Here is a 144179-nt window from a genome sequence, read left to right on the forward strand (position 1 = left end):
TCCTAGAGAACTGTGTTCGACTCCAAGTGACACATGGAGAGGATTTTCTGGGTCATTACTGCTCATCCTGCGGCAAGTGTTCTCCCCACTTCCAGCCCTGCCTCCTGCATTCCCAGACATGAGAAAGTAGAATGTGCGAAGTCATATAATTTAATAGGTAGCCAAGAATCCATTTTCAAAATTGCCATTCTCTCTCCCAACTCTTAAAACATTGTTTTCCAACCAAATTTACATTAGAGCAATTCTTTCTTTGGAGAATTCCGGAACCTTCATGTCCTGCCCATACATTTCAGCCTCAAGCCTGGGGCATCTAGAGCAACTACATGGTACATGGAACAGATCAGATTATAGTTATGAAATATTTTCTATCAGAATATAAATGAGATCGTTTCCTGTAAGTCTAGTGTTAACTATACAGTGAAATTCAGGTCGAGGTCACATTGTATCACGGTATTCATCCTGTAAGTGGTTTTGTGTAATTTAATGCAGAGCTTTGGCTTTACTGAGGGGCAACCAGGACTCAGAGAGGCTGTGATGGAGACTTATTGGTTCTTACTCTTTCTCAGAGATTATTGTATCCACGATGTAAGAAAATGGGTCACACACTTCCAAGTCATTTTTCTGCTTTAAGAGAAACTGAAAAGATATGTATTTGACAATTTCACAAAGAGACTTAAAAAATAAAGGTTTTGCTACCTACTCATTGCAAAACTTCCTATGCAGACACTTTTATGTGCTAGAAATTGTCTGATATACTAAGCAGCAGACAGCAGAAAAATTGGCTTTCCATAGAGACCTTACCACCATCTAACATTTGTACTTGGGAGGGTCTCCTGGTGGATTAGAGAACCCTTGTCCTAATTGCCAGATAGCCAGCACCCAAGGTACCCTGGTGATTGCCTCTGGTGATCGATCGATCCCCTCTCGGCTTTGTGTCGGGTGAAAACTGCAGAATGACAGAGTTTGTCTCTGGGTTTGTCCTGAGAACTCTGCTCTTCCTTTGGGTCACTTTTGCAGGGGAAAGGGCTCTCGAAGCCCATGAACAGCCCAGCATGGGGATTAGCAGTGGCTTTTCCTTCATTATCAGCACTGAGTTTCAGCATGTGAGGCAGGGCGTGCTTGGGAACAGATCTTCCAGGTTCGGTCAAGCCTTCACATACCAAGTCCCTGGCATGATGACCACAGCTTGAGACAGACACTATGCTGAAACTGTCAGCTAATTCCAAATCCCTCATGCACAGAACCATGAGCAATAATAATGTCTGTTATTCTTGTACACCAGTAACTTTTGGGAGAATGCTATATACATTATCAAATGATTGATACCTCCCCCTCCCCCCCCACAGAAGCACTATAGAAAAGCAATCCACGTATTGAAAGTTGGGAAGGAGATGCTGGGAGTCGTGGTGCACACCTGTAATCCCAGCACTCAGGAGGCAGAGGCAGGAGGATCCCTGCAAGTCTGAGGCCAGCCTGGACTATATAATGAGTTCTAGGTTATCCAAAGTTAAATAAATGAAACAGAACAACAACACAAAACACTGGCCATTTCAAATGCAGTTTTTGTTTGTTTTGTTTTTTGAGATAGGGTATTATGTAGCCTACCAAGGTGACCTCCCCTAACCTCACTAAGTAGCCAAGGATGACTGAACTCCTGCTCCATACAGCCTCTCAAGTGCTGGGATTATAGCCTGTACCATCGTCTCCGGCTTCAGATCCATAGCTTCTGCTGCAGCCTTCCACACTGTGGGCCATATGTGAGTGGGAAAAGACAAAATGAAGCAGGACTTTCTAATACAGGAGAGAGCCCAGACCAAGAAAAGGTAATCCTCACAATAACGAAGGCTTGGCAGTGGGCACAGTGACAGAAAACACTGTAGAAAGTGCAGCGACTCAGCAAGATTATTTGCTAATAATGTATTTTTATTAAGAAAAGAAAAACATATCCTTGGTAACGTGCCAGTTCTCAACAAGCTGGTTCATAACAAGTCTTTCTCTGGGAAAAGAGATAATTAAATTGTTCTGAAGTCTTTGCTACCTAACTACAGCAGTCATTATAGTTCTCCACAAATATTCTGGCTCTTTCTGACTGATGGTGGACCTTTTTTTTTTGGGGGGGGAATCCAAATTGGCTTTGAATCAGAGGATAAACTCATGCCTGCCTCTACCTCCCATCTAGAATGCTGTAATTAGAGGTGTGTACCACCAAACCCAGTTTATGCAACACTGGGGCTGGAACACCAGATCTTATGAATGCTAGCCATACACTCTACAAAATGAGCTACTGCCTAGCCTGTGGTCATCATAGTTTCCCACCTACTTGGAGTTGGGACCACATCGCTTGCTCTGACCAATAAACTATGAGAAGAAACACTGAAGGAACTCTCCCAACACCTGTCTCTTCCCAGGCTGGTTAAGTGTGGCAGTGTGTGGGTGTGGTTAAAATCATATAGTTCTTACTTGATAACTGTTTTGTTATATATAAAGAAGGGGGAGTTGTTGGAACCCAGCCCCTTAGAGAACCCAGGTCTCTAAGAGTTGTTTTCCAGCATAACCACAGGTACCTCCTGTTTTCCTGACCTCACCCCACTGGGATCAATATCCTGTTGTGAACCCTTTGACCTGAGGTTTTTGTAAGTTTGTTTATAAGGCTGCTCCACAATAAAGGTGAGAGACATTCTCTCAGAAAAGGACCAGGAGTCTTGTGGTTCATCCAAATCTCCAGGCTTTCGCCCAATACTCAGACTTAGTGGCCAAGAGCAGCCACAAATGGAGGTTTCACCGAGATCGGGAAAGACCCTGAGAGATCACCCTCAGAAGGCTGGAAAACAACTCTTAGAGACCCCATGGGGGCTGGGTTCCAACAGAAGCCATCCATCACAGACTGTGAGCTAATTTTATCCTACGTAATAACTCCAGTGTCACCTCTTCCTGGATTAGTCACTTTGCGTCCTCCTGTCTCTCCTTTTCTATTCTCTCCAAGAAGTAGGCCGTGAAGAACTTTCCCATGTTCCTCTGCTTAGAGGTAATTGCTGCTCTCCCATGTGATGGTAGAGAAATAAATAGTTGACATGCAGTCTCTGCAAGGTATGTTCAGCCTCTTATACACACTGTAATGCCATGGATCTATTTTTAAAGTGGGACGCTGAAGCTCAAGGCATGTTCTTTAAACTGTCTAAAGACTTCGTTAACAAGCTTCGGTGGGTAGGATTTCAACTGCCGTTGACCTGACTTCCAAGTCCTTGTCCTGAAAAGGGATCTCCCCCTGTTCTTTCATCTTTTTTGGTACTCCTGGGTCCTTTCAGTCCCTTTATCCTCATGTTGAAAACTGTCTACAAATCATCTAGATCATGCATAAGTTCTGGTTTCACAGACTTTGATTTTGCTCTGGTCACATCTGTCTGAGCTTTCTACACTGTAAAGTATGAATAAGTAATGTGTCTGCCTCCCTGAGTTAATGTCAGAGTTAATGTCGAGAATATATAGAAGAAATGGACTATTGCCACCCATCTTCAGCATGATGCTTAGGATATGGCCAATGGATTTTATTTATCACTGACGCCGAGCCTATCCAGCTCTATGCTCAATTCTTCTGGGAGCAGTTTGTAAGTCAACAGCACTTATTTTGGATGTCTTGGCTTTCTCTTTGACTTGGACTACTGATTTCCCACGGTTTGCCAGAACTATGTGAAGAAGCATCACACAGCAAGCAGCAAGTGGCTACAAAACCAGCATTTTAGCAGCCTGTGTGCATTTCAAGTGTGTTAACCTCTGCCAGGAGATTACCCATGAGATGTTCTTTAACAGAAGGGAGAGTAGTGGGATATCATGAAGCATCAATTCCTAGTTCCTTAGGATGTATTTGAAGGTGGAAATTTTTAAATGACCATTAAAGGGGTTGGGATATATAGCTCAGTTGGGAGAGTGTCAAATAGCATACACCAAACCCTCAGGGTTCCATCCTCCGAACCACATAAAATATAGTGGGGTGATCACGCCTGAAATCCCGGGACTTGGAGGAAGAAACAGGAGCATCAGAGGCTCAGGGTTCTCCTTGCTCAAAGCTAAGTAAATCTAGTAACCTTTGTGCTGAGGTAATAGGATGGGTGTGGGTCTCATTGGTGTGCTCTGTTAGTGTCCGCATAAAACAAGGGGGTGGTGTGAATACACACAGAAGGAAGAACACGTGACGCTGTAGACAGAAGAAGCCCCGGCGCTGTTGACACCTGGCCTAGTAGATTCAGCATCATGGAGGCCGAGAAAAGCCCTCCGTTTAATCCACCCGGGTCTTGGCACTTCGTTGTGGCAGCCCTGGGAGTCTCATCACCTTACTCTTGTCATGGATTTTTTTTTTTTTAATTCAAGCCTCTGGGACTAAATCCCAGCTAAATTTCATTAATTCCCTGTTCTTTCTCAAATCCTTTTAGAAAACCCTCAAGCCTCAATCTACAGTATCACATCGAGGAGGGAAAGAATGAGCATCTATTGAGACACTGTAAACAAAGAGTGACTTTTGAGTAGCTATCATCACAGTGGTTTATTCCTGATTATCTTTACGGATTAGGAAACTACAGACCAGAGGTTACACATTAACTGAAGTAATCAGGCATTCAACAAGTGCTGATTAAGCATCTGTTGAGCTCACTGAACCTGGTGTAATTCTAATTCTTCGGAGGCAGAGAGCAAGAGTATCACAAGTTTGAGGCAGACCTGGTCTACACAGCAAGTTCTAGGCCAGCCAGTAGTGAGACCCTGTCTTAAAACAACAAAACAAATACACATCAAACAGGTCTACAGGTGAGAGAAGTTAGGGGTTTTGTGGGAGCTCTGAGTACAGGCTCAGGTGTCTCAAGTCAAAGGAGGGCATTGGAGGCTTGACCAAGTGTGAGCTAGGCCCCCAAGAATCAGTTAGCAGTGAGCCAGGCAGAGCTGTGCAGAGTCAGGGGTGGGGCTCCCTCCAGGCAGGAAGAGGATGCCAGACCCTCCTTTATTTTTCCTTAGGGAATTAACCTAGAAATCTCCCATATCAGTGGGAAACTTCAGTGTACTTTCCCCCTACTATTCATCTGTGGTACACATTAGGTTTAGCTTATCAAAGCCCCCTTTCCTTGTTTTTTTATGTATTTATTTTTACGTTTGCCTCAAGTTTTCATGCAAACATATACAGTACATCAAAGTCTTTATTCTTGTGGTCTTTCTTCTGCTGCAGAAGCCAGGATTTGAAAATAGCTATTCCCACTCAAATGTTGTGAGAGGGCACTGAGTCTCTCACCCGCAGGTCTGCCAGACCCTTGTCTATTTGTAGGTGAACACATTCCTCACAGGTTCCTTCATTGCCCTCCCTTCCTGGTGACAAATAGAATGGTTACACTGTAACTTTGGAGGATGGCTGCCTATATTGTATCCTCTTCTCTCTGTTTTGTCTCTGAGAGAGGGTCTTGCTCATGCAGGTCTAGAGCTCACTACAAAGCCCAGGTTGGACTGGAACCTGTGACCTTGTGCCCTAGTCTTGCCATTCTTGGACTGGCAGGTGTGCATTGCCATGTCGTTTTCATGCCAGGCTGGTTGGAAGCCTCCAGGCTGTACCACAAGATCAGGCTGAATCACATTTATAGACACTATATGTCTTAGATCACAGAGCCAGCGGCCTTTTGAAGAGCCTTCATTTAAACACTCGGGGCCGTCCCGTTGATGCTTCTTGTTAAAACAGGTTAAAGGTATTCAAGGTGGCTCTTCCCCACATCTGAGCACAATAAAAGTGACACATACAAACTTAAAACGTTATGACTGAAGGGGAGATGGAAAGAGAGGGAGCCAAGCCAGAGAGCTGAGAGTCTTTCTTTTTGTCAGGTCCAGGAGAGTGGAAGGAACAGCCTCCTGAAGATCCCTCCTTCCCAGAAAGCTTGAATCCCACAGAGGTGTTTATGAAACAGATTTGCCCACAGGATAATGTCTGTGTTCTCTTACCAAGAGAGTTGCCCTGTCATTTGTAGGAGGCTTTGCCCTTGGAGCATACTCTGGATCTTTGTAAACCAAAACTATACATTTGCCTGATTGTAGAAAATGTTCTTTGAATCACATGTTCTGATTTTCACAGGTGAGCCTCAAAGGGCCAGATATGCAGCCCCAGGGCTCAGTAGCCTGCCCTGTGTGTTACTTACCTGACCAGTGGGACTGCAAAGATCTCAGGAAGCTGTACTGGTTGGCTTGGGCCAGAGCTGCTCTGGCAAACTCACTCCTGGTGGAGCGTGGTGAGCCTGTTTGAACTTGGGAAGCGGAGGCTTTCTGGGTGAGAGAGTTTCACTTAGCTGTACAGTTGGGCTGGAACCCTTCAGGGGCTGAAGCAGCTGTAAGGAAGGCTTTGTCTCTCCCATGGTCAGCATTATTCCCCTTTGGCCATCTCTCTGTCCTTTTCCTATGCTGTGTCGGCTCTTTTATTGGCATACTAGTGAATTCCTTGGACTGAATCCAGAGTCAGCCAGTGTAAATGGCCTTGCCCTTTGAGTAGAACCCTCTGCATAAGGCATTTTTACGAGCCATCAACCAGCCTGCCTCTGACCAGGTGGCCACCTCTGGTCCAGTCCTTAGTCACTTGTACAGGCATCAGTCCATTGTGACTTGTCCAACCCTGGAGGCTATGGATTTGCCTCTCCCTATTAGAAGGAGCTGTCAACGACATCCTCCCTGGGACTTGTATTCAGGCTGCCCTGAGAGCCTGATTTGCTCAGATTTCCTTATCTGTAATAAAGCGCCACAGCATAATTCATTCCACAGGGCTGCAACAAGGCTTCTGTGGAGTGAAGCCACAGGCAAAGGTGCTTTGTAGCCTGTTAAATATTAGATTAATGGTTTGTTATCAAAAGGGGTAACCTCTGGAGTCATTTTCATCTATTTGGTTTTGTACAAAAGTTTTCTGGTCATCAAGGAAGGGAACAATGACAGGGAACAATGGTGAGGAGCTTGGGTGGGTGGGTGGGGACTCTCCTGGTTGCTAAGTAAGTGATATTCACAGTGACTTGTCAGGAGCCCTATCCTCAGGTTCTCACAATGTTCAGAGTACTTGGGGTAGAGTCTCTCTCTCTCTCTCTCTCTCTCTCTCTCTCTCTCTCTCTCTCTCTCTGTGTGTGTGTGTGTGTGTGTGTGTGTGTGTGTGTGTGTGCATGTGTGTGTGTGTGTGTGATATTAGTGACCCAGAATTGAAGAGCCTGTTTGTTTCCATGTAATCTCTCTCTTTGCTACTCATTCCCCCACTTCGCTAGTGACCACTCAGAAAGGTTTTTAAAGACAGAGAGAAGAGGCCACGTGGGAAGTAAAATGAGCTGAAAAGGAGAGGTGACCGTGAATGGAGCAGTAAAGGGATGCTAGGTGTGAGTTCCCAGAAGGGCTGGGCTGTTTGGCCCACACAAGTGAACTGCTCCAGAATTTTGGCTCAAAGCTGAACATTCTGTGGCTGCCAGGAGAGGTCAGACCCTTTGTGTGGAGTGTGGTTCTGAGCTTGGACCAAGCTGCACTTGGGAACCCCCAGGCCCCCAGACTGCTTGAGGGAGCCAATGAGGTCAGAATCTTGACCAAGTGCAGTGTCTTTGTTATTAATTTTAGCAGGTCCCGCCACACCAAGAAGGGAAGGTAATTCTGTGGGTGTTCTTTTAATGATCCCTTACCCCAAATACAGATCCTATCACTTGGGAAGCAGAAGCAGGAGGACTAAGCATTCAAGGCTAGCCTCTGCTTCACAGTTGAGCCTGGGTTCCATGGAAGCCTGTCTTTGAAAACCCAACAGACAAACAAAACAGCAAACCAGGGTCCTATTTGAATAGGCTCAAGGTGCTTATGTTCAGGTTGAATTGTGACCATTCTTAATTCATTCATAAAAACGAGTGTTCAGAAATGTACTGAAAGCTGTAAGTCTTGGTCCCACTCAAACTGCCTGCTCAATCCTGATGGCTGAGATGGGCCAGTGCAGTGCCATGTGGGATAGGAAGACTAAATAAGGGACAGGACAAGTGTAAGCCAACTTTTGACATCTTCCTTCAAGAAAGATACAGGAAGGCCAAGGGAGAGGAGATAGGGAAGGGAAGAAGGGGAGGAACCTCCCTCCCTGTACTAGGGTAATTTCCTCGTTGGCTTTGGCAGATATGATTGAAGGGGGTCCCAGCTTTCTTCCCCAAAGGTTTTTTAGTTCTCTGCTAATTAGGGCATTGGAGAAATTGCCATGGTAATTATAGTGTCTAGACTTGGGAGCTACAGAAGGCAGTAAGAGAATATTTAATTGCAGAGCTAAGAAGGCATGAGAAGATGACAAGATTTTGAGTCTTCCTCGAGAACAATGCTATGCTGAATTGTGCTTCTTTGAATTGTGCTGACCCTGTCTGTTATGTAAAGGGGGAGTCTGATGTGTTTTGTCTGAGCATTCAGGATTGTCAAAATTCTGATTTCTGCTGGAGTGTGACTCAGTGACGGAATGGGAGGTGAGTTGGTGACAGAATGTATGCAGAGGGCCCCAGATCCAAACTTCAGCAATAGAAAACAGAACAAGAGCTGGGAATGTAGCTCAGCTGCCAGAGCGCTTTCAAGTGTTCAGGAAGCTCTGGGTTGGATCCCAGCACTGTATAGAATGGCGATGTACACCTGTAGCCCAAGTACTGGGAAGGCAGGAGGATCAGAAACTCAAGTAATCCCCGGCTGCATAGCAAAATTCAAGGCCCAGGATACATAATCTTAAAAAACAAAGAAAAACAGACAAAAAACCAGCCTCATTTCTTCAGTGGGTTCCCAACGGTCTGCAGACTTCAGAGACAGCTGTGCTGTAATACTGTGGTCTTGATCAGTTCTCCTTTGAAGTTGTCATAAAGGCGGAAGGTGCAGATGCCCTGCATTTTTTTTTTTCTTTTTCTTTTGAGACAGGGTCTTATGTAGACCGGTGACATCAAACTGCCTGTGTAGGTGAGGATGGCCTTGAACTTCTGACATTCTGGCCTCCACCTCCCAGGTCCTGAAATTACAGGCTACCAATCCCAGCTAAAATGCTCTGTGACTTGTCCAGATTAAAAATATGCCAACTGGGTCTTTCGGGGAGAAAAGTGAATGGTCCAGGAAAGTCCCCATCTTGCCAAACTTGGTCACCATAGTTCCTCTTCCTCAGTTAAATCATGTCCTTTTTAAAAAGCTGGTTGGTGGGAGAACTAGACAGAGTGACTTCCCAACCAATATTCCATGCCTCCAGGCATCCAGTAGAGTAGGAATCCCTCCCTACCAGCCCTTCCTGCTTCAAGAGGACAAAATGACGGATGCTCTTGATGCTGACTGGTGTGTGTCAGGCCACACCCTTCCTGTTCCTTCTGCTTTTCCATATGTAAGTACCACGATGTTTCTGCTGCTTATGTGTGCACATCTGCTTGTGGTTAAGAGTGACAATGAAGAATGGGCGTGTGAAAAAAAATCCTTACCTTATAGTGAACCTCCCAACTAAGCACTCTACAGATGAGAATAGATGGATCCCTTGTGAAATTTAATGTATATAACATGTAAGTTTGTTACATATTTATATAAGATGCGGTCATGAAAATAGATGTTATACATACTGCTCAATGACTGCCTTGTTACTTAAAACGTAGTAAATATAGAACTACCTCAACCTCTTTGAATGTAATGTTTATATTTAAATATGTATTCAAATATAGTATGAATTCATAATTGATTTTGATAAACACTTGTTACTCCCCACTCTTTGTTATTATACTCATTTCTACAGTGACATCTTACCACTTCTATGATTTCACTTTTTAAATAATAAATTTTTTTTTAAATCAGCATTATTGAGAACATATTCTATATACAACAAGCTAAAACAATGAACTATAGGCAGCATGACTTTTGATAAATGCATCCATCCACATAAAACTCTACTTCAGTCCAGCTATAAGAAGTTTCTGTCACCTCAGCAAGTCTCCAAATGCTTGGAATGATGACACTGCTACCCTGGAACTCGAGAGGCAGAGGCAGGATCCAGAGTTTGAGGTTAGCCTGGGTCATCCTGTGAGTGAGCCCTGCTCCAGCCATGTTCCAGCCTCTTCCCCACCTGCAAGGCTGTCTTATGCTCTGTTTGCAGCTAATATCCGGCCCTATCCCTGCTCTGCATCTGGTGCTCTGCATCTGTTTCTATAGGCTGTTGTACACTTTCTAGAATTTCAGATATGAGGAATCATGTAATAGTATAGAATTTTCTGAGTCTGGCTGCTTTTACCAGATCTATTTTAAAAATACATCCATGCAGATACCTTTATTAGTAGTTAGTTTCTTTTTAGTGCTTATTGGCATTTTATTGTATAGATGTATCACAATTTATTCCTTTGATAAGAATATAGATTATTTCTAATTTGCTATTACAAATGTTAATATTATATTATTAAATTAGATTAATTATTATATTATTAAACTATATATTAAGTTATATTAAATGGTACAGATATTATTAGTACTAAATTAATATAAATATTAATATAACTAAGAATCTTTGGAGAGACAAGTTTTCATGTCCCTTGCATAAGAATTTCATAAATGTCTTGGGTTTCTAGTGCTGTAATAAGATACCATGATTAAAGATAACATGGGAAGGAAAGGGTTTATTTATTTAAACTTACAATGCTCAGGTCACAGTCATCACTGAGGGAAATCAGGGTAGGAACTCAAGGCAGGAACACTGGAGGTAGGAACTGAAGCAGAAGTCATGGAGGAACACTGACTTGTGTCTCCTTTCTTGCTCAGTTTGCTTTCTTTTCTTTTTTTTTTTGTTTTTTTTTTGTTTTTTGTTTTGTTTTGTTTTGTTTTGTTTTTCAAGACAGGGTTTCTCTGTGTAGCTTTGGAGCCTATCATGGCACTCTCTCTAGAGACCAGGCTGGCAGATCTGCCTGCCTCTGCCTCCTGAGTGCTGGGATTAAAGGCGTGTGCCACCAACGGCCGGCTCTCAGTTTGCTTTCTTATACACTGCTAGGACCAGCTGCTCAGGCATGGTGCCATCCACAGTGGGCCAGGGTCTTCTACATCAATCGTTAATCAAGAAAACACTCCACAGACTTGCTCATGGGCTGATCTAATGGACACATTTACCCAATTGATGTTCTCTCTTACCAGAGGACCCTGGCTTTTGTCAAGCTGTCAAAAACAAAACAAAACCAACCTAACCAGCATGATAAGCAAATACCAAATTGTTTTTCATAGTGGTTGTATGATTGTACATTCCCATCATCCACATGGAGAGTTCCACACAGAGTCTGTATCTATTTTCAGCCATCTGTTGGAGCCTAGTAATTTGTTAATATAGCTTTAATTTGTATCTCCATGACTGATGGTGGTACGCACCTTTCACAAGTGTTTTGTTGTTGTTGTTGTTTTTGTTGTTGTTGTTGTTGCTCTAGCTTATGTACCCGTCCAACTGTGTTGCTGTGATGGTTTGAATGAAAATGGCCCATATGAGCTCATGTTTGACTGTTTGGTTCCCAGCTGGTGAACCTTTTAGGAAGGATTAGTAAGTGTGACCTTGTTGTAGGAGGTGTGTCACTGGGGGTGGACTTTTAGGTTTCAATGTTTTACTCACCACTGGCCCAGAAACTGGTACAGAGCTTAATGATAATGGACCCAAAATCATGAGCCCAGTGCCCCAGGAAGCAGAGGAGAAGGAAGTGTGGGTACTGCTGTTTCCTTAAGCCCACCATGCCATGGGGCAGATGGAGGAGTTTGCTTATATCGGTCTGGGAGGGTCATCCTATATGTACACTTCCTGACTGGCTGAAAGACAATGCCTACCTGCTATACAGCAATGGACCACTTACGCTGTCCTTTCAAGCTTGCTTCAAGTGCATTGCCTGCATCCACATAGAAACTGGCAATGTCTAGACAGCAGCTCTCAACCTATAGGTTGAGACCCCTTTGGGGAGGGGCTCATATCGTATATCCTGAATACCAGATATTTATACTATGACCCTTAATAGTAGAAAAAGGACAGTTATGAAGTAGCAACAAAATAATTTTATGGTTGGGGGTCTCCAAAATGTGAGGAACTGTGTTAAAGGGTCATAGCATTAGGAAGGTTGAGAACCACTGCTCTAGAGCCTAGCTGCTTGGTTTCATGCAAGCAGCTTGGTTTCTCTTTTTGGGAGTCTTGATCATGTTCTGACCAAATGCATACTTCATGGCTCCCCTACGGGAGAAAATGGTTTGGGGATGTTCTTTTGGGGTATAGTGTTCTGTCTCGGCTTCTCTTGGCTTTTCCATACAGTCTCTTGTAACTTAGAGAAAGCCTCTGGGACTTTCTAAACTGGACTATTCCAGGATCTCTCACAGGTTATGGTGGGCTTTTGTCCCCTGGCTCTATTATTCCGTCTACTGCTCCCCATAGCCACATTCATCCACCTGCCCCTCATTTGTGTCCTGGGCATTTCTGCCATCAATTAGTTTGGCATTCTTAAGTACCTGCAGAAAAGAGTGGGAGTGTTCCTGGGACTGGCTTGAGTGGTGTTGTACCCACATGTATCTCCTATCACCAAGGCTTTGCTGTGGCCATCATAGTGGGCCAGATGGACCGGTTGTCCCTCCTCCAGCTGTGACATACATCACCAGGGCTGGAAAATGTGACATGTAGTTCCAGTCTCACTGGGTTTTCCACACCCTGGTGGCTTTCCTCTACCTCTCCAGCCTTCAGGGATGCCATTATGGCTTAGATGGTGGTTGTCTGACTCCCTTCTCTAAGCCCTCTCACTGGAGAGGTGGAGGAGGGCTTCCCACATGCTTTTAAAGAAGCAAGAGTCTGAGTTGTCTGTTTCTAGAAGAAACCCCTTACAGGCTTGAATACCTGTCAGCTTCCACTCACTGTTTCAACCGCCTGGCAGTAAATTTCCCATTTCCATTTTCTGGCTGGGGAGCCATCTTGCTGGACTTTGGAGCTCATGTTGTGACTTTCCCCATTCCTCTAGCCATTTGGGGGAAAATTATGAACTGTGATTCTTCTGAAATTATGTTTTGCTTTTTCTTAAAGAAAAGATGCCTTCATGCCTCCATCTCTACTTTGTAACCTGGCTGATAGATAACAGGCCACCCATTTTTATAGCACATATTTTATAAACAATTAAAACCTGGTCCCATCTTTCTGGGGCCTAGATCTGCTTTTATGACAGGACAAACAAAGATACTGCCTCACACAGCCCAACTAATCATGTCCTGGCTTCAAGTAACTTGAGTTTAACAGCTTTTTTGTCTTGACAGAGTAATGTAAAATTAAAATGTCTCAAAAACAAACAAAACAAAAATATGAGAGAGAGAGGGGAGAGAGAGAGAGAGAGAGAGAGAGAGAGAGAGAGAGAGAGAGAGAGAGAGAAACAAAAATTGGTGTATATTGGCACCAGGTTTTATCCTGGATCACCTAGTCTGACCCTCTTCTGGGCAGAACTTGCCTCTGAGCAAGCCAGCGAACTGCCCAGACTTCATCCAGACAACCCACATTAAAACCTGGTATTTTGTCGAAGCAGGAACTCCACTTCTGAAATCATGAAAAAGGTCGTCTTCTTAGGGCTTTGATTTGTAGGAGAGTCATTAAAAATAACTCCTTTTGTTTTTCTCAGATTAGAGGTTAGAGAGGTTTCAGTTGCAAAAGAGAAATTGGCTAAAGGATGCATCAGGTTGTCTTTGGTTGAGAAATATTCTCAAGAAATGCAAGTCCTTTGTGTGTTTCTGGGCCTTAGCATTTACACAACGTTTTCCAAGTTTAAAAGCCCTTTACTGTCATTACTAATTGTCTCCCAAGGGCTTCGGGGCAGCTGGAAGGAATCCTGGAAGGAAGCCAGTGTTCAGAGCTGTTAGAGGCACACACATCTGTGCCAGCCTTGACTTCCCAGGCTTCTTAGAGTTTCCCAACACTAGCCTGCTGGGTTTGGTCTTGAGTGCTTCGTCAATCTCTATAAGAGTTTCTTTTTCCAGGCTTGACATTTTCTCAAGTACAAGTTACCCAAACACAAAATAGCATTTCTGTCGACGGCCTTGCAAACAATTAAACACCGGTGACAGTTTTAGGTTTATCATCAAATCAGAATCTTTGGGGAGCCAATGAGTACTGTCAGGTCTGAAAATGCACCAGAGGATTCCAGAGTAGGACCCGTAGTCAGTAGAGCAGATTTAAATAGTTAAGAGGCCCCTTCCGTTGTATTCTCAGAGTCAGGGTATTTGATTGAATAAAACTTTCTAAATACAGCTATAAGCAAGCATCCAGTCTTCTGTCAAATACATGTATATTCTGTCTTACAGAATGTACGGTAAGGGTGCACATGTATATGAAAGTCAGTGCAAAAGTGACCATATCCCATGTCTTAGTCTATGTTTTAGGCTTTCAAGTATTTGTTAACAATGTAATTGTCAAATTCCACCTGCACTTTCAGATCTTGAACTTCAAATTTGTCTCTTTAATACAGTTTGCATCGTTGCATTTTTAAAAAAATAAGATCGAAAAATGAGGCAAATAGGAAACATTTATGTCTATGACTACACTCAAAGAGGAAGGCCTGTGGGTCGGGTTTACTTCTGATTTGGAGGTACTGGCCCTGGCCCTCCAAGCACGACTCATACCTTCAATACATTTGGTGTGTGGTGCCCTCTGCTGACTGTTCTGGGATGGTGCCCTTTTCTGTTCCTTGTAGGAAACATTTAGGTGTTGTGTCTGTTTTCCTTCCTTCCTTCCTTCCTTCCTTCCTTCCTTCCTTCCTTCCTTCCTTCCTTCCTTCCTTTCCTTCCTTCCTTCCTTCCTTCCTTCCTTCCTTCCTTCCTTCCTTTTTTTTTTTAGGTTATTTACTTATTATGTATACAACATTCTGTCTCCATGTGTTCCTGCATGCCAGAAAAGGGCACCAGATCTCATTATAGATGGCTGTGAGCCACCATGTGGTTGCTGGGAATTGAACTCAGGACCTCTGGAAGAGCAGTCAGTGCTCTTAACCTTTGAGCCACCTTTCTAGCCCATGTTTTTTTTTTAAAGGTTTATTTATTTGAGAAAATATTCCCAAGTGTGGCCTTAATGTATAATGAGGGATTTATGGATACAGAAACTGGTCCTGTGTCCTTTTTTATTTATCCAACAAACATACTAAACAATGTTTCAAGGTGCCAACTATGTTGCTGTGGAGCTGGTGACAGCAAGAAGCAATCTTCACTTTCAAGGGTCTCAATCGTAGAGCCACATCAAGGGGTAACCTCCTCAACAAGACTTATCTAATATCTAAATATTACAGCAAATAAAGCGACTTCCTGGAGAGCCTCATCTATTATTGTTTAAGGTTTGTTTGTGTGTCTAGTGTATGTGCCCTTGTGTGTACAGACATTTGTATGTGTAGACACCTGAAAAGGGCATTCTTATCCTTTAGAGATGGAGGTGCTGATATTTGGCTTCCTCTAGTTTTTATGTGGGTGCTGGGAGCTGAATTCTGCTCCTCACGATGTACGGCAAGTGCTGTCAAGAGTAGAACCGTATGTCCAGCCTTGTCTCTTCGTATAATCACTGGAGTTGACATCACAGCTCATTTGCTCCCAGTTTACCTGGTAAAAGCTATGACGTACTGTGACATATTAGGAAGACACAAGGTACCATGGGAACTTCTCCCCTGGTGGTGGTTTAGAAGAAAATGGCCACCGAAGAGAGTGCTACTATTAGGAGATATGGCCTTGCTGGAGTGGGTGGTGTCTTTTTGGAGAAAGTGTGTCGCTGTGGGGGCAGGCTTTGGGGGTCTCATACATGCTCAAGATTCTGCACAGTATCTTGGTTCACTTCCTGTTGCCTGCAAAATGTAGGACTCTCAGCTAATTCTCTAGCACCATGTCTGCCTGCACACTGTCATGGTCCACTTTGATGATATTGGACTGAACCTCTGAGCTGTAAGCTGCCACCCCAATTAAACATTTTTCTTTATTAGAGTTGCCAGGGTTAAGCCAGCCTGGTGACACATGCCTTTAATCCCAGCACTCAGAAGGCAGAAGCAGGAGGATCTCTGTGAGTTCGAGGCCAGCCTGGTCTACAACTAGGCCCAGGCTGACTGAGCTTGGTTCTTTATGTTTTGTTAGCTGGGTATCTTGTGCAAGGAAGGTTACCTTGTTGGTGAGTTGGGGATGAGAGGAGTACATACGTCATAGGTAGATAACACATGTAAAGTGCTTTGAATACTTATTAGTGTTTGGGGTATAACAAAGATGAATTATTTTGTTATTCCTTTTAGCTTTTGGAGACTCTGCATCCTTTTAAAGTCCTGTATTAAAATCAGGGAGAAACTTCAAGTGAGTCTTAGGTATAAAATACACTCCAGTAAAGCTGGAGAGATGGGTCAGCAGGTCAGAGGGCTGACTGCTCTCTCACAGGACTCAGGCTTCATTCCCAACACCAACATCAGGTGGCTCTCACAACCATCTTTAACTCTAGTTTTGGGGATCCATTGTCCTCTGGTCTTCATAGGCAGATTTGGTAAATGCTCCTTTCCCCTCAGCATTCATGGTGACAACTAGGCTATCCAAGGAAAAAAGTATGAACGCGGTGCCAGGCAAGGTTGTGACAAACTCCTAAGTGGTAACAAGAATCCTACTGTGAAATTGTGGATGTGTAACTCCATGTGTTACATAGACGGGGATTCTGATGGAGACCTTAGGGAGATGTTTGGAAAGAGGTGATCTTTACAGTGAACTGGAAGGACAGAGAAGGAAGAGAGGGTGCACAGATGAGCCAACCAAAATTGTGGCCATGTGAGAATGCTGCTTTGTTTACAGGAGTGGCAGCAGCAGTCCCGTAGTGTTGGGGTGGAGGCAGAGAGTCAGGAGCAGAACAAAAGTCTCTGGGTCATTAGGGAGTTCAGATACCCAGTTCTTCTTGGGTTCAAGGCTGTAACTTCTCTGATGTCATTCCCGGCAGAACATGTCCTAGGTGTAACCTCTCATTTCCTCCTTGCCCCTGTAGCCTCCACCTAATTTAGTCCTGTGTATCTCTGCATGTAAAAAGTCCTAGACCCATATCTTTCTAAACTTCTAATAGACTTGCTGGTCTGTAATTCATTAACCTGCTATCTGCTATAAAATACACAGAAGATGTGTACAAAAGGATTGGACCCGGTACAAAGCCGAGCCTAACAAAGAGGGAACCTAGCTGGACTCTGGGAGGCAAGTAATAACAATGACATAAGAAAATGATGCATGGGCATGTAGTTAGTGCTCAGAATTTGTTGAATAAATAATGATAAATAAATAATAATGTAGGAACAGCTGATGACTTGTTGAGTAGTGCAGAGTGTGGTGGATTGAATGAGAAGGGTCTCCACAGACTCACATGTTTGAATGTTTGGTCCCCAGTTGAACTGTTTAGGAAGGATGGGGGTGTGTGGTCTTGTTGGAGGTGTGACACTGGGGATGGGCTTTGAGGTTTCAAAAACTCAGGACAGGCCTAGTCTCTCTGTCTCCTGCTTGTGGATCAGATTTAAGTTTTCAGCTGCTGCTCCAGCAATATGTCTCCCTGTCATGCTCCCCACCGTGATGGCCATGGACCCACCTTCTGAAACTGTAAGTAAGCCTTCAATTAAATCATTTTAAAAATAAGTCGCCATGGTCATGCTGTCTCTTAACACCAATGGAAGTGTAACTAAGACACCAGGTGTAACTCTGAATGGCCAACTACCTAAGAAGACTTCCTAGTTAGGAAAGAGGAAGGGGGAGGGAGAACAGATATGTATATGCTGGCTCTCAGTACAAGTTTCAGACTGGATTTCTTCTTGAGTGAGTAGCTCCTTGCCTGGCAATTTCTCTTCCAGGGGAGGGAAGGGAAGGTGAGAAGGGGGTCACACACACACACACACACACACACACAGACACACACACACACACACACACACAGAGAGAGAGAGAGAGAGAGAGAGAGAGAGAGAGAGAGAGAGAGAGACATAGAAAATATAGTGACCTAATGTTTATTCCTTCCTAGCCATGCTAAGGTTAAGGTCTTAGGACCTCAGGTTACAAAATCATTCCTCCTGCAGAATAAGTTGGGAGGAAAATGATGACAAGAAAAGCATTAGAAACCCTGAGGGAAAGTTCAGTTTCACTTAGGAAACACATGTTCTTGACACCAAGGGTACAAAGAAGACCTTGTAATTGCAAAGAATGAAGAAGGCATGAAGCCAAAATCATCAAAGGGAGACAGTGCTGTAAGGCCTTGCTCCTTAGGTGTGGATTTCTAGCAACTGCTGTTTCTGTTAGAATGGACATTCCTGGTCTCCATCCATCAGGACTGACTGGCTGTGAATCTGTTTTAGTTTTGAACGGTGTTTAAAGGTATACTTGAGAAGTACAAGTCCAGCCCATGGGAATGAGATCTGGGGATGTATTCTATGGAATTCAGTTCTGAGTTGTGTTTTGAGGGATTAACACAAAGTCAGGAACTGTGAAAAAGCACAGGCATGTTTGGTGAGGTGGGGTCAGGAAATGAATAACCATGATGGGCAGGGTGGACTGGAGAGATGGCTCCATGATTAAGAGTGCTTGCTGCTCTTCCAGAGAACCTGAGTTCAGTTGCTAGCACACAGCCTGAAGCTCACAGCCACCTGTAATTGTGGTTGTAGGGGATCTGGTGCCCTCTTCTGGCTTCTAAGGGCACCTGCACTCGTGTGCACTTAACCCACATACAGACAATACTTATTCATAACTTAAAAAGAGTTTATAAAGGAGAGAGGGAGGACAGGGACATGGGGGGAGGGAGGAGGAAGGGAATTATAGGGAGAGGACAGCAGTATCCCCCATCTTCTGTTTGTGCTCCATGTTAGGCGGCTTTGACTAGATCTACTCCCTGCCTTCCTTGTGGGAAGGATACATTCATATTTGCATTTAGATCACTTCAGCTGGAGGAGGCTGAAACAGGTGAGGATGAAGGCAGAGAAATTAATTAGGAAGCAAATGCAAGATTTTTTGCAGAGAGGTATTGAGTGCCTTAACTCGGGCAGTGGCAGCACGAGTGAAAAGGATGGGACACACAAGACATTTTAGGTGGTGATACGCAGATGAAAGGGTTCAGTACGTGAACTGGAAGTGGGAGGCTGGAGGAGCAGAGAGAACCTTCTGGCTGGGATTAGTGTGTGGTGGCTTATGGTGCTGAGAACAGATGAAAGAATACAGGAGGATAAACAGGTTTGAGAAGGGAAACTGTGGGTTCAGTTTTCAACATGTTTAACCCAGGTGAACAGAAAACATGTGTAGGAGGAAAAAAGGGGGGATCAGGAAAAGGGTGGAGAACAAGATGAGTCAATGCGGGTGGAGAAGGAAAATGAGGAGGAGGAGGTAATGCCCTGCCCAGAGTTGGGGCTACTGTAATACACCTCATTGTTCTTCCAGCTTTATTTCCTGCTTCCTCAGAAATTGGTTGAGCAAGTGAATAGAACCCTGAAAAAGAGCAAATAATTTTCTTTCCTGCTTTCTATTTGGTAACCAATTTGTTGTTACTACCGTTTGCTCTGTGGAAAAAAAATGTGTGTGTGTGTGTGTGTGTGTGTGTGTGTGTGTGTGTGAGTGTGTGCTGTGTATGTATGTGGTATATGGGTGTGTATGGTGTGTGAGTGTGTCTATGTGTATGGTGTGTGTCTATGTGTGTGTGGTGTATGTGGTGTGTATGTGTGATGTGAGTGTGTGGTGTGTGTGTGTATGTGGTGTATGTGTGTGTGTGTGTGTGTCTATGTGTGTGTGGACTACTTTCTCCCTGCCTAATCTTTCCCATCTGTGAGTTTTCACAGTTGTTTTACTTACACCCTGAAACCCAGCAGTGGCTCACAGCCTGTCTGGGGACCGTCTTATGATTGTCTCCTATTTAGCAGCCTGTGCACCTCTGTTAGTGTCTCCCAGGAAGGAACTCCCCAGGTCCTTCCAACGTTTCCTCCAGGGCCTTCCGTCTGCAGTCGACAAGAAGCCAAAGGTCCCCGCGGGACCCCGTCGCTCTTGCCAGGCTCAAACATGGCCGGCTTTCCGGCTCCCTGAGCTCGCCCCACGATCGCCAGTCTTCCTTCCGTGGTCCCATCTCACCTTTCGTCCGCCCGGCTCACCAGGGGCAGGACCCGGGAGGCCCGGCAGCCAACTCCCATCCCGCCCCCGCCCGCGCGAGGGCCAGCTACCGCGCCGTGCCGGCCAATCGCAGGCCGGGCTGCCGCGCCTGGCAGCGCCCGCCAGCCCGCCCCCAGCCTCGCTGTGGCCTGCGGCTTCCCCGGCCGGTAGCGCCGCTCTCGGTCGCGCGGGCCGCTCGCCTGGAGTCGTCGGATCTGGTCGGGTCGCGGGCGCTTGCGGCGGGTCCACAGCTCAGCGCCGAGCCCAGCGGCACCGTCAGCCCGCGGCGGCGCAGCATGGACTTCGAAGACGGTGAGCGGCGCGTGGGCGGGCGGCGGCCGGGCGCGGGCGAGCGGGCGAGCGGGCGAGCGGGCGGCCTGCTTGCCGGGGGTCTGTTTACCGCCTCAAGATGGCCGTGTGGCTTTGTTCTGTGGGCCGCGCGGCGACGGCGAGCCGCACGCGGGTATCCGGCTGGCCGGCCGGAGTCCTCCCTGCTGCCCGCTGTCCCCGGGGTCGGCCTCGCGGCGAGCCCCGCGGCCTCCGGGATCCGTCCTCAGGCTCGCCCGGGGCCGCCGGCAACTTCCCGGCCTTGCATAGCGGGGCGGCCGGGCCCCACGGAGCAGCGAGCGAACGAGCGGGTGTCGGGTGGAGCCGCTCTTGACCGCTCGCCCTGGGCTCGACCAAACCCCGACACGGGCCGCCTCAGGCCGGTGCGATGCTTCTCGATGTGAGGCGAGCTTAAAGCGTTCCATCGGGTGGGCTTCGATCCTTCCCCTCTTGGAGCCGGAATCTGCAAGTTCTTTGAACGTAATAAGACGGGGCTGTTGAATAACTCACCCCAGTTTACCTGCTTGGAAACCCCTCGTCCGCATAGTTCTGTGGACCAGTGCACATTTTGGGGGGGGGGGTGCTGGTGGACGAAGGCTCCTGAAGTTAGAATTCTGACATAGCAAGTCCCGATGCCCTCCACGTTCAGGTAGACCGACCGGTGTTGTTCGTACTGAATAAATAAACCGGTTCCTAAGGGTGCTTTTCAGGCCTCCCCGAACTAGTTCTTTGGGCCATTCTGTCCTGGGCCACGAAGCGCAGTTAGTTAGGCATCGTCAAATCTTACTCAGTTTACACAGGGATTAGTGTCAAGATAAAGTGATACATTGTGGCAGTGTTAGGGAGACAGGGTGTCGTTTGTAGGATTAAACTGAGTGTAATCTGGAAACTAGGTATCTAGGAACTAAGTATCTCTAAATAAAACCGGTTGGTTTCTTGTAAGGAAGCCTCTGCCTCTGCAGGAAATGGTCTTTTAACATTGACTTAAGATGTGATCTTAGTTGGTGTTGTATTGAGTGAGCTTTTGATTTTTGATTTGCTACAAGAAGTTAAAGGCTGTCAAATATGTAAGTACAGGAAAGGAGACACAGTCACCCCCCCTCCCCTTTTGTTGTGCTTTTCGGTTGCATTGAAATAGTTCGTCTCTTCAGAATAGTGTACTGCCCTGCTGGTGTTTCAGTGTTGGGCTGGGACTCATTCTGATATGGCTGACTCTAAATGACAACTATTGTAGTAGCCAGAGTTGACATTGCAAAGAGAAAATACATTATGTTTTCACACCAAAGTTTGACGACACTGCCAGCATATGTGGTGTGCCAGAAGTTCACCTTGTGGTGAATGGGAGGACAATGGGAGCAGTGAGTCAGTAAGGAAATTAATTTTCAGTAGAGAATTGAAAAAGTAATGGTAAATTTGGTGTGTTTGCTTTTTATTATGATTATAATAAAATAATAAATAATGGCAGTCCTCAGCCACCCCTGCTGCAGTTGGGTCGTAGAACCCAATCCTGTGTCATATGCCAGGGCTCTGGTATATCCAGAAGCTCTGTATTAAATTCCGTTCTTCTAGTCTTTATTTGTGGAGTTAAATAAAGGCTTTAACATTATGCCTGGGTGGATACAACCCACACACTCATACATATATGCATGTATGTTTTTCAGACAAGCTCCTGAAGTATTTAGAGAATAGGTTAAGTGGTGAAACAAACATTGACCTTGAAACATTTACATTCCATATGATCAGTTCTCAAATGTATCCCTGTTTTGTATCACTTGATACATAATCTGCTTTCCCTGTTATTTGTGTAAATTAGCCCTTGATCTCTCTCCTCTTTTGGCAGTTATAGATATGGAGTATACACTAGTTTTCGCATTGCCATTAGGCTGTGAAGGAGTGATGTGTTTTCCCAAATGGATATTTGTAATTATCTGTACCCCCGTTTTTTCTGGTAATTGAGTTAATGACATTTGAAAATTGTGAGTAGATGAGTATGATTTTGGGTTTTGCTAACATTGCACTAATTCCTTTCTGTTGAATGTCTTCGTAGATTACATACACTCTGCTTCCAGGAATACTTACCAGGGCTTTAATGGTAAGTATTCTTTTTAATTTCCTTTTAATTTTGTTGAGGGGATGTATTTTATCTTTTTTCATATCCATAAAAGCACAAATATCAATGTAAAAAGTCAACCTACTTTGTTTCAGATGATGTTTTGACTCTTGGTTCATAAATCTCAGTATTAATGTCACACTGTATTATATAGTGTTTGTTTTTCTGGTGTGTGTGTGTGTGTGTGTGTGTGTGTGTGTGTGAATTCTTATGTGTACACTTGCTGGGAATCTCAGGAATGCTATGCAAGGATTCTGCCACTGAGTGAGTAATAGCTCCAGTTCTGTGTATAGCATTTGAACTTGGGATCAGAAAAAAGAAGTTAGGTTACTTTGACTTTATATTTGTTTTATTTTACTTAGATTCTTTAATTTCTGGCTACATTCTGAATGACCAGTGGCAGGACACAGATAAAGTAGATTTTGTCTTGGTTCTATGCTGCTTTTGTTGGAAGGCTTGTTGGCTTTGCTGTTGAGGCCATATTCCCCTGACCAAATGAGTGATAAAGAGCTGTCCAAAGGAGCACATGAGGAGCCTCACTGCTGCTTAACAAAACCCTGGTGTTGGCTGTAATCATAAGGAATGCCATGCCTGTTGTTTGGTAGCTATTAGAATTAAGGCCCTGCCATACGAGTTGATAACAGAAAAAAAAAGCACTTTGAAAAAGTAATTTGGAGGCTAAAACAAAACAAAATCATTATGTGAAAGACATGAGGAAGTGGGGTAAATACCTTTGACTACCAGAGAAACTCAAACTCCAGCCATTTTACCAGATATATAGTCATGGCAGATGGAAATGGGGAACATCCTTGGTAGAGGGAAATGCACCAGCAAAGGAAGGTGACACCTGTGCTTCAAAGAGAGTAAGGAAGACTGGTTTGACCAGAACAGATTATTTTTTGCTGAGCAGCGTGAAGATAAGGCTAGAGAGGTGAGGTGTAGCCAGAAGGCATTGAAAAATCAGAGGCAATCTGTTTATGTATAAGAATCAATGGAAATGAAGGCCTGGAAGAGGTAGCACTGCAGACACAAGGGAGAAGCATTCCTGGTAGAGGGAGTAGTAAGTGGAAAGTACATGGGCATATATGTGTTGAAATAGCAAGGAGCCTCCTGTCAGTGGAGGCTGTACCCATGTCAGTGGGGTTAAGAGGGGATAGGGCAGAGAGTATGTGGTTTCTCAACCTGGACACCGCTGCCACTTTGGATTAGCTAATGTTATTGTAGGATTGTGTGTGTGTGTGTGTGTGTGTGTGTGTGTGTGTGTGTGTGTGTGTGTGTCTGTCTGTCTGTCTGTCTGTCTGTCTTTCTGTCTCTCTGTCTCTTGTGTGTGTGTGTCTGTGTCTGTGTCTGTCTATACATTCACTGCAGAATGTTTAGCAGCAGCCTTGGTCACTATGTGGTAGATGTCAGTAGCAACTGCTGCCTAGTAGTGACAACTAGAAATGTTTATGATAGACATTCCAGTGCTCCTTGGTGGGGGTGTAGGAAGGAGGGAGGTGGTGTGTGGGAGAGTTGTTTCTGGTTAAGAACTAGTTGGGGTTGGAGAGATGGCTCAGTGGGTAAGGGCACTTGCTGTGCAAGCACGAGGACCTGAGTTTGAATGCCCATCACCAAGTAAAAAGCCAGGCACGACTGTGCATGCATGTGTAACTAGTGGGATAGAGATAGGACCACTGTGACTTGCTGGCTGTCAGCCTAACTCCAAGTTTCAGTGAGACACCTTGTCTGGAGGGAATGAAGCAAAGACTGATAGGACAGAACACTTGTCTTCTGGTGTCCATTAGTGTGCACTTGCGCGCACACACACACACACACACACACACACACACACACACACACACACAGAGAGAGAGAGAGAGAGAGAGAGAGAGAGAGAGAGAGAGAGAGAGAGAGAGAGTAAAGGATCGTATAGGTTATTTTAAGGGCAGATTTTGTTTTTCTGAATAAAGTATTTTCTCAATAGTACAGAGGTACTGTCTTGTTTACATTTCAGAAATAATTTTAAAGTTCATTTTGGTAACCTGGGAGAAAAATTATTCACAGAACATATTTCCCTATAAAAACACTGGTAATGTGTGCTAGGGTCTCTGTCTTTAACTAAATACAGTGTGTGGACAACAAGTGAGAATTGTTATAGAAAAGCTGTGATAGAAAAGCTCTGGGGTGGCCTGCAAGTGTTCACAATACTAGTCACTTTGTGACTATAGTGGAGTCAAAACACAGATGCTAAAATAAAAGCTAAGATAGGCATACTAACTCAGAGACTAGTAGAAACAACTGAGCCTCTGCTTTCTGTATCTGGCTAAAGTTAATGTTGAGGTTACTTTATGTGAGGCCTTGCGGGGATTTAATGTTAATAAGGTTATTTTCCTCCACTGTGTGTAGTATATTAAATACCTCATGGTTTCAAACAGACAATTGACTATATGCAGACTTTCCAATATAAAAACCATACTAATGCCACCAACTGCTTAGGAAACTTTTTAAGTGTTAGGAAGCTGTCAGGTTGACAGTGGTAGAAAAAGTTTTTAAGAATTTGCTTTTTTTCAGTCTAAAGTATGAATTTTGTCATTAGCAACAAATAGTTTATTTTCTTTGTAGCTACAGTTTTACTGTATTTGGGAGAAAATGTCTGCTAAATACCCATGTCTAAAAACCATGTGTTTATAAAACATTTTATTCTTTGACAATATCATACATGATGAAAGTATATTATTATATTCACCCCACTGCCCTTACTAATTTTTTAACTCTCTCTGCCCCTTCTTCCCATGTTCCCCTCCTATGTTCATGTCTTTTCTGAGACCTGCTGAAGTTAACTAGCATGAGCAGCTTTCTAGTGGATAGGTAGACTGAAGAATGATTCCCTCTTCCCAGCAGGCAGTCGCTTCTCTGCCTACTGATGGTGCTTCATGAGCCCATCTCAGTCCATGGTGGATGGTTGACAGGCTCAGTCTTGTGTGGACAAGCACGGCTGCTATGAGGTGATGCCTGCAGCTGCCACGTCATGTCCAGAGGACAGCATTTCACAGCCCTCCTCCTGCACGTGGCCTCTTAGAGTCTTGCTGCCCTGTCTTCCACAGTGGCCCCTGAGCCTTGGAGGGGATGATACTGATGTCCTTTACAGGTTTGGACATCAACTGTTATTTTTGACTACTGCCCACTATAAAAAGAAGCTTATCTGACCAGTGCTGTGAGAGCAGCATTATCCTATGAGTATAAATGTAAATATTTAGGAGTTTGCACTGAGTCCATATAATAAAATCACAGGAAGCAATAGGTTCCAAGGGCCTGTTGCCTTCCCAGCCATGGGCTTTTGAGTGAGTTTATAGTACCATGGAAGCCATAGTGTTTGTCTTCCAGCCTTCCCACTGCAAAGTGTTCTTTGTAAGTAGTTAATTTGATTCATACAGCAAACATGGTAGAGTGACTTGTCTTGGAGAGAACTTTGACACTTTGGTATGTGTCACAGCAGCTTTATGTGCATTTTCTGTTTCATTACATTGAGTAATGGAAAGATGTAATTAAATCAAAGGCCAGGACTTAGTACAGTTATTAATTGCTCTGTCAAGGGCATTCTCAAGCAAAGGTGATATAAACATTTGTCATTTGTCACTGGGTATGTGACACATAGAATTACTGCTAGGTTAGTGTGGGGCTTCATACTTTCTTGATTCGTACTAAAATGCCAGTTATTTCAGCATTTGTATACTTTTAGTGCAAATGCTATCGTAATGGAAATAATATCCTGGTTATTTATGAAAATTGTTTTGGCCTCATGGGTCTTAGAACCCCTGCTCAACAAACCATTCAATGATAACTGTTCCCCTAAGATACATTAAAAATTAGAAATTTAAGCTGAGGCCACGACAGCATGTCTTGTAATACTGTATAGATTCTACAGGTTCTGTGAACAGAAGAAAAATGATTTTCAGCTGAGACCACCAGTGAAAGTTTTCTTGCATAGTTTAGTAATTGAAATAGATATGAAAATAATTAAAAGACTCCAAGCAGATACTTGGGTTGGGAGAAAAAATGTTTTTATAATAGGAGAATACCTACATGATACTGGGAAACTCATTTCCTTCTTTTGGACTTTAGTTTGTGACTCTAAAAAGTGAAAAGATTAAATTTGATTAAGGTCTCTTTCAGGCTTAAAAGACAGAACTATGAGTAGTATTTATGTAAAGTTTCATCTTTGTTCAGACTAGAAACATTAAATGATTATAAGTACAACTTGGTTCTTGTCAAAATATAAATGAAGGTTTTTACTCTGTAGACTACTGTATTTATAATAAGAATATGAAATGAGAGGTAATGAGGCATTTTAAGGGACTTTGTAGGAAACATTTAAATAATTTCTCATCTTTATAGTCATTATCAATTTTATGACCTTTTTTTAGTAAGTTGATTTACTCCCACACTAGAGTTTTTTAGTGTTTGTGTTATGAAAAGTCACACCTACTTGTTTTATTCAAAGGATTTGAGAATTGAAGTATTTGTTGAAACCTTGTTATTTTGAGGCACAGGGCCAAGAGATTGGTCTTAGTTTGTGGTTTTACTTCCTAAAATATCTATATCAGTAACTGAACATTTCTAGTTGAAAATATAGGTGCTCCTGAGTTTTTAGATATCTTGGGAGCAATTAGTACAAAAAAATTAGTACAAAAAATGGTATACTTAGGGCAAAAAAATTTCTTGGTATTATACATAAAGTTATGTATTATCTTTTTTTATGCTATAGTACTAAGTTCTAAATACAGGACATCATAGTAGGAGCTTTACAGTCCACTAAATATGCTTACAATGAAAACATTTGTAATGTAGAATTTTGTAGTTGCTAGTTTAGTTTTCTTTGAAATATGAAGCTTTGTTAGTAAATACTATTTTTCAATATATTATCATTTTGTTATTTTTTATCTTTAGTATTGAGTTAAAATTTTAGTACAGATTATTGCTTTAGATGATTAGTGTGAATATGTTGTTTCTAATGAAAATTCTTGTGAAGGAATGGTGTATTTTACTCATCCTCTGTCTTGTGTCCACTCTTTCAGGAATGGATCGTGATTATGGCCCTGGATCTTACGGAGGTCTGACATTCCAGGATATTTATCTAAAAATTCTTCTTTTGAGTGCCAGTAAAGGTGAGCATCATTTAATTTTTTTTCTTTTTAAACTCTTATAGGGCTGGATCGTGACTATGGCCATGGATCCTATGGGGGTCAAAGATCCATGGATTCCTACCTAAGCCAGTCCTATGGCATGGACAATCACAGTGGTGGTGGTGGGGGTAGCAGGTAAATTGCTTAATCACTTGGCCAAATAATTAGAACTATAAGATTCTGGATGTTTTAAGTATTCCTTAGGCTTTTATGTTACTTGAACTTTGCTGTTTGATATTGAATCACCTTAAATATTTTAAGGTGCTAATTAATGGGTATAAAAATTTTCTTAGTCTCATTGACAGACATTGTTTTTGGAGGACACCATTTACTTTTATTTCAGTGTAGTAGAATAAGACATTCTTTAACAGTGGACACTTTAAAAAGAAAAAAAAAAACTTCTTTTATTTTAATTTCTTATCAATCAAAATGTCCTGATCAAATGATATAAAATGTCATTGGAAATATTTACTTGTGAATTATTTTATTGTTGAAAAGAAAAATTTTTTTCTAATGTGGGCACTGTGTAACAGCAAAATAGACTGCCTAATATGGCTTTAACTGAACCAGTCTAGCAGCTTTCAGTTTTTAAGACATATTTAAGATAGATTTTCCCTTGAGTTTAATTTTAAAGCAAGTTTGAAGAGCATATTGTAATAGTAGAAGTGTTCTTTAAATCATGTTTGGATTGTTTACTGCAGCTGCTGCTTACATCCAAAACATTGTGCTTAAAAATTTGGGTCACGGACACTGCACTACAGTCTAGGCTATTTCTATTTTACTGTTGATATTCTTTGATACTTAAATCTAATTACACAACTATAGGTCTTAGGATTGATCATGTTTGATAACCTTAAAGGGGTCTATTTTTTGAGATATAAAACTTCCTTCTAAATACAAAGTGAAACTAGTTAGACATTTGAGATAGATCATCCTTCATAAACTGAAGGGCCTGAATTCTTTAATGATGGACTTGAGCAGTGCTTGTTTTCTTTGTGCTTCAAGTGTGTCACTGTGTCTCACAGTAGAGGACAATCTAGAAAGCAGTTAATTACTGTCTTTATGGACTGTTTTGAAGTGTGAAGTCGGGAGGAATAGTATTGATATGGCCATAGGCTTCAGGAGTAAATAGCATCTTCTATGGAGTGACCTGTAAATCACTGCCTAATGTAACATCATTTAAATGTCGTAGTACATCAGTTATTGCCCTCTTACATTGTAAGTGTATTGTGGATAAACTATTTCTGTAGTTATCATTCATCTCTTGTGTAATTGTGAGCTTTTTAAAAACTGTTGTAAGATAATAAGCAACTTCTGTAATCCATGCTTTGGATTTGTGATAAGTAAAATGATTTTTTTTTTTCTGTCGAGACAGTGTGCTTACCTTTTAGAGTAGTTTTTAATGTAATAATTTCCTGATAGGAAATACTTTTTCAAATAATTGAAGGCATTATAAAATGTATTCTTTCCCATCTGCTTTGAATATTCATATGTAGAGGGTATATGTTGGTGGTCTTTTGTGTTCTATTTTACATGTTTATTCTTCTAGATTTGTTAGATTTACTAGTCTAGCAGAGTGTTTAAGGATTGGCCTTGGCTGAAGTTTGACAGAATGTCAAACTTTATAACCTTTGTAATTCTCAGCTTTGATTATTGTAGACATAATGAGGCAGTTTTGTGACATAGAATATCGAGGTGCAAAGGATCAGTCAGTATCACAAAGACTCCCCCATCTATGTAGTCTTTGTGTCCCTAAAAAGCCAAAATATTGTAAATGCTTTGTAATTTTCAATATTAGGGAAGGATTTAAAAACATTTAATTAGTTGGTGAACTTTAGCAAATACTTTTCCTAAGACTAGGGCTGGGCTTTAATTATTAGTCAGACAAATCTTACTAAAATAAAATAGAGAAGCTGCTAAAAAGCAGTTTAAAGCTAAGGTTAACTAAACTCAATTTATATTTAGAAAGTGACTCAGATAGCTTTCTGTCTGGTCTCACATTGAACTGCCCAGCCCTAATCAAGTGTGAGCAGAAGCAGAGCTATGCAAACCACTCTGGTATAAATGAATTTTAGTTGATAAATGTCATCTGATAACTTGTCTTTTGAATTGTCTAACATTAGTAAGCTTACTTTTGTTTTTTCCCTCACTGTGCAACTTTTCCAGGTTTGGACCTTATGAGTCTTACGACTCCAGGTCTTCTCTGGGTGGGCGAGATCTGTACAGATCTGGCTATGGTTTTAATGAACCCGAACAAAGCCGCTTCGGAGGTAGTTATGGTGGTCGATTTGAGAGCTCCTACCGGAATAGCCTTGACTCTTTCGGAGGTAGAAACCAGGGCGGGTCTAGCTGGGAAGAACCTTACTCCCGTTCAAAATTGAGGCCTGGGTTTATGGAGGACACAGGAAGAGAGAATTACTCTTCCTACAGCAGTTTTTCTTCACCCCATATGAAGCCTGCACCTGTAGGCTCTCGGGGGAGAGGAACGCCTGCTTATCCTGAAAGTACGTTTGGAAGCAGAAACTATGATGCTTTTGGAGGACCATCAACAGGCAGAGGCCGAGGCCGAGGAGTAAGTACAACAGAATCTTTTCAGATTCTTTTCAATAGTCACTCTTTTAAACCCTTTCAAGACCATGGTTTTCAACGAGAACAAACACTGTTTGTCCCAGTGTGTTTTAAATAGAGGCTGAGTCATCAAGTTTTAGGTTGGCTGCAAAAGTTTTCCAGCACCTCAGAAAATAAGTTGCAGTGTGAGATGATTATTCATGAAGTTATGCCAAATCTCCCTTTATGAAAAAGGTGAGGATATTAGGTTTGGTCTAAAAGGGGTTAAAAGGAGTTGCATTTTTCCTTGTAAACACTAGCAGTTTTGCTGGTGAGATAGCTGTTGGATTATTATAAAAGGTAACTGAATCCTTTTTGAGCTTTAAGTAGGTTAAAGGTGCAATGTATGATAAAATATTTATCCTTTGTTAGTAAACTCTAGTAAGCAGAATCCCTTCAAAGTTCCGTATTTCCTGTTAAACACATGAGATCAAATCAGTGATAGGTCAGGATAGCTTAGCCATGCTTACATGATGAAGAAGTTGGCGTGAGTAACAGATGGTAGTGATTTGTGCTCAGTGTTATTTTGCTAACTTGCTCTCTTACTGTATGTCTGTTGGTGATTGTTTTATTTCCCCCAACTCTATTGAGAAAGAGTCTCTTACTTGTGTATATGTTTATGGTTGCTTTCTAGGAAGTAATATTTTGCAAGTTATTGCCTAGCTGGATAAATATATTAGTCTATAGGTGTTTAATTTTGGGATATACATTGTAACAATTATGCTTTGTGGTCTTGGGTAACTTGATAAATTTTTACCTAGTAAAGGTATATAGGTTATAGAATTATGTAGTTTGGTCATATAAATACTAATGCATATTTCTATATTTATAATATAAGATGATTTTTCAAAGTCAGTTGTGTTTACTTCTTGTAGAAGAAAGTATTCTGATAAAAACTGTAGTAGGTAGGGCATGTGGTTTGACTGGTCATTAGCCTTTGGTCAGCAGTGTAGTGTCTTACTTGTATAGAAGTTTTGCATTTTTAAAAGTCACTCTTTACTTACATAAAATGCATTGCACCTTTAATGTTTATAATGAAGATTTTTCTAATGTGTCCATAAATGGAGACATTTATGTAAATCTCCTAGGTTAGATAGATATTTCTAATCATATACTAATGTGTTAGCATCAGTGTTGGTCCACTATACTTGATGGTTGTAGGTTCATTAAAGTAGTTGGAGTACTAGGCTTTGGGTTTTGAAATTGAAAATACATTCTAGTTTGAAAATTTGGAAACATGAACTTCTTCCATGCTGTGTAATATTTTGGGCAAAGGATTTTTTCTTAATGAGGACTTAGGTATCAATTTTGTTTTCTTGATGTAAAACTTAGTATTCCTGTACTTTGTATTTACCATTCTAGTCTGAGTGGACTCTTTTTCTTTCCTTCTGTTAGCCAAGTAGATAAACTGATAGGATCTTCATTTTAACCTTCACTTGTACAATTCCCATTGGGTCCTTCTCTTCAGATTACTCCTCAGTCTTTACCTTCTAAAAGTAAGATTAGCAGAATAAATTTCTGTGGACATGACCTCTGGCATAGTGGATTTTGTTAATGACAAGGGGAGAGGAAGGGGCACAGAGTCATTTGCTGGTGTGACTCTTTGTCTGTAAACTTGCTTGTTGGGGTTTGGGGGTTGTAATGTGTTTCTTTAGGTAAGAATATGAATGGAACGTCAGATGCAATTCTTTATCTGAAGTGTGTTTTGGAAGTTGATGCATGGTTATGCTTTAACTCTCCTATTTCATACTAATGTTCCATCTCGCCTTCTCATTCCCATTTTCAACAGGGAAAAATCCTACACGATTTCTGGATCTTTTTTTTTAATTTAAGCTACAAGTATGATCATCTTTGTGTATCTTAGTTTTAAGCAAGGTTTTAGTAAAATAAAAGATTTCTTTTAAGGTCTTTGATGGGAAGACATCAAGTAGGAACTCTGAAGAGGAGTTGTCAGAGAGTTGTACAAGTGGTGACCCTCTGACAGGCACATGGTGTTTACGATCTCACATCATTCTGAATTGTAAAATTTAAAAAATAGGACATAGCCACCTTTGTAATATTGGAACTATTAATTCATTGGATTTGAGTTCATGTAATAAATTTTTTTATATGTGCTTTCTCAGAGAGGACATGTAAAATTCAGTTAAGTTCCACAGAATTTTCAGGTGAAAACTAGTGACTAGATGACAAAAAATTTTATTAATCCATATTTTATCTTGACATTATGCTAATGTTTCTCGATTTCACAAATTTACAGCATATGGGTGATTTTGGAAGCGTTCATAGACCTGGAATTATTGTTGACTATCAAAACAAATCCACCAGTGTGACGATTGCTACTACAAGAGGGATAAAACGAAAAGTGATGCAAATATTTAATAAGCCTGGGGGAGCCTTCATCAAGAAACCTAAACTAGCAAAGCCTCTGGAGAAGATGAACCTCAGCAAATCACCTGGTGAGTAAGATTGTTGCTGTGACTCTGGGCACTTTACAGTTTATGACACATTGACTTGTGATCATCCAACTGAAAATCAGATCTGTGGATCCCCATATGTAGTTATTAATCAGTTGTCACTATTTAATGTATGTATGTGTGTATGTGTGTGTGTGTATGTGTGTGTGTATGTATGTGTGTGTGTGTGTGTGTGTATATATATGTGTGTGTATGTGTGTGTGTGTGTGTGTGTGTGTGTGTGTATATGTGTGTGTGTATGTGTGTGTGTGTGTATGTATGTATGTATGCATGTATGTATGTATGTATGTGGGCATGTGCATGCCACAGCATGTACATGGAAGGTCAGAGAACAACTTCTGTTATTCTACCGTAAAGGTCCCAGCATTGAACTCAGGTTATTAGGCTTGGTGGCCAGTTCCTTTCCTAGCTGATCCAGCTTGCCAGCCCCAGTTGTACTTTTAAAATGAATGTGCCCTGCTTCATTTTATTTTTCTCTAATTTTGTGTGGTGGAGCTTTAACATCCCCCTCCCCATATAGTCCTGGGTAGCCTAGAGTTTGCTATGTAGATCAGGTTGGTCTTGAACTCACAGAGATCCACTTGTCTTCCTTCTATCTTTTACAGATGATTTTGGTTCAGACCCTTTTCTCGGACATTATATTTATTATTGGGGGAGTATATGTCATAATGTACAGAATTCTCTGTATCAGGTCAAACGGAAGAACATTTTTCTAGTCCTCAGCATTAGGTAAAGCTGTTTGCTCTAGAAAGTTAGTTTGGCTTTAGTCTTGTGGAAATTCTTTCTCTTAGAGAGAATCATCTTTCTGTTGTTAAGAGTTTAGGAAAGCTCAGGCCTCTCTTAAGACAGGAGTAAGGCAACTATGACAGTACTGAGAGCATGACACTCAACAGTGGTGGAGGAAAGAGTAGGAAGTCTCAGTTCAAGGGAAGGCTGCATGAGATCGGAAGGCGTGTTGTCCACAAGGTGTTAGTTCCTAAATTTGGACTACAGATTCAGCATAGGCCTCAGGATTTGGACTGATTAGGGACTCACACTTCACAATTGCAGTCTAATTCAAAACAAGGATAGTTAAGACAAAGTGGTACTGACACAGTGACTGACACACATGGATCTGTGGGAAGAGCTGAGAGATGGGAAAGGAGGCACGGGTTTTAGCAAAGCTGCTGGGACTCTTTAGAGGAGGAGAGAACAGTCTTTGTGCCAGTGGTTGAGCTAGCTGACTAACCTCATACAAAGGTTAATGTGCAAGAACTGCTTCTAACAACAAATCTCTAGCCGCCAAAGGCATGAGCAACAAATCGTAAATGGAGTTCTTAATTGGTCTAAGTAATGAAAACCCAGAGTCAGATATGGAGGAAAATGCTGAGAGATCAGAGAGAAGGAGCAAGCCATTGCTATACCTTACCTCCTTAGCGTCTCAGCAGATGAGAGAGTTCTGTTTCTCCCTCTTTATATTCTGTTTCTGTCCAGCTGTCTCACTTCCTGTCTGTCTGTACAGACCTCCAGACCTCTGTGGTTAGCTAGTGACAAGCTCCATTCTCTGACCTTCAGACAGGCCTTATTTATATAAGCAAGATATCACCACAACAAATAAAAAACCAGATTTCATCAAAATTAAAAACTCTTGTGCTTCAAAGGCACCAGCAGTAGAAAGTAAAAAGAAATGTATGTGTGGTGGTCCACACCTATGTGTGCTGTGGTGCACACCTGTTGTCTCAGCACTTGGGAGCCTGAGGCAGAACAGAGAGTCTGAAGTCAACTTAGGGTAGATAAGACTCTGCTTCTTCTACCCTCATAAAATGTCAAAAACTTTTTTGCAGTCTGTGTATCTGAGAAAGGACTTGTATCCAGGCTATATAAAGAACTTTAACTCGCTAACAAAAAGACATAACTGAAAAATAGGCAAGGAATATGTGCAGAATTTCTTCCAGAAGGCATATAAATAGTCAATAAGCATATGTACAGCTCATCGAAAGTCACATATCAGATAAATGTACATAAGTACCACAGTTAGATGCGCCATGTCCACCAGAATGGGTAGAATAAAAAAGATTGATAACAAACCTTAGCAATTCTGTGGAGAATTTGCTGTAGGAAAAAACCTAATTGATTTACTGAGCGAGAGAGCATCTGGAAGTTATAGGACAACTTGGTGCAGTTGGTTCTTTCCTTCTACCTTTATGTGGATTCTAAGGATAAAGTCAAGTTGCCAGACTTGTAGAACAAATATTTTATCTGCTGAGCCTTTTCACTACCTTCCCCCTCCTCTGTTTTTTTTTATTTTTTTTTATTTTTTTTTTTTATTTTCGAGACAGGGTTTCCCTGTGGCTTGTCTCGAACTCACAGAGATCCGCCTGCCTCTGCCTCCCGAGTGCTGGGATTAAAGGCGTGTGCCACCACCGCCAGGCCCCCCTCCTCTGTTTTTGAGATGTGGTCATACACTGCAGTCCTGGCTGGCTTAGTATTTGACTATGTAGTCTAAGATGACTTCAGTTCAATATGGTTGTCTTAGGATTTCTGTTGCTGTGAAGAGACACCACATGTTGTATGAATAATAAAAACCCAGGGACAGATATTGGGGTTCAAGCTTCAAGCTGAAAATCAGAAATACAAAGTAGCCAAACCCTAGAGATTTCTCATCTCTATTAATGTTCAGACCAAAGAGGCGATTGTGTTCTCTGATTGCATGGCCAAACTGTACTACCCTCCTCAGACTGCAATCCCAGACTGCTGCCTTTCTTTCATGTGGCTGGAGTCACATGAGACTCTTTCTTTCTTCCTTTTATACCTTCCTAGTGCTGGAATTAAAGGTGTGTGATCCCAAGTGGGGGGAATCACAGTTGTGTGAACTGTTTCTCTTTAGGACTGGACCAATTGGAAACAGCTTTATAAAGAAAACATTTAATTGATGTGACTTGCTTACAGTTTCAGAGGTTCAGTCCATTGTCATCATGGTGGAACATGGCAGCCTTCAGGCAGGCGTGGTACTGGAGAAGGAACTGAGAGTGCTACATCTTACAGGCAACAGGAAGTGGACTGACACACTTTTAGCTGTATCCTGAGCATAGGAAGCCTCATCGCCCTACTCCCCAGTGACACACTTCCTCCACTTCAACAAAGCCACACCTCCTGGTAGTGCCATTCCCTATGAGATTATGGGAGCCATTTACATTGAAACTATCACAGTGGTCAAGCTAGCTTTGGCAGCACATATACCAACTCAGCAATCCTCCTGCATTAGGTCCTAATCATTGGAGTTATGGGCATTTTGCAAATGTGCCTGGTAGCTGTAGAGAAATTTCTATACTGTTGTCAAAATATGAACAGGCTGTGCACTTTGAAAAGGGTGTGGCATTCTTCAGATGATTAAACTGAGTTCCATGACTCAGCAATTCATTCCTAGATACAAACCCAGAACAAAGCTAGCCGTCCACACAAAAGTATATGTAGTTATGTGCTGAACAGTGTTTTGGCCAATGATGGCTTGCGTATATACATAGTATATGCCATATATCTTAAATGTGTTGTAGATTGCATCAGCTAGGTTTGTATGTGTATATTCTCTTGTTCACACAACAAGGTATCTATGTCTTTTCTAGAAAGTTCCATTGTTAAATGATAACAGTATAGTCAAAAGGGAATAAATCCCAGATATCAATCAGGGGATGATTGGATACAATGTGGTATGTCCATATTATGTGGTATGCTATAATATGACATTTAGCTGTAAAATAAAATGAAGTAAGCATATACACGGTAAATTGAATGAACCTTGAAAAGATGATGATAAATGAAAGAAATCAATGACAGAAGTCCATATTGCATGATGGTATTCTTAAGAGCTGTCCAAAATTAGAGATATTTGTAGAGACAAAGAACATTTTGGTCTGTGGAGTGGGAATCTGGGACATGAAAGGTGATAAAGTTTTCTTTTTGGGCCAATAAATGTGTTCTAAAGTTGATTGTTGTTTGCTTGGGTCTGAGGGTAATAATGACCATTGAATTGGTGCACATTACTGGTTTTCAAATTGGTGCGTCTTTTGGATGATACACTTTAAATGAGTTAATTATACTTTAGAAGGACAAAGTTTTTTTTTTTTGCTTTTTTTTATTAAATTATTAATATTTTCACATGTACTTTCCCTCTCCCTCTCCCTCTCCCTCCCCCCCCCCATTCCTTCTCCCCCACCTCCAACCTACCCCCCACCCCATCCACCCGCCACTCCCCAGGCAGGGTAGGGCCCCCAACCAGGGCTCCACCAAATCTTCCTGTGCTGGGCCTAGGCCCCTCCCCATGTGTTCAGAGACAGAGCGAATCCCTTCAAGTGGGATGGGCTCTCGAAGTCCCTCCCACCCACCAGGGCAAAACGCCAGTCCACCTCCAGAGGCTCCCAGGAGTGCAGGGGCCTCCCCATTGGCATCCATGATCAGGGGGCTGGATTAGTCCTGTACTGTCCTCCCAAAGAGCATCTGGGGTCGATATGCTTTCCCTTTTTCAGGCCAACTGTTTCTGTGGGTTTCTCCAACCAGGTACAGACCCCTTCGTTCTTCATTCCTCCCTCTCTTCAACTAAGTTCCAGATTTCAGCTCAGTGTATTTCTGTGGATGTCTGTCTCTGCTCTCATCAGCCACTGGATGAGGACTCTCTCTCAGGATGGTTTCTTCTAGTTCCATCCATTTGCCTGCGAATTTCAAGATTCCATTGCTTTTTTCTGCTGAGTAGTACTCCATTGTATAAATGTACCACATTTTCTCTTTCCATTCTTCAGTTGAGGGGCATCTAGGTTGCTTCCAGGTTCTGGCTATTACAAACAATGCTGCTATGAACATGGTTGAACATATGTCTAGAAGGACAAAGTTTTTAAGAGCCAGTTTGCTCCCCAGGCTCACCAGAGAGGAAGAATGATATGTGTATTCTCTAGCAATGTGGATATATATTCTAAATTAGGTAAAGTATGTTTGATCAGATTAGATTAGGACAAGAATGTAAATAAAAAAGCTAAGGAAATGTCTGTTAGCATTTTCTGAGAAAGCATAAAGTTTTGTGTGTTTTTGACTGTATACTGAGTTTTTATTTTTCATATTTTGCTTTGATGATTTCTTTTTTTTTTTTAAAAATCCCCCCCCCCCCACACACACACAAACTGCTATTTAGCATCTATCTTATTCAAGTACCTGACTGAATTAGAGCTGAAGAAGATTTGGATAATTACAATGAATGACTATTTTAAAATTGTTTTGGTTAAAAAGTTTATAGTTTTCTTAAGTATAGTTTTAAAATAAGACATTGTTTGCATTGCAATGAACTTCTTTTATTTTTGTTTATTTTACTTTTTGGTTTTTGGAGACAGGGTTTCCTGTATTGTTTTGGAGACTGTCCTGGAACTTGCTCTGTTTACCTAGACCAGGTTGGTCTTGAACTCACAGAGATTCTTATGTCTCTGCCTCCCAAATGCTGGGATTAAAGGCGTGCGCCACCAATGCCTGGCTGCAATGAACTTCTTATTGTGTGTTCTCATTGAAGGAATTGCTTTAAAGAAAAGTGATGTTAGTCAGAATTCTTCCCAAAAGAGGTAGGAAGAACACTAGAGCCCAGAATAGGTTCTAATTAAATAGGTTTTAATTTAAAAGTAGCTACTTACAAGTTTGTAATACCAGCAGTGTGTTTTTGTTTTGTTTTTTACATTCTATCTCCATTTAAATTAAGTGTATACAGTTTAATAAAAACATGTTTTTTTTTAAATTGTGTCCTCTTTTTTGGGGTGCCTTTTCCAGACTTATTTATTTTAAATTTAATTTATCTCTCTCTATTTTTTATGTATCCGTGTTCTACATGTATACCTGTACACCAGAAGATGGCATCAAGTACTATTACAGGTGGTTGTGAGCTGCCATGTCATTGCTGGAATTGAACTCAGGACCTCTGGAAGAGCAGCTAGGGCTCTTAACTGCTTAGCCATCTTTCCAGCCAAAATTTTAACTGTTAATAGTAACCTAGTATTTACTGAATGCTTCTTGCACATGGGCACTGTGTTAAAGAGTATACATGCATTACATGGTATAAATTTCAAGCCACACTGATGAGAGGTAGTTGTGTGTGTCAAACTGTCTAAAACTGACAAAGACAGATGAGTTATTTGCTTCGCAGGTCAACCACCAGTAAGTGGCAAAGCCAGAATTTGTTCTAAAGCTGCTTCTGTGTCTAAAAACTCTGTGCCTAATGTCACAATCATAGCAGAATTTGCTTCATGTCATTTCCTATAATCTATTTATCTATATTTATTTATATTTAATTATTTCTGAATATATTTATCCCATGCTGGCCTTCAACTTGCTTTGTAATGGAGGATGAACTTAAACTCTACATGCTCCTATCTCCACTTTCCAGGTGCTTGAGGTACAAACACAGGCCACTGGACCTGATTTATTTATTTTTTTGTGTGTGTTATGTGTGTGGGAATAGGGGTTGGGGGAACATGTGTTCATGAATGCAGACACCAAAGGTCAACATAAAGCGCCTTCTTTAGTTTGTTTGTTTGTTTATTTGTTTAGAGATGGGGTTTGTTGGTGAACTTGGAACTTACCATTTTGGTTTGATTGTTTGGCCAGCAAACTCCAAAGACTCTTCTTTGTCTGCCTCTCCAGTGCTTGGAGGACAGGTGTCTGTCACCCTGCCCAGATTTTTAAGTGGATGTTAGGGGTCTAAACTCAGGTCTTTGTTTATTTGGCTACATTTTACCCTATATCTCCCCAGCCCAACATCCTCTCTCTCTCTCTCTCTGTGTGTGTGTGTGTGTGTGTGTGTGTGTGTGTGTGTGTGTGTTATGAATATCTGAGTGTGCATATGCAGAAGACAGGGGACAATTGTGGGTTTCTTGCTCTGTCATTCTTTGTCTTTTTTTTAAACTTTATGATTTTTTAAAAAATTTCACTCATTTCCTGTCCCTTCATATCTGTCCTTGAAACCCTCCTCACTAAAAGGGGGAAAAAAATCTTGTCACAGAAGCTAAAGTGTGTCACAGTGAGCCACACAGCATACCATTCAGTCCATACATCTTTATTTGCAAATATTCATTGCAATGAGTCATTGGTCTGGTTCTACTACGCTATCAATACTGGATTCTCACTAGTATCATCTTCTCTTGGATGTCCTGGTGCTGTCCTGTGTCATGGGGATCCTGCAGCAACAGGACTGGCCCTTTCTTGTGCTCTAGCAGTTCATAGATGGTGTGGATGCTGGGGTGCGCTAACTCAGAGCTCTGGATCAGGACGGCATGGTAGCTGAGTTGGTCAGCCCGAAGCTCTCCTGCATCCTCAGCCACCCTGAGCAGCTCACCCAAATACTGCAGCCATCTCTCCTATCATTCTACCACTTTTTTAGCACTTCCCACCATGACCACACAGGCACAGGGTGTCTTGTCACTAGGCTTCTCTGTGTTGTCTCGCATTTTCTGGTGCACCTGGGCCCTTTGTGGACCTCACCAAGCCACTGTGTTGTCAAAGCACTTCCCTGAGTCCTGGATCTGTTTCTTGATGATCCCAGTCATGGTGCCTGCTGGATGGGAGTGCCACAGTCCTGTCTTGGTACTGCCTCACTAGGCTGGAGGAGAGGCTCTCCAGTGCTCACTCTGGGAGATCAAGGCCCTGGCAAGGCAGGCCTCTGAAGCCTCCAGCACCATCTTGCTTTTCATTTATCTTATGTCTTTGAGACAAAGTCCTTAACTGAATCAAGTTAAACTGGTAGACTGCAACCCCCTAATTCTCCTTCACACCCCAAAGTTTTGGGGTTTTAGACACCAATATGGCTACACCCTTTGGATTCAGGGTTAGGCCTCAGCACTTGTGCAGTAGTAGGTACTCTTCACCCACTGAGCCACCTCATCAACTCCCTCCTTCCCTTCCTCCCTGTCTATGAATCATCTATCTATCTATCTATCTATCTATCTATCTATCCATCCATCCATCCACCTACCTACCTATCATCTATCATCTATATCTTACTATCATATATCCATCTATCATTTATCTATCATCTATCTACCTATAATTTATCATCTACCTATATTTAACTATCATATATCCATCTATCTATCTATCTATCTATCTATCTATCTATCTATCTATCTATCTAATGTGCATTGGTATTTTTTTGCCTGCATGTATGTTTGTGTGAGGTTGTTGAACCCTCTGGAACTGGCGTTACAGACAGTTGTGATCTGCTATATGGGTGCTGGGAATTGAACTTGGGTCCTCTGAAGGAGCAGTTAGTGCTCTCCAGCTCTCTCCCTTCTAATTTTAAACAACTTTTTCCCAGGGCTGGAGAAATGGTTCAGTGGTTAAGAGTGCTCATTGCTTCTGCAGAGGACCCATGTTTGGTTCCTAGCACCCAGATGAAAGCAAAAACTGTAACTTCAATTCTGGCCTCTGTGGACACTGCATACACATTATTCATGTGGTGAACTTAAATGCAGGCAAAAAACCACTCATACACATAAAATAGAAATAATTAAAAATCTTTTCTAATTACAGACATTTTAATTTATCATTAAAAGTGGGAAATACAGTGTTAGATTCTTTTCTCCAGATACAATGAATATAAAATTCAAGATTAAATACTGCATATAAATCTTTTTGTTGTGCTTTATAATTAATATGTGTGTGATTTACTAAGAAATAACAATTTGTGAAGACCTGTTACTAAGGGAGCTTGTGTTGGGCATGCCTTTTATACTGTGCTCCTTAGTAGATGGTTATTTGCCACATAAATTTTACCTCACCTTAGGGGTACTAGGCAATTCAGGGGCTCCTCTTTGAGCAGAGTTACAAAGAAGTTATATTTTATAGTTAACTATTGCAAAGCTTCATCCAGAAAATGCTTATAGAGCAGGTATATGTCCCTCCTCCTCTTTTTAATAAAACTCATTGTGAGTTTTATTAATGAAGTTAAAATTAAGCCACAATCAGGAATGAAATGAACATTTAACAGATGTCTTTATTAGGATGTGATGTATTGTGACATATGATAAATATAGATTAAATATTTTGTAAAAAATCAGGATTGGGGCTGTATAGCTCAGTTGATAAAGTGTGGGTCTACTATGCAAGAGTCCTGGGTTGGAGCCTCAGCACTGCATAACTTAGATGATTCAACTGTCACCCTAGTGTTTTCAGGACCAGAGGTTTAAGGTCATTCTTAGCTATGAAAGTACAAGGCCAGCCTAAGTCATATATATGCTTTTCTTTTGAGGTAAAACTACATAGTTTTAGCATGTGGTATGCTGAAATTGTTTTTTTTTTTCCTCAAGATTTTATTTATTTATTTATTTATTATATGTATACACTTTTCTACCTGCTTGTGTGCCTGCAGGCCAGATGAGGGCACTAGATCCCACTATAGATGGTTGTGAGCCACCATGTGGTTGATGGAAATTGAACTCAGACCTCTAGAAGAACAGTGCTCTTAATAGCTGAGTCATCTCTCCAGCCCCCAGAAATTCTTGTTTGAAATAATATAATTAGATTTTTTTTAATAGAGTGAAGGTTAGAGGAAAATCTGAAGGTGTTCAAATGGTTTACGAATATACAGATAAACTCTTACAAAACACTAAAAATAATCTAAGTATTTATCTTCAGGGTATCAATTTTGTATAATTTTGAAACTCATTACACAAGCATAGCAAGTGCTTAATAAATACTTATTTATAGTCAAGTTCAAAGTTTTAAGGAAGCTTAAGGGCAAGTAGGTAAGATTCTTTTTTTTGAGATGGTGTTTCAAGTAGTCCAGGCTGGCCTCAAACTTGCTATGTAGTTACATATGACCTTGAGCTCCTGATCCCTTGCTTCAATCTTGTAACTGTGACAATCATGTACCACACATGGGTTTATGTGGTTCTGGAGATTGAACTCAGGGCTTCGTGAATGTTAGGCAGTCACTCTACCAATGGAGCCTATCCCTAGCCCAGTAAGATCTTCTCCTCTCCCACTTATGTTTGTATGTCTCTAAAGAGTCCAGAAGAAGGTCTCCGATTCTCTGGAACTGGAGCCACAGGCAGTTATTGTTAGACCCCCGGAAAACTCAAGTACCCGGGGTCCCAGGCCACGTTCGCGGTCACCCCAATCACCAGGCGGATTTGAGAGCTTGCTGCAAACTGCACGAGGCTTTATTGTAATTTAATGAGCTAATCCCATGTTAGTTCGGGTCTTTCACCCACCCACCATGGCGGATGGCTAGCAAAAGACGGCTCCTAGGGCCTCCCAAGAGATCTTATAGGACAGCGTAAGGGGAGTGTCTAGGGGTACGCACAGGCTCAGGATTGGTGTGCCTCCAGGCTTGGAGGGCTTGCCCTGTGTTGATTGGTCAACTGGTTGTTATGGCCCATAGGCCCTCCCAGGGTGGTTGCTATACTTTGTGCGTCATTGCTGTGCACTTGTCTGTAAAGCACACCCAGGGTCGTAAAGCATAGCGCCACCAGCTAACTTCTGATTGGTTCCTTGTCACGAGGCAGGCATCTGACTTTCTAGTATCTAGGACAAGGTCATAGAAGCACGTGTTCGGCTGTTATGGCTGCCAAAAGGGAAGCTGGTCCCTTCATTATTAACTGCTGGACATGTCTGTTGAGAATTGAACTTGGGTCTTCTACAAGAACAGTATGTACACTTAACTACTGGGCCATCTCTGCAGCCCAAGTATAGAACTACCAGTCATACCAGTCCATACCCACTAGGGTGGTATAATGGGACGTAGGGGTGAGTGGGTGGGATAACCAGTGTTGGCAAGGCTGTAAACATAGGAATCATTACACAGTAGAGATGGGTGTATTAAGTGTATAGCACATTAGTGTTTCTTCAATGAATATATATTCATACAGTAGAGTATTAAATTGTAAGAGTGAAATACTGATACATGGTATCACTAATGAACTTTGAAAACATACTAAATAAAAGCAAGACTAAAAATAGTTACTGAGTCTATTTAAATCAAATACTGAAGAGTACAGAGAGGCAATGAGGAATTGCTAATACCTTAGAGTTGAGTTGAAGAGGGGAGTGGCTGTTCAGTGGCTACACTTACTATTTGGAATGGTGAAAGAAAGCTGAAACTAGATGTGGTGTTGTTGACACAACATAGGAGCGCTGTTCGCATTACTGAATTCAGCACTTCAGCATGGGTTGAATGGGACATTTTATGTTTTGTCTATTTTACCCTAGAACAAATTTTTAAAAATTGCTTTTATTTTGGAGTCCTATAGATAACACATTTTAAGAAAATTTGAGACCACTCCCACAATGTAAATGTAAGTTTTTTTTTTTTTTTGGCATCCAGACCTCTCTGTTGAACTGGAGGTTTATCTAGGTCAGGCTCCTTCAGTGTTTCTTAAAGTGTGCGAGATGAGTTTTTAGGCTCTATGGATGCTATCCATTTTGGAAAGCAACAGCAAAAATGAGCAGATTTAAACAAAAATATGCCTCAAATAATCACATAGAAATGAAGCAGATAAAAAAAGTTACAGTGTATTAAAGTGAAGTTTTTTTTCTAATATCTTAGCAAAAACTGATCCTAAAAATGAAGAAGAAGAGAAACGGCGAATTGAGGCTCGGCGAGAGAAGCAAAGACGTAGAAGAGAGAAAAACAGTGAGAAATATGGAGATGGATACAGGTTTGTGTTCACAAAATCAAAAATGAGGCTTATTAAAAGACAGTTTGGTTTCTAAGCTTGGAGCCTGTCCTAAGCAGTTACCATATCCTGTAATCTCTACTTGTGAAGCTATGGTGGGAGGATGTTAATTTAGTTCAGACTAGGCTACACACTAAAACCTATTTTAAAAGAAGAGTTTCTCAGAAATGGCAAATATATGAAGTAGACTATGAAAAAGTTATTTGACTAAAGAAACAAAGGTGCGGAGCTAGGTGTACCGCAGTTGGTTGAGGGTTTGCCTGTAGTACACACTACCCTGTGGGAGCTACTCAGTACTCAGTAAGGCATAAATCAAGTATGTTGGTGCATACCTACAGTCTGAGCATTTGGGCGCTGGAGGCAAAGACCACTGTCTTGAGCTTTGGTTGTACAGAGACATAGTGATTCTCTTGCCTGGAAAAACCTGATGTATAAGTTATTTCCAAAAGAGATGCCAGAGAAAATTCTGAAGAAATTTTAGATACTGCAGCACTAAAGGGCTATGATGTGGGGGAAGGGAGATGGACCATTGGGTAAGAGTGCACACTGCACAAGCATGAGGGCCCGTTTTAGAATCCCCATCACCCACAGGAAGGTGGTATGGCTGTGCTTTTTGTCAGGAGTCACATAGAGAAGGGTTGCTGAGGCTTGCTGGTTGTCAGCTTAGTTCAGTACTCAGGAGAGATCCTGTTTCAAGGACATAGGACCGTATATGGAGAGAAATGTCCTAATAAAGCACACTGATGAGTGCTAACATGATTCCCAAACCTGAAAACACATATGATAGGCAAATGACAGCATTATTAGCCTGTAAACAGACTGCATTTATATGAGTATTATATATATATATATATATATATATATACATATATATATATATATATATATTATACATATGATGTACTAAATAAAAAGATTTGATTGAACAATAAATTTTAGAGTCAGTTTAGATCATTTTAAGTCTCATTTGTGTGTATGTGTGGGTGGGTATCCAAGGGGGTCCAGAAGAGGCCACTTTAATTTTGAAGGTTTGTTGGAGTCTGTCAGTTTTTCTGCATTTAATTTTTGTCTTTAAGTTCATTTATGTGACTTAGTACATCTACTGACTTGTATATATTGAACCAACCCTGCATTCGTTTCCGGGATAAAGCCAAGCTGGTCATGGTAGATAATCTTTCTAATGTAGGTTTGCATTCTATTTGCAGATACTTTATTGAGTATTTTTGAGTCTATGTTTACCAGGGATATTAACTTGTAGTTTTTTTTTGTTTTTTTTTTTTTTGGAGGTGGGGTGCTGTCTTTACCTGGTTTTATTATTAGAATGGCACTGGCTTGTGTTTCTGTTCTTTTGAATTGGGTTGAAGAATTCTTTGTTGAATTTTTTTTATTGAAGAAGGATTTGCTGAATGTTTGGTAGAGTTCTGCTGTGACTGTTCCTTTCATTTTTCTTTTTTAAAAAAAATTGTTTTAGCTGGAAAGCTCTTTTTACTATTTCATTCTTCATTTGTTATGAGTCCATTGAGGTTGCTGACTTCTTGGTTTAATTTTGGTGGTCCGGCAGAATGTAGAAATTCACCCGTTTTTTCAGGTTTCCCAGCTTAATGAAGTCCATGTTTTACAATATTCCATTATAATATTCTGAATTTCTTTGGTGTCTGTTGTAATGTTTCTTTGATCATTTCTGGTTTTGTTAATTTGTCCTCTTTTCTTATTCTTTCTTTTGGTTGGTTGAGCCATGGGTTTGTCAATCTTGGTTATTTTCTTAAATAGACTAGATTTAGTGATTCTTTGTACTGTTTTATTTGTTTCTACTTCATCTTTCATTTTATTATTTCTTGCTGCTGATTGGCTTTGGATTTGGTTTGTTCTTTTTTCCAAATCTTTTGACTTGCATCATTCTCATTAGGTACTTAGACTTACAAATTTTCTTCATAGGCTGCTTTCAATGTATCCTAGAGGTTTTGCTGTGTTTTCATTTTTCTTTAACTCCAGGAAATTTTTTTATTTCTTTCTTGATTTCTCCTCTCTCTCATCTTCAGCAATGGATACTTGCTGTCAGCTTCAAGTTTTATTGCATTGTGGTCAAACAGGATATAAGGAATGATTTCAGTACTTTTGAATTTGTAAAGATTTGTCTTGTTTCTCAGGGTATACTCTAAGTTTCAGCGTGCTCCTGGGTAGAATGTATATTTTTGTTGTTTGGGTGGAATATTCTGTGTATCTGTTAATCCATTTAATTAAATCTGATGTTTCTCTGTTTCCTTGTTTTAGACCTGTTTATTGGGAAAAAATGGGGTATTAAAATCCCCTACTCTGTCTGTGTGTGTGTGTGTGTGTGTGTGTGTGTGTGTGTGTGTGTGTGTGTGTGTGTTGAGACAAGGTTTCTCTGTAGCCTTGGCTGTTCTGGCACTCACTCTGTAGACCAGGCTAGCCTTGAATTCAGAGATCTGCCTGCCTCTGCCTCCTGAGTGCAAAGTTTAAAGGTGTGTGTCAACACAGCCCTGCTGAAATTCCCTACTAATCTGTGTCATTAAATCTAGCAGTACATATTTTATGAAATAGCATGCTCCAGAGTTTGGTGCACATATGTTTAGGATGGTAATGTCTTCTTGGTTAATAGTCCCTTTTATCAGAATGAGGTGTTCCTCTATTTATTCTGTTTGGTTTTGGTTTGAAATCTATTTTGTCAGATAATGGCATAGTGATGCCTGTTTGCTTCCTCCAATCAAAGGCTGACTGACTTCATCAAGGCACAAAATCCATCTATCTGTTGTCTATAAGAAGGACATCTTATCTTTAAAGACAGACACTGCTTTAGAGTACAAGGGTGGACAAAAGTACTATAATAAAATGTCCTGGAACTCACTCTATAGACCAGGCTATGGGCATTCCTCTCTCCGGCCCAAATTAGTGTTTCCTATGTTTTCCTTAGGTTTGGTTTGTTGGTCATGTTTTATACTGCATATACTGTGGGAAGTTTTTCTTCCTCCTTCAATCATGATGGAGAGTTTTGCTAGGTATATTAGTCTGGGCTGGCTGACATAGTCTTTTAGGACTTAAAATGTATTGCTTCAAGCTTATTTCATAGTTTCCCTTGAGAAACCAGCAGGTTTCTACAGGTTTTCCTTTATATGTGACTTGTGTTTTACTCTTGTAGCTTTCATTTCACTTTCAATAGGAAGTTTCTTTTCTGGTCTATAGTCTATTTGGTGTTCTGTGTACTTGTATTTGTATGGGTGTGTCTTTTAGTTTGGGAAGGTTTTGGTCTATGCCATTTAACTTGGGATTCATCTGCCTTGTTTGTGTCTATAATTTGAAGGTTTGATTATTTCATGGTGTTCCACTTTTTCCTGCATGTTTCTTCCCTGTGGTTTTGTTTTTGTTTATTTGGTCTAGGCCCTCCACTTTGCATCCTGATAGTCTTATCTTCTGCTTGATTCTTTCTACTTGGAAAGTTTTCCTTTGAGATTTAGTTGTGTTATTGGAGATTTTATTTCCATCTTCATTTTAGCTTGAGTTCTCTGTATTGTTTCTGTCTCCTTATTGAATCTTGTTCTCAAGTCCTGGATTGCCATCATCATTTCCTTCAGCCTTGTCTTTGCTTTCTTGGGCATCATGAGGCATTTGTTTTTCCTTAAATTCTGCTTCTTTAATTTCATTGAGATGTTTCTTTGTGTCTTCTTCTTTTTTTTTTTTTGGTTTTTTTTTTTTTTTTTTTTTTTTTTTTTTTTTGGTTTTTTGAGACAGGGTTTCTCTGTGTAGCTTTGGAGCCTATCCTGGCACTCTCTCTGGAGACCAGGCTGGCCTCGAACTCACAGAGATTCGCCTGCCTCTGCCTCCTGAGTGCTGGGATTAAAGGCGTGTGCCACCAACACCTGGCTCTTTGTGTTTTCTTTAAGCTTCTTGAATTCCTTGATGAAGTTTATGATTGTTCTTTTCAATTCTGTGTTGTGGCGTCCATCTACTACGTATCTTTTGTGCAAGTATTTGAGCAGAACTGGTAGGAGAGGAGATGCTGGCTTGATCTTTCATATTGTTTGTATTTTTGCAGTGAGATCTGGGCATGTGGACTTCTTTTGTCAGTTCTAAGTCTGATATGGAGAGAACAGGTTGGGGCAGAAGAGAGGATGTGTTGATGGATTGATTGGACCTAAAGGTTGGAAATGGCTTGGGTGGGATGAAGTGAGAAGCATTGGGTTGATGTACAGGATGTGCACCTGGTCTAAGTCTGGAATATGGGGCCTTGAATCAGGGTGGGTTTTGCAAAGGTTGGAGGTTGCATGGAGGAGCCTGTGGGATGACAGGTAGGTAGGGAGTGTTCTGGCAAAAATGGTCAGGGAGACTCGCTGGGCCAGACTCTGGAGGAGGACAGGGGAGGTCTGGCTGGGTGGTGCAGTTACAGTTTTTTTTTTTTTTTTAAAGATTTTATTTATCTATGTGTACAACATTCTGCTTCCATATATATCTGCACACCAGAAGAGGACACCAGATCTCATAACGGATGGTTGTGAGCCACCATGTGGTTGCTGGGAATTGAACTCAGGACCTCTGGAAGAGCAGTCGGTGCTCTTAACCTCTGTGCCATCTCTCCAGCCCTTGTTTTGGTTTTTGGAGACAGGGTTTCTCTGTGTAGCTTTGGAGCTTATGCTGGCACTCGCTCTGTAGATCAGGCTGGCCTCGAACTCACAGAGATCCACTTGCCTCTGCCTCTTGAGTGCTGGGATTAAAGGCATAAGCCACCACCGCCCAGCTATAGTTATAGTTTTAACAGCACCCTTGCTTTTTGGTCTTTGTCCCTCCCCTGCTTATCTCTTTAAATTCTGATTGGCATAGATAATAGATATGTTAATGTATTGTGGGAATGAATTAAACAGTTTATGTTAAATATATATAAGTCTAAATATGACTGTGCATTGTAAGGTTAACAGTTGTATTTAATTATCCTATGAGTACTTTTTCTATTAAAATTTGAAAATAGATTTGAATGTGGTATAACTGTGTTAGTAGAAAAAACATTGCAATTTGGAGAAAATAAAATAGCTGAAATTTGCATTTTTCCCTATAACATTACAATTTCAGTTGAATTGTCATTTTATACACTATGAATCTTTAAAAATACCCTATCGTATCTTAGGCTTAAAAAAAACAGTACTGATGGTTAAACCAGGACCTAATACATGTTAAAGAAATTCACTACCAGTGAATTACATCTGCAGTCATGTGTACAGTTATTTACCAGAACAGTTTTAGCAGTTTTACTTTGTTAGGAAGCTTTGAGATGGATAGTAAATGCCTACTTTTGGACAGGTTTCTTGTTATTTGGATGCTTTCAGTATAATACAGAAGGTGAGAGGCATATGCAAGAAGTATGTGCAAGCAGCAGCATGTGGTGAAGTGCCAGAAGAGACATACAAAGTAGTCAGTCTTATTAGCACTAACTTCTAAATCAGAGTGGCAGTAAATTCCAGGAGGCAACACGATGGAGGTGTATTTGAACGGCTCTAAGAATGGTAGAATTGCAAGAATTGTGTGAAGCAGTCTAGGTAGGTCATGTGCTGTGAGGTAAAAGCAAAGAAGTAGGTGTTTACTGATCTTCAAAAGTAGAAAACTGGATTGAAAAGAACTAGTGATTTAAAAGTGTAACACAATTAAAACATTTATTAAAGACATAGTGTGTGCTATGTATTGTTAAATGAGATTAGTGGACATTGATAAAAAGAGAGTAGAGATAAGAAAGTATTCTGGAGAGCAGCTGAAGGCATCTTTGTGTTTGGTGTTTGAGTGTTAGGGAGTCAGGGAAGCATTTAAGCAGTGATGTGTTAATGCCTGTTGTAGGAAGTAATGCTAAGTCACTGAATGACTCTATGACAGGAGCCTCTGTGGAGACTGCAGAGGCCAGAGAAACTAGATAACTTGCCCAAGATCACAAATGGAGATGTGATATAAATTGAGCAGTTAACTCCTAAGTTAATTCAGCAAATAAGTCTAATAGCAGTGTGAAAAGATCCTTGGAAAGTGGAAACTGAGTCAGAACCCATTTAGGAGACTGTTGTCATCATTTAAGGAAAAAGAAATAACAGCATACATAGAAAGTAAGAAATTTATAGAGCAATTAATTCTGGGTTGGAATTTCATCTTCTAAATAATATGTATTTGTGCAGTCTAGGCCTGTCAGTTATCCTGACAGTTGTTGGGGGACGGTACATCCCCAGAGCTCCATGACATTGAATAATTGTTTGTGTCTGCCTGGCTTTGCTGATGGTTTAGAGACTTGAGGATGGGCCAGAGTGTAAAATTTGTTGTGGGATTTTGGAACTCGATGCTTCTTTATATTAACTTTAGCTTTTGAATGCCTGAGACTTGAGGTCATCACCTTATTGGTTCTTTTCATACCCAGAGGCTTAAAATGCAAAGGACTTTAAAGACTATTCGTCCTTAGGTACTTAAAAAATATTTTTTTCTCTTCCTTAATTTCAGAGTTCTAAAAAGAAATTTATTTCAGCTAGTAAAATTAGTTTTAGATGATCTAAATGAATAAGGTAATATTTAAAGAAATTTTTTTTCTTTGTAGAATGGCATTCACATGTTCATTTTGTAAATTTCGAACCTTTGAAGAAAAAGATATTGAGCTGCATCTGGAAAGCTCTTCACACCAGGAAACACTAGATCATATTCAGAAACAAACCAAATTTGATAAAGTAATTATGGAGTTTTTACATGTAAGTAGATGTTTTTGAAATGAGAAGCATTTTATTTGATCTGAATTTATTTTACTTTTTACAATTTCTTTCTCATCTTTTTATGTTTCTAAAAGTTTAATTTAGAAAAGTTGTTAAATTAATTAGCTGTGAATTCTGTATTAGAATTTGTAATGTGAGAAATCATTTTTCATAGTCATTTCTGAGAAAGTTGCCAGAAAAAGAGTTCTTTTAGTCATTGTATGTTGATTTGGATTCATCTATTAGTCCAGTAGAATCCATTGTGCCTGGAAGTATGATCAGTACATTAATTCTTCATTTCAGATGCACATCCATAATTCTTTTTTTTTTTTTCAAGTAATGTTTGGAAGATCATGTCCATAGAAGCTTAATGACCTTGTTACTAGGTAGCAGAGTCAGAATGCTGAGCCAGGAAGACAGGCAACTGTCTGGTGTCTTTGTATTTTCCTATGTGATTGTCAGTTTAATACATTATTTTGAAGAGTGCAAGCATAACTATAATTGAAAAGAAAACATGTTCACAGGTGCACAGGATAGTCTGTTTAGGTGGAAATGCCAAGAATGCAGAGATACTCAGGGGACTTGGAAAAGCAAACTAAACAAAAAGTGGCTCAAGCTGGACTACTGACTATGCACAAAATTAATTTGGGCTGGTAGAGAGTTAGCAGTGCAGTGTTCACTCAGACCTCTGTACTTGGAAGAGTTGTGTCCTTACTAAAATTGGTTCTTGTAACTTTCCCATAATGGGTTCCTCTTTGTCTTTTATGGTTCACCCACTTAACAAGAAGGGCACTGTCCAGTTCCTAATCTTTCTCCAGATGCCCGAAGATGTTACGAAAGTGAAGTGGTTCCCAGTGATTCATGATAGTTTCTCCAAGTGAATTTCGGGTCTCTTGTGAGAGGAGATTAGTTTAGTGGTAGGTCATTGTGGTGCTGAGCATATGGTAGGTGCTCCTTGGAAACAGTTTGCATCCTTTCTGTTTATTTTCTAGGAATGTATGGTGAATAAATTTAAAAAAGCATCTATTCGTAAGCAACAGACACTTAATCACCCAGAAGCTTACAAAATAATTGAAAAAGATGTTATGGAAGGTGAGTATTTTGTCAAGTTGTTTTATAAATTTACATTTGTATTTTATGTATCACAACCTAAGACCTTTGAGATTGATGCAGGGCACAGTTGCACTTGCTGTAGTTCTGACTGGTTTGTCAGAACAGACTTCCTAACTTCTTGTTTCCATGCTTACAAGCTACCTCTTTTCCTTCAGTATAGAGGAGCAATTCTCAACTTGTGGGTTCCTGCCCCTTTGGCAAACTTCTGTCTCCAAAAATATTTATATTATAGTTCATAACAGTAGCAAAATTACAGTCATGAAGTAGCAATAGAATAATTTTATGGATGGGTCACTACAACATGAGGAACTATATTAAAGGGTCACAGTGTTAGGAAGGTTGAGAACCACTGGTCTAGAGGAAAATTCCTTCCTCATGTTATGGTGACCCCCCCAACCATAAAATAATTTTATTGCTACTTTGTTCCTGTAATTGTGCTACACTTAGGAATTGTGATGTAGGTATCTGTTAGGGGACCCCAAAAGGGCCAAGACCCACAGGCTGAGAACCAGTGCTTTCAGTGAGTGAGACTTCTTTAATTTGCCTTCTGTTTTTCTTAACTCTGTGTCTGTCTATCTGTTTCTGTCTGTAATCATATGGGCAGGGGAGTTGGTGGTGACTGTGGTGTTCACAGAGGCCAGAAGAGGCCTTGAGATGCCCTGGAGCTGGAGTTTCTCAGAGCTGCTGATGTAGACTCAGGTCCCTGTAAGAATCTCTGAGCGTTCTCTGCAGCTCTGTTACGTTCTGTGAAATTCATATGCCTAACTCTTGTGTGTTCCAACCTTTCCTTCTCTTTTGATTCCATCTCTGAAGCCTATAAGCCTGTTCTTATTTTCAAAACTAAAAACAAAAGAACAAAAGCATGGCAACTCTACATAGCTTGCCTTTTCTTTTTATCTTTCAACAACTGTTTTCTAGGCAACAGCTGCAGTGCTGAACACTACATACTCCTAACACAACAACCATGTTTCTGTAATCCTCCTAACACAACAACCATGTTTCTGTAATCCTCATCCATGCTGATGCCTCCTTCCTTAGGCTCATCAGTTACACGGAGTCATCAGCTTCTACTCTCACCATGTGGTCCCTTGAGGTGCGGTCTTACTGCATAGTCTCTGGCCTGGAATTTACTAGTAGAACAGCCTGGCCTTGAATGTGCAGCAGTTCTTTAGCACCTGAGTGCTAGAATTACATGTTCAAGCCACCATGCCCTGCCCAAAAATTTTTTTCTTAAATCATCTCGGTAGCATTTTCCTTTTACTCCCTGCTTGTGAATCTTGGGAAAATCGTGGGAAAAAAAAATTCCCTCTCATCACCTTACTAGCCTAATATTCTTTTAATCCCCTTGGTTTGTTTTTAGTCTTTGTACTTCATCAGTCATCTTCATTATTATGTCCCTTCATATTTCTTTCCGTTTAAATTAACATGTATGTGTAAATCACTTATGTCTGTAGATCTAGCACACATCTGTTTTCTGATATCTTGTTTCATTCATTCAGTTGCCTGTTAACATCCCTTCAGTAGTCAATATAATACCAACGTTTTGGGGCTGGAGAGACAGATCAGGGTTAAGAGCATGGACTGTTGTGGAGAAGCCATTGGTTCACAACTACCTGTGACTCCAGCTCCAAGAGGATTGAACATTTCTGGCCTCCTTGGGCACTAGGAGACACACACTACCCACACAGACACACATATGCACATAATTAAAAATGTAAAATAAATGTTCTAGAAATGTTGAACTTAATTTTTTTCCATTTGTACAGGGGTAACACACTGTATTTAATATGTAAGGCCTTAAAAAAAAAAAAAGAAGGGATTTTTGAGAGCCCATCCCATATGAAGGGATGCTCTCTTGATCTGGACACATGGGGAAGGGCCTAGGCCTGGCCCAGGATGATGTGGTAGACTTTGGGGAGCCCCTTTTGAGGGCCTTCCCCTGCCTGGGGAGTAGAGGGTAGATGGCTAGGGGCAGGTGGGATGTTGGGGGGGAGGGGAGGGAGAGGGAGTGGGAGAAGGGATTGACATCTGAAGCAAGCTTGTTCCTAATTTGAACTAATAAAAGAAAATAAAAATAAAAAAAATGTAAAATAAATCTAAATTTAAAAAACTCAGCATATCTCCCAAAACTGTCAATTTTTTTGCCACTCTTTAATTCACAGGGAAACAAACTCTTAAAAATACTTGGGTTTTTCTTGAAAAGGAGATCTGCTGCACACCCCCCCCCCAGCAGAAGGGATAGTTGTCCTGGTGCTCCCCTTCATCTGCGGCGCTGTGTCCTCTAGTTCAGTTATGCGTGTTGAGCAAGTCTGTTTCTTTACCCTGCTCTAAGTGCTGCATTTGGGGCTGAGTGATGACTCAGTGTGTGAAGAGTGCTTGTCAACCTTGCAGAGGACCCAGGCCAGAGTCCCAGCACCCACACGGTCACTCAAAACCTTCATAACATACTTATGAGCAAAACATTCAAATGTAAAGTAAATCTAAAACATGCTGCGTTTGTCCAAGTCCTCACTCAAGTTATCTGAATACTTGATAGTATTTTTTTCTCACTAGTTTCAGGTTTTTTGTTTTTGATTGTACTATATGTACTATATGATCACATAATTTCATCTTGTACAGTATAAGGCTAAAATTCATTGGCATGTCACACACAAAGCATGGCAACAAGTGACAGGCATGGTGGCAGGAACAGGAGGCTAAGAGCTCATATCTTGTACATAAGCAGAAAGCAAACTGAAAATAGGGCAAGCCTTTAAGCACTTAAAACCCGCCCTCAGTGACATGTTTCCTTTAACAAAGTTAAACCTCAAACAGCACCATCAAAGGGTACCAATGGACTAAAATGGCTCAAAGCGTGGGTGAATAACATGATGGGGGAACGTGATGCAGGCCTGGAGTATCTTGCAGAGGACCTGAGTTTGGTTTACAGCATCCACAATAGATACTGCACAAGCACCTCTCTTTAATCCCACTTCTAGGAGGAAAGCCACGTGTGTAGACATGAGGCACGTGGGAGAACTTGACAGATGCCTACGCGCTCTGATCCTGTTGTCTTAAGGAATACAGATGATGATGAAAACTAGTCAGAACTTGATTTGTCAAAAATAAGACCGAGGGCCTTCTCCCCTCTGAACTTGTTTTGTAGGTGTCACTGCAGACGATCACATGATGAAAGTAGAGACTGTTCACTGTAGCGCTTGCAGCGTGTATATCCCTGCCTTTCACAGTTCAGTTCAACAGCACCTAAAGTCTCCTGATCATGTCAAAGGGAAGCAGGTAAGTTTTTAATCCTTTTATGAAATTCTTGGATTTTTACCAGTTTGTTTTTCATACATACTGTCGTGTTCTGAAATGTGTCGTCTTCTGGGAGGGAGGCAGCTGTGTCACAGTTGAGGTCATGGGCTCAGGGGCAAGGCTTTCTGGGTTTGAATCCTGGTGTTAAAGAAGTTCCTGTGTAACTGTTCTTGTCTGTAAGATGAGACTGGCACTGTTGTTCTTTTGTGCTTAAGGATTCAGTTAACTAACATGTGACACTTAATAAAATAAGCATTCAGGAAATCATAGTTGTTAAGCAGTTTTTGTTATTTTTTTAAAGTTGCTACAAAATGGTTTTGTGAGTTTGTATGTGTGTGTGTTAGAACAAATAGGAAAGGGGATTTTTATTATGACTGGCCTGTTTTTCTGGTAGTTGGAGAAAACACATATAAAATTAAAGTTAGCATTTATTGCAGCTGGTTTATTTTTCTCATGGTTTGGGAAAAATGCATTTAAAACTAGTATTAGCACTTACTATATCTGTTGTGACTTTGGAATAGGGTCTCCCTGAACAGCTTGCTGCTCACTTGTTCTTTACTGCATATTTCTGCTCTTTATGCTGGTCTTTATCTAGTTGGCTTTACCTCAAAAAACATGAGTTCCATTTGCAAAATGTATTTGAAGACTTAAAAATTAATGATTTAAGTTTATTGAAATAGAAGAGGCTTGTCTTAAATTTCTGTTTAGTAATGAAGTGACTCTTACATACCCCAGACTCTTTGACACACTCTCAGCCATGCTGTCTTGCTGGTACACACTCTATATTACCCCCTTTCCTCTGTATAATACTTCTTGTGATAACTTGGAAACCTTGAAGAAGACTGATTGCTTTGTTTTGATAGTGTGAGGTATACAGTAAAAAGGATAGGAATCAAATGTCTAGTACACCTAGACTTGCACTTAGGAGTGCTGTATTTTTATTGACTTAGGAAAGTTCATGGGTTTAATTCATGAATGATCTAGATTACAAGCACAATAGCTAATAGTTGTTCATAGCTTAATTTATTATAAAAGTCATTTAAATATAGGGACTTGTGTAAAATCCCACTTTATGTCTATAAACTTTTCGTGCCATGGCTTTCTGTTATCTGACTGTGTCCTGTCTTTCCCAGGCTTATAAGGAACAGATAAAAAGAGAGAGTGTGCTGACTGCTACAAGCATCTTAAATAATCCAATTGTGAAGGCCAGGTACGAGCGCTTCGTTAAGGTAAGACTTCCGACAAAAGCTTTTTAGGAAGTATAGTGAATGGTGATAGAGTCATCACATTGATTCTGAATAAGTACAGAACCACACATGGGAAAGAGGTTTACTTGCTGTCTTGCTTTCTCTTAATTGCTGGGACCATAGGACGGGGAGCAGTGATTCCTTTCTCATCCCCTAGAAATCAAGATGTTAGCTTTATTGGCATGTGTGCACGTGAGATTGAAAACGCTTCCTATGGTGGTTTGTTTGTATCACATGATGCCAGAGGACAGCCTTGAGTGTGTTACCTCACGAGCCATCCACCTTGTTTTTGAGACAGAGTCTGTGATTGGTCTGAGGCTTGCCTATTTATTGAGGCTACTGTTTCTGCCTTCATAACTCTGGGATAACAAGCTTGTACCACCAGGCCTGCCTTTTAAATGTGGGTTCTGAGTGTTACAATACATGACGAGATGGGACCTTTAGTATGTTCCATGGCAGGTGAGGGACAAATGGTGGGTGGGATACAGAGACTTACAGACAGAACTTCTGTAGAAAATTTATTGGGGGGACAGTAAGGGAGTAAGGGAAGGAAAGAGAAGAGAAAGACAGACAGCTGCCTCCTCAGAGAAAGGCAGAAAAGAGAGATGAGAGAGAAAGTGGGTGGAGTTTGTCTCCTAAAGAGGCATCCACACTTGTGTGTGGAGTTACCACTTGCCATGTGTGGAGGCACTGGTCCAGGTTCCCAAGGGGCAGGGCCAGGTCTGCCTGAGTGATTACACTGAGACTCAAACCCAGGTCCCGTGTTTATGTGGCAAGCACTCCAAGACTGACCTGTTCCTCAGCCCCCAGTTCTGTTTACTTTTTTCTTTAAGGCTGACTTGTGTCTTCTATAGTAACTACTTCATATCTTCCGCCTCTTCACATAGCCCAGATTTCATCCTTATTATCTCCGCTTCCATATTCTTTTGTACTAGGGAGAGAGAATGCAACATGAGTTCTGCCTTAGATTTCTGTATGTATTTATGCATGTTCCCTCACCTTTGTTACCATTTTCCCTTCATCTGTGTTCTGGTTTTGTCATTCTTGCTCCCTTATTTGGATATGACACCCCCTCCCTAACTGCCCCTTATTGCTGTCCTTCTCCAGACAGATAGTGCTTATGAATTCCCTAAAATAAAGGGACCTGATTTCTCCTGGACTCTGGCTCCCTCATTTTTTACTGCCTTTTCTTACCATACTTCAAAAGATAGCTTGCCCTGCGTTAGGCTCTTCACTGCCTATGATTTTCTGAATACTTCTCACCAGGAAGAATACAGTCACTGTCTTTGAAAGGTATGGTTAAATAGAAAACTACCCAAACCTTTTACAGACCCTCTGAATTAATTTTCAAGCTTTTCAGGTTAGTGGATCCTGAAGTGTTTCTTTTCTTTTCTTTTTTTTTCTTTTCACTCTCTTTCTGTTTTTTGTTTGCTTGGGTTTTGTTTTATTTTGCCTTTTCAAGACAAGTTTCTCTGTGTAGCCCTGGCTGTCCTGGAACTCACTCTGTAGACCAGGCTGGCTTTGAACTCACAGAGATCTGCCTGCCTCTGACTCTCAAATGCTGGGATTATAGGTGTGCGCTACCACCGCCCAGCTCCTGAAGTACTTCTTATTAAGCTTTTACCTGGCAATTTTAATTCAGGAGGTCTGAGAGTGACTAGAAATCAGTATTTTAAGAAAAGAGCTCCAGTATCTGACAGCTTTTACCATGTGCTTTTTGTTAACTTGATAGGACGTTGATCCTAGAGAAACGCTCTTAGATAGCTGCTATTTCTGTGACTCCCAGGCCCACTGTGCTTTTAAAACTGAAGTTACCAGTGATCCGTTATCTCAGCCAGTGTTTTAAAATTTATTTAGTGGGGCTTGAGAGTTAGCTCATTTGGTGAACCATGCTCCGTGCAAGTGATGGAACCTGAGTTTGAGCCCCAGAGCCCTGTTAAGAAAGTTGAGCATGGGGATGCATGCTTTTTTTCTCAGTGTGGGGAGGTGGAGTTAGAAGCATCCCTGGGACTCTCTGGTGAGCTGGCCTAGCCTAATGGCAAGCCTCAGTCAAGAGACCCTGCCTCAAAAGTCATGGTGCACAGAGGGTCCTGATTAATGACACTAGAAGTTGTCCTCTGAGTTCCACGTACACTTGAACACTGCACTCACATGTGCAAACACACGAAAATTAAAATCCTTTTATTTAAAACATGTAAAACTAAATCCTTAGGAGCTTTCTTCATCTTTAATATTAATGGACTCTAACGATTTTTCAGTCCTTTTTTACCTTTATCTGTTTTATTGTTTAACACTGTTCATTTATAATTTTTTCTTTAAACTACCATTTTTGGAGGGTAGTGTCCTGCTTGTCTCATTTCTGCCCCTGTGTAGACTGACTCTAGGGTTTTACTCCGATAGCTCACCTTAGGCTATCCCATGTGGGACTCTAATTCCACTGTCAGTTCGGTGCAGGCAATCTGTTAATGTAAATATTTTATTCTGGACACTCTTCTGCCTAAGCTGAAATTTTATAGGTGCATTTAGACATTTCAGACTCTGATTGTATGCAGCCTGTACCCACCCCCTTCCTCTGTCCCCATTCTAATTGCCTGTCGTGTTCTGTGGCACCACATCTGTCATGGTCCTCTTATCTGTGGCCTTTACAATTGTCTTCATTCATGTCCCTTTCCCTTATCACTAAGTGACCACCAGGTGTACATTATCACCCTTGGTTCTTCACATTCCCGTCTGGTCCATCTTGAAATGTAGCACCAGCCTTAATAGATTCTGCTTAATAAGCTTCACTGCCTCTTCATTTCCCATATTAATGCAGTTTCAGTATGACCAGTTCACATGAGACAGTCCAGAGAAATAATTACTAAGATAAAATAGTAGAGCTGCTGAGGTGGCTTTGCTGGATAAAGACACTTGCCCTCAAGCCTGATAACCAGAATTCAGTCCTTGGGCTCTGGAAGGAGAAAACTGATTGCTGCTGGTTATCTGACCTCCATATGTAAACATATGCACACACACACAGGAGATTAAAAAGAAAAAGAAAAAATTGCATCTGTGAATGTTTGCCAACTGTTTGTCTAGTTTTTGAAAGTGTAGGTAAAAGGCATGGTGCCTAGTGGCTACATTGAGGTATTTGGGGACCCCAGAACAGAAGCACATTGAGTAGTTGTGTTACTAAGCATATCGTCTGCAACAGCTGTTTTGTTTGTATTAAAACATGTATTTCTACTTTTATGTATGATTTCAGAAATTCAATTAAAAATTTTGGTATTTTGAGTGTTCTTATTTATGGTATATAAAATAGCTAATAAGTTATATACTCACATTGGAATGAGTTAGATACTGCAAAATACTTAATAGTTTTGTCATTAAGTTAAAAAGAACTTCAAATATGTATTTCCCTGATATAGCAAGAATCACTGATAGAAAAACATGTGTTGACTATAAATGCAAATTTCTCTTGTTTAGGGTGAGAATCCTTTTGAAATTCAAGATCATTCTCAGGATCAGCAGATTGAAGGGGATGAAGAGGATGAAGAGAAGATCAATGAACCTGTTGAAGAAGAGGAGGACGAGGAGGACGATGGGGAGGAGGGGGAGGAGGGGGAGGAGGCAGAAGAAGAGGATGAAGAAGTAGAGGAAGGAGGGGAAACAGAAGAGGTGGAAGAAGAGGAAAGGGGGGAAGCTGCAGAAGGAGGGGAGGGGACTCCAGAGTCAGGGGAGGAAGGAGCAGAGGTGGAGGAGGAGGGGAAGGAGGAGTCTGCTGGCTGCCCTGCTGAGCAGTGTGAGCAGTCAGGTTAGGGCACGGGACTTGAGTGGAGTCTCACCCTCTGTCCTACTGTAGAGAAGGGAAGACGTTTAATAGCTTATGATATGGATTGATACCATGTTGCATGCATTCCACATAGAAAATTTGTTTTATATAATTTCTAAATGTTTGGCACTTGTTTAATAAAATGAAGTTCAGATGATTTCAGTTTAGTTTTTATAGATACCAAACTTAGATATGATAAATTGTTTGTATGATTTTTAAGCTTAATTTTTATTACCTTGTTGGTGGTGAGGACACTAGATGTGTACTGCTCCTCTATCTGTTGTAATCATTTGAACTTAAATGCTGCTCTCGGGAGTGAACCTTTAAGTGTGCATTCAGTTTTTGAATACTTACTCTAGAAGAGAAGGATTGATTGGGCAAGTATCTTGTCCAGATTGTGGGATTTTGTTTTGTTTTGTTTTTTTACATTGAATAGCAGTTAGCATTAAGATGGCTTAACAGCTTTTGTGTACAGTTACCTTTGTAGCAATAAAATGTTTTCTTTCTTTTTCTAAACAAAAACTTTCTCCTTTGATTGCAAGTAATAATACATTTCATCAATTAAATGAGTATTTAAAAATCAGTATCTGCCTTAATGTATGAGTTTATTAGCTCACAAGTATTTCAAGTGATTGAGAAGACTTGAATTAAAACATTTTTCCTCAATCCTATTTTTAAAACGTGTGACTACTGTATATTTTCTAACACATTTCAGAGGTCAGCCTGTAACTGATCTTGTTTATACTAGCTTTAGTATGTTCTTTTCTCTGTGCCTATGTCAAACCTTGGAATCTTCCTGAAAAATACAATTTAATACAAATAAGTTGTGTTCCTTTGTTGTGTCTGTTTTGCCTGGAAAGCCAAGAATCAAGCTTTCTGGTTTTTAAGAAAAATTAATGAATTGTTTCTCTTTCACTCTTTCAAATACTTTCCTTTAAAAACAAAATAAACTGAACCTACATATGCATCAAGAGGACAGGAGACTGGCCGACTTTTCAGCCATTATCTTCAGATGGCCGTCTGTATAACTGAGAAGCAGTAATTACTACGGCCTTTTCTTGTGGTGGGGTGACAGCTTTTTTTTTTTTTTTTTTTTTTTTGGTTTTTCAAGACAGGGTTTCTCTGTGGCTTTGGAGGCTGACCTGGAACTAGCTCTTGTAGACCAGGCTGGTATCGAACTCACAGAGATCCACCTGCCTCCGCCTCTGCCTCCCAAGTGCTAGTATTAAATGGGCGTGCCACCACTGCCCGGTGGGGAATGATTTTTATTAGTTAAATTGATTTATTTTACATCCTGACTGCAATTTCCCCTTCCTCCTCTCCTCTCATTCCCTCCCCCACCTTCCTTCTGCCCACCCTCCAATCCACTCCTCTGTTTCTGCTCAGAAAGGGGCAGGCCTCCCTATGGGTGCCAACAAAACATGGCAGGCATGACAAGCTGTAGGACTAAGCTCCTCCCCTTATATTAAGGATGGGCAAGGCAACCCAGTTTGAGGAATAGGTTCCCAAAACCAGTCAAAGTGTTGGGGACATTTGCTTTGTTTGTGTGTTGCTCTGCTTGAAGTGTCTGCCCTTAATGTAGCTCTGGGGCAGCTGGTGCCATGGGAAGGAAGTATCTGGTATTATTTTGCAAATAAAGTTATGCAGTTAGCATTTTCAGTGTCAATCAGTCCTGTGGGCCCATTTATCTCATTTTTTTTTCTCATTTAGACATGCTTTCTAGAACATTCTTCACATTTTCTGTTTTGTTAAAACATCACTTTCTTATGAAACCTTTATTTGAGCCTCAGACACAGTGATCTTTGAACCCTAACCACACAATGACCTTTGAAGTCAATAGGACTGTCAGGTCTTTAAAAGAGACAGCTCTCTAAAACCACCCTAAATTCACCTACAAGAAGTAATTCCAAGGTCTTGTTTTGATGCTTTTAGAAGAGATCTGAGATATTTCCAGTTGCTCTTGCAGCCATGCAACATCCATGAGGCCTACTGAGGTGGTTTCTGGTTGCCGATAGCTGGTTTTGTTTGTTTAGTTTTGTTTGATTTTTCAAGACAGGGTTTCTCTGTGTAGCTTTGTAGACCAGTCTGGCCTCGAACTCACTGAGATCCTCCTGCTTCTGCCTCCCCAGTGTTGAGATTAAAGGCGTGCACCACCACCGCCCAGCTGCTGGTAGCTGTTTTAAATGAACAGTTTCAAATATCCCGTATGGTGACAAAACTCATGTTCCAACCCTCCAGTGACAGTTGTTGGTACACTGCTACCTTGTGAATGTTTCTTTGATGTAAAACCGAAAGCTCTGCTTTTCTCCTGTCCCTCCATCAGCAGGTTTCTTTCAGGTCTCCAGCCAGGACCGTAAGTGTAGAGCCTTGTGAGTCAGCTCTGGCCACCCTGACAGTTTATCGTGGGCTGGGCAGTTTAAGCAGCCAAGTTGCTAGTAGTGGACTGTTACAAGGGTAGAAGGCTGAGATGAAGGCGGATGCTTGGCTGGTTCTGCTCAGGCAGGCTGGCTTGGATTTGTCTGGGCTTCATCTGGACTTGAAGGACTTAAATCAGTGAAAACTTAGATCCTGACACCTTGTAGGGGCTCGTGATTCCCTCAGAACATTTTAGCAATTCTTATAGGCTTAGGCACTCCCAGGGCAGGCATGGCCTCTGCACCTCTAGACCCCTCTTTGGGCCTGATGCTTCCTGAGAACTCTGGTCTAGTATCACCTAGTGGAAGCAGCTGGCTGGGCTGGGCTGGGCTGGGCTGGACAAAGGTGAAAGTCAGTGTAGAAGATTTGCTAACAGAATGGTTAACCGGTAACTTCTGGTTTTAAGTCACATAAATAATAGTATATATTTTGCAGTTTTGCTTCAAGGGGGTTCACATTTGACAGGAGCTTGCATATGCGGTTTATGTGTCTCCCAAAGGTATGTCTATTGGAAGAGTGTCCCCAAGCTTGTAACACTGGTAGGCATGTGCACTTGCTGTATGGCGGGTTTCTCTGCCTGAGTGGGAATTTTGTCTCTTGGAAAGGATTAAGGACTTTGTCCTAGAACTTTGTTGAGTTCTCAGGATGGTTATAAAAGCCCAAGCTTGACTCTGCTCAACTCTTTCTGCTACAAGCTGCAGGATTATGTAGTAATTATTCAACCATCATTTTACAAGGTCAACCCATCAGAATTAAGGATTCTGTTGGAGGATTAAACTAAGAGGCATAAATAGGTGCAACTTTTGGTCTGCAGCCGCACTTTCGCTACGGTCAGCTGCTAAAAGAAGCTTTTAGGCATAAGGATAGCACCTATTGCTCAAGGTTGTAGAACAAAGAGGATTTAAGCTAATTCCCACAAGAAATGGAACCTGGCATCTTATAGATGCCTTGGCCACAAGGTGCAGGTCTATAGGAAAGTTTACTTCTCTGTGGACAAGCAAATGGCCAATTACCTTTCTCTTTATTCTAAGCAATAAATCTCTAAGCTAAAATCTTGGGTTAATAAACCGAGGTGAAGATAAGTGCAAGGAATTAAAAATCATTTAGTGTGAGGTTTAGATTATTGCTTCTCTTCTCTGCAAGCGAGGTAAAACCAGGCCATGCTTATTTTCTAGCTATCTAAGTGGCTATGAATAAACAGTTTTAGGCATGTAGTAATCCCATGTCCTTGAAATACTTTTGCCTGGACACTTAATGCTGACCAAATGCTCGCCAATAAAGATAACTGCAGGAAGGCAGATCTCTCTGTTTACATTGGAGGAAGACACAAAGGCCTGGTTATGGGAAACAGGTTTTTTGACCGTGTGACTGTTTTCACACGTAAGTAGGGGATGCTATCAATATACCTCAAATGCATAGGGGAAATTGTGCCCAATAAATGATCAAATAATGCTGAACTATAGGAAACAAACCCCAAATTTGTAACAGATGGGAATAAGCTACAGCAAGAAATCTACAGGAAGAAACGGCCAATTCATTCAAAAGGCAGTAACTCCAACATGCCTTACATCTTAGTTTAATCCTCCAACAGAATCCTTAATTCTGATGGGTTGACCTTGTAAAATGATGGTTGAATAATTACTACATAATCCTGCAGCTTGTAGCAGAAAGAGTTGAGCAGAGTCAAGCTTGGGCTTTTATAACCATCCTGAGAACTCAACAAAGTTCTAGGACAAAGTCCTTAATCCTTTCCAAGAGACAAAATTCCCACTCAGGCAGAGAAACCCGCCATACAGCAAGTGCACATGCCTACCAGTGTTACAAGCTTGGGGACACTCTTCCAATAGACATACCTTTGGGAGACACATAAACCGCATATGCAAGCTCCTGTCAAATGTGAACCCCCTTGAAGCAAAACTGCAAAATATATACTATTATTTATGTGACTTAAAACCAGAAGTTACCGGTTAACCATTCTGTTAGCAAATCTTCTACACTGACTTTCACCTTTGTCCAGCCCAGCCCAGCCCAGCCAGCTGCTTCCACTAGGTGATACTAGACCAGAGTTCTCAGGAAGCATCAGGCCCAAAGAGGGGTCTAGAGGTGCAGAGGCCATGCCTGCCCTGGGAGTGCCTAAGCCTGTAAGAATTGCTAAAATGTTCTGAGGGAATCATGAGCCCCTACAAGGTGTCAGGATCTAAGTTTTCACTGATTTAAGTCCATCAAGTCCAGATGAAGCCCAGACAAATCCAAGCCAGCCTGCCTGAGCAGAACCAGCCAAGCATCCGCCTTCATCTCAGCCTTCTACCCTTGTAACAGTCCACTACTAGCAACTTGGCTGCTTAAACAGTTGCCTAGCTACTGAGGACTCTTAACTGCCTTTTGTAAAAATGGAGCTGGAGAACCATGGAAGCAGCCCATGGAGAAAAAGGTTTTTACCTTACTCATGAAATCTGCTGATTAATAGAATTTTAGCTTAATACTTAGCCACACGTAGATAAGCACATGATTTCTCACTTTTATGCTCCCTTGTTGTTTAATCCCTAGGTGACCTCATCATGGAGCCTTTACTGACCACTCTTACCTGGTGCCATCTATCATAGGTAACAGTTACTCCCCTGTGTGTGAATCTTATCTGCCTTGGTGACTTCACATTGCATTACCAAAAGAATTACTGTTGTAAATGTGTATATACTGGTACCCTTGCTGTAGAAAAAGAACTATTGTAGAACAATAAAGAGATGGATAGACAAAAAAAAGTGTTGGGGACAGCTCTGCTCCCACTGCTAGGAGTCCCACATGTAGACTAAGCTGCATAACAGGTGACTACTTTTTAAAATTTTTATAAAAAAATTTTTTTTAGTTCAAATTAGGAACAAGTTTGCTTCACATGTCAATCCCCTCTCCCTCCCCTCTTCCCAACCCCCCACCTGTCCCCCACCCCATCCACCCTCCACTCTCCAGGCAGGGTAGGGCCCTCATTCACTTTTTAATGAAATTTACTTCTCAAAATTTTAAGGCATTGAATGGGTAACTTAATTATAAAACACTAAGTCGAATGTCTGAGCATTTGTAGAAGTGTGTATGTGAGTATTACATGCTTGTGCACATGCGTGTGGGTGCATATGCCTGTACTCAGGAATGCTGAGGAGAATGCTGAGTGTCCTGCATTGTCATGCTTTTCCTTATTCCTGTGAGACCAGATCTCCCTGATGCTGGAGCTAGGTTGGTAGCCAGCAAGCCCCAGAGATGCTCCTGGCTCTGTCCCTCACAGTGTTGGAGTTACAGGCCTGTGTGTGACCATGCTTGGGTTTTCATGTATGTTCCAGGGATTTGAACTCTGCTTTCCATTCTTGTGTAGTAAGCACTAGATTTTCTAGGGCCAGGGAGATAGCTCAGTGTATAAAATGTTTGTTGACTAAGAATGAAAACCAGAGTTCAGATTCCCAGCAACTATGTAGATGATTGCTGTCTATGACATTGGGAAAAGGCCTATACCACACAATGCACACACATTTCAAGTAGATTGAGGGGCACACAACAGTGCTAAAATAAGAGGTAAGAAAACGGCTTCTAGTTTTGGAATAGAGAATCTTCTCAACAAGAAACACATCCCGGAAGTCCTAAGGAAAAAGTGATGGATTTGGTACAGATTTAGTAAGTCAAACGCTGTGCAACCCGGTCTACAGCTGGTAAACCTAGCACCTGGGAGGCTGAGGCAGAAGGAACATTTGTAAGTTTGAGTTTAGCCTAAGGGTGGCAGGAGTAGGGCTACTGGAGGGTCAAAGAGCATCACAGCAAAATGTTTGTAAATACATGTAAGTGGCAAGAGTATATTAAATCCATAACTCCAGCTAATTCAGAGATTTGCAATGGCCTCTGTTGGTGAAGAAATGCCCTTACCAAGATGTATACACTCATCGGTCCACAGCTGTAAAGACAGCCACACATCTGCTGAAATTGTGAGGTCTGAAGAGGTGGTAACTGTTAACTTCTAAAAGGCACCGAAGCTGTACTGAAGCGGTAACTGTTAATGTCTAATCTAAAAGGTACCCAGGCTGTACTGAGCTGATGCTCTTTTGTTCTCACAGGAAGATGTCACAAAGATTTTCACAAAAGAAATCCTCGTCATCAGTGGCAGGATGCACCCTAGCATCAGAAATGATCATGTGGCGGGGGCAGAGGGGAGGGCTGTTTTGGTTTAAGAGCTGCTGAGGTCTCTGTGAGGCTGGTCTTCACAACATTCCTGGTAGTGACAAGAAATTGGAAATGACCTGTGTGCTCATCGGTAAGGATGATGGTTAATTATGGGATAGGTATCACAATGCACGCTCAGTAGGCATCATAAAGAAAGAGCCTGCATATGTTGACTTAGGAAAGAAAAAGCAACTTGTGTTATATATTAGAATCTCATTTGGGAAACTCTATACACGTACAAATACATAAAGTCCAAGCTATTTGTATTACAGCCTGTAAAGATAGATTGTTCGTAGGAAAAATATCTTCAGATAAACAAATAGTGCTCATCTGTGACGAGGGAACTTACATTTGGGTAGGGGGAATTTTCTCTCTAAATTTATTATTTCTGGTTTTATTCTGAAAGGATGTAATAGTGTTACAGTGTATTGAAAACAGAAATATAACCAAAAAGTAGAAAGAGTCCACTGACTTAGACATATCATTTCTAATGTTTTTTGTATGTTTCCTCATGACCCCTTACACTTTTCCTGATTATTTCTAGACACAGATAGATGCTGATACTGCTCCCCAGGGTAAGAGAAACAGAACTACAGGCTTAGGAGGAAGAGGCTACATCAGTTTGGGAGCATGTTAAGTTGGCTTTGCCCCTGGGACAATGAAATAGTGTTATCATGTACACAGTTGGGTGCATGCTCATGGTACTTGAGGTGCACATGAGCAGCAGAAGCAACACTTCCCTTTGAAGAGATGACTAGACTTCCTACAATGACATCATGTAACAGTTTGTTGGCCTCGAGATTGGGCAAATCTTCCATTCTTGCCAGACCCTGCATTGTCATGTTACAGTTTTGCATCAGGAAAGGCACTGAGCAAATGCTTTAATTTGTCATGGGTGAGATGAAGGTGACATTGCCTCCTGTGTGGGATTGCTCCAAAGAGGGACGAATGAGCGCCTTGCTCTGTCAAGTGCTTGAGGCTGCTACTGCTCACTACTGCTACAAGCAGAGCTTATGATTTTGTTATCAGAGACAGAAGTAAAGCAAGTGTTGGCTGGTAAATCAGTGTGTAGACGAATATAGATATTTGGGTTTAAAGATTTCTAATTCTCTTCAAAACCGCTTTTATAGTATGTATTAATTATACATGAGGATAATTATACATATTGGTTTCAATATGACATTTTATACATGCATATAATATATTTTTACCATATTCATTCCCCCTTACCATCTTGTTTCCCCCTGCACCTTTAATTCCTTCCCTTTTCCCAGACAGTCCTCCTTCAACCTTCTCTACGTTCATATCTCTCTGTATGGCCTATACAGGTCCATTGGGTTGTTTACAGGGGCATGGGAAACTTACTTGTGGCTATACTGAAGAAAATTGACTTAGTCTTGAGTTTTCTTTATCTACTTTGATGGTTATATTGTATGCACTCATTTCTTTTCAAGGTTTGTGTAGGCTTTCTGTCCAAACTAACAAAATCCAGTCCCTGCGATTTGATATGATGGGAAGAAAATATTATCTCATTTAACAGAGTTAATCCTAGTTATTAATCGTCTTTCTCTTTTGGCATCAAAGATCTTCAGTGAGCAAGAGTATCAATAACTGCTAATGGTAATTCTCTAAGCTTGGCTGCCCACAAAGGGTTAACTCATTCTTCTCAGCTGAGACTTGAATTGCTTGTCTGTGCTGAGGTCACTGTCACTACTAAATGACAGATGTTTTCCTGAGAGTCCCAGTATCCCTTCTGGTAGCATAAAGTTCAGCGTTTGCAACAATGGGTGGTGTTCTTTAATAACTGTTAAATTTATTCTTTGGAGATTTTGCAAAGATGCCCTATTGCTGCTGGAGGGCTCCCTCGACACCTCACTCTGCATTTTCTTTTTGCATAATGCCTACAATTTAGAGTCGCCAGACTCCCTGCTGTGTAGCTTCTGCATCCTTGGTTCAGTATAAACCCAAATACTCATAAATCTCCCTTCTTTCTGCAGCAGCTGGGGTACGGCAGTGATGTCCCTGTTCCATAATTCCAGTCAGCCCTGGGGTGAACAGACAGACCAATTGAAAGCCACTACGTCAGATAAAGCAGTGCTGTTTGCACAACTCAGCAGCCTCAAGAGGTAGTCATGTAATACTCCCGATTTGTATTCTGCATAAAACTCCTCTTACAAGTTATAAACTTCCTAGAGGGAGCACACATACCCAGCTGCAGGCCACTGAACATATGAATGCTGTAATTGTGAACTCAGAAGGAATAGGCTAAGCCCTTTCCGTTCTACAAGCTGAAAGCGATAAAAGAAAAACCTCACCATTTAGAGTTAAGTACGGTATTTTTCAATTTGGAATGCTAATTGAGTAATGCTTTCTTGAGACCCTGGACTTGATATGTAGTATTAAGGAATATGACTGATTAATATATCTGAAGTGTGTGTGTAAAAATTCACTCATAGTTATTACAAGTTGTATTTGTGCTTCATTGACCTATAGTTGAGGCAGGTAATCCAATGGTTACTGTGATCATATTAATTGTGTTGGAGAGACCTTGAGTTAACAATGTGTTTGTGTGGTTCTTTCTGATAAAAAACAAATTGTGTGTGTGTGTGTGTGTGTGTGTGTGTGTGTGTGTGTGTGTGATACAAGTACCCATGGGGGCCAGAAGAGGGTAGGGGTTGTGAGCTGCTGCCTTAGGCCCTGGGAATTGAACTCGGGTCCTCTGCAAGAATAGTATGCATTCCTAACCACTGAACCACTTTCCCATTCTTCATTCTGGAGCATGAGTTTGTAGTCTTGGCACTATTGACATTTTAGACTGGTCATTCTTTTGTTATGGGAGCTTGTCCTGTGCCTTGAAGGCTCCTTAGCAGCAATCTTGACCTCTTCCTAACCAAAGTGAAGGAGTAGGAAATCAGTTACCACAACCAGAAGTTGCCAAATGCCCCCAGGAGGCAAAATCACTCCTAGTTGAGAACCACTGGTCTAGGTAATAAAATCAAGTATGGAATTTGAGCTTTGTCTGTTAAAGGTGTTAGGAGAGTCAAAGCTAGAAGCCTCCCTCACTCATTGCTCACAACAAGCATCTCAGGGTTCCCGAACCACTCCCTCTATCAAGAACCTCAGAGGTTCATACCCCCTTCTTAGTTTGTCAAAGATGTACAGTAGATGCTTCTTTGTTCACTGACTTTTGCTTCCCCTAAAGTTCTCCCTCTTTTCTGTCTACATATTTTAACACAGGGATGCTACATTTGGCTACCCCTAATCAGCTTGTTGTTTTTGGTTTTTTGAGACAGGGTTTCTCTGTGGCTTTGGAGGCTGTCCTGGAACTAGCTCTTGTAGACCAGGCTGGTCTTGAACTCACAGAGATCCACCTGCCTCTGCCTCCTGAGTGCTGGGATTAAAGGCGTGCGCCACCAACGAGCCTCAGGTCATTTTTACAGACAGTTTTCTATAAGAAAACTGTTCTTCTATTGAATTTACTCTGAATGCCCACCGTGTGCAAGATGATAATGGCAGGAGTCCAGTAGCCAGGGACAAAGCAGACATGATCATTGGCTTGGGGGTCTTAAAGACAAGGGGCAATCATAACTTAGGAGCAAACCCAGGAGTGTCTGACAGCACTGCATTCTGTACTAAGTCACGTACAAAAGATGACCGTAGTTCTTTGGATTCCCCTTTCCCTTTAGAGACCTCAGTTTCTTTCAGCTTTTTTAGGTTCAGTGTTGTTGGTGTCATCATTGGTAATGAGGGAACAAGTCCCCTCCAACTGGTCCCTTCCCAACCCCGGCTTCAAAGGAATCTAAGGCCTCACATTGCACAGGAGAAATCACAGTGTACAATAGTTCTCTTGCCCCTCAGTTACAAATGTATCCCTGGTGCACTGGGCCTGGTAACAATCTGGCAAAATCCTCCTCTAGTGGCCCATTCAGACAGATGCTAGGTTTGTTTTCCACCTCCTTTCTGTGTAAGATGGATATGGCCAATGTGTGTGGTGTGTATGTGTGTGTGGTGTGTGGTATGGTGTGTGTGTGTGTGGTGTGTGTGCGTGTGTGTGTATGTGTGGTGTGTGTTGTGAGTATGTGGTGTGTGTGTGTGTGGTGTGTATGTGTGTGTGGTGTGTGGTATGGTGTGTGTGGTGTGTGTGTGTGTGTGTGTGTGTGTGTGTGTGGTGTGGTGTGTGTGGTGTGAGTGTGTGTGGTGTGGGGGTGGTGTGGTATGGTGTGTGTTTGTGTGTGGTGTGGTATGGTGTGTGTGTTGTGAGTGTGTGGTGTGTGTTTGTGTGTGGTGTGGTATGGTGTGTGTGTTGTGAGTGTGTGGTGTGTGGTGTGTGTGGTGTGTGTTTGTGTGTGGTGAGGTATGGTGTGTGTGTTGTGAGTGTGTGGTGTGTGGTGTGTGGTGTGTGTTTGTGTGTGGTGTGAGTGTGTGGTTTGTGTGTGTGGTGTGAGTGTGTGTGGTATGGTGTGTGTGGTGTGAGTGTGTGGTTTGTGTGTGTGGTGTGAGTGTGTGTGGTATGGTGTGTGTGGTGTGAGTGTGTGTGTTTGTGTGTGGTGTGGTACGATGTGTGTGGTATGAATGTGTGGTATGTGTGTGGTATGAGTGTGCTGTGTGTGTGGTGTGAGTGTGTGGTGTGTGTGTGGTGTGACTGTGTGGTGTGTGTGGTGTGAGTGTGTGTATGTGTGTGTTGTAAGTGTGTGTATGTGTGTGTTGTGAGCGTGTGGTGTGTGTGTATGTGTGTGGTGTGAGAGTGTGTGTGTATGTATGCTTATGAGTGTTTTCTCACTGTGTGAGGTTGGACAGACTCAGGCCTCCTGTGTGCCTTTCTCTGGACCACATTTGTTGGTAATTCATGTGTGTGCCACTGCCCTTCCCACCTGTCTTCTGCCATGCTTTCTCTTGTTCATGGTGTCACAGCTGTGCAGTCCACCTTTGTGTACAATGCTCTTCTGCCCAGCTCTGGCCTTATGGAAAGGTTATCATCACTGGGCAGGGTTAAGCTGAAGCTTCCCCAGGGCATTCCTGCCCTCCGTCTGCTGTCACTTGCCATCTAGAATTGTTTGACACTGTTTATCACTTGTCTCCTTTACCAGCTCAGGAGAGCAGGGGTTCTGGCTCCTTCACTTAGCTCCGGCTTCTCAGCATCTAAAGCAATGATGGACTAAGGTTTGTAGTGGGTCTTTCTGGCGCTCAGGGTCAGTATGTTTCAGGATGGTTCTTAGCTTTGCTCAAATACCTTGTAGACTTCTGGGCCCTCCCTCCTCCCACTCTCAACTTTGGTAAAACATTTGATTGGTATACGTTGAGGAGTTGGCATCAGATGGCTACTCACCGTTTATCTGCCTAGTGACTGAGTCATACCTCATTTCTTCTGCTTTCCTCCTCATCTCAACATGCCATTGCAGTTTCTGGTAGCACAGCTGCTGGTGAGGCAGAAGGAGGGACAATGGGGAAGGTGATCCCCAGGGCCTTTCTCTGTCATTGAGAAATCAGGGGTTTTCCTGGGAATTTCCCAGCAAATTTCTGCTTATGCCTCTCGGTACAGCACTTGGTCACATGGCCACCCTTGATGCCTGAAGGGAGATGGGATGGGGTTAGGAGCCTGGGGCTGACTGTTCAGTTGGCTCGTTAAGGCAGGCTATCACTTCTAAAGAAGTATGCATATCCCTGAAATAGAAACAAACCAGAACAGTCAATCTGTTATGTAACAGTGATATAATTTCAGTTTGTGAGAGGCTGGCTCAGCAAGTGGAGCATCTGCATATAACTCACAGATGGACAGAATCCCGTGTGCTGTAAGCTATCTCTAGACTGTTGAGAACACTGGGAATAAGAAGGAAAGCATCTACCTGTTCAGTACAGGTGCAATCATTTCCCAAGGGCTTTCACCCATGGTGGGATGAATCCATGATGCAGGACTCACAGATGCAAACCATACAAGTTGGAGCATGATAAATACCAGGCAGATATTCAAGGGCAGGGATTGTGCATTCTTCCCCCTGCCCAGCCAAGACTAAGCGTATCTGTGGACACAGCAGAAAGAAACTCAATATATTTGCTCCGTTGAGTCAAAGAGTGATTGCAGAGAAAACATGCCAACTGAATTAGGGAAGGCCATGTGGGAAGGTATTTGCTCCCAGGTCCTGAAGAAGTGTGCAATTTAGACATCAAGAAAGTGACCTGACACTGGGCCTGCTGTCAGAAGCCTGTGATCGAAGTTAATTGAGAGTTTGAGGGGAGAGGATCACAAGTGTGGGTTGTGCCAATTTGATGCTAACCAGAGTCACCTTGGAAGGAACCCCAGCTGAGGACTTATTCCATCTGAGGAGCCCGTGGGTGTCGGTGGGGCATTTTCTTGATTAATGATTGATGTGGGAAGGCCCGGGCCACTGTGGGTGGTGCCACCCTGGGCAGGTGGGCCAGGTTATCTATGCTTCAATTCCTGCCTCCAGGGTTGCCCCCCCCCCCCCCCCCCGCTTCCCCAATGGTTGACAGAGACCGGGACTTTCAAGGCAAATGTACTGCTTCCTCCCTACGGTGATCTTTGGTTATGGTGTACATTATAGCGTGGCAACAGAGGCTGCCCTTCGTGGTGTGTGTGTGTGTGTGCGCGCGCGTGTGGATGTTCTATTGGCCGATGTAGTAATTTAGGTCTGCCCTATACAGTATTTTGTAGTGACCAGCAGAGGGCAGCAGAGCCCTACTTTTCAAAGGTGATTTCAAGGGCTTCAGGCCCTCTCTTGTTGAAGCAATACCTCCTTCTTTAAAGTTGGAGAGAATCATTTTGTGACCAAGTTTCTGTCTTGGGGAATGTGGCTCCTAAACTTTACTTGGGAGAATGTGTCTGTGAGCTGCTTACTTCAACCACTTTTAAGAAAAAGTTAAGAAACTGCCTACCAATCTGATGCAATTGCAGTGCAGACTGCATGAACTAAGTCCATTCTGAAGATTTTGTTCCTCCCTTTGGTGTTTACACAAAGGAAAGAAATATGTGTAGATCCATGGGTGTAGTTCCATGATAAGACATTTGTCTCAGATGTTTGACGCTCTGCCTCTACCCCCAGCATATCTGTCACATGTCCCTTGGAAGATGCCATCTGAGAACACGACACCGTCCCTGTGGCTTCGAGTCTTGAGTGTCATAAGTCACACTGGACTGGAGGAATGATGGGAAATGAAACTATACATCGTAGTAACTCAGATTTCTTGTTTTTTTTTTTCCCAACCCACCATTTCAAGGCCTCCACTTCTTCCTAGTCTTTCCTGGGTGGAGGGGGTGACCAACATGAGAGAGAAGCAGCTTTCTTTCCAATCCATATCTGTAATTGGCGGTGAACTCATGGGTGGCATCATTAGCCTGCTCTTCAAAGGTCCCAGAAGAAGGAAATTGGTCAAAATAAAACTATGAGAATGCTTGTTCCTTTACCTTGTGCTCTCTGTTTCTGAAAGGATCAGAAACCTGCCCAGAAATCAGAGAGAGAGAGAAGCAAGCCGGGGGCCACTGAGGGGCGCTGAGGCACTGGTGATCTGGCTGAGGAGACCTACTTTTCCTGTGCCACAACCCTCCCCAGACACAGCTTAAGCGGAAACCCATTAGAAGTTAAATTTCTCCTGACTTCTTGATTTCTGAATTAAGGCAGTTTTTATGTCCTCGAGTGACCTGAACCCCTGGTGTTATGTAAATTATTCCTATGTTTGCCCGTGGAAACTGTCCCATTGGGTGGGAACTCTTATTATCCTGTTTGCATGTAAAACAGCTAATGCTGAAAGAGGAAATCTTTTCTGCCATCTGCACAGTTAGGGTTGGCGTCCCCTGAACACTCGTGGTTTCATTCTTGTCTTCAGCAGGCTTCCTTTCCTGGAGAGTAGCCCTCGTCAGGGTTCCTGTGTGCAGCTCAGGCCTGCAGGTCACAGCCCAGGCCTGCAGTTCACAGCCCAAGAACATGGTTCCTGCTTTCATTCTTTTTGTTTTAAACCTGTGTGTGTGTGCACGAGTGTGTGTGTGAGTTTGTGTGTGTGGTTGTGCAAGCACACGTGTGTGCTAGTGTGCACGTGCGTGCCTGTGTGTGTGTGTGTGTGGTGTGTGTGCCTGTGCAAGTGTGTGTGTGTGTGTGTGTGTGTGTGTGTGTGTGTGGTGTACCCGTGGGCATGTGGTGTGTGTGTGGTGTGTGTGCGCGTGTGTGAGCATGTGTGAGTGTGTGTGGTGTGAATGTGCACATGGGTACGTGCATGTGTGTGGTGTTTGGTGAGCCCCTGAGAGGACAGCAGTGGTGGCCAGAGCAGGAGAGGTCAGTGTGCAGTGCAGGGACATTGTTAATTGTGCCACTTTTCTCTTCCACCTCACTGCCTTGAGCAACCCTTGACTGGTACAGTCTTAGCGAAAGTCCCATAGATGGGGAACCAGGGGTGTGACCTCAGGTTGCATCTGAGACAGGTGGGGACGAGGCAGGAGTGGATAAACACCGGGTGTTTTCACATCGCCGCACAGCACAAGCGTTCTTAACACAAAAGGGTGCGGGTTCTACTTAGGTGGCATTATCTGCCACACGGAATGCCAGCTGGAAGCGGTCAAATCTAGGCTGTAGTGCTAAGCACTGTCCGCTAGATGGCAGTTTGCCTACTTACAGTCCCTAAGCTAAGGGGATGGTATTAGCCTCTAGGCTTTTGTTCCTCCCTTTGGGGTACAGAAAACGCTAGAGAACAGAAAGAGTACGCAGCAGCCGCGTAAGGAAAATGAAGTTAACAGCGCACACCAGATGGGGAAGACAGACACATTAAAGAACTAAGTACTCACCGGAAGGACACTTGAGTTGATGAGAGGGAATCGGGGCCACGGACATCCCAGAAAAGCTAGGAGAACTTGCTGCAAGTGCACAAATTAAACTGCAAAACTAAGAATTTAATAAACCGAGTAGCAGATGAAGACAGCCGAAGAGTGAATCAGTGAAGTTTAAGACTAGGAGGAGAAACTCTTGTGGGGTTGGAGAGATGGCCCAGTGGTTAATAGTGTGTGTGTACTATTATTGCAGAGGACGCACATTTGATTATTTTTAAATTATGCATATCTATGTGTGTCTGCGGACCTGTAAATGCTGGTACCCATGGAGTCTAGATGAGGGTGCCAGATTCCCCGGAACTGTAGTTACAGGCAGTTGTGAGATGTCATGTGGATATCAGGGACCAAACCAGGCTCTTAGCCAGAGCCATTTCTCAGGCCTTGACTGTGGACGTGTGTGTTTGTGTACACATGAGTTACAAGTGACTGTGAGTTGCCAGATGTCGGTGTTAGAAATCAAATTTGGGTTCCCTGCAATAACAGTACAGACCTTTAAAGAAGGGAGACATCATGAGAAAGACAACAAACTATGGATAAAACGGTTATATATGTTAAAAATAGTAACGAGGGACAGGTGTGGTGGCGCATGCCTTTAATCCCAGCACCTAAGAGGCAGAGACAAGGGGATCTCTGTAAGTTTGAGGCCAGCCTGATCTACATAGTGAGACTATATCTCAACAAAACAAAAGAAAAACAAAAACAAAAACAAATAAAGTAATGAGATAGTAATGTATTTCATTTGAGAACTAAGCAAAGCAAATAGATACCTGGTGTAAGTCATACTGATAACATGCTTGAGCCGACACATGCACGAAAACACGTCACCAATATACCTGGGTCAGCAGAAAGTACAGCCCTCTGTAAGGACAGAGCATTACAAGCGTCTTAAGATTCTGGGAGTGAAGCTTCATGGCAGAGCACTCGCCTAGCACATGCAGAGCATGTGTTTCACTGTATGTCAGACACCAACAAGGCTTCCTAATGGTCAACACCATGCAGACCACGAACATTCTCTGACTACACTGCAATACAAACACAAAATCATCTTTTACGTGAGAAGATTAGCAGGAAGGGTGGTCAGTGCACAGCTTGTAAAAGACACAGCAGAGGGAGGGTGTGGGAAACATCAAGGCATTTCCATAGGGAAAATGGAACTAGGAGAGGAATTTGGAACTCTATAGAGCATAGGTAAAATCTAGTAAGCTAATAGCTCAACTCATATTTGGAAAGAATAACTGGTATTTGCTAAGAAAAAATAACCACAAGAAAGGAAATTAAAAATAAAACCAGGGACAAAATTAATAAACTAAGTGATCTTTCCTAATAAGTAAATGTAAAGGAAATATTAGTAACACAAACACCAACAACCAATGCGAATATCATGCTGTTTCTACGGTTATGCTTGTATGATGCTTGTATACTGTTCTAAACTCCTCCCATCCATTAGTATTTTATCTCCACGGCAACTCCATAAAGTGGCCAGAGGTCTCTGCACCTTGCTGAGTAGTTGGAGTGAGAGGTGAACATTGTCAAAGGACTGAAGATACAGTCGCAGAAACAACTCATTTTCAATGAATACCATGAACAAGTGCTCATCACGATGCTGAAAAGGAAAATACTACATTTCTGGAAAAGTATATGATATCAGATTTATTTCAAGAACAAATAGAAAACTTGGACCAGGTGTGGTGGTGCACACTTTTCCCTCAGTTTTTGGGAGGCAGGGCTCTGATGGTTTGAGACCAGTCTGGCCTATGTATCTATTTCCAGGGCATCCAGAGATACATGACAGAGACCCTGTCTATAAGCAAGCAAGGAAACACAAATACACACACATACACACCAGAAAACAAAAACAAGAAACCTAAAAAGAAATAGAAAAATCAGCCAATAAACAACCTGATAGTGTAATGACAACCACTCAAGAATAAAGGCCCCAGACCAGGCGGTCTTACAGGTGACTTCTAAAGGCCCCACACCCAGGCAGTTTTACATGTGACTTTCAGTATGTTTTCAGAGACAAGAATATCTTCATCCTATACAAACTGTTAGAAATTAAGAGTAAAAACAATGACAATTGCCCATCATGTTAAGAAGTGAAGAGAAATTTGCATAAGACAAGATAACCATTTCAGAATGCCCAAATACTTTAAGACTGGCATAGCATTGATACAGAATCTGAACCAAGATAGTACAGCAAAGGGAAAAAACCACAGGTCTGTTTTTCTTATGAACATGGTTAAACACAATGAAGAAAGATCCAAATGAAATAGGAACAACCCCCCACCCTCGACATTAAATACAGGATGACTAGTCAAGTAAGATTTATCTATGCAAGGCAAGGATGACTTCAGTGTCTGAAACTGAGAACAATACATTACACTAAGAGACTAAAAAAGAAAAATCACTTGCTAATTTCCATGTGAAAATCGTGGTGCATTTTATCATATTTATCCCAAGAAGCATCCTGGAAATTTGATGATATAAGGGACATCAGACAAGAAAATTTTGTTTCAGTCTTCAACATTGACACTGTTCCTTTAAGAAGCTAGGAATCCATAAGGTTGATTGTTTTAATAGTAATGTAACTATTTTCCTGTGTTTCTAGCCAGTGTAACTAAGAGAAAAACAAACAACAAACAACTACAATAATAAACAAAAAGCAAGGAGGCGTTGAGTGGGGAGGGAAGAGAAGACAACCACCATTTGTAGACAGAGGAATTATTAACAGAGAAATCCTAGCCGGGTTCTGCAGCCTGAGAGTTCACAGGAGTTCCACAATGTGACACACAAGATGATGGACTTACACAGGCCAGCAATACCCAGCTCTGAACACAATATGGATGTACCAGGCCAGCAATACCCAGCTCTGAACACAAGATGGATGGACCAGGGCAGCAATACCCATCTCTGAACACAAGATCCACTTACTCAGGTCATCAATACCCAGCTCTGAACACAAGATTGACTTATACAGGCCAACAATACCTAGCTTTGAACACAAGATGGACTTACACAGGCCAACAATTCCCAGCTCTGAAATGATTAAAGTGATGTTCTTCAGAATAGCAAGAAAATGGAATAGATCTAGGAGTTAAGCAACATGGACCACAGAAATATCAGAATGCATCAAATGATTGGATGGATGGGATTGTATTTTATGAAAATTGTTTTGGGATATTTGATCACGCTGTGAAACTCCGAGACTTGTATTAATAAAATTAACCTTGCATTGGGGGAGGAGCCAGTGACTAGTTGACAAGAATTAGCCATAGAAAGTATGGAGGACTCAGGAATTTGGATACAGAGACACACAGGAAGACGTTTGGAAGGACTTAGAGATTCATGGTCTTTTTTGGTCTGGTCTGGGATGCATTAGCTGGGTCTCTGGTAAAAAGGGGAAGGTCAGCTGGTCGCTCCCCTGCAGCCTTTTGATCTATCAGTTTTTCATCCCAAATCTGGCTCCCAAGTATTTATTAGTAACAGAACAGCTTATATAAAAACAACACAAAATACCCAAATCCTCCACTATTTGTTTATAAATTGTATGCAGTTTCATCTAAAACCAGATCCCAACTGGATTGTTTCAAGAACTCAAGAAACTGTTAAAAAAAAACAAATAGTCGAGTTGGGTGGTGGTGATGTACACCTTTAATCCCAGCACTCAGGAGACAGAGGCAGGTGGATGCTGGTGAGTAGGAGGCCAGCCTGGTCTACAGAGCAAGTTCCAGGACAGACTCCAAAGCAACAGAGAAACCCTGTCTCAAATAAAAAAACAAAAACAAAAACAAAAACAAATAGTCATCACAACAAAGAATATACTCAAAGGTACTTTGTAACAAACCATGTGATGTGCTTGCTTTCTAGAACAACTGGATAAAAAGAAAGAAACTGAATGAACAGCATGAACAGATCTGTGGGTATGTGGTGACATCATGTTGGACGGAAAGGATAATAGTTTACATAGTGTCTGGGGCATTAATGACAATTGCTACCCAATAGAGTTGGATTTGCAGTTTGCATCATACACTAAATTGAAAGTAGGATGTGTTAAAGATCAAAAGTGACGAGTGTAAAACCAAGTGAGAGATAATTTATTGTAAATATTGGTCAGTAAGCCTCAGAGTAGCATTTATTGCACCTGTGGATTTCATTAATAAAAATATCAGGTATTTTCATTCCATAGTAAGTTGTGAATGTGGCATTCACAACTTTGAAATTATGATAGTTATTAGATGCAACCTTCTCACTTGACTTTAACAAAATAGTACATCACTATATCACACGTAGGAAAAGCCCAATAATTTCACAATCAGGTAAATTGACTTTCTCTGTAATTCCGAGTCTTTTATGTGCTTAGGGATATTTTGAACAGCATAGACTTTGTCAGACTGCAAGAGAGTTCTACAGATCAGTAAGGTTCAGCAATTCTGAGAAGGAAGGAATGATTTGTGGGCCACAGTAGAACATCCATAGTCCTAGCTACTGCAGAGACCATGTGGGAAACAAAGACTGAGCTCACCAGCTAGAGATCAGCCCTTGTAGCACGGAGTAGACTGTTTCCTGGGTGGCAAATGACAAGGAGCTGAAGAACACTGAGAACAAAGCCTTGCTGATGGACACAGACCCAGAGTGAACAGGTGGTGGGAAGGGCACACTAAGCCTCCAGTTGATGAGATTGTGGACCAGAAATTTAAAAAGGCCTACAGTTCACACCTAGGGGGCGTAGTGGCCAGAGTTATTTGTCTGTTATGGGTTCAAGACATCTAAAATAATACAACAGCTCAGAGCAGCTGTGACTAGAATTCAGGCAGGCAGTTATAAACTGACCTGGGGATTTTTCTCTTTAAAGCTACATATTTCATTTTCTGTGGTAATAAAAATAATTTACCTGGGATGGTGAGATGGCTCAGTGGTTAAAAGTGTGTACTGCTCTTACAGAGGACCTGAGTTCAGTTCCCAGACCCACACTGGGTGGTTCACACCTGCCTAAAACTTCAGCTCTCTGGGATCCTGTCCAATTCTCTGGTATCTTCTGGCACTGAACTCATGATCAGATTCCTCTTCATGCCCGTGTGTGCACTTAATTAAAACTAACTTTAAAACCTGCTTTCAGTGGTGACATTGTTCTTTAAAAGCTGTTACTTAAGAAAGCTCCCAAGAATTTTTATGGCTGAGGCCCCGTTTCAACTCTGTCATTTGTCTTCTTTTAGTTCTCGGCTGCATAGGGTTCAAGAAAGCTTAAGAAAGGTTGAGGGGTCTGCTCACCGGATCCGAACTCGGCGGCACACACCCACAAACTGCAAAGGCTCTGGTAACAGTCCCACCTCCATCCACCAGCCCAGGTAGGCCAGGGGCTGTTTCCAGTTCTGGTTCAGCAACCCTGCTTGGAGGCATTTGATGCCAGGGGTCTGCTCACAGGATCCGAACTCGGCGGCAAGATCCAATACACCCAGACACTGCCAAGGCCCCGCTAACTTGGAGGAGGAGTGCCACCTCCATCCACGACAAGAGGACAGATATCAGAGTATTGGAACTGTTTGCATCTACCGGAAGGGAACCTTGGTCCCATACCCACCAGGAGAGGAAAAGACTCCTGCTACACCCACCAGAAAAAAGGATGAGAAGAGGCCAATGTAAAAGAACATTCAACAACAGAAAACCCAATATGACACCAATATGACATGGAGACTAGGAACCATATACCAGCAAGACCTGAACATCACAATGCAGATAAAGCAGAAGAGAATGACCTTAAAAACATCTTCATGAAAATGATAGAGGGCCTCAAAGAGGACATGAGAAAATCCCTTAAAGAAGTGGAAGAAAAAACTTACCAAAAAGTACAAGATATCAACAAATCTCTCAAGGAAACAGTTCAAGACCTAAGAACTGAAATAGAGACAATAAAGAAAGCACAATCTGAGGGAATGCTGGAAATAGAAAAGCTGGGTAAACGATCAGCATAACCAACAGAATACAAGAGATGGAAGAGAGAATCCCAGGAGTTGAAGATACACTAGGAGAAATAGACTCATCAATCAAAGAAAATCTTAAGTCCAACAAATCGCTAACACAAAATATCCAGGAAATATGGGATACTGTGAAAAGACCAAACCTAAGAATAATAGGTATAGAAGAAGGTGAAGAAATCCAACTCAAAGGCACAGAAAACATATTCAACAAAATCATAGAAGAAAACTTCCCAACCTAAAGAAAGACATGCCAATGAAAGTACAAGAAGCCTACGGAACACCAAATCAAATAGACTGAACCAAAAAAAGGTCTTCTGGACACATAATAATCAAAACACCAAACATACAGAATAAAGAGAAAATATTAAGAGCAGCAAAGGAAAAAGTTCAAGTAACATATAAAGGCAAACCTATCAGAATTACACCTGACTTTTCCATGGAAACTCTGAAAGCCAGAAGGTCCTGGATAGATATTCTATCTACACTAAGAGACCATGGATGCCAGCCCAGACTACTATACCCAGCAAAGCTTTCAATCAATAGAGATGGAGAAAACAAGACATTCCATGACAAAACCAGATTCAAATAATACATATCCACCAACCCAGCCCTACTGAAAGTTCTGGAAGGAAAACTTCAACCCAAGGAAGTTAACTACAACCAGAAAAATATAGGCAATAGATAATCCCACTTTACCAACAGCCAAAAGGAAAAAGGGATAGAATCCCTCACACAATTAACGCCACCATCACCAAAACAAAAACAAACAAGAATGAACAATCAATGGTCATTAATATCTGTCAACATTAATGGTCCTAACTTGCCTATAAAAAGACACAGATTATCAGAATGGATAAGAAGACAGAATCCATCCTTCTGCTGCATACAAGAAACACACCTCAACTTCAAAGTCAGATGGTACCTAAGAATTAAAGGTTGGGGAAAGATTTTCCAACCAAATGGACCCAAGAAACAAGCAGGTGTTAGCAATCCTAATATCCAACAAACTGGACTTTATAATCAATCAAAAGAGATGAAGGAGGCCACTTCCTCCTCATCACAGGAGAAATCCATCAGGAAGAAGTCTCCAGTCTGAACATTTATGCCCCAAATACAAAGGCATCCACCATCCACATTCATAAAGGAAATATTACTAAAACTCAAATCACACGTAAAACCGCACACATTTATAGTGGGAGACTTCAACACCCCACTCTCACTACTAGACAGGAACACCAGATAGAAATTTAACAATGAAACAAAGGAACTAATAGAAGTTATGGCACAATTGGGCTTAACAGATATCTATAGAACATTCCATCCAAATACAAAACAATATAGCTTCTTCTCAGCACCACATGGAATGTTCTCTAAAATCAACCACATACTTGGCAACATAGCAAACCTCAACAGGTACAAAAAAATTGAAATAACCCCCTGTATCTTATCAGACCACCATGCTTTAAAGTTAGAATTCAACAACAACACGAATTGCAGAAAACCTACAAACTCATGGAAATTAAATAACACCCAATTGCACAATTCCTGGGTCGAGGAAAAAAATGAAATTAAAGATTTCCTAGAATTCAATGAGAATGGGGGCACAACATACCCAAACTTAAGGGACACTTTGAAAGCAGTGCTAAGAGGAAAGTTCATAGTGCTAAGTGCCCACATGAAGAAACAGAATAATCACACTAGAGAATTAACAGCATAACTGAAAGCTTTAGAACACAAAGAAGCCAATACACCCTGGAGGAGCAGACACCAGGAAATAATCAAATTGAGGGCTGAAATCAATAAAATGGAAACTAGGACAACAATACAAAGAATCAATATAACAAAGAGTTGGTTCTTCAAGAAAACCAACAAGATAGACAAACCTTATCCAAACTTACCAAACAGCAGAGAGTGAACATGCAAATCAATAAAATCAGGAATGAAAAGGGGGACATAACAACAGACACAGAGGAAATCCAGAGAATCATCAGGTCATACTTCAAAAACCTACATTCCTCAAAATTCGAAAATGTAAAGGAAATGGACAATTTTCTGGACAGATTTCACTTTCCAAAATTAAATCAAGAACAGATAAGCTACTTAAATAGACCTATAACCCCTAATGAAATTGAAGCAGTCATCAGAAGTCTCCCAAACAAAAAAAGCCCAGGGCCAGATGGCTTCAGTGCAGAATTCTACCAGAAATTCAAGGAACAGCTAATACTAATTCTCCTCAAAGACACAACCAAGAAAGAGAACTGCAGACCAATATCCCTTATGAACATTGATGCAAAAATATTCAATAAAATACTGGTAAATGGATTCCAAGGACACATTAGAGAAATCATCCACTATGATCAAGTAGGCTACATCCCAGGGATGCAAGGATGGTTCAACATATGAACATCCATCAATGTAATCCACCATATAAACAGACTGAGGAAAAAACTCCCCACATAATCATCTCACTAGATGCTGAAAAAGCCTTTGACAAAATCTAACACCCCGTCATGATAAAGGTCTTGGAGAAGGTCAGGGATAACAGGAACATACCTCAACATAATAAAACCAATATACAGCAAGCTGACAGCCAACATCAAATTAAATGAAGAGAAACTCTGTAAGTAAGGCTTTTCCCTATTAAATACCCTTGTATTTCTACCTGACTCCGTATTGGTAATTTCCCACTATATCTGGTAGTGATGAGCAAAGGGGTCCAGACCAGGCTGCTAAAACCCACAGAAACAGCTGACCTGAACATTAGGGCGATCTTGGTCCCCAGACTGATAGCTGGGATATCAGCAAGGGACTGATCCAGACCCCAGGAACATGGGTTTCAGTGAGGAAACCTCAGAAATCTATGGGACCTGCTGTAGTAGTTCAGTACTTATCCCTAGCATAGGTGTGGACTTTGGGAGCCCATTCTACATAGAGGGATACTCCCTGAGCCAAGACACAAGGGTGGGTCTAGGTCTTGTCCCAAAGGACATGATAGACTCTGATGACACCCTGTGGAAGGCCTCACCCTCCAGGGGGAGCAGAAAGGATATATGATAGGTAGGGTTTTAGTTGGGGGGGTTGTAGGCGAGGAGGGAAGGGAGGGGGAACTGGGATTGACATGTAAAACAATCTTGTTTCTAATTCAAATAAAAAAAGAGAAAGGTTATAGACAGGAGGGATCAGATGAGGGAGGATTGAGGGAGAGAGTCCTGGGAGAGACAACTGGAATCGGTGTGTCTCTGGGATGAGCTAGAAACCTAGTGCAATGGAAACTCCCAGGAATTTATGAGAGTTACCTGAACTGGTTAACTGTCCCGCGCGCTCTGTATTTCTCGCCAGCAAGAAATCATACACGGGACACTCGGATCCTTCTGCAGACAAGCTTTAATGCATCTTACCAGAGTGGAGACTGAGCGGAGACACTAAAACCAAGAAAACCATCCCTTATAAAGGCTGACCAGCCCCCTGGGACGTGTTACCCTATGAATGGCTTCAGCTCCTCAGGCAAAAATGAGCCACGGGATAGGCAGAGATCAAAGGAATGGAAATTACCCAGCGCCTGTGAAGTAATTTACATCTTGGTGTCTTTAGGCACCATTATAATGCAGGAAAACGGCTTCCTACATATCCCCCTTTTTTATTAATTAATGAAAAGGCTTTATATTATTACAAGCAAATAGGTCACCCATATGTTGAGGGATAGAGGCAGAGGTTGTACCTTCCCAAAATCAAACATTAAGACTGTGTACGGGAGTCACCATCAGGCTGTTAGCTTGACCCGAAGTACTCTCGACCTGTCCTCTGCCGTTTTTCTGGGAAAGGGATTCTCGGGGCAGGTAACCCTTATGCAGGTCAACGTACCTCCCAGAGAAGCCTGCATAATAGGCAACTCTGTGCGATGCCTTTGCTCAGCATCCCTCATTGGGGCTGCACAAACCAGACACTCTACCCTGTGCAATGAGCCTAGGCTCCGGGTGTGCAAGAGCTGTCTGGCCGGCGGCCTATTGCTTAGCCAAAATATAAGCGCTTGGGTGATCTCTTGGTTTGAGCCCTGGAGCTTACATGCCAGTCAAAAGTAACAGCAATCCGCAAGCGGCTGCATCAAACAATTTCACCCCCACCCCTTTTCTCACAGACCAGCCAAAAATAACAGCAATCTGCAAACGGCTGCATCAAACAATCACCTCCACCCCTTAAGCAGTGACAATCTCTCCGCCAAGGGCAGGAGTTAATCTGGATAACAATAGCGGCTCTCAATTCCCGGGGAGAGGGTGGAGTTTTGAAGGTCTGAAGGGGCTCTTCGGGTGAGTCTTTCTGGGATCCACAGAGGATTTTCTTCATCCTGTGAGAAAACACAATATCGCTCCCCTGGATCTTATGAGAATAGGATCCGGGCCTCTCCAAAGATCAGTTAAGACATCTTTCCATTTTACCATCTCCTTAGACCTATCAGGTTCTGAGGTATGACGCTTGGCCACTGTATGGCCCTGAGCGTCGGTGTTTAGAAAATTAAGGGTAAAGAGTGCCATGGATATTGCAACTCTTGGCACCGAGGGTAAGGATGCTCCCATTCCCTCCTTTTGTTTGATTAAATAAGACTTAAGTGTGCGATGGGCACGTTCCACAATGCCTTGTCCTTGAGGGTTATAAGGTAGGCCAGTTAGATGGGTAATTTCCATCTGTCTGTAGAAGTGCTGGAACTTTTGAGAGGTATAAGCCGGCCCATTATCTGTTTTTAGGATATGAGGTTTACCCCAGGCACCCCAAGCCTCTAAACAGTGTTGAATCACATGCGCGGCCTTTTCCCCTGTCAAAGGCGTGGCACAAATTATGCCTGAGCAGGTGTCCATTGAGACATGAACATATTGGAGCTTTCCAAAGGAGGCAACATGTGTAACATCCATTTGCCATATCTGCAGCGGCCTAATGCCGCGCGGATTTATTCCTACATGAGGTGCAGGTAAAAATTTACAGTAGTTTTTATATTGAGTAACGATTTGTCTAGCCTCCTGCTTTGTCAAAGCAAATCGACGGCGTAAGGTTTCAGCCGTCACATGAAAGCGCTGATGAAATTCTTGTGCAGCTTGTATCTGGGTGGACAAGGCGGCAGCCATCAGCTTTGTGGCCCGGTCTGCCAAATCATTCCCAGAGGACATAGGTCCTGGGAGCCCCGAATGTGCTCGAACATGGGTGACAAAAACAGGGAACCTCCTGTTTGATAGGGTAATTTGTATTTTTTGAAAGATACCTGCAACTCTGCTGGAGGGTCGTATTATACCAGCAGTTTCAAGGAGGTTGACTGCATTAACCACATAGGAGGAATCTGATACAATATTAAGTGGCCCTGGAAAGGCCTCAAGGACTTCCAGCACCACTTGGCATTCAACGATCTGGGGTGAGGTTTCATTGAATTGTTTAGAAACTACCTTATTTCCTATAACATAAGCCCCTACACCGGTTTTGGAACCATCAGTATAAACCACCGTCCCATTCGGGATTGGATGCTTTGCTGTCATCTGTGGAAACACTATAGCCTGATTTTGTGTAAATTGTAGGATTGGATGTTTTGGGAAATGATTATCAATTTTCCCTGAAAAGGAGGTAACCAACACCGCCCAGTCATTAGATGTAGCTGTCAGAGTCTGAATTTGTGCAGCGGTGTAAGGTACAACCAAGAGATGAGGGTCCCTGCCAAAATGAGCGACAGCTGCTTTTATTCCCCGAAGTGCGAGCTGCGCGACAGCATCCGGATACCAATCAATGATCTTAGCGGGGGAAGCATTTGGGTGAATCCAAAGCAACGGCCCATGCTGCCACAAGACGGCGGTCGGTAACTTAGCCGTTTTAAAGACACATAGGCTGAATGGCAATGTCTCATCTATGTGATGTAATTGTGCATCCTGCAAGGCCTTTTCTACTTTTTGTAGGGCTTGACAAGCAGCCGGAGTAAAGCTTCTGGGGGAAGAAATATGAGGCTCACCTTCCAGGATGTCAAAAAGGGGTTTTAAATCTGCAGAGGGGATCTTTAAAAAGGGTCTCAGCCAATTTATATCCCCCAAGAGTTTCTGGAAGTCATTTAAGGTTCTCAGATGATCCTTGCGTATTTCTATTTTTTGTGGGATTATTTTTGTTGGGGTAATTACTGAGCCCAGGAAGAGACCAGTATCTGAGACCTGGACCTTTTCTGATGCTATCTCCAGTCCCCATTGTTTTAACTCAGCTATCAGCATGGGGAAGGCTTGTTGTAGGACCTCTATCTTCCTATGGCAGATAAGAATATCATCCATATAGTGAATCATAATCATGGATGTAAACTGCTTCCTAACAGGTTCCAATGCCTTTTGGACATACAATTGGCATATGGTTGGACTATTGGCCATGCCCTGTGGGAGCACCCTCCATTGGTACCTCTTGTCTGGTTCCATGTGATTGAGTGAGGGAACAGTAAAGGCAAACCTTTGCCGGTCCCGAGGAAAGAGGGGGATGGAGAAAAAACAGTCCTTAATATCTATAATAATAAGCTTCCAATTTTGGGGTAGCGCAGAAAGCAAAGGGAGGCCTCTCTGGACAGGGCCCAGAGGGCGCATTTGGTTATTAATAGCCCGCAGGTCATGGAGCAACCTCCATTTTCCAGATTTCTTTTTTATAATGAAAATTGGGCTGTTCCAGGGAGAAGTAGAACTTTCTAAATGCCCCAACTGTTCTTGCTCCTGTATAAGTCTTGTAACTGCTTTCAGCTTTTCAGAGGATAATGGCCATTGAGAGACCCATACCGGGTCCTCTGTATTCCATGGTATGGGTCGTGAAGCCTCAATGGCCCCTAAATAAAACCCAGTCCTATTCTACTTTGATTCCCTTTTTGTTCAATGGGCTCTATTCTACCTTGCTCCCTTCTGCCCAGGCCCCTTCCTGGTACATAGCCCATTTTTGTCATAATAGCTGATGCCTGAGGGGAATACTCATTGGTCAGGGTCATGCCCATGGCTTGTAACACATCTCGCCCCCACAGATTTACTGGGAGGGGCAAAACATAAGGGGTAAAGCGTCCCTGCCTGCCCTCGGTGCTCCGCCAGACCAAGGCGGCAGCACTAACAGCTGGAGAGGATTGATATCCAAGGCCTTGAAGAGAATGTGATGAAGTCACAGTAGGCCAGGATTTTGGCCACCAATGCAATGAAATGATGCTTTTGTCAGCCCCTGTATCTGTAATCCCCTCAAATTCTTTTCCATTAACCAATAATTTCATAGTTGGTCTCTCATCTAGGGGTATGGCCAGATATGCTGAATCATTATCGGTAGAGCCCAAGGCTCTTTTTCGGGAGGTGCAATTCTCTCTATCCCCAGGGGAGGGCAATGGCACTAATTGTGCGATCTTATCTCCCTGTTTTATGGAGAACATGCCCCGAGGGCTGGAGCAGAGGACCTGGAATTCTTCCTTATGATATGGATCTATGATTCCAGGATACACAATGAGTCCTTGTAAGGTCAAGGAACCTCGGCCCAAAATAAGCCCAATGGTAGCGGGGGTGGGGGGGTAAAGGCCCCGGAGACTGGATTGGGACCGGCTGAACATTCATTTGGGGCATTAATAAGAAGTCGGAGGCGGCACACAGGTCCACTCCGGAGTGTCCTCGGGAGTCCCTTCCTTCTCTGAGTTGCTTTTCCGGAACTGGTTCCCATATTTCTGAGGGCCCTGGGACCATGGGCCCCGCAGCCCGTTTTTTGGTTGGGACGCTTTAGGTTCCTCCCTAGGGGGTAAAAGCCTACCTTTTATGTCCCGCACAGATTTGCATTCGCTGGCCCTATGATAACCTTTTCCACAGCGCCTGCACAACTCCACTTCTCTAATCCTTTCAGGGGCTCTACAGTCCTTTTTAAGGTGCCCTGTTTTTCCACAGTTAAAGCAGGCAGACGTATTTCGGCGCCTTTGGGTTTGTAAGATGGCTGCGGCCAAGCCTGCATTAGTAAGTGGCCCTCCGAGTTCTCTGCAGATCTTTAACCAGTCCTGTAAACCTTTACTTTTCCGGGGGGCTATGGCTGCTCGGCATTCTTGAGTTGCTTGTTCAAAGACTAATTGTTCAATCAGAGGCATGGCTTGTTCTGCATCACCGAATATCCGGCTAGCAGCCTCTGTCATTCTGGCCACAAAGTCTGAGAATGGCTCCTGGGGCCCCTGGACTATCTTTGTAAGATGTCCACCTGATTCATCTCTTTTTGCCAATGCCTTTCATGCTTTAATGGCGGCAGCTGATATCTGGGCATATACGCCCCAAATGTAATTAGTTTGATTGAGGGCATGTGGCCCCTGTCCTGTCAGCATTTCAAAGGTCCATTGTCTCTGATTTTCATTTTCTGCTGTGACATTGGCCTTTGCCTGTGCCTGGGCTGCATCATAAAAAAGAGCCTTCCACTCCATATATTGTCCCATATTGGGGAGCACTGCTTTTACTGTTGTCTCCCAATCAGTGGGTGTCATAGCATAGTTTGCTAGTCTTTCTACTTGTATTGTTGTAAAATTGGCATTGACCCCATACTTCCGGACTGATTCAGCCAATTCTTTAATCTGATTATAGTCTACGGGAGCATGTACTCTTGCCCCCTCATTTTCAAAGACTGGGAAAGCCATCTGCAATTTCCTTCGCTCCTCTAATGGTAAAAAAGAGTCAGTACCAAATAATGGGGGTGCTGATGGAAGCACACCCGCTGGATTAACAGGCGGTGGCCTCATATTTGCTTTTATTTTTGGCAGCTCCTCCTCTAGCTCTGCTTCCTTGCTAGAGTCTAAAATCTTAGAGTCTGAGCTGCTCTGCTCCAAGACCTCTAGTTTCGTTGTAGGGCAGAGGCTAGGTTTTAAGTCTTTATTTCTCTTAAATTTACCGGGGTGTGACCGGTTATTCCCTATTTTCTCTCCCCCTTTTTTTATATCCTGGGGAGGGCCTTTTTCCTTGGACATGTCCTTCCTTTTTTGAGCTCCTATTCTCTCATCTCGTTCGGTTTCTGATATATTATCCTGTACCTCTTTAAGCATTTTTTGACTCTCTGTTACCATGGGACGGCAAACCTCAATTTCTAGACAATTTTTAATTAGGTCTCTCTGTTTTGAAGAGCCCATAATGCTGGAGGCTACCTGGGGTAAGCTTGGTCTCGAACTGGAACACCAGCCATGGTGGGCATAATATAAGACCAATGTGAACAAAATTAGAATAAAGACTAGAATTAAGGCTTTTCCCTCCCATAGTGGTGGCAAATTAAAAGCAAAGTCAAAAAAGAAGGTGTCAGAATGAAGCATACCTCTCCGAACTTACCACCCTGCAGTTCTGAATCCGCCCTGTTAGAGGGGTCTCCGTGATGCCGGAGATGTTAACAATTCCCGGGTTTCGGCACCAGATGTCCCGCGCGTGCTCTGTATTTCTCGCCAGCAAGAAATCATACACGGGACACTCGGATCCTTCTGCAGACAAGCTTTAATGCATCTTACCAGAGTGGAGACTGAGCGGAGACACTAAAACCAAGAAAACCATCCCTTATAAAGGCTGACCAGCCGCCTGGGACGTGTTACCCTATGAATGGCTTCAGCTCCTCAGGCAAAAATGAGCCACGGGATAGGCAGAGATCAAAGGAATGAAAATTACCCAGCGCCTGTAAAGTAATTTACATCTTGATGTCTTTAGGCACCATTATAATACAGGAAAACGGCTTCCTACAGTTAACTCCTGTACCCAGGCAAGTCTTAGAGTGGAGGGATTGGGACCCCAACCCAGCCACAAACCCTTTAACCTCCAGTTAGTTCTGCCTACAAGATGCACTGGGGTAAAGATGGGGTTGAAACTGTGGGAGAGACCAGCGAATGACTGTCCCAGCTGGAGACACCCCCCCTTTACTCAGGGCGTGTGTCCAGCATGACCTGTGTGCCTCATCCAGCTTGAATAGGAGGGGATTGACAAACATGGGGGAGGAGTGGATGGAGGGCAGAGGGAGGGAAGAGGGAGGTGAGCAGAGGAATGAGGGGAAACTTTTATTGGGATGTAAAAACAAAATACCTCCCCCCCAAATAAAAAGAAAGAAAGAAAAGAAAGGTTATAGAATCTACCTACATTATTTTTCTGTAAGGGAATAGAATTATTAACAAAATCTCCTATGTCTATCATTTACTTAAGAAATATTTCTTTTGTTTGGAGATTTGTCTTTTAATTAAGAATAAAAATATATACTTTGGAAAACATTCAACAATGACAACAGTGAACTAAGACAATTTGTTTATTACTATATTGCTGACAATTTTTTTTTTTTTTGGATTTTTGAGACAGGATTTCTCTGTAGCTTTGGAGCCCATCCTGGCACTCGCTCTGGAGACCAGGCTGGTCTAGAACTCTCAGAGATCCGCCTGCCTCTGCCTCCTGAGTGCTGGGATTAAAGGCGTGAGCCACCAATGCTCGGCTACTGACAAATTTTTTAAATAATTGTAGGCTGGGCTTGGTGGTACATGCCTGAAATCCCAGTACTTGGGAGGTGGCAGAAGGAGGGTCAGGAGTTCGGGGTTACCCTTGGTTACATGATGAATCTGAGGACAGCCTGGGAACTGGGACTAATTCTAGGTCCACTTAGCTAGAGAGCTTTCCTAACTTTAATTTTTTTAAACCTTCATTCTTCACAAAAGAAGGATGTTTAAGAGCTTGCTCAGAGAAAATTCAATTAGTCATTTAATAATAGTTTTTGTTTTAGTCTTAATCCCCCAGAAAACCTATACCACAAATTCCCATTCTAATTTATTCATTCTTAGAGAAAGCAACACATTAAAACATTTTGCTTAGGATATGGATATTGTTGTCTGTGTTTTTACTATTTGAACAGTGCCTTAAATGATGTAGTAATTGATGAGCAGGGAATAAAGAAGGATACAGAACACACTAAACTGGAAGCAACTGTCTTTTTAGCATAAGGCTTTTCGTAAAAAGAACAAAGGTGTGTGTAGGTCCACCTGGATGTAACAGGCTTTCTTGGACCACTAGCCCCCAAATGATGGCATTGAGACTTATTACTAATTATGAATGCTTGGCCTTAGCTTAGGCTTGTTTGCTTCTAGCTAGCTTTTTTTTTTTTTTTTAAAAACTTAAACTAACCCATTTTTATTAATCTATGTGCTGCCCCTAGACTCGTTTACCTCATCTACATACTGTCCATCCTGCTTTCCTGCCTCCTCAGTGTCTGTCTATCTGACCCCTGGCTAACTGGCTCCCCTTTTCTCTGTGCCCTCCAGCCCCGCCTATCCCTACTCTACCTAGCTATTGGCTATTCAGCTTTTTATTTGACTAGTCAGGTGCCTTAGGCTGGCAAGGTAAAACAGCCAAGTATCTTTACAAATGCAGCCTAAACAAATGCAACACATCTTTACATAGTTGAACAATTATTCTGCAACATGAGGAAACACAACAAATCTTTACATAGTTAAATGAGTGCATCGCAAACAAAAGCAGCACTTTTAAACAGTTAAACAAATGTTCCATTCCACAATATCTGGAGCCCAAAGACACGAAGCTAATGTTTCTACAACTGTCCTGAACCTTCGCTTCATAGTGACCTCTTCAAAGTGGTCAGAAGGAACAGGGGGAATCTCTGTGGTGGCCACACTGTCCTTAGACAGTTTAGTTGTCTTACTGTTGATGTTTCCACTAACAGAAAATTTCCCTTCAATGTCATGAGTTTGTTGCTTTTTTAGAAAGAGCAAGAGTTCTTCATAGAGAGATCTGGGGAAATATGAGCCAAGCCACTGCTGGTTAGACAAGTGCACCAGACGGCAGTGAGGTCTTTGTCCTCTTTCTGGACTTGCTGTCATGCGACTTGAAAATGGTGGGTGGATTTGCCTGGCAGAGGCTGGATGGCAGAGCTGCCATCTTCAGTGGGATATTAAGTGCATCAGGGGGTCTAGAGCAGTGGAGACCCTGGCACAGCAAAAATGGGTGCAGAGGGAGCAGATAATGCTTGAAAACATGGCCTGTTTTGAGGTCTAGAATGTTCTGATTTTCAACTAAGGTACAGACATGATAATGTCTTTTTAGGAAAAAAGGAACAAATGGTTCGACAAGTAAACCGGTATTCCATTCTTTAAAAGTTTTCTTTGGTAGGTGTAGCAGGTTGGAAAGGAGAGACAGGGCAGATGAGTCAGTTATGATTACTGTGGCCCTGAGTCATAAATGAAGCTGATGAAGCATTAAGTAAGTTACTCTTTAAGAACTCTTTGAAAATGCTGTGAACACCTTTAAAGGGGTCACATGCCGTCTTATTTGCATAAGCTGAATCTGTTCTATGCCCAACATTTACAAAACAATATTTTATCTGTAATTAGCTCTTTTTCTATTTGGAATCCAAACTCTTTTGGTTAAATTAGAGAATTCTGAGTTACTTTAAAGCACTTGGCATCTTCTGTTTCTGTTCTGTTCCCTCCTCCCCTCCCTTCCACTTTCTGCTCCCTCCCCTTCTCATCCTGCCCCTCTTCTCCTCCCCTTCTTCTCTCCTCCCCTTTTCTTTCTCTCCTCCCCCTCCCCTTCTTCACTTTTCTTCCTCTTCTCTCTTCACCAGGTCTTACACTGTAGGGTTCATCTCAAACTTACCACCCCCCTTGTCCCAGTTTCTTGAGTGTTGTGATTACTTGTGTGCATTGCCACTAATCAAGCCTTATTTCATGACCATATACGTATCTTATTTTAGGTCTCTAAGAACTCTCTAGAAACAATAACAGTTCCTAATGGATCTCTTACAATTTAGTCTCAACCTTCTCCAATATTTACTTGTCCATTCATTTTGCCTTGTATTTAATTATCCCATAACTGACCCTCTACCGAGTACCATAATAAAGGGCAAAGGAGAGGATATCTGTTCTTTCATATGCTTGGGAGAAATGGGCAGAGACTGTGCTGGCTGGCTGATGTCAGCTTGACACACAAACTAGAGTTAGCTGAATGGAAGGAGCCTTAGTTGAGAAAACATTGAGAAAACATCTCCATAAGCCTTGGCAGTAGACAAGCCTGCAGGACATTTTCTTAATTAGCGATTGATGGAGAGCCCCGGCCACTGTGTGTGGTATCAGCCCTTGGCTGGTGGTCCTGGGTTCTATAGCAAAGCAGTCTGAGCAAGCCACAGGGAGCAAGTCAGTAAGCAGCACCCTCCATGGCCTCTCCATCAGCTCCTGCTTCTAGGCTCCTGCCCTGTTTGAGTTCCTGTTCTCACTACTTTGGGTTATGAACTATTATGTGGAACTGTGAGTGAAATAACCCTTCTTCTCCTGAAGTTGCTTTTGGTCATGGTGTTTCATCACAGCAATAGTATCCCATGTAGTGAGAGACCTGAGCATGATTTTGGGAGGATTGTGCAAGAACTTTAGGACTTTGGGCTAGAAAAGCCATTGAGTGTTGAGAGTTCAGTGAGCTGTTCTGTAGGAGCTTGGGAGATAGGAATGTTGAAGGCAATGCAGACGATGGAGGCCTGGCTTGTAAAGTTCCAGAGGGAAGTTTGAGAGCCCCTTAAGGACTCTATTATTTTGAGTTGAGAATCTGTGGTTCTGGTTAGCCAGGGCTGAAGAATCAGCTTTGATGAAAAAGAGACCAGGACCACTAACGTGAAACCTTTGCTTTACTAGAACAATTGACGCTGGTCAGCTGCTTCTGAGAGATTAGCAATGACTAAGAAGAGATCAGCATCACTGAGGTGAAATCTTCTTGAAGGCTTTCCTCCGCTGCATTCCAGACCTTGTGCTGGCCCCTGACCTTGGTGATGTGTAAGAGCTGTCCTGGTTTTGAAGACATAAAGGGATAATGAAAAACAGCCGAGGCTTGGCGACGTGAGAGACCAGGAGAGGCGATCAGAGAAGGTGCTGCCTCAATATCAATGGCAGCCCCAGGACTGAAGGGGTCATAGAGAGAAGTTGAGGCCTGGCATCATGAGGAGAGCCCAGGAGAGGCTGCTGGCAAAAGCAGTCCAGGCACAACAGAGGCCCAGCATTTGAGATGACAGTACCAGGAGATGACTGCCATAGCAGCAGCTGTGGAGTCAGCCTGAACCTGGAAGACAAGCTGTGTGTGCTGCAGAGGGTGGAGCCTGAAATGTGAGCTGAGGTTGGTTGTGAGTGGGTCCTAGATATTGGGCCTTAGTTATTTACAGCTCTGTTATGCTTTGTTCAGACTGTGAATGTGCCCTTGAAGCACATCTTCTTCCCTCTTGAAGTAAGAACATATTTAACTTAATTCCGAATTTTACAGGAGCCCACAGCTGAAAGACTTTGAACTTTCAAAAGAGATTTTGGATTTTTAAAGAGACTGCATATTTTGAAGAGATTGAACATTTAATGTGTTTGAATTTGTAAAGACTGAGACTTTTAAAGTTATTTATGTTTTACACTGTAATATTAATAGTAACATACCATCTTGGGGATAAATGAGAAAGAATTTGAAAATTAAAGTGATGTGTTGATGTGTAAAGTTGACAATGGTCACTTGTGCTAGATACTTTTATGTTAACTTGAGTCAACATTGATCTGGCTGTATACAAGCCTGTAGTGGGGAGGGTCCAGCCATCCCTGGGCTGGTGGTCCTGAGTTCTATAAGAAATCAGTGTGAGCAAGCCATAGGAGCAAGCCAGTAAGCATCACCCCTCCATGGCCTCTGCATCAGCTTCTGCCTCCAGGGTCCCGCCCTGTTTGAGTTCCTGTCCTAACTTCCTGAACAGTGAAGCAGAAAGGTAAGCCAAATAGACCCTTTCCTTCCCATCTTTGGTCATGGTGTTTCATCACCACAATAGTAAACCCGCTGAGACACAGACCTATATGTGAGTAGAAACTGTTCACTACTGCAAAGGCAAAACACAGAGAGAAGCAGGAGGGAGAGGATAACACGATGCCAAAGCAACCTTTTTTAAAATTATTATTCTGAATGTCTCATAGACAATCTATGCTGACCTTGAGTTTGCCATTCTTCTGCCTCAGCCTCCTGAGGGATAGATAGGGTTACACTATCCCTAGCTAAGAAATAGTCTTCATAAAAATCAAATCTGATCATGCTTAAAACCCTTCAGTCACCTCCAGCCACCTGAAGAATTAAGTCTACTCCTATAACAGCTCCTGGGAAGCCACCATGTTTGTACCTTAACGTCTCAAGTGCCACCGAAGTCAGAGATTGCCCAACAAATGTTAACTGAATGGATACTCCTTCATTGAATACAACTTTTAAAAAGTGGTTTAAAGACAATGCTAAGGTTTCTCATATTAATAAAAAAATTAGTTTTTTTATGGTGAAAAAGAGCATATTTGGAATTAGCCAGCTGGACTCAGTTTAGATGATCCCAATTTTGTTGGCAACATCCAGAGCATCATAATCAGGAGCCAAGTAAACGTACGCCTTCTTCTCTCCGTCAGGCCTTATGAGGGTGTTGACTTTGGCCACATCAATGTCATAGAGCTTCTTCACAGCCTGTTTGATCTGGTGCTTGTTGGCCTTGGCGTTCACAACGTACACAAGTGTGTTGTTGTCTTCTATCTTCTTCATGGCTGACTCAGTGGTCAGGGGAATTTGATAATGGCATAGTAGTCAAGCTTGTTTCTCCTGGGCGTGCTCTTTCTCAGGTATTTGGGCTGCCTCCAGAGCCGCAGGGTCTTGGGCCGCCAGAAGGTGGGTGATCTTCTTCTTTTTGTGGCTGTGGACGCCTTTCAGCACCGCCTTCTTGGCTTTCAAGGCCTTCGCTTTGGCTTCGGCTTTGGGAAGGGCAGGAGCTTCCTTCTTCGCTTTCGGCGCCATCTTGGCGAAAAGCAATTTTTTAGTTTTGAAGTCAATTTCCAAACATTTTATCGAAAGGAAAAATTGCTTCGATCCATTTTGGAGTCCAGACAGCAGGAATTAGAACTATATTTTTTTAATCACTGAGAACACTGCTAGAATTTTGATGGAAATATCAGAAATGTCTTATTTGTAGAAAGAGAAAATGTTGCCTTTTTGTGTGGTAGAAGTCTGTACTAAGGGTAGAGAAAAGTAGATTGACATTTGGTCATTATTTCTTATCAGGAATGTTTCACTTGGAATGCTATCTGACAGCTATATTCTGGGGCTGACAGCATTGAACTGGCTTAATTCCCACCGAACAGCTCTAAATAGGCAGAGCTGCAATCAGTTTAACAACCCCTGGAGGCAATGAAGTCTCTCCTTTGAAGGAATACTCAAGGGGAAGAAATCTAAGATTTATAAAGGGCAGCAAGCATTCGAGAAAGGGGCAAAGTTTATGTGTGAGCCTATAATTGATGTTTCCTTTGTTGGAGAAGAGAGCTTGAGGACAGTTTAAAAATGAATCTTTAACAAGTTCTAATTTGCACTAACAAGTGTGTTCAAGATGTAGGTTTTATTTCTAACAGCCGGCTAAGAACATGTGGAAGGGTCATCAAAGAATGAGAAAGAAACTTTTAAGATTAAACTGGAAGGCTTTCACCAGGTCTCTTTGATGCCGACATCAGAAGGTCACTGTCACTACAGTGTTGGTCAGGCTTCATGGCTGTGGTGTGCATTTGCTTAATATGTAGAAAATCCCAGTCCAGCATAGTGTCACCCTCATTGTAAATGAGCTTGGCAGGTCAACTTCTGTTGGTGGTGAGTGAGCTAACCACAGTGTAAAGAGGGTGTATGTTGAGAGCATCCTAATTTGAGATACCCACTCACTGTTACTAGCTGTTTCTCCTCTGGGGATATGACAGTGTCATCTGTAGTTTAAGACAGGGATGATAGTTTTCATTGGGGAAGTTTGTTATTGTGAAGTTGAAGAAGAGTGCTTAGTAAGTGTGGGTTATCGAGGAGAAGTGGGGCTCAAGGTCTTACTATGTGCTGAGCAACCTGTGTTCCTCTCTGCTTGATGCTCACGGTTATCCAATAGTGTGGGTTCAATAGTGTAAGTGCTGGGGGGAGGGGCAATAGGAGAAATGGGTCAGGATGCAGAATCAACTTGTTGCTTCTCAGTCTTAGACTCACTTCCTAGGGAAGCAGGAAGCTCTGTCCTTGTAGATGGACTCCAGGAGTTTGATCCTGAGACTTCATAATTCCCAAGTATATTATTGTGTTCTTAAGTAGTGGGTCAGGCATTCCAGTGACACCAATCTCCAGCTTTCCTATCTATCTATCTATCTATCTATCTATCTATCTATCTATCTATCTATCTATCGATCTATCCACCCATCTATGTATTTATCATTGTCTTTCTATTATCTATTATCTACCTGTCATCTATCTTCTATCATCTATCCATCTATCTATCTTATCTATATCTATCATTATGTATCTATGTCATCTTCTCTCTACCTATCATTATCTATCAATCATCTCTATCCATCTATCATTATCTATGTATCTATCATCTATCATCTATTTACTATCTACCATCCATAACTACCAATCATCTAAATTCCTATCTATCAGTATTTATATCTATCATTTATCTATCTCATCTGTTTATACCTTTCCATCTATCTACCTGTTTGTTTCTATCTGTTACCTATTCATTTCGCCTTTCTGTAGATTGAACCACAGACCCTGGGTTTCTGGCCAGCTAATTCTGTGTATATGTACGTGCACACCTTCATTTTTATGAGTGTAGGTGTGCATAGCTGATCACTGATCTTTACGGTTTGACTCTTATTTGCTGTTATTTCCTTTAGTTTTGTTCCACTTTTGTTCATCTCCTAATGATTGTCCATGCTTTGCATGTGTTGTCTCACTCACACCACTGTAGCTGCAGTCTCTAGCAGCAGGAGTGGATAGGCAGGAGGGAGAGCCTATGCTTTCTCCAGCTAAACTGTGGACTTACTTGAAGCGTCTTTTCATTTGCTGAATTCTCTTCACTTTTTTAGTCTCAGATGAAATATTATTTCTTTCAACAGGCTTTCCTTGGCCACCATAGAACTTAGGAGCCCCTCCAGTGGTCCTCAGGAGGAGCTCTGGGTCACCACTGTCACTATGTAGGCATTGTCACTCTCTTGTTCCTGACCCATTACTTTGAGCCCATGGTAGAACTGTACCTTATTCTTCCCAGAGGGTGGGTGTGGTCATATGGAATGATGTGCCTGGTGATTTCTGAGAAGAATTGGAGTCTCAGCACTCAACCCCAGGCTGTTCCCATGCCTGGCAGTGCTGGAAGACAGAATTGTGCAATGGTGATAAGAGTATTAGCAAGGCTAGCCACGAGTGGCCCCAGTGAGAAACAGACCTCTGCCTTGCAGCCAGTGAGAGTTGGAGCTTGTTCGAACCTAGTGTATCCATTTGCATTTTGTCTGTTTGCTTTTATTTGAGACAGGGTCTCACTTTGTGGTTCCAACTGGCCTGGAATTCACCATGTATGTAGTCCAGGCTGACTCAAACTCATGGCCATCCTGTGTCTGTCTTCAGTACCTGGTACTGCAGTGTATCCTGACTAAGACAACTCTTGCTGAACCCCTGTCTTGTTTGTCATTTTGTCCCCAGAGCCTTGTTACAGGACTGCCTGACACAGGGACTACGACTAATGAATCATTCATGGAATGAAATGATTGTCAAGGAATGATCTGTCTCAAGATTTAGCTCTACAGTAGTCAGACTCATGGCGTGGTACAAGTGTGGGGGGAAAGCAAAAGGAATATTATCTGCCAGGACAGGAAATGATTGTGCTCCCATGTCTAAACTTTAGAAATAATTTTCTTTAGGAAAAAAAAGACTGAAAAAATAGGAAGAAAAAAAAAAAGCTTTTCCCATTGGAAGAGAATACTGAGTAAAATGCACACTGCTGTTTATGTACAAGTAACAGTGGTGACATCCAGGAGACCAGGGATGAGCTTATGAGTAACAGGTAAAAAGGCTGTGAGGCCTTCACTCACTCATTGTTGTGTGCTCGGTGTCCAACTTCTGTGTGCAGAATGGGATATGACCCCCCTCCCTGACTGCTCACATTCAAGGGAGATAAACAGAGGCCAGGCTAATTAGAATGCAGTAGAATAGGGCAATAGAAGTGCTCTTGGGAAAGAGCCTGGGAGGCTGTATTGCTTCTTCTGGGGATGAGGAATTTGCAGGTGACATTTTAATTGGTCCCTATTTGTTGCATGAATTCGCTTTTATTTCCACGGACTGTGCCTGTATTCAGTCTCCTACCATGCTCTCTTGTGGCCTTTGTCATCATCTAGGCTATACCACATGAACAAACAGCTTGTGAGCCCCCTTCTGACCCCTGCCCTCCCAGTTTGCTGAGTTATGGTGGCTACAGTGGTTTCTTTGAATTTCCCTTGGCTTTCCTTCTTAGATCATTCCCGCTGAAAACTTGAAAACACAGGGATCGATGGACCACATTTTGGGCATGGTTTTTGCAGTCATCCTCAAGTTTTCTATCTCTTTATTGTCCTTTTGCAGGTTTATTTGAAAAAAAAAAAACCCCACTTTGGACCAAGCCATCTGTGCTTTTTCCATGTTTATTTGGACTGCTAGGAAAAAAAATAACAGGAAAATTGGTAACATTTAAAAAATCAGCATTCCCAAGTGGCACTGACATTTCTTACTAATACTTTTATATCTCTGCACTTGCTGTTCTTTTCAGTCCTCTATGGTGACTGTTTCAGAACTCCTACTTCCCCGTACATTGAGCTCTACACCTTCTACCACATGATGGCCATGCCCATGGGTTGAGACCCCTCTGGGGGTCTAATGACCCTTCACAGAGGTCACCTAAGGTCATCATAACTGTACTTTTGCTACTATTATGAATCGTAGTGTAAATACCTGTGGTTTTTGAAGTATCAATAGAAATAGTTTTATGGTTGGGGGTCACCACATCATAAGGGTTGCAGCATTAGGAAAGTTGAGAGCTACTGTTCTAGAGGAAATAGAAACCATCATATTGGTACTTATTTGACATCCTGAAATCAATCTAAAGGATACTGAGAGCTACTGTCACACATTTCTTCATCTATCAAATTTAATGAAACATTGGGCTTCTGTCTGTCCTAAGTTAATTACGTGGGTGGCCTTGGAGAAATAACAGCTTTGGTTAATAGAACAGGACCTATGAAAGGATATTTAAGATATTTAAACTCTTGTTTTGAGAGACGATATCATGCAACCTATGATGTCTTTAAACTCTTAAACTCCATGTAAAGCTGAGGCTGACCTTAAACTTCTCATCTTCTTGTCCCCACTTCCAAGTGTTGGGTTATATGTAGGCAGGCATGAGCCATCACTCTTGGCTTCCTAACAGTCTTGAGGCCTAGAAATACTAGAAATGCTGGCCAGCAGGATGACTCAATGGGCAAAAGCTCTCACTGTGCAAACCTGATGACCTGAGTCCAATCTTCCCACACAGTGGAAGAAGAGAATGGGCTGATGAGTGTTGTCCTCTGACCTCCACATTCGTGCCATATGCTCCCAGTTCACACACATACATCACACTCGTACACATTCAACCAAACATAAGAAAGTTTTAAAAAGTTGAAGAATAACTATTATAGCCCAAAAAGATAGAGAAGAGACTGACAAAGGGGCTGGATGGAGCAGTCAGAGTCAGGTAGTTGAGAAAAGTGGAATCAAGGAAGGCAAGGGAGGAATGCACGTCAAGCGAGAGGGACAACTGTCCATTGCAGTCTCCAAAACACAGAGAAGTCAGGCAAGGTGAAAAGCAACAAATAAGGCCACCAATCATCTTGATGGGAGCATTTCAGTGGACACACAGGAGCCGGCTGAGGAGCTGCACAGGAAGGAAGGGAGAGTCCAAGCCAGCTGAGAAGGGGCACAGGAAGGAAGGGTCTGACTCTGTATTTCCACTTTACAAGGCTCAGTTGTGGAGAAGAGGAAGGACTAACAGGCCTGCTGGAGAGTTGTGGGGCTGTCAAAAGATATGATTATGTTTTTATGATGGAGACACACATATTTTAATGCCTATGGGGAAGAATAAGTAGGATTGAAGAAGCAAGGCGGTGAGGGTTGGGTATTTGAGAGATTAAGGTCTAGGTGAAAGCAGGAAGGGATGAAATCCGAAGGCTTTTGTAGCGTCCCTTTTCTACCTGCAACAGAGTCGTCTTTTTACTCTGTATAATGTTTTCAAGTATTATCTACATGATAATGACTTCCAAACCTACGGCTGCATGCAAAATCAATCTCCCGAGCTCCAGGAGCCTCTCTATCCACCCAGAAAGTTAGCCTTGTAGCATGAAAAGTGGAGTTTATTATTATTTATTCATATGTTATTTCCAAGTTTCTCATATCAGGAAAAGGAACTGCTATTCAACCCAGGCTTAACAGACATCTTTGGCTCCCTTCACCTTGTCTGCTGCTTTCACTGCTAATCCCAGGGATTGGCTTATGCTTTCTGTCTTCTAGGAAGTCCTCTGTGGTCCCCACAAGTGGGACTAGGGGTTTTCCTTGATGGGTTATGGAAATCCTATCTTTGCATTTGCCACTGATTTTGCAATCACCTTTTAATGAGACTCTAAACCTACACTGGCAAGCACAGACCTTGTCTACTTCATGGTCATGGTCCACTACCCTGATGGAAGCAGGTGCTGGATAAATGTCAACAGAATGAATAATTACAGTTGACAATGTGTGCACCACCATGGTGGTTAATATTCATCATCAACCTGACTATATGAAGTGTCACCGATTAACTGAAAAGGGAATAACACCATCCCATGGGCTGGGCGCCTGGATGGACTACAATCAGGCTGTGATGTTGCATTGCCTTTGCTTCTTGGTCCCTCTGCTGCTGTAAAGCATTGGTGTGGTTCTACGGGGCCCAGCTGGGCAGGATGTGAACCTGAGAGCAAGTTCCACAATGGAAGTTGGAAGCTCAGATTTGGAAGAGTACAGGAGAGAAAAGATGGGGGTGGGGTGGGGGTTCCAGCAAAAAGGGGATAGGACCCCTGAATAAAAACAGAAAAAACTGTCAGATAGGTAAGTTATCAAGGGCTTAGTCTGTGCCAGGTGTTAAGCCAGGTTGCTCCTGTAACAACCTAGTCAACAAGAACAGGTTCAGAAGCATACATAACTTTCTGAAGGCCTGGCAGATAGAACCCAAAGGAAAACACAGCAGGACTGCACAGTCCACACTGAGCCAGAGGTGAGAGGGTGTGAGCCTGGTGTTTGGGAATGCCCTGAGCAAGATGCTGTTGTTTCTGCAGGCTGCACAATAAGTTTGCTTTGTTGGTTCCCACACAGGTCATCTAAAAAGCTGACACATCTAGCTGCACATTGCATCCCATTCAGAGCTTTTACAAAACACAGAGTCCTGGCCCCCCTCCCTGAGGTGCTCAGGCTTAGGGATGGTCCATAGCTGGGACATCATCCAGGCCTTATGCAGCCATGTGTTACATAAGAGGTTCATGATGTCTCCAGGTAGACTGTACACTAGCTGCTCAGTCCTGGCAGAGGAAGTGCAGGAAGTACACCAAATGTTCTCTTGGCTTCTCAAACTCCACACACCACAACGTGGATTCAGAGGCAATGTGGTGGAAAGTTGTCCTGAGAAAGGCATTCTTGTTGAGTTATGCTCTCCAAAGAAAGCCACTGGTATGTTAGGTTGGTGTAGAAGAAGCCTGAATATCAGTTTTGTGTTTGTGTTCTGCATGAGTAAAGAAGCAGTCAGTATTTTGTCTGCAGCAAGCTAAATCATCCTGAGGGAGCAGTCTACATTATTGGAGTGTAATGAAATGAGTTGTCGTCACAGACAGCTGCCAACACTGTTGCTGGTGACTTAGAAAAAGCCTCTCCTGAGCAGGCACTTTCCCAGTCGTGTTTACTTTTGTGCAGGGATGGAGGCTGATTATGCGGTGAATTTCCCTGCTGCTATTTGTTTGTTTGTTTTCCGAGACAGGGTTTCTCTGTATTGCTTTGGAGCCTGTCCTGGAACTAGCTCTTGTAGACCAGGCTGGTCTCGAACTTACAGAGATCTGCCTGCCTCTGCCTCCTGAGTGCTAGGATTAAAGGTGTGCACCACCAATGCCTGGCCCTTGCTGGTATTTTTTATAAAAAATATTTTTGAGATTATAATTTAATTAGAACATTTCTATCTTCTCCCTCCTCCCTCCTTAGCATCCCGTATGTCCCTTGTCCCTCTCCTCCAAATTCATGGCCTCCTTTTTTGTTATTGCTTGTATATGTGCATATACATATATATTCATAAATGCAACTTTCTCAGTCTGTATAATGCTATACACATATGTATGTTTTCAGGGCTGACTGTTTGGCACAAGACAGCCAGTTTGGTGAGCTCTTCACTGGGGAGGCCCCCTCTCCTGCTCCCAGCTTTCTTCAGTTGCCTGTGTAGGGTTGAGGCCTTATGGGCTTCCCCTATCCATTTTGTCTTGCCCATCCTTGTTCAGTTCACATTTGGGAATCTTGTACTTTTGTTTTGTTTTGTTAGCATCTCAGTTGCATCTTTTACATGGTAAATTTGTTGAGATTCCTGTACATTTCATAGTGGTTTGTGTGGGAGAATTTGGGTCAGCCTACCACAGCACTGAGTGAGCTGCTCCACAACTGGGCAGCTGTCTGAAGTGTCCCTCATGCTTTCGAGATCCTGAAGCATGAACCATGCTAACTGCCTTGCACCACCCAGTCCCCAGACCTGACCCCGTTACACACACCAGTGCTTTTTGATGTCTGTTATGTTTTCCCATCTTCAAGGTCACCACCCTGGCCCACATTGCTGTTAGGTTAGTCCTTGCCAGGATTTCAGCCATGTCCACCTAACAGTCTCCTTGCTCACTCTCGTTTTTCTATAGTTTTCCATTTGATGCTCTTACGCAATGGTGCTATGATGTACACCTGATCGCTCTTACTGCCGTGTCTCTAGCATTTAGAATGGTCTTTGGCATGTCTTCAGGGATGCTCAGTCATGATTTGTTTAAATAACATGAGTAACTGTAGTACTCTCCTGCCCAAACTGTCCACACCCTCCCTGTTGCCTTCAGGATATACAAAAGATTTCTGAAGAGGGATTCCAAGGCCTCTTTATTCCATGTGATACCTATCTCACTGATGAGAAATCCTCTCCTCCCATACCCTGTCTATTCTATTCTCTCAGCGCTCCACTGTGTGAGTGTGCGTGTGTGTGTGTGTGTGTGTGTGTGCGTGCGTGCGTGCGTGCGTGTGTGTGTGTGTGTGTGTGTGTGTGTGTGTGTGTGTGTGTGTATGTGTGTGCATGTGTACACATGTGTTTGTGTACATGTGTGTACAAGTGTATGCATGTATGTATGTGTGCATGTGTGTGTGCATGTATGTGTGTGCATGTGTGTATGTGTGTGTGCATGTGCATGTATGTGTGTGTACATGTGTTTGTATGCATGTGGTGTGTGTGTGTGTGTGTGTGTGTGTGTGTGTGTGTGTGTGTATGTATGTATGTATGTATGTGCAGGTTCAAGTGAAGCTTGGCCCAGTAGGTGAGCCTCAGGAGCTGTCTGTTTTTGCCCCAGCACTGGAATTATAAGAGCACACCACCATGCTTGATCTTTAACATGAGGCCTGGGGATGAAACTCAGGCCCTTATGTTTCCAAGGAAAGAAAAATATGACTTTAGCACTCAGGCTGCTGAGACTACTTTTGAGTGAGTCCAAGGTCCCTGGGGAGTCTGACTGTAAAGTCCTGTGGAAAACCAGCTAAGCACATCCATCTCAAGGGACTTTTCCCCAGGGACTTCCTCTTATTTTATTTTAAATTTTGAAGTAATTTTGGAGATTAAAAAAATTTTCCCTTGCCAAAAAGGAAGAAAAACCTAGGGACCATCTAAGATCAAAGAAGGCTGGGAAGACAGGACAGGTAAATGTCAGACTAACCCAAAGAAATCCTGTACTGGACTCTTAATATAATTTTTATTTATCTTTGGAAAATCTCATACATGCACACAATGTATTTCAATTTTATTCACCCCATGCCTGCCCCCTACTTCTCCCAGCTTCACTACCAATGTCTCCCTCTCAGCTTTCTTAACTAAAACCACTGAGTCCAGTTAATGCTGTCTATACACTTGGGGTGCAGTGCTATTCACCAGAGCATGGTCACCTTACCAGGGACTGAACTGCTAAGCAAAACTGACTTTCTCCCCTCTAGAAGACATCAACTCAAACCAGAATTTTTTTCTTCTTTTGTCCTGAAGGACATTAAGGAAACCTGGCAAAAGAGATTAGATGACAACTGTATATGCACCTAGCTTCTTAATTTAGATAATTATACTATAATGATGAAGAGAAGAGTGTCACTGTGTGAAGAAGTATCTACCTGGGACTGGAGAGATGGCTCAGCAGTGCTGGATGATTTTGTAAGGGACCTGAGTTGGGTTCCCAGCACCCTAGTTCAGTGGCTCATAGAAGGGGTCTACACCCTCTTCTGGCTTCTAAGGGAACTGCATACACACAGACACAGGCAGACACACACACACACACCATAAAAATAAGATAAAACAGATATATACACACTTACAACTTTGAGGAATGAAGTTGCATATCTATGACTATTCTTAAGAACTCAGAAAAGGCATTTTTATATGTGGATATTTGTGCGCATATACCATGTGCAAATATACCACATATATATTTATGTGGTTATATATATATATATATATATATATATATATATATATATATATATATAATCCATTATGATAATATAGATGAAGGATCTGTAAAAATGTATAATTTAAAATTTTTTAATCTTTGAAATTACTTCAAAATTTAAAATAAAATAAGGGGATTTTTAGATTTTTTTAGTTTTTCAAACAGGGTTTCTCTGTGTAGCCCTGGATGTCCTGGAACTCACTCTGTAGACCAGGCTGGCCTCAAACTCACGAAGATCTACCTGCCTCTGCCTCCTGAGTGCTGGGATTAAAGGTGTGCACCACCGCCTCCCAGTTGGTCCCTCAGTTTTCTTTGTGATGACCTCCACGTCTTTGAGAATTTCCTGCCAGTCACTTTTACCATGTCCCTCAGTTTGTGTTTATTATTTCCTTATGATGACATCCAGACAATGGAGGTGATGCCAACGAATCACACAGGAGATGGCTGCTGTAAAAATGCCATTAACAGTCATTTGACTTGGATCCCTCCCTGGCCATGATGGCTTGTCAGTTCCTCTACTGGAAGTTTACCTTTGGTGACAAATACGTATTTTGTAGAGAGATGCTTGGAGACTATAATACGTATTTTGTAGAGAGATGCTTGGAGACTATACAGATGCCTTGTTTATCAAGGCATGCCTACCGACTTCTGTCTTGTGTAATGACTTTGTCTGAGGCAGTCAAATGACCATTTGAGTGGCATCCTCCCTTCCGCTGTTTACCAGTGGGCACTTTAGGGAAAGCTAGCTTCCCCCTCATACTCCCTTCACCCTTCTTTCCTTCCTGCCATTTATTCATCCTGCTTACCTTTCTTTCCTATCTTCATGGGCTCACAAACGTTTACTTATTCTATGTTATAATTTGCCATTATGCTACAATGACTTGTTTCATACTCAACTAACATTTACATAGTGGAGGTCTTTGGAGGTTGGCTTCTGTTTCCTTCTGTTCTACCCCGGCCATGCTTGAATACATCCTCACTTTGTGCTACAGCAAGATGTTCCAGGCTCTAGGCTTATGTGGTACATACATAACCTACCCCAGGTATTAGACCAATGCTTTTATCTTGCACCCCTAATTTTGGTTGGTGAGCATGTTGGCCAAATTTATGTCAACTTGACACAAGCTATGTTCATTTGGGCAGAGGGAACCTCAGTCGAGAAAATGCCTTCACCAGATTGGCTTGTGGGCAGGCCGAGGGGACATTTTCTTGATTAATGAGTGACACAGAAGGGTCCAGCCTACTGTGGGTTATGATACTCCTAGGAAGTTGATTCTGGATGGCATGAGAAAGCAGGCTGAGCAAGCCATGGGGAGCAAACCAGTAAGCAGCACCCTCCATAGCCTCTGCTTTAGCTCCTGCCTCTGGATTCTTGCTTTGAGTTCCAAGACTTCTTTCTGTGATGAATCTGGAAGTGTAAACTGAAACAAACCCTTTTCTACCCAAGTCGCTTTTGGCCATAGTGTTTTTCACAGCAATAGAAACCCTAATTAAAACAGTGAGTACATTTATCTATTTATTTGTTTTTTTTTTGAGACAGGGACTAATTATGTAGACCAGGGTGACCTTGAAGTCACAGAGATCCAATTGCTTCCTTCTGACTGTTGGGATGAAAGATATGTACTACTACACTTGTCTAGGAATGGCATTTGGAATCAAGATATTGGTGGTAGCTGTGCTAACTAGTACCGAGGTGTCCATATTTCTAAGTCCTTCTCAGTGGAAGCAGAGCAGATGACACATAAATGTCTCTATGCCATTTCTCTATTTACTCATAGGAACCCAACTTTCCTTGTTTATCCCACAGGGAAATGGGAATATAACTTTTCCTCTATGTTTGGTTGGTATCTTAAAAAAAGTCTAGGATTCATACTTTCATATTTATGATGGCTGATTTCCCTGTTGATTCTGGAGCACATTTCTCCTATCTCTTTTTAAGATTACATTTGTGTGTGTGTGTGTGTGTGTGTGTGTGTGTGTGTGTGTGTGTTTGTGTGTGCGTGTGTGTAAAGGACAACTTTCAGGAGTCTGTGTTCTCCTTCAACCATATGGGTCCCTGGGAATACACAAGGCTGTGGCAGGCACCTTTATGTGCCAAGTCATCTCACCACCGGCGCCTTCCCCGTCTCTTTTACAGTAGAAAATTCTAGTGCATGTGCTACATAGAAAGCCAGGCATGCAGCAATGCAAGTGGGCCAGGACAATAGTGGAACTGTTGTCTTCCTGTTCTTGCATGCCCTTTGAAGAGGGGTATGACAGTAAGGCCATGGCCATGTCCGGCATGTGGACTTGCCCCCCCCCCCCATTGGTAAGGTGAGAAGAGAGAAGTTCATATGGACAGATGCAATCAACACAGTTCTGGGAGTAAATAAGTGCAGATGTCTCATTTTGATTCAAATTATTCCACTACTGCAGCCTAAAGCTATTGTAGGATATTAGTTGGTATTTTCACAAAAAGATTCTTTAATAAAATTTGTAGAATGTTTAATATTTGATTTTTTGTGGGGTTTTCAAGGCAGGGTTTCTCTGTGGCTTTGGAGGCTGTCCTGGAACTAGCTCTTGTAGACTAGGCTGGTCTCGAACTCACAGACATCTGCCTGCCCCTGCCTCCCGAGTGCTGGGATTAAAGGCATGCACCACCACCAGCTGGCTAATGTTTAATATTTGAATGGCTATAATGATTCTTCAAAATGAAAACAGTGCAGTTTCCTCAAGTTGTTTGTCTGTGGAGTTCCCTTTATAGGAAGCATCTAGATCAAGTTATTGTATGAAGCCAATGTTGAGGGAAGGTACTCCAGCTACTTCCTTACATGGTAATAAACATTGTTGCATGGCTATACAGCTTGCAGGACATCTGATCTGAACTGAGTGCCTGGTGAAGTTTTTCTGCCCCGTGTTGTCTGATTCTATTGCTTTCTATTACCTCTCATCAAAAAGCTCACTTTATATTTCTATATCATTGAAATCTTGGAAACACTTAAAATTTTGCAAGTAGGGACTGGCAAGATGGTTTGATGGATAATAGTGTATACTGCTCTTGCAGAGGACCTGAATTTGGGTCCCAACACCCACATTAGGTGGCTCACAACTCCACCTCTGGGAGGGTCTGATGTCTCTGGCCTCTGTAGGCACTTGTACTAATATACGAATACCCATGTACCCAGTCATCCCACACAAATAAAAATAAGTTTCTAAAATTATTTAAGCAAATGTATAATAATTGCTCTGAGTACTGAGTTATTTATTTATTTATTTATTTATTTATTTATTTGTGTGTGTGTGTGTGTGTGTGTGTGTGTGTGTGTGTGTGTGTAAATATGGAAGCCAGAGGACAACACTGGGTACCATTCTCCAGGCATTGTCCACCTTGTGCTTTAAGACAAGGACCTCTCACGGACCTGAAATTCATGAAGTAGGCTAGGCTTGTCAGTGAGCCCCAGGCTGCACCTGTCTTTTCCTCCTCAGAACTCAGATTGTGTGATGTGCCACCATGCTGGGCTTGGTTTTTCTTTCTTGCTTTTTATATGGGTTCTGGAGTTTGAGTCCAGGTCTCCATGCCTGCAAGGCAAGCACTCAGCTGACTGAGCCCTCTTCTCAGGCCTGAGTACTTGTCATTGGTAGATACAACTTGAAAATCTGCTGACTCCCTAGTAGTTCTGCCCCTGCTCTCTGAAGAGAATTGGAAAACATAAGTTTGTGAAGGATGGCTCCCCCTTAGGGTGGCACACAGCAAAATGCCCCACAGTCTCACAATATTCACCTGCATTTACTTTTTGATTTTCTAGACAGCCAAAGGAAATTCGAGTTAGATGTTTTGCAGGTGGGTTACATGCAAACATATTTATATTTATGCCTCTAGATTAATGCAGTTCACAATGAAGTCTTCTATACTCATGTCTTTCATTGATTGATAGGTATTTACTAATACCATTAACTGCATTCCTGCAGTGTTGTAAGAATCATGGACAAAACATCTTGGGTCCCAGAATGGGCTTTTAGATGTGTAAATCAATCCCATGGATCATTTTAAATTACTAATCATAAGCAAACAGATAAGCAAAAATGACTATAAATTGGGTTAATTACTGTAGCTCAAGTTTTAGCTCATAATTTCGACTTTCAAAGGCTACCCAAACCAATTTTGTACTCTTAGATTATAATGAGCAATCTTTATTCTTTAATCAGTTCGCCCTGTATCTGGCTGTCTAATGTAACATTTCTTTGAAGTCTAGGAAGATCTAACATAATTGAAGAAATGTCGAACTACTTGACTCTTCTTTTAATATAAAGGAATTAAACATTAATCAGGTTTGTGCATCTCAATTAAGCCAATTAAAATTATCACAGAACCAAGTGCATACTGAGAGAGGTAGCTTTAATGCTGGAATACATTACCAACTTTTACATAGAATTCCCATATCCATTATGCTTGTTACTCATAAAGTAAATACAGACCCAGAGTCCACATTAGAGCGCCTGCCAGTCAACACTAAGCTCTGGCAAAGAAAGTGCTCATCGCTCATGGGCTCATGGCAGTTGCTCGATGGCTGTCTCTAGCACTGCAGCACACCTCAAATCTTCAGCCCACGAAAGTTTTTGTAATTACTGTCCTGACTGATACCTCCATCCAAATAGCCCATTATCTACCCAGTTTGCTTTCCTAACAATTGGGGAAGGCAGTTTTGGTCTTGCAGGCTGTAGTAGATATACAAAGTCCATATAATTACTAATAATTTGTAACAAGTGTTAATTGATAAACAGTTCCCTCTGGTAGCTTAATTAAAGCTGTAGGATAGCTAGGCGATTTACAACTGGGATTGATCCCAATTAGTCAACAAAATCCGTGTAGTCTGTTCAAAGGAGAGGAAGGAAATTTAGCCTAGCAAGGCTTTGGGGATTTTGTCTCGTCTTCTGTTTCTATTTTTCCTTCTAGAAGAGAAACCCAGTCGGAAGAGCTGTATTCCGTAGTCGGGGGCCATCCTCCTAGCTTATGCAGTGTGTTGCTTGGCGGCTCTTCTGCAGTTATTTAGTCGTTTGTTTATTCTGTCAGGTTACTGGAAAATATTCAAGCATTTTCTTTTATTACACCCAGTGGTTTACGCTGCTGAACACCAACCCAGAGGGACCCGAAAGCACAAGAAAATAACAGTTTTGTTTTAAATAATAATAATAAAAAAACAAAACAACAATGTCTGGTTTTTGTTTCACAAACTGTTTGCAAACTGGTATTTTGGGGCTATAATTTGAAGGAAGCCTAGAAAGTGGGGCAAGGGGGAAATTCCTAGAGACTTGGTGGCCTGGGACCCTGGGAAGTCAGCCTGGAGGCATTAGGACTGAACTTATTTTACTGTGCAGCCCTGGCAGCACAGATCTAATCTGAGCATTGCCGAAATTGCCCCAGTGGAATAGAAGACAGGAAAAGTGTCATCTGTGCTCCATGAGATCACAGACTGGCTGCAAACAGCTGCTGTAACATTAATTAATCTGTTTGCAAATAAATTGTGGATCTGTGCACGCTGAAATTGCTGTTATAAACAAGCTGGATGCTGCGTTTGCTAGGTTGGCTGTGTTTTGAGTGTCTCTCCTTGTTGTAAAATCATCAGGCCCAGGGCAGTGACCTGTGGTTGTTCTGAGTGGGAAAACTGAGGGCTCTTTCTAGACACCCAGCGAGGAGGCAGTCTATGGTGGTGCAGGAACTTGTGCAGGCTGTACAGTACCATGTGAACTTGTTCAGGCTTCATTTCTGTCAGTGTTGTTGATCAAAGAGAATGATAACACTCTTCAGAGCAAATTGATGTGGATTTAGTAATTTTGTAATTTTTAAACATTTCCTAAGTATCATAGTTGCTTAATTTTTTCTAATTCGGTGTGGAACATTCTAGATGCCTGGACACTTAGAGAATCAATGTTTATTTCCAGTGTTTACTCAGGGGGAAGGAGGAGGGGAAAGAATAGGAGGAGAAGGGGGAGGCGGGGGAAGAGAAGAAGAAAGAGGAGGATGGGGAGGATAAGGATGAAGGGAGGAGGAGGAGGAGGTGGAGGAGGAGGAAATCCTGGAACAGAGAGAGCATCTGAAGGAGTTTGTCTTGGTGACATTTGACATTCTGAGACTGTCTGCTTCCTGATTCTCTGTCCATTTTTCTTGACCATTCAAATCACATGAACACTCTGTGCTTTCTCTCAAGTTTTTCAGCCTGTCTTTGTTGATTACCTCATCTTGTTGGTTAGGTTTTCATCAAGTTGACTCAAACTGGTCATCTGGAAAGAGGAAACCAGATGAGAGGATACCTCCATCAGATTGGCCTGTGGGGAGCCTGTGGAGAGAATATCTCCATAGGAGTGGCCTATAGGCAGTTTATGGAGAGAATACCTCCATCAGATTGGCCTGTAGGTGAATCTTCGGGATATTTTTTGATTGATGACTGATGATGGATGGCCCAGCCCACTGTGGGGGGTGCTGCCTCTGGGGAGGTGGCTTGGGGAGGTAAAAAAAAGGTAGCTGAATGAGACCTTGGAGTGCAAGGCAGTAGGCACTGTTCCACCGTGGTCTCTGCTTCAGTTCCTGCCTCCAGGCTCCTGCTTGAGTTCCTACCCTGGCTTCCCTCAGTGATGACTGACAGGGATATGTCAGCCAAACAAACCCTTTCCTCCACATGTTGCTCTAAGTCAGAATATTTTGTCGCAGCAGTAGGAAGCAAGCTAGGACAGGCATATAAGCTCTTTGAAAGTGCTGGGGCACACAACATATTGGGAATAAAACTTGCTCTCAGGGTCTGGTATATCTCAGGCATAGCAATCCTTTTAGCTTTCTTTGCATTTGTATGAATACATGCATGTTCATGTTTGTACGTGTATGTGTACATGTATGTGGAGGCTGGAAGTTAACCTTAGTTTTCTTAAGCACCACTGTCCATTTTTTTTTTCCTAAGACTTGTCTTTTAGTGGATGTAGCTCATCGGATAGACAAGTGTGCTAGCCAGCAAGCTCCAGGGGGTATTTCTACCCTTGCCTCCCATACACTGGAAGTACAGCCCATGTGCTACCATGTCTGGCTTTTTTTTTTTTTTTTTTAAATGTCGATTCTGAGGTTCAAGCTCAGGCCCTCATGCCTGTGCAGAAAGTACATTTCAGGAGAAGCTGTCTCCTTAGTCCAAATAAATGGTCTCTTAAAGGATAAGATGGCAAATATCTTACCCTTTGGAGTCCAGACAGGCTCTGTGACAGCCACTCTGCTGTAGCGTGAGAGGTATCACAGACTATGGGAATAAATGGACATACCACACTCTGATAAAAACCTTACTAGAAAAAATGAGTGTCAGTCTGGACTTGGCAAGTAGGTTACTGTTGGCTAGGAAAGAATCAGGTAAAAAACCAAACCAGTTTCAGCCCTTCAGTCCAATTACAAGATGACAGCTCTACAAATCCTAGAGGAACACAAGTGTGGGCAAACAGACCAGGTTGGTGAAACCCACAGAAACAGCTGACCTGAATATCGGGGAACCTTGCTTCCCAGACTGATAGCTTGGATACCAGCATGGGACTGATCCAGACCCCAAGAACATGGGTTTCAGTGAGGAAACCTCGGAAATCTACGGGACCTGCTGTAGTAGTTCAGTACTTATCCCTAGCATAGGTGTTGACTTTGGGAGTACATTCCATATAGAGGAATACTCTCTGAGCCAAGACACACGGGGGTGGGCCTAGGCCCTATCCCAAAGGATATGATAGACTCTGATGACACCCTAAGGAAGGCCTCGCCATCCAGGGGGAGCAAAAAGGATATGTGATATGTAGGGTTTTAGTTGGGGGTGGGTGGCCAGGGAGGACAGGAGGGAGAAGGGAACTGGGATTGTTATGTAAAACAATCTTGTTTCTAATCAAATAAAAAAAAATCTGGGGACAAAATAAAACACAACAGACAATTCAGAAATATACATGGGAATCAATTATTGATAAAAATTCCAATAAATACTAGAAAAATTCAGTATTAGTTGGAAGCAACTGAGTAGCCATTTGGAGATAATATTAAAAATTTATTCTATTAAGACTTTATGCATATATGTGAACGTGCGCGTGCGTGCGTGCGTGCGTGCGTGTGTGTGTGTGTGTGTGTGTGTGTGTGTGTGTGTGTGTAGTGTATATGTGCCTGTAGAAGCTACAGCCATCAATCCTCTGGAACTGAAGCTACAAATGGTTGTGAGGCACCTGCTTCGAGTTCTGGGAACTCAACCTGGGTCATTTGTAGGAGCATTATCTTTACCCACGAGCCACCTCTCTGTTCCCATCAGTTTTTAATTTTAAAAATTATTATGTGTGCTTACGATTGTGTATGAGTGTGATCATGCCATGGTGCATGTGTGGAGGTCAGAGAACAACTTTGTGTAATTGGTTTTCTTCTTCTTCCTTTCTGTAGGTTCAGGGGGGATGGAACTTAGTCAGCCAGGCTTGTGTTTAAGATAATTTATGATCTGAATCTTCTTGGTGGCCCCATAAACAAGAATTTTTAATTAAATTTATATTCTGTACCCCACATGACACTGAAGAGTAGGGAGGTTGAAGACCCAAAATAACACATCATACAATATTCTAGAAAATATAATTTTGATTAAATAAGATAAAACAGAAATCATAAAATGTTGTTTATTAAGGTTATAACATCGATAGTTAATACTTGCACACAGTGAGGAAAAAAAAAGCCATAAACAGTCAGGATACAGAAACAGGAGCCATTTGCTCAGAAAGGGCACTTTCAAAAACACCAAGGAAAAGAGTAATGGTGCATTAGGAAGATAAATGCGAAGACACAAACACAGTTGAGACCCTTCACTGGTAATTCAGGAAGGGCACAAGACCTCAGTGAGATGTCATTGTAAGCTTTAACTCACCCAAGATCACAAAAGTTCAACCCTTTCTAGTGTAGGTTTTGTCTGATACACAGGCATCTCTGGGAGAAGTGATTTAGAAATGACTCTGGCATGATTTCAAATGCTGAAAGGCATCTATTGTTTGAGTAATTCCAGTTACAACAAAATGAACGGCACACTGGGATATGTTCTCGTGTGTATAGGGTATTCACATTGTTTGCACATCCTGGGTATATGTTGCAGGGTGACAATATTGTATATGATGGGAAAAAGTTAGAAAAACACTTATGTGCTCACAGTTGGGAATAGGTTTAATGAATTATGAGATATTCAAATGATCATCTATTAAAACATCTGAGATAAATATAGAGGCATAGATATGCTAATGTATGTGAGATACAGTATGTAAAAGAAACACATACTAGGAAGTTATGCCGAGTAGGACCTCATCTGCTTGGCAATAGGAAGATGGCCAAATACTATGTGTGTGTACATTTGTGAACACAAGGTTTACACGGAAAGTCAGAAGCAACAACAGTGGTCACTTCTGAGAAAAATATTGAGTGGCTGGGAAGAAGAAAGCTAATCCTCCGTCCCCGCTGCCAAAAATGAATCTACTCATGTCTACTGCTTAAACATATCATTGCTTTACTTTCATAAGCCACTTTACTTCCATAGCTTAAAAGTCAATAGAAAAGTGTCAAAGGTCAGGTCCTCAATAGAGGCTGTTGGCCATTGTCCTTCTCTCCGTCTTCACTTCAGTGCATGGTGCCTGGCTTCCAACATCCAGCAGTGCATTCTGTGTAAGAACCTCCTTAGGCTCCCAAAGCCCTCTGCTCACCTAGACAATACATCAGAAGGGCCTAGGGATTCTTATCCCCAAGAACCAACTTCCACTAATGACAATAAGAGTTGTACACACACAACTTACCTTTTGTGATGGTCAGCCTTCATTGTCAACATGACTGGGTTTAGGAGATAGGAGATACACATTTGTGTCTGCACAGGTGTTGCTGAGGATGGAAGCCCCGCCGTGTATATGGGCACCATCCCATGGGATGAGGCCTTGGACTGAATATAAAGAGGCAAAGCAGAAAGCCAATTTGATGCCTATGTTCCCCTGTCTTTGTTTTCCAATCTCTCAAGATGTAAGGAAGTTCTTGCAACCATGCCTTCCCTAACATGATGAGTTATGTACCCCAACAGTGAGTCAAATAAACCTACTCTCCTTAAATGGCTTCTTGTCAAGTACTTGTATGTGTGTTGTTTATATTGTGTGGTGTGTTGTGTGTGTGTGTGTGTGTGTGTGTGTGTGTGTGTGTGTGTTGTGTGTGTGTGGGATCCAGTTACAGAATCCAGGGACCTTTTCCACAGCCCGCAGCTCAGGTATTTGTCCCAGGCCCCCAGTGCCTCATCACCATTCTGTTTGCCCACACTTGTGTTCCTCTAGGATTTGTAGAGCTGTCATCTTGTAATTGGACTGAAGGGCTGAGTTCAGTTATGGAAGCTGAGTTTTTTCCCAGTTCCTGTGTTTTGAACAGTTGAGGATTTTACAGCTGAATTGGTGAAAGATTTTGATGCTATTGGTGTCATGAAACATTTTATAGGCAAGGATAATTGAGTTTTTATTTTTACTAGAGAAGAATGCCATCATCTTGGCTTCAGGGACAAAGCATGGAAAAACTCAATTAAAGCCCAGGAGTCAGAGAGGCCCTGTAATTATGAAAACTACATGGGGACAAATGCAGAAAAGCAAGACCATGAATTTCCACTCTTCTATTAGATTCTGCTCAGAACAGTGAAACAGTCAAGGGCATTATAAATCCATTCATTTATTTCAAAATTTGCAAAACAAATCCCTTCTTACACATAGTATTTGTACAACATGAAATTATTATTCAATAAGTTGACATTTTAAACCTATTACCGTCTAAACCCATCTATTACTGAGCTATTCAGAACACTAAGTTAACATTTACCAGAACGTTCATCCTCACATCACGGGGAGATCAAGCTGAAATCCTTTATTTCATATTCAGAACTTGGCAGGTCAGGATTGAAATCGGCTACCTCCCTGATACTTTAGTGAAAAGCCACTGTGAAATCCACAAAAGCAGTATTATCAAGTTGCTGCAGTTATTCAGCTAGATGTTGACTTTGATATGTCAAATCTCTGATCTTTAATAGAAAATTGATGGCCATGCCCTGAGGGTCAGTCATATGCATGACCAGGATCGGCCAAGGTTTGCATTAAATTATATCCAGTCTTGTGGTCTCATTCCCTGGCAGCTAAAGTCAAACAAAACAAATGGGTCCCTTGCTAGTTGGGTCTCTTCATTGTTTTTGTGTTGGCATATGGATTTAATTCTGTAATGGGGGACTGCTGGGCACAATCTGCCTTATTGATTTTCTGAAGAGAGTTTTTTTTTTTTTTTCTTGGTGTACCCAGAAGTGCAAGCCAAGCCACCGGCACAATCTTGCTTTTTCTCTGCCTTGGATGGTTGTGTTGTAGCAGGTTGACTCTGCCACTAGAAACCATATGAAGTTGTCGAGTTCTATCAGCAGTCCATTTGATCTTAGAGGCTCAGGTGTGTGTGTGTGTGTGTGTGTGTGTGTGTGTGTGTGTGTGTGTGTGTATGCCTATGTGTGTATTTGAGCACGAATGTGTAGATATTGGGCAGCTAGAGGAAACCTGTGTGCTTGTGCGTGTGTGCATGTGTTTGTGTCTGTGTTGGGCAACTAGAGGAAAGGAACTGGTAGTTTCCATATGTCCCAGTCCTAGGACAAGTTACTCGGTCACTGAGCTCTCAGGGTTTGAGTTGTGCTACATGGACTCTGGGTGATGGGTGGCGGCTAATAGGCTCCAGAACCTGAAGTGGGAGGGGAATGGCAGATCTGTGGTTTTCCCAGTCTTCAAGGTAAGCAGCTGCTGCTAGCAGGAGCAAAATGGGCCACTCTTCACTTCTCAACTGCACAGAAACGGATTGCATGTAGCCTCAGAGAAATGAGTACCCTATCCAGTGCAGTCCAGTGAAGACTGAGTACCCTATCCAGTGCAGTCCAGTGAAGACTGAGTACCCTATCCAGTGCAGTCCAGTGAAGACTGAGTACCCTATCCAGTGCAGTCCAGTGAAGACTGAGTACCCTATCCAGTGCAGTCCAGTGAAGACTGAGTACCCTATCCAGTGCAGTCCAGTGATAACTGGGAAAAAATAAAAAGAGAAACAGAAATTCTGGTAATTCTCAGTTTTGACTTTATACTTCAATTTGTCACCCCAAACCATCTTTCTCAGAGGTTTGCAGTGAGAACTTAGTGAGAGTGCCTGGTTTAGGGTATATGTGATTAAATACTCACTAGTGTTTTGTGGTGGCTCCTGGGACCTGGCTGGCTAGGGTGGGCCCTCAACACATGTGGGCTGTGGCCTTCTGGGATGTGTTGAGTAGGGGACCTCTTTGCTTTTCTGGTCTTTATGCTGCTTAGAACTGAGGTCTGTGGGGAAATAGGTGCCGGACTCTGGGGCTGCTTGGTGGATGTGTTGATTTCTGGTCTAGAATGGGAAGTGCCTACTCTGGCTGTCCACTTGAGAGGCTGAGCCCATTTCAAGTTCCTTGGAGGCAATCTGGGAGGATGTGGTCTTACCTCTAAGGAAAGAGTTATGGTGAGGGGAGGGAGGACCAACAGCTCACAGTGAGACCAGGACAAAGGGGAGGCCACAGTGTACATTATTCTTGTCACTAGGATGTTTCCCCTGACATTTTTTTTGGGGGGAGCAGGCTCCCATGCATCCCAGGCTGGCATCCTGTAGGTGAGGGTCGCAATGAACTTCTGACTTTCCCACCTCCAGTTTTAAAGTATCATGCTATGCAGTGCTGGCAATGAAGCTGGGGCTTTGTTGCAGGTAACCTCCCCAGCAGAGCTACATCCCCAGTACAAGACTCACTTGTAGACTGTGTTGGCACCGGACTATACATTTCTAAAATCCCGTCTGCCGTGTTGAAAACGTCTGGGAGAGCAATACCCACAGTAGAGTGGTTGTTACCAAGAGTTCATTTTTGTTTTGTTTTTGTTTTTCTGTAAATTCTGTATGTCAAAGGTTGTATTAGTTACTACATGAATTTTCACCTTCCTCATCTGGGGAAGGGAGGAGTAAATCTTAGTATGTGATGTAAGTTCCCAGAATCCTCTGGGAAGTCACCAAAATGTCTTTAGGTCCAGGAGCGTCAGCTCTGCCCCCATGTCTCATCATGGTGCTGGAATCCACACCTCTGCTTTCTTTCTTTCCCTTTTGTATGTTTAGGTCAGGGGTGATGTCATGTATCTCCCCCGATTTTTGAGATGGGGGTCTTTAATTTGGCCTGGAGCACACCAACGGTTAGAGTAGATGGTGTACAAGCCCAGGAACCCTTGTTTCTTCCTTCCCAGTGCTAGGATTACAGGTATTTGCATGAGGCCTAGATTTTTATGTGGGTGCTGGGGCTGGAACTTGGATCTTTGTGCTTAGTGCAAAAGTTTTTACCTGCTGAGTCACCTCACCTGCTTTAGATGGAATCACAGAAAATGTATGGAAATCCACTCTGAGACCATCCACTCATTCCACAAACATTTGTTAAAGCCTTTGGTTTATGCTGCCAGCCTGGAGCTTGTGGCCAGTGAAGCAACAATGAAGTCTTGGGTTTTGTTTAATGAATACAATGTGCAGAGTTGGAACAAGGCCCCATGTGCTGTGAACAGGGTGGAAAGCCGAAACAGAGGGCCTGAAGGAATTGGTTTGGGCTCTTTAGGGGACATTTCCTTTCCCTTTCATTGATGATTATATATTCTTCAAGACAAATATGCAGGTTCTACTTTAGGGGAAGAAAATGTAGCGAGGGTCTTGAAGGATATACTTGAAGGATGGTCTTCCAGGTTTGTGGCTGTGAACACTCACAGATAGCATTCGTCGGAGTGCAGGTAAACACTCATTAAGGAATTTCAAAACCAAGTCACAGGAGGTTCTTTCAAGTCCAGGGTCAGCCGAAGCCTCCTCAGGTTTTACACCTGCCGATGCCCCTGCCTTCCCCGCCACGCCTGAGTGGATTTTAATGAAAGAGGAACACTAAATGTTTTCGCTGCATTTGAAGGCATCGAACTCTCATCCAGAGAGTTCTGCCTCACAGCCAGAGCTGGCCTCTGCCTCACCCTGCCCCTTTCATCTCCCTTTGTTGGGAGGCTACACGGAGCCAGAGATTTCCCCACCGCTCCCTGTCTGACTGAGGCTCTGAAAGATGGATTGCCTTCTGGTGAAGCCCTTTCCCCTTCTTCTGTACCCGAGCTCCATGTTCAATGAACATCAAAAAGCCTTATCATACCCCAATGGTTTAAATCTTTAAACAGAGCGTAACAGCCGGAGTACATCCAGGCCGCTCACATCCCACGGTCTTGTCACTGTGCGCTCTGCAACAATTACCAGGAGAGGGAGGCTCACTCTGGAGTGAGCGAGCAGTGCTGCCTCCCTGGACTGCACGCTGCCGCTCTGATCAGGACTTGAGCAAAATTCTGTTTGAAATGAGAATAGACTAATTTTCATCCTACTCTTCTCCGAGGGATCCCATGTGGTCCAACACGCCAAGGGTCATCATTAGAAAACCACCTTCAAAAGAGCGGGGCCTTCTCGTGGCGATGCTCTCTCCCTTTGTTAAATTTATAAACATTTATGTAGAAATGTATACATTAATTGTTCAGGCCCTTCCTGGCCTGGAAGACCCATGCCCAGGAATGCTCTTAGGGGGAATAGACTCATAAAAATACCCCAAGTCAGAATGAAAATGGCCTCGTTTTGAGTGGAAATTCAGAGGAATTCTGTGATCAAAGGCAGTTCTTACTCCCAGCTGTTCAAAGGGACTTATATTAAAAAAAAAAAAAAAAAAGATGTGACCAAGAATAGAAAAGAACTCATTAACAGCTTAATGAGATGGTGACAGGTGAGCGCTATCAGTTACTTAAACACTGGATCCCCCCTTCCCCCATAGTGTTACTCACTTTGTTTCTCAAGATTCAATTGAGATTTTCTAATAAACCATTATACGATGCGGCCAAGCTGTCACACCGGAAACACCCTTCAGTCTGGCGTCACCGGGCATCTGTGTAATTAAGACGTCACCATCCCCCTCTTGCCCCTCACTCCACGGAGATGCCTGTGAATGCTGCCAGGGAGATAAATAACTGACTTTTACTTCTCCTTCTTTTTCCATTTCCTCGGCAGGGAGAACCTATAAGCACGAAGAAGCAAGCCAGGAAAGTGGGGGCGGGAGAGGGGTTCAAGGAAGTTTAGCATAAGCCTCAGGACCCAAAACGGAAGGCAAGTTTGGGGTGTCCTTAAAGACTCAAAGAGAGGGTTCCTCGGAGACTTATGACTGTGTGTGTCTTCATGATTTTGTTTATAAACACCAGAAGCAAAAGACAGCCTCCCCCCATCCCCCTGCCATTCTCCTAAGTAGCTTAAACCCTCTTTGCTTTCTGCAGGCAAGGCCTGATTTTCTAGTACATTTCCCGCACTAGCCTTCCTGATTCTGGCCCTTCTGACACCAGTAGCCAGGGTTCTTTCTTTCTTTCTTTCTTTCTTTTTTTTATTCTTTAAGTGCTGGAGGAGTCATGAAAAATTCAGATACTGGGTTTCCCTGAGACCAATCTGGTGGCTTTTTCTTTGTGTTAACTGCTGCTTACTATGCATCATTCAAAAGGTACATACCAAGTCGGCAGCCCTGAACTGCTACTTGTGTTAAACATGAATATTTGTAGCTTAGCAAGGGACTAAATTTAAAAAAAATTAATATTTGACAAGCCCAAAGAAAGGTATAACAGGTTCAGAAGTATCCATTTGAAATATATATTTTTTATTTGTAAAAAGCCAAAACTTTTTGTCTAACAGGGCTGCTTCTGAGTTACAAAAGGGTCGTTTTGAAAAAACCACCCTTTTGTAACCACCCAGCTTCTTCCACGAACATTGATTGTGATTACACCCAGGCAAATGTGCCAGGAACTGTTGTTTTTCATGCAGATCGCAGGAGGAATATTCATTCCGCTCAGGTGCCACTAATCTTATCTGACCAGGAAACCAAGCTTCGTGGTGTGAGGCTGACTCCAGTTGCACACTGACTGCACCCACGATGATAAAATTGCCTTTCTCCACATTTCTTAATTAGAATTAGAGTCAGCTTAGAACTAATAGAGTCTCTTCTTAGGAACAAAAGATCGGCTGGCTCTCCAGTTCAAGTAGCACATCTGCATAACTCATAGCCTTAAGAGATTATGGTTCTCGCTACTGTTGGCTGGCTGCCTTTAACTCTCTTGTATTAATGAGTTGTTCTAAAATTAGGCTGCAGTGACAAACTAATATTAATACAGTATTTTATGGCCCAGAGCATTGTTAATACATAGGAATGAAACCCAGAGTCAAAGGAAGGGGCGGGGGGAGTGAGATTACTTTGTGTGATTGTCAAGATATAAGATAATCCACATATGTAGATATTAAGACTTAACTATAATACACTGCTTATGGATTTATATTATGTGAAACATTTTCTATTATTTTAAATCCTCATGGCATTACTTTCCTATTTTCAGGGGTTTATAACTTGGCCATACAAATTCACTCTGTGCTGAAACTTGGGATGCAGGGTCTTAACCTGGAGACATTTTATTTATTTATTTATTTATTTATTTATTTATTTATCTAAATTAAAAGTAAGGTTGGCCATTTTTAACCCTGCCATGTGTCAAAGGAGGAATCGAAGGTTTGGAATACAATTTGATACCCAGAGCACAACAAGCCTGTTTCAAAACAGGGGAAACACCCAGTGAAGAAAACAGTAAATGAGACAGGGCAGGAAGGGATACCTAGAAAAGGAAAATCAAAGTTACAAGTGGAGCTAATAAACATGATGAAGGGGTTTTCTTTCTTTAAACACTCCTTAAAGCATGTGTTGTAGGTAGTAGATGATGCATAGGTACTTGCTTGTGTGTGTGTGTGTGTGTGTGTGTGTGTGTGTGTGTTTACAACTCAGTGTTTATCCTCTGTAACCAAGGAATAGAAACATTCAGTGTGGGATTGACCCTGTTTTCTGGCAGGATAGAATGTTTCTTTTTAATGAATCCACAACTTGAGAAGAAGAAAAGTGAGTGTCATAGTTATTATCATTGACATCTCCATGCTGCCAGCCACATCAGTCAGGAGCCTGTGAGTGAGGCAGCAATGGGGTGGGCACTTGTGGCAAAGACACATTGTGCCACGAGTTTCTAAAATCCTGCAAGATGGGGAAGCAGTAGAAATGGAGCAATATTTTTGTCCTGGCCAGAGGCCTGCAAAGCCAGGCTTTGGGTCCACTTAGGGAGTGCTTTTTAACTGTCTTTCATATCTTTAAAAGGAAAGCCCAAATGGGAAATTGTCCTATTCCCAAGATATCATATTTTCTTATTTCCAGAAATACATCCACTGACTCCTCACTGGGAAAGTCCCCTTTCTCCGGTCTTCTCCCGTGTCTTCGGCTCTTTGCTGATGGCAGCTTTCCTCTCTCCTGAAGTTCACTGTGTCAGACCAACACAGATTCACCTATCTCCACAAGATGCCTGGAATTGTAGCAAGGATTTTTTTTTTTTCATAAAAGAAATGGAAACAGACTTACATGGCACAGCAGAAACCCAAACCCAAACCCTGTTGCCCTGATCCCGAGAGAGAGACAAGTGAATACTTTCTCAGGGCTGAGTAGCTAAGAGGTCTGTGCACAGTCGCTGGGAGAGAGACAGCAGACAGCAGACCCAGGAGGCTGTCCTCAGAACATGTGGGTGTTCAGTATACATGCTCGTGGGTAATAGATATCACATCCACAGAAACAGAAAAATAGCTGTGGCAGCAGGAACAAAAGGCAGATTCATACACACATTTCAAGTCTAGGAATCCCTGTCTAAAGAAGGTAAGGCCAGATCCTATACTAAAAGCCAGAGCTACCTACTTTTGGTTTAAGCTTTTATAAAATTCTTAATCATACAGAACTCTCCTGGACAGTGGGTTAAAATAAAGCAACAACCAGATGCAAACGAACTGTTTGTTTGCTAGGGCGATCAGGCCCCTTGATGTTGGCTATCATGACATCTCATCCATAAGGTTTCTGCTCTCACATGTTGGATTCAAAACTTTTCAAATGTGGCACCTGCACTGTCTGGATTTGCCTGTTGGTTCTACATGACTGAGCTTTGAGCCAAGAAGACAGATTTTTTGCTTTAAAAATACCTTTCTGTATTTTCGTGATATCCATTTGGCATCACACAAGTTAAGAAGGAAACCTTGGACTTTTTACTGTTGTTACAAGTTTGAATTGGGACTTCGTGTAGTGGAGGTCTGATAGAGTTCTAAATTGGGTTTGGTTTTAAGGAAACCTGGTAGGGTTTTGGTACGGCGTCTTCAGGAGGGGTGAAATTGTTTGCGGAGATAAAATGAGGAAGTCTCCTGTCTGAGAGTTTTTTGACACTTGATTCCCTTTTTCATGTTAGGATGGGGTGGGGGGAGGTCTCCTTTACATTTAGCTAAAATTAGTTAAATTTTGGTTTTCTTTTAAATTCACAAAGTTTAAAATTCAAAACGGAGGACAGACAGGAGGGGTGCCCTTTCTGTCCTACGCCCTATGCTCCCTCAGAACTGTGGGAAGTAGAATTTTCTCTTCTCGGATATATTGTATGAGAAAAGAACCTATTTTCAGTAAAAGGAGAAAGCAAGTCTTCTATTGTCAGTTTCCTTTCATGTGAATGTTAGTGATCTTCTCTCACTGTTTTGTGCTTTAGTTAATCAAACTTTTTATTATTTGTGTGTGTGTGTGTGGGCATGCTTAGGACACACTGCACGTTTGTCAGTCATCACTGCATGGGAGTTAGTTCTCACTTCTGCCTTGTCTCTTGTGTTGTGCATACTCCAGGCTCGCTGACCTGGCAGGGACTTTCTCTTCTGTCTTGCCTGAAGAGTGCTGTGATTCAGGTCCATCCTGCTTTTTTTATGCTGTTTTCTGGGATTGAACTGAGAACTTTAGATTTACTTCACTAGTGCCACTAAGCTGTGTCCCAAGCCTTCAGTATTCTTTATCTATAATAATTGATCTTAAGGATTTCCACATCAAATTACGAATCCCCCCTTTTTTATAGTTGCAGAATTACTTATGTTTTTTTAAATGTGCTACAATTAATTTCATCATCAGCTAGTGATAATTTAAGATGTCTCTAATATTTTGCTATTAAAAATCCTACATCATGGCTATCAGGAAGACACTGGGTCTGGGGCGCAAGCCAATAATTCCACTACTCCGTAGGGTAAAGTTCGGTGCCTTCCTAAGATAAATGACAGGTTCAAGGCCAGCCTGGGCAACAGTGAGACCTTCAACAAACAAATAGTAGAAACAGCCCATTGCCTATGACACATATGACTCAAAAGTCTGAAGAATAATCTAGGAATGCAATTATTGGTCAATGGAAGGGGACATCTGTACAAATTTGATGGGCACTGTTCTATTAGCTTCCACAGGGACATGCCAGTTCATGCTCCCTTCACGACTGGAGGCTGCTGCTTGATCCCAACCTCCTGCCCCCCATCATCATTAATTGGCCTTTTCAAGCTTCAAGACTTCAGACAACCTGATAGGTTAAAAGGGGAAACACTTGGGAGTACTTTCAAATGATATTTCTATCATACCCCATGGGAGCGTCTGAAAATAAGCTTAACCACTATTTGGTTTTCATTTTCTACAAGCAGTTTGTCTATATCTTCAATTACTTGCACTGAATAAGTCAAGCTATAGCTTCTGGGTTGGTCTTACAGTCTCATGAATCTGGTACATGAGACAGAATTCTGGTATAATTTCCTAAGTGTTTGGACAGAAGTGCTATGAAAATGTCTTGGCTGACACCGACATGAAAAATAGGATGATATTTAGTTCACCCCTTCTTTTTTAAATATGAAAGTTCTGATTTTTAACACAGAGACCAGGAAGGAAACTTGGTGGAGCTAAAGGTTCAGTGGTCTGAGTTGAAACTGAGACTTGATTCTCTTGGAGTGGGATGCTCTCACACTGTCAGGTCCAGGGTGACTCTGCTGTCCCCTCTTAAGTGAGCAGCTGGTAGAGACTATAGAGCAAGGACTTCCTTTGGCTATGCTCAAGCACAAGCCCTGTTTTAACTGACTTACTACATACTTCACTTTCCATTGCAATTCTTATTTTGTTAGTTGAAAACAACTTGAAAAGAAGCCTAAAGGGTGTGATTTTAAAAGGAAACCCCCAAAGAATTAGTGGGTTCCCAGCACCCAGAACTAGTGAGTAATACTTTGCTGTATTTGCATGTAGTCTCTTACGATATTTCAGAATTAGTTGAAATTCCCTTTAACTTTGTTTCATTTCTTTCCCAATTACAATTTTCCAAATAGTTAAACATATATATATATATATATATATATATATATATATGTATGTATTTATATATTTTGCCATTTATGAAACCTTTAAACAACATATAACATTGTTTTGGTTGCTTTAAAAATATAAGTAGCTCAATGGTATATCATTCTGTATCTTGCATTTAATATTCTTTAAAATTTTGTATCATTGGTATTTTGCTTGCATGGATGTCTGTGCACCATTTGCATGCATGGTGCCTGCAGAGGCCAGAAGAGGATGCCAGATCCTTTGGAATTGGAATTACAGATGGTTTGTGAGCCACCATGTGGGTGCTGAGAACTGAACCCGGTCTTCTGGAAGAACAGTCAGGGATTTTACCCATAGTGCCATCTCTCCAGCCTCTAGTTTGTATTTTTTTGTTTTGTTTTTTTGTTTTTTCGAGACAGGGTTTCTCTGTGGCTTTGGAGGCTGTCCTGGAACTAGCTCTTGTAGACCAGGCTGGTCTCGAACTCACAGAGATCCACCTGCCTCTGCCTCCCGAGTGCTGGGATTAAAGGCGTGCGCCACCAACGCCCGGCTTAGTTTGTATTTTTTACTCAGATTTTTTTTTTTGTTAAAATCCACATTGCTATGTGCATATATGTATATACTTATACTCACAGATTATTCATTAAATTTTCTAGACCCAGGCTGGTATATGACTCCTGTGTGACTGAATTGGCCTTAAACTTCTGATATTCTTGCTTCCACCTCCTGAATGCTGGGACTAGCCACGTGTATCCCTTTCAGCAACTCACTGCATTGATGCAGCATTGGAGTGGAACCCAGGGCTCCCGCACAGCCGGCAAGCGCCTTGCTGGCTGAGCTGGACTCTGGACTCTGCTTTACTGTTTCTGTGTGTAGTATTTAGGTATTTCACTGAACATTTCCTCTTCTGGTGGGTGTTTTGGTTGCTGCTAATGAGTTGTAGTTTTCAACATGCAACAACAAAGATTAGCTTGACACTTAGGACTAATGAGGAAATCAAAACACAATCGTGAAGCAAAGTGATTAACTTTTTTTCCACCCCAGATAGAACTGGGGTTTCCTATTCCTCATGTAAGAATCTTGTCCGGGTTCTGGTCTTACAAAGGTTCATTTCTATCAAAGTTTGAAATAGCATTTAAACTAATCAACTCACACATGGTTTGATTTGGAAACACCTTACATTTCCCTTAATATCTATTTTGTGGTGCTGTTTTTAAATTGATTTTGTATCCAAATGAATTTTAAGATATTTATCAAGAATACATGTTCATCACCCCTCTCCCCCGACTTATACATTGTGGTGCCGGTGATCAAATCTTGTTTGTGCCAGGCAAGTGCCACTCATCCATATTCCAAGTTCCCCCGACTATTTTATTTTATTTTTATTTTTATTTTTTGAGACAGGATTTCTCTGTGTAGCTTTGTCAACCAGGCTGCCTCAAACTCACAGAGATTTACCTGCCTCTGCCTCCTGAATGCTGGGAGTAAAGGCATGCGCTACCACTGCCTGGTTCCCCCAGCTATTTTCATAGAGAGCATAACCACCCCTCAAATTTTCCTCATGCATGTTTGTTTAGAGAAAACATTAAAGAAAATGAAAAGGTTTCTCAGAATGAGTTTTCCAAAATTATCTAAACTTATTTTTCTTATAGGAGTATGTCTTTGATAAGTCTCTGACATTTTAAAGGGATAACTATACTTTTTCTGAAAACTTCAACTTCTATTTCATCTTTAATGATTGAAAACTAGAAAGGATCAGATGGGATCTTTCTCAAGCAAAGACTTTTCTCCCCACACCATGCTGCTGACTAGAGGGTGAGAAGTCCATGGTCCCCTTTAGTCCACAGTGGGTACAAACCCTGAAGTAGAAAGTAATTTTATATGTTATGCCATTTGTGGACTCATGGAGTACCTGGGCTGAAGGACCTTAGTCTAGAGATATAGGACTCACCCAGGGTCACACAGGAAAGTAGCTGCTATACCAGAGAACAGGAGGAACACAGACGACAAATAAAAAGACATAGTGGAGACTGCCATAGCAAACCTTGGGAGGACGAGTTTGTTTCCATTTTGCACGATTTCCAATGCTGTGTTGGACAGCATAGGCAGTTCCACCTATTACGGAATTCTACACCCAGAAGAACCCACCTATACCTGGAGAAGTAATGGTTCTGCGGACTTGTATTTGGAAGAAAGTCTCCAGGAACCTCTGCAGAGCATAAATGCAAATCAGCTGGGACAAGTCTCCCTCATCCAGCCAAAAGGAGGAAAAGGCAGGAGGAAGCTTCGGCTGTTTGAATACCTTTTCCAATCTCTGTGTAATTCAGATATGTCGTCTTGTATTCAATGGGTAGACAAAACCAAAGGTGTCTTTCAGTTTATATCAAAAAACAAAGAAAGGCTTGCTGAACTACGGGGGAAAAGAAAAGGCAACTGAAAACCCATGACTTACCAGAAGATGGCCAGAGCCCTGAGGAACTATGCAGGACTGGGGAGATCACGAAAATCCGCAGGAAGCTGATCTACCAGTTCAGTGAAGCTGTTCTCCAGAGCCTGTCTCCATCTCCATCTCACTTTCCAGGGGAAAGACCTCTTCTACTCCCAGTATGACCAGCCTAATCAGGAATGTCTCAGCCTGAACCACTGGAATACAAACTACTATGCTGATGCTGGTTACCAAGAGCTAAGCCACTCCAGCTTCTAATTGTATTCTACCATTCCTTGCCTTGCTAGCATCAGAAAAACTCCCAGTTCCAGAACTTTTCTAAGGCAAACAGCTGCTCTCCATAGGCACACATACACATACATACACATACACATACACACACACACACACACACACACACACACACACACACACACACACAAACATTTAAGGAGGACACTGTATAGAATATGGTCAGACTTTAGGTAGTGTTTGAACATGTACTGTGACACAGAGGTTATACCGAAATGTTCATGACTTCAAAAACTACAATATCTTTTATAATATCCAATCTAACAAGCATTAGTCTATGACTGTGACTTTAATTTGCATTTTCGATTATATATATGAATTTTTGTTTTAAGACAGGGTCTTGCTATATATATAGGCCTGGCTTGCTTAGATCTCACAGATCTCCAAGTGCTGGTGTCAAAGGTGTGTGCTTGTGTTTGGAGATCATTGAGGACATTTCTACTCAAACTCACCGGTGTGAAATTTTACCTGTTCTAGTAGTTGGGTTTTGTTTTTTTGTTTTTTTGTTTTTTTTGTTTTTTTGTTTTTTTGTTTTTTGTTTTTTGAGACAGGGTCTCACTTTGTAGTGCTAATTGGCCTGGAGAATACAAGGCCGGCCTAGAATTCAGATCTTTTCCATTTATCTATATAGCTTTACTTACATTAGTCACGCTTCCATGGTTTTCAATAGATCCCAAAGAAGTAAATGATTGGTTAAACACAGTTAAGAATTCTATTAGGGGCCGGGCGTTGGTGGCGCACACCTTTAATCCCAGCACTTGGGAGGCAGAGGCAAGCAGATCTCTGTGAGTTTGAGGCCAGCCTGGTCTCCAGAGCTAGTGCCAGAATAGGCTCCAAAGCTACACAGGGAAACCCTGTAAAAGAATTCTATTAAGCTATTGTAAGTGAGTTTTCATCTTAATTTCTTTTTCAGAAATTAAACAGACTGATGTGTGTGCATACTCACGTGCACCCAAAGTTTATTTTTTATTATCAGTATTAACTAGGCTTTTGCTGCTGTTGCTAGACTCTTTTTTTCCCTAAGAAATTATTTTTTTATTAGTTCAACTCAGAAACAAGCCTGCTTCAGGGCTGGAGGGATGGCTCAGTGGTTAAGAGCACTGGCTGCTCTTCCAGAGGGCCCAGGTTCAATTCCCAGCACCTACCTGGCAGCTCACAACTGTAACTCCAGTTCCAGTGGATCTGATACCTTCATACCAATGCACATAAAATAAAGTTAAATAAAAGCTGTGTTTAAAACTAAGATGGGAACAAATGTTTCTGTTAAGCAAATGTACTAAAACACTGCAGCAGAATGCTCAGACTCAGCAGTGTGATGGCTTTGGCAGCATTGATTCTTCAGAAAGAATCAGCACTGTTTTGGAGGACTTTAAATGCCCTTAAGCTTCATGGACCCTCAGCCCTTACTGTATCTTGGGGATCCAAACCTTCTGCCTCCCCAGAGTTGGATCAGGAAAATCTATTCCTATCTTACACATTTAAGACATTTCATAGTTATCTGATCGTGAGCCTATCTTCCTCTCTTGGAAGTTCCTGTCGAGGGTTACACACATGCTGATGGGTTCTGTATTTCATCATTACAGAGCTGCAGAGTGCAAGTTAGAGTAAGTGGTCCTGAGAGTTCGTCAAAAGGCAAGGAATGAGTAAACAGATAGACTGTGGATGGGAGAATGGGTAGATTGGAGGGTGGGCAGATGGCTGGCTGGATGGGAGGCTGAGTGGATGGGAGGGGGGGTGGATGGATGGATGGGAGGGTATGTGGGTAGATGGATAGATGGATGGATGGGAGGATGGGTGGGTTGGTGGGAGGGTGAGTGGATGGATGGATAAATGGGAGGGTGGGTGGTTGGATGGATAGATGGATGGGATGGTGGGTAGGTGGATGAAAATTCTGGTGAGGAAGATTGTACCTGAAGGAGACACTTTCCCTGCCAGGATTTATAAAGCTGAGCATGTGATTTAAAACATGCTAGGTACCTGTTACTGATAAAGTAGTAAAATTTACTAATATTCTATGAATCAGTTTGAAAGTAGAGATCTTCCTTTCACCCTCTGCTAAATTGACAATGGCTGGTTGTGGTTTTCTATTTGAGAAGATGATAACACTCTTGTATTAAGAAAATTATCAGTTTTCATTTTTACAGGGAAGCAAATTTTGAGAAGTAAAGCATTGCTTGTGACATCTCCACATTTTCATGATTTTTAAAAATTGAGATTGAGCTGAAAAGGGAAGATAAGGGCAGTGGGGGGGAGGAGGATGGGAGTGGGGAGGAAGGGAGTAGGGAGAAGAAGGAGAGGAGGATGGGAGTGGGAAGAATGAGGAGGAGAATGGGGAGGAGGAGGAGGAGGAGGAAGAGGAGAAGGAGAATAATCCATCAAGGACATTTCCCCTACTCCATTCCTAAGGCTTCTCCTGTCTTTCCTCCTGATTCTGGGCCATTCAGAGGATTTAGCAAATGACAAATATACTGCAGACCCATGGATTTGATTTTAACTTAGACTTACTATGGGAGCATGCACCACTACCCTTGTTTTCAAGAACACTGAGAGCACATGTGTCATTGGCCCACACAGGGGAGGCTTCTGTATTTACAAAACTAAATAATAATTAGAAACCCTTACAAAATGTTTGAAAATATTCAAAGCTTTGGAGAAAAGATTTTCTTCATCAGTCAAGGTATTTGAGATGGCATTAAAATTAATGTCTAATAATTGAGAACAAGGAGACATTTAATTTTTGGGAGTGTGTGAATGTTGTATGTGTAATGTGTGTACATGTGATGTATGTGTGAGGTGTGTATGTGTAAGTGTGTGTCTGACGCACACACCTGTGCCCTTCCTTCTCTGTCATCCTCTGCTTTGTCCCTTTGAGGCAGGTTCTCTCACTGAGCTCTTGTTTTCTTGGCTAGCCCCAGAAACCCTCCTGTTTCTTCCTGGATTTCCCTTGGGATCTGAACTCAGGTATCCATGTCTGCTCAGCAAGCATTATTCTCTGTTTGTGTTCTCTCTCTAGTTCCAGGAACTGTCCCTTATTGTTTCAGGTTATTGGAAATTCTCTATCTACATCTCTATTCAAAACAAATAAACATTCCAAACTTTATCATCAGTTTGTGACATTGGATCATCAAACACAAGAATTGGAATTATGTTACATAAGCAAGGTTATGCTAGGAGACTTTCATCTGTTCTAGCACAGTGTTAGGTGGGGCATAGTTCCTTAGCGGCAATGTAGGAAGGAATGCATCCTTTAACCTAGAACTGGGTCTCTAGCTGAAGGATCTGCTGGGCTCTCTTCTTTGGATGTCTTCAAGCTGCTGAAGACTTCAATTCCAGGATTTCCTCTTGGGGAGTTTTCTCACTAGAGGGCAGCATTTGACTAACTGTCCAGATGCAGGGTTGCTGGTGAGTGGGGGATACTCATGCATATGCGTTAATAACTCAGTTAGCAATCTTACACGGATTTCTAATTCGATTCGCTGGGCTGGGACCCAATTTGGTTTGATAAGCCCTTAGGAAGGAATTTTAGGGATTTATTCCCACTAATAAATATGAATTGTTTTTAGATAGGTATTATGTCAGGTTTTCGAGTCATGCTTACCCTAGCACTTCTATTACCTAGCCTTTAAAATGCACATACATTATCCCATTAAATTATTTATTACTGTAGCTGAATAAAACAAGAACAGAGTTACTGCTTTAGGAGACCTCTTTGTGTTTTCAACCTCTGCAATGGCATCTGTTTCCCAGTTAGTGTCATCTGTATTATTTTTGTTGGGAGTTTTTGTTTTCTGTGTGGCCTGAGGATGTGCTTCGGAGGCTGCAGGAGTGGCAGGTGGAGTGCTGCCTTGTGGGAAATGATTTTTTTTCTTTGAGCTGGTCCTTGGGGTAGGATATTCTCCATATTCCAGAGAGCATGCCCAGAGGCTGGCCCACTGTGTGAGTTTAGGATCACATAAGATAACACAGCCCTTAATTTTGGAGGGTAAAAGAGCAAGTCACTGCTCGATTCTCATCATTCTGTCACTGTTGGTACTAAACTGCTTTTCTTATTTTCTAACAGAGTTGAATAAGGGGTGGAGACACATGGCGTTTTTGTGGTTTTCTGTGGTTGTAACAAACACCTAGGCCAATCAACTTATAAAGAGAAATAGTTTATTCTGCTCACATGTTTGACCATGGTCAGGTGGACACGTTATTGTCAGGGCTCCAGTAGGGGTGGGCAGCATGTCATGGTGAGATTGTGGGACAGCAGGTGTTTCTTTTTCGACCTATGGGTTATTGCTCAAGTGGCCTCAGCAGAAATTTACAGCTACAGACCTGCACACATAGTACATGTTCCCATATATGTAATGTATGTAGACTGCCACTGATTGCTTTTTTAAAGAATTGACAACAATTTATTTTGGTGGCAGCATATTTTCTAGATAGCAGTCACATCTGTGTCCTTACGGTACCGAAAGGGGTGTTTCTCTATACAAATTTATATTTCATTTATTTAGTATGGTATATGTGTTTGTTTTTGTGAATGTGTGAATGAGGGTGCACATGGTGGCCAGACAAGGTATCAGATGCCTTCCTCCATTGCCCTCCATCCTTCCTTTTTGAAGCAGACCCTCTCACTGACTATGGAGCTCATTCATTTGGCAAAGGCTGGTTAGCCAGTGAAATTGTAACAGAATTGTTAAATGGCCTAGAGCTAAACCCTAAGCTGTCACCAATCCCTTCTGGAGAAAGGAGTCATCAGGGAGAGTGACCAGTCCACCATGAGGGTGGGCACTGCCATGGGAGATAGTGCACTGTACCAGGCTGCCTGGAGATCTGGAAGGAGGCCTATGGGGAAGGAAGTGTGAGGTGGGAGTATGATGCTTGATCTTGATGGTCATGAGTTCTCAGTTCAGGAATCTGGATCCTCATCTTAGAGGAGACATCATCTTGCAGGATAGGTGACAAAGTGCCAGAAGCTGTAGTTCAGAGACAGTCTTCTTCAGAAGGGCCTAGGAAAACAAAGTGCTCCGGGCTGTGTAGTGAGGAAGGAGCTTTGGTTTTTGTTCTTCAGGTCTGTTCTCAGTTGGTGTTACAGACTGCAGGCTATGGAGAGGACAGACTGTAGTATCTAGCTCTACTCTTAGCACCCAATGCTCGCTGAGGATATGGTGAGTGCCAGTGTGGGGGCAGCACTTCACACAGTACAGTCTGCTTAATCCTTACCATAGTAGTAAGAACATCTCCACTGATGGCCACACAGACAAGGTCGACTGATTCCAGTAACTGCCCCAAGCCAAACGACTTCGGGTTGTCTGAGGGTTAACCTTGAAATCTTTCAGGCTGTATAAAGTAGGGGAGCAGCTGAACTTGTCTGAATTGTTGTTTCCTCATCCATAGAACAGCCCACAGGAAGCTAATCCTCAGGGACAAGACACTAAATGAAAATTCAGTTACGCAGTGCCTACTGCAGTGCCTGGCATGTAGCAGGTGTCATAAAGAGAGGCCGGCTGCTGTTTGTCTGTCTGTATATGGTCATTGGCAGGATGCTTCTCATTGTGTTTGCTTGGGTCAATGGCTCGCAGTAGTGTCTGCTTCACTTTCACTATTTCATCACCTAACACTCAATGAGTTCTTGCTGGGCACTGAGCACTGTGGGGAATATAAGGCCCATGAGCAGAACCACGTGTGCCGAACAGGTAGCATGCTGAAGATGTACGTAGGAAGTTTGGTTGTTGAGGGTGACCCTGCTCAGACACTCCTTGCAGGAGGGGTTGAGAAGAGGGAGCACTAACGACTCAGGCACTGGGAGTCAGTGAGTAGCAGAGCATGCTGAAGACTCATTTATTAAGGAAGTTAGACCTGCCTTTATACCCCCTCTCAAGGTCCAATTGGCTCAAGTGGCTGACTCTGCTGCATTGTCTTTCCCTCATTGGTGTCTCTGGGTTAGGTGTTTCTTCATCAGCAGTCTCTGGGCATAGAGGCAGGCTTGGCTCAGGGAGGAAGTGCCTGCCAGGCATGTGAGGTGGGCAGAGTGATTGGAGCTTGGGAAGGCTATCTGCAGTTTTTCCTACGCTTGGTCTGGAAGGAGACAGCAAACACATCACAAAAGTCACTAATAGTGACCAACATTTACGTGGTACTTTCTGTTTACCAGGCATGGTATATTTGCACATGGAGATGTGGGTAAACTGAGGAACAGAGATGCACTCAGTTCAGAGAAAGCCACCAGGCTTGGGATTTAGACAGCCATTTCCTGGGCACCTGTGCTTGTCAGCTGTCCTTGAATAATGGTGAGGACAACAGCAATAACAGTAACCACTGTTTTGGGCAACCATTGGGCACCTAGTGCATTGCCATCTTTTGTTTTCATAGTACCTCTGTATGCTGTGAGATGGATGTTGACCTGGGTTTCAAAGTTGGGAAAACAAAAACTGAGAACTCCCATTCCACAATGAGGAAGAAACTTGTCTAAGGACTTGCAGTTTGTAAGTCACAAGTCTTGGATACAGACACAGGGTGAACCATCTCTGTGTGTCTTCCTATAACTTCCTGTCCTTGTCACCCTTGTCACCCACAAAGGAGTGCTGATGAAGAAGGGTAGCTTCCCAGGTAGCCATGGTGACCAGCACACAACATTTAAAGGAACCATATTTGGCACGGGGGGGGGGAGAAAGAGTGTGAGTGCATGTGTGTGTGTGTGTGTGTGTGTACGCTTGTGTGTGCTTGTGTGTACATACAGAGGGAGGGCAAAAGACAAAGTTAGAGAAATGACCCTGTCCTGGAGGCAAGACTTCAGTATTAATCTCTGCCAACTTCATTTTAAGGGGGTGTTTTCAGGTGAAAGATGATTTCTCCCCCAAGCCATGCCAAATCTATTTCTGTTGACTTTCCTATACTTATTTCAAACCTCTGCCCCTTTGCTTCTGTTTTTCTTCCTGCTTGCTTTAAGAGTAGGGTTTCCAGATTAAGCAAACAAAACAGGATATATGTCAAATTATGTTCAGTTAGGCAGTAAATAATTTTTCAGTATAAGAATTCCCTGCTTATCTTCATGCATGCAATTCATATATAAGAGGGCTATGGAAAGGCATGATTCCCAGTCATGGGCCTGGGCAACCTTGGTGGTGACTTTGTAAGTTTCATAATCTCTACTTATTCTTTTGCATGGATACAACTCCCTGCTGCCTGGTGCTTGGTCACACAGGAAAAACCGTTAAGGTCAGGCTTCTGATGACCAATGGGAAAAAGAGAATTCACAATGGAAACTGGTCTTTTAAAGATTTATTTATTCATTATGTTTACAGTGTTCTGTCAGCATGTATGCCTGCATGCCATAAGAGGGGGCCAGATCTCATTATAGATGACTGTGAGCCACCATGTGATTGCTGCGAATTGAACTCAGGACCTGTGAAAGAACAGCCAGTGCTCTTAATCTCTGAGCCATCTCTCCAGTCCTTGGAAAGGGGTCTTAACGTATTATGCCATCAGTTGTTAGCAGGTGTGCTGCGTTGTCGTGCCATGGTGTGGTCCTCAGGGGACTTCTTGAAAGTGTGTTTCCTGGGCCTACTCTCTATGGTTGGTATCCACGGCCCCTTCCCTTCATGTGTGCCACCTTTGATATGGGCATGCAGCCTGCCGAGGAGATGGCCGGGAGTCTTGGCATGCCAGTAAACCATTAGTGCAAGCAACGGGGGCAAGTTTCTATCAGCAAATGTGAAAGCAGAAGTCCTCAGAGGGTAAGAAGCAAAAGCCCTTGTGGTCTGGGGCGCTGACCTTTCAGGGCTAGATACAGTCTCCCGTGAGCCACACATATGGAGCTCTGTGGGAAGGAACGGCCTTAGGAGACACTGAGATGGACAGGAAGGGGCCGCTGAAATAGAAAGTTTCATTTCTGCCTGACTGGAGGCGCCAAGGGCCAAGACTGCTGTGGGTGATAGACAGCAAGTGGATCCATCAGGAACCGGCTTTCCATTTCTGGTGAGAGATCTGCTAAAGAGCAGCAGCAAGTCTGCCAAAGGACAGGGACTGTTCTCTAGTTTCTTACTCTGGGGATCACAGTGTTCCCCTTCACCTGAAATTTTTGGGATGTACTGGCCCAGCAGACACTGACAGGAAAGTGAAAGCATTTTCTCTTCAACAAGTGGAGAGGGTTGAAGAAACAGAGGAAGAATGGAAGTGTCTTAGAATTCTAAGATGGTGTCTGCTAGGATTTCTTGCAGACTTATTTTTTTTCTACTTAGAAGCACGTGATGGCTTGGTAGAATGTCCACTTAGCATGCACGAGGCCCCAGATTCAGTGCCCGGCACTGGGCATGATCCCAACCCTCAGAAAGTGGAGGTGGGAAGATAAGAAGTTTAAGGTCAACTCTGACTACCTGGCAAATTCCAGGGCAGCCTGTACAACATGGAATTCTCATCTCAAATACAAATAAAGATAAGAAAGCTTGATTGCTAGAGAACCCCCTAAGTGTAGAAGTGTGTAGTTGATGTATCTTCCACCTTGTGCGTCTGGAAGGTTCCTCCTGTCAATAATTTGTTATGTATCTGTGAAGAATTCTTTAAGTAGCAGGTGCCCACTTTGAAATTATAGTTTTCTTTGATCAAACAACTTACTCTTGCTCCTCTTCATTGCAATATACATGTATATATGTCAATACAAATATTTATATTTAATGATAACTAACCTGCCAGTCTTGAATCTTTTATTTATTTCTTGACTCCATGAAATTGATGATGTAGTTTCAATGGTCACATGATCAGTTTCCTGCCATTCAGTGTAAAATGGTTTCTTAGTTACAAACATTGACATTGTGGTTGATGTATGATTCAGATTTTCTTGTATAAATGGTCCCCATGACTCCTCTTCTGATGTTGGTCTCTCAAGCCATTGATGTTCCATGGTTTCCTCTTAGTGGCTCGTTGCTCTTTCCTGACTTCTGGTCCATTTATCAAAGCCTGTGTTATGTGTAAGCACTTGGATATTTCATCTGTACTTCAAACCCATTTCTCCCTATCTGAGCCCTACTCAACTCAAATGTATAGTCATTTGTTGTATCACCTGTGTCAGAAATCTCTTTTTCTCTTCATAGCACATAGCTCATTAGATGCTACAAGGTTTTATGACTTAAAAGATATTCATATCACCACTACATGATCTAACTTCAGTCCCTGAGATTAGACCAGTTATTTCTGGCCAAAATACAAGTCCAATTAAAACATTTCACCACAACCAAGATGTTCCCAGGCTTAATCAGTGGGTGGTAGAACTTAGAGTTCTTGGAGTTGTTCTTCAGGGAGCCCTTCCTTCCAAATGTCCTTTTCACTGAAGAACTTGATGAAGCATACTTCCTGAAGTGTGTCAGTGTGCAGCGTGTAGAACACCAGGTACCATGTAAGAAGTTATGTCTATGTTAACAGACAGTTAAGTGAGGCTAGGCTTGAGATCCCAGTGGAAGCTGAATAAGGAAGGACTCCTAGAGAGAAGGGCTGCTTCTGTTTAAAGATGACCCAAGGGAGTATCTGTAGATAGGTCAAGATGCCAACTTGCAAAAAGACCTTTTAATCTCTTCTAATGGCAAAACTAATGCATGATTAAGAGCGCCGAGCTTCACTCTGTACATTAAGGCTAATATGGAAACATGCTAAGATAGATTTACCTAGATAACTAACTTTATTTTAAAACAGAAACAAATCCTAAAGTTTCAATTGCTGTCTCATCCTGGCTTTAATAGTCCTAATCCTGGTGTGTTATAGTGTCTGAGAGAAATTGTGATGGAGGAACAAGCCGACTTGCTACTTGAGATCATTGTTTCTGAATCACTTAAGAGTTGGCAGTGCAGTTAGAGTGAGAGTTGCAGGTTTGGATTATTTCACAACCACTCTTTCAATTGTAGCCAGTCATCAAAGGCAACAGTCCATAAAGTTTTGCCTTTTCTGTACATCGGCAGAGACTGGTGGCTGTGGTCTCTTCATTATTCTCACTAAGTAGTCCACATTTTAACTTCCCACCTGGACAGGGGTATTGGAAAACAAGGCTATTTCTAACAGCTGTCAAAGAATTGGGACCTACAGTGGTGAGACACTATCAGGAGAACAGATATTTTGAAAAACACCAAGGATTCAAACTATCAGATGAATAAGAACCCCGCTCTTCAGAGGTTGCCACATCTGGAGTTGAGTTGATTTTGGTCATAAAGACCACAGACTATGGAGAGGTGATCCTGGGCTGCCATTGTATGGGTGAGCAGCCAGCCTAGAGGAGACCACCCATCACCAGGAAAAACTCTACCAGCCTCCTGCTGCATCTGGTAAAAATGTAGATGTTCAGGACTTACAAGTACCCATGAGAGTGGGTACCAGGTCCATTCTGGAAGTCAGCTGAAGCATAGGCTCAGGAAGAAGCTCCTTATGGGGAAACTGAGTCATCACTCAGCATCTGAGTCATTGTGTCTTTAGAAGGCAGGAAGCCAGACTCTGGTGTTTGCCATTGGGCTGTGCTTGGTCTTACAACAGATGTCTGTTTTCATTTTCTTCACATTGTTAGGTAGAGAGTTGGTTCTCAGCACATTTGGGGAAGATTGATGGTAAAAACTGAGGCAGCTCTTGCTCTTGGGTGGTGAAATGGTGACCCAATTTTGCCATCAGTACTGGATAGGGAAGGATACATGGGCCACTTGGGCAATTAAATCCTTTACCTCTATGAGGAGAAATATAAGTTTATCTCAAAATTGACATTATCATTTAGAATTGAAAAAGCTATTAATAGGTAGAGCAAACTTGTTTCAGGTGGGCAACATGCCTGTTGCTAGAGTTTCTTGTCCCAGCAGGTCCCACGGCTGCTCCAGCTCCAATTAAACACACAGAGACTTACATTAATTATCAAGCTGTTGGCCAATGACTAGGGCTTCTTATTGGCTATCTCTATCTTAATTATTAACTCACAACTAGTAATCTATGTATTTCTACATGGCCTTATCTGGCCTTATCTTACCAGAGAACACCTGGCATGCCTATCTTCCTGGTCTCTGGTGGCATCTCTTCACTGTCTCTCTTTACCTACCTTTCCCAGAATTCTCCTTGTTTCCTAGTCCTGCCTATCTATATGCCTCTATTGGCCAAACTGTTTTATTCATCAGCCAATAAGAGAAATATATATATATATATATATATATATATATATATATATATACAGAATGACATCTCCCATCATATGCCACATTCTACCAAAGTTCTATTTGTGGGGTCAAAGGGGGGGCATGGTGTTATTGAGTAGCTACAGTTCATGAGCAACTAAGCTGGCCCATCCTTTCGTGATAATGGCTTTAAGTGGGCTGGAAAGATTGGATTGTCCAAGGCCAAGGCCATTTCATTTTCAGTATTTAAGTTTACTTTGTTAGCTTCTTGAGTGTAAGTATAACCGCCACTATTTTTCACCTGGATGGCTTTCTTTCTTTACTGTACCTCTAAGTAAGTTATGTCTTGCAAATTAGCAATAAAGTGATGCCATGGAGTAGCACACTGCCCCAGCCCACCATAGTTAGGCAAGCTGATGGAATCAATCATATACACCCCCTTCAGCTTTTCTTTTGTTCTTACATATCAAAACCACTCTTTTATAAGCCCTGGTCTTTCAGGGGGGTAAAAGCGAAATGGATTTTTGGAGGAAAAATGTTTTTGTAACTTATTTCTCACTTGTCATGTTCTTGAACTTCCCTTGCAGGGGTAGAATCTGAATGCAGGCAAACCACTAGGCATTTTTCTGGTTTGGGAGAGTACAGGAAATGAAATCTTTTATCTCATTGCATCATAAAATTTCTCCTTACTTTGGGGCTTAAAAATTGGCTCAGCAGTTAAGAGCACTTGCTACTCTTGCAGAAAACCTGGTTTGATTCCCAGCATCTACATGGTAGGTCACAAGTCTGTAATTCCAGTCACAACTCCAGTTCCAGGAGATCTAGCGACCTTGTTTGGACTCCATGGGCAGTACACACATGTGGTGTACTTACACATATGCAGTCAAAACACTCATGCATATAAGATAGAAATTAATTAAAAATTCTCCATATTTTAAGGTACAATTAATTATTACAGTTGGTACCTATTGCCCTCTATTAAAATACAAATATGGTTTTTCTTTTTCCTTCCCTCCCTCCCTTCCTTCCTTCCTTCCTTCCTTCCTTCCTTCCTTCCTTCCTTCCTTCCTTTGGGTCTTTCTTTTGCAACCCAAGCCGGCATAGAACTCATGGCAATACTCCTGCCTAAACTTCCGGATTGCTGTGATTATAGGCATGAAACCCTATGCCTGATTTAAAAGAATAACTTTAAAGAAGGCTATTTAATTTTTTAAAAAATTAACATTTGCTTTGTAGTCCAATAAATCCTTGCCAACACTAATCAGTCCATTTGTAATGTAACACCACAAGGCTTTAACAGTCCTATAAAGAGCCTGGTCACACAACATGTCATGTCTCAGCACTGTTTGAGGGCAGAGGGCAACGATAGACAGGTTTTGCAGATGGAAGAATGTACCTTGATTCTTTGACGTAAGTAATAATTATAACAAATGTTTTAGGGTGTTGTTCCTGAGGTTAATACTCTTTAAGTTTATACATATATTCATATGTTTTGTTTGTTTGCTATTTGTTATTTATTTTGAGTTCACACTGTAGCCTAGGTGGTCCTGAAACTCACTGTGTATCCCAGGCTGGATTTCTGTGGCACCCCTTCACCTCAGCCTGCTGTGTTGAAGTTAAACATGTGCTGCACCACTCCTGGAAAGCTTGTAAATATTTTCTGTGAAGAAAACAGTGCTTGAAAATCTTTCCTAAAGAATATCCAGCTGCTGGCTTCCACAATGCTGACCAAGTGACGCTGACGCTAGGTTTATTCAGAGAGGAATGGAAAGACCCACCAACATCACTTTTTTAGAGTGGCCTTAGTCAGCTCTTGACTATGGACAAAGTGGAAATGCCACCGAGATCCTGTACTACTCCTGAGCGGTCTGCTCACCATGTGGAAAACCTACCCTTTGGGGGCAGTCAGTGCTGAGCCCGAGTGTTCAGTGAGTGTGAAGGCAGAGCCTCCAGCACATTCCTAGGGCTGCCTGGGTTAGTGTCCTGTCCTCAGAGGCCTGCCTTCCCAAGCTGCAGCACTCTGCCTCTTCTGTGCCCACAGTCTCAGGGGAGGCAGTGTTTTCTGTTGCCAGCATGTTGCCACTTAAAGATTTCCCAGGATTTAAGAGTCATCTCCAAGGTGTGTTAAAGACACAGAATTCAGTGCACGGTGGAGGGAGGCGATGGATTGAGGTTTCCTCTGAGACATCCACTTTTATTTAAGGAGCACACTTACCCAGGAAAAGAAAGAGAAGAAGCAGAAAAGAGGCCACTGTGGTTAAATAAGAGCCGCTGTACAGGCTTCTTGCCAAGAGGAGTCGGAGGGTCTCAGAAATAACACTGGGCACTCAGGGAGGATGTCAGACAGGCAAGGTGCAGGTTGGTAGTGCCGCAATTAATATGGCCCTTTG

At 42.2% G+C, this 144179-nt stretch overlaps 2 protein-coding genes and 3 pseudogenes across 7 annotated transcripts; 3 read left to right on the forward strand and 2 right to left on the reverse strand.

Annotated features, from left to right (window-relative positions):
- The first annotated feature begins 11359 nt into the window (after positions 1-11359).
- On the forward strand, positions 11360-12691 carry LOC113836719 (annotated as a pseudogene).
- A 7529-nt stretch (positions 12692-20220) lies between these two features.
- On the forward strand, positions 20221-61453 carry Znf326 (zinc finger protein 326). 6 transcript variants are annotated; one of them, XM_027425887.2, is made up of 13 exons: positions 20234-20400; positions 22463-22507; positions 25403-25652; positions 27580-27615; positions 27711-27822; positions 29854-30259; positions 32552-32750; positions 44317-44428; positions 51018-51165; positions 52158-52257; positions 55424-55554; positions 56706-56801; positions 60285-61453. In XM_027425887.2, exons 3-13 carry the CDS (start codon positions 25631-25633, stop codon positions 60615-60617), a joined length of 1695 nt encoding a protein of 564 aa, XP_027281688.1. In that variant the 5' UTR covers positions 20234-20400; positions 22463-22507; positions 25403-25630; the 3' UTR covers positions 60618-61453. The 6 variants fall into 6 exon arrangements, with proteins under 6 accessions (XP_035303750.1, XP_027281687.1, XP_027281688.1 ...); XM_035447862.1 differs by lacking the exon at positions 20234-20400 and having other exon boundaries at positions 29854-30014; positions 30143-30259; XM_035447859.1 differs by lacking the exons at positions 25403-25652; positions 27711-27822 and having other exon boundaries at positions 20221-20400; positions 27580-27669; positions 29854-30014; positions 30143-30259.
- Positions 61454-89584: 28131 nt separating this feature from the next.
- Positions 89585-91091, reverse strand: LOC113836723 (igE-binding protein-like). Its single transcript, XM_027425888.2, is given in 1 exon segment — positions 89585-91091. A coding segment is annotated over 1 exon segment (1443 nt). The 5' UTR covers positions 91076-91091; the 3' UTR covers positions 89585-89632.
- Positions 91092-97317: 6226 nt separating this feature from the next.
- On the reverse strand, positions 97318-97835 carry LOC100766523 (annotated as a pseudogene).
- Positions 97836-129733: 31898 nt separating this feature from the next.
- On the forward strand, positions 129734-130639 carry LOC100768261 (annotated as a pseudogene).
- The last annotated feature ends 13540 nt before the right edge of the window (positions 130640-144179 follow it).

This window comes from Cricetulus griseus, chromosome 7 (assembly GCF_003668045.3).
Source record: "Cricetulus griseus strain 17A/GY chromosome 7, alternate assembly CriGri-PICRH-1.0, whole genome shotgun sequence".
NCBI lineage: Eukaryota > Metazoa > Chordata > Mammalia > Rodentia > Cricetidae > Cricetulus > Cricetulus griseus.

Excerpts from the sequence above, each read along its gene's own strand:
- Znf326 (XM_027425886.2), top strand. Across the intron at positions 22,508-27,579 it reads TACTTACCAGGGCTTTAATG|GAATGGATCGTGATTATGGC; the intron begins GTAAGTATTCTT and ends CCACTCTTTCAG. Across the intron at positions 27,823-29,853 it reads GGTGGTGGTGGGGGTAGCAG|GTTTGGACCTTATGAGTCTT; the intron begins GTAAATTGCTTA and ends CAACTTTTCCAG.